Source organism: Juglans microcarpa x Juglans regia, chromosome 3D (assembly GCF_004785595.1).
Source record: "Juglans microcarpa x Juglans regia isolate MS1-56 chromosome 3D, Jm3101_v1.0, whole genome shotgun sequence".
NCBI lineage: Eukaryota > Viridiplantae > Streptophyta > Magnoliopsida > Fagales > Juglandaceae > Juglans > Juglans microcarpa x Juglans regia.
In genome coordinates, this window is record NC_054598.1 from 10,639,159 (window position 1) to 10,758,143 (window position 118,985).

General features: G+C 36.2%; 12 protein-coding genes and 2 non-coding genes across 24 annotated transcripts; 6 read left to right on the forward strand and 8 right to left on the reverse strand.

Annotated features, from left to right (window-relative positions):
- Positions 1-11,653: 11,653 nt before the first annotated feature.
- On the reverse strand, positions 11,654-12,358 carry LOC121255023. The gene has a single exon (XM_041155320.1). The coding sequence runs from the start codon at positions 12,356-12,358 to the stop codon at positions 11,654-11,656; it is 705 nt and encodes a 234-aa protein (XP_041011254.1).
- An 8,128-nt stretch (positions 12,359-20,486) lies between these two features.
- On the reverse strand, positions 20,487-25,996 carry LOC121256517 (pentatricopeptide repeat-containing protein At1g69290-like). Its single transcript, XM_041157346.1, has 3 exons — positions 21,872-25,996; positions 21,230-21,286; positions 20,487-20,781 (listed from the first exon to the last, which is right to left on the reverse strand). Exon 1 carries the CDS (start codon positions 25,949-25,951, stop codon positions 24,008-24,010), a length of 1,944 nt encoding a protein of 647 aa, XP_041013280.1. The 5' UTR covers positions 25,952-25,996; the 3' UTR covers positions 20,487-20,781; positions 21,230-21,286; positions 21,872-24,007.
- LOC121255024 (wall-associated receptor kinase-like 1) lies at positions 20,747-22,688 on the reverse strand. Its single transcript, XM_041155321.1, has 3 exons — positions 21,872-22,688; positions 21,230-21,286; positions 20,747-20,781 (listed from the first exon to the last, which is right to left on the reverse strand). Exons 1-3 carry the CDS (start codon positions 22,686-22,688, stop codon positions 20,747-20,749), a joined length of 909 nt encoding a protein of 302 aa, XP_041011255.1.
- Positions 25,997-26,067: 71 nt separating the features above from the next.
- On the forward strand, positions 26,068-26,141 carry TRNAN-GUU. Its single transcript has one exon. It is a non-coding gene; the product is annotated as a tRNA-Asn (tRNA).
- Positions 26,142-26,719: 578 nt separating this feature from the next.
- On the forward strand, positions 26,720-32,313 carry LOC121256307 (protein root UVB sensitive 3). 4 transcript variants are annotated; one of them, XM_041157058.1, is made up of 16 exons: positions 26,721-26,962; positions 27,055-27,112; positions 27,220-27,279; positions 27,387-27,425; positions 27,523-27,585; positions 27,756-27,812; positions 28,421-28,484; positions 28,999-29,082; positions 29,450-29,532; positions 29,632-29,761; positions 30,020-30,112; positions 30,597-30,735; positions 31,075-31,115; positions 31,199-31,386; positions 31,903-32,001; positions 32,102-32,313. In XM_041157058.1, exons 1-15 carry the CDS (start codon positions 26,844-26,846, stop codon positions 31,999-32,001), a joined length of 1,317 nt encoding a protein of 438 aa, XP_041012992.1. In that variant the 5' UTR covers positions 26,721-26,843; the 3' UTR covers positions 32,102-32,313. The 4 variants fall into 4 exon arrangements, with proteins under 4 accessions (XP_041012993.1, XP_041012995.1, XP_041012994.1 ...); XM_041157059.1 differs by having other exon boundaries at positions 26,720-26,962; positions 31,316-31,386; positions 31,903-32,313; XM_041157061.1 differs by lacking the exons at positions 31,903-32,001; positions 32,102-32,313 and having other exon boundaries at positions 26,720-26,962; positions 30,597-30,703; positions 31,316-31,386.
- LOC121256309 (ureide permease 1-like) lies at positions 31,401-36,833 on the reverse strand. Of its 5 annotated transcripts, XM_041157067.1 has the most exons (10): positions 36,551-36,833; positions 35,941-36,243; positions 34,794-34,932; positions 34,477-34,651; positions 34,101-34,144; positions 33,897-33,997; positions 33,513-33,646; positions 33,272-33,410; positions 32,855-33,085; positions 32,481-32,614 (listed from the first exon to the last, which is right to left on the reverse strand). In XM_041157067.1, exons 1-9 carry the CDS (start codon positions 36,569-36,571, stop codon positions 32,933-32,935), a joined length of 1,209 nt encoding a protein of 402 aa, XP_041013001.1. In that variant the 5' UTR covers positions 36,572-36,833; the 3' UTR covers positions 32,481-32,614; positions 32,855-32,932. The 5 variants fall into 5 exon arrangements, with proteins under 5 accessions (XP_041013000.1, XP_041013001.1, XP_041012998.1 ...); XM_041157064.1 differs by having other exon boundaries at positions 33,272-33,646; positions 33,897-33,958; XM_041157062.1 differs by having other exon boundaries at positions 33,272-33,646.
- Positions 36,834-41,591: 4,758 nt separating this feature from the next.
- On the forward strand, positions 41,592-45,531 carry LOC121256310 (uncharacterized hydrolase YugF). 4 transcript variants are annotated; one of them, XM_041157068.1, is made up of 10 exons: positions 41,592-41,867; positions 41,969-42,063; positions 42,142-42,239; positions 42,357-42,406; positions 42,487-42,582; positions 42,730-42,819; positions 43,359-43,451; positions 43,601-43,696; positions 44,922-44,987; positions 45,182-45,531. In XM_041157068.1, the coding sequence occupies exons 1-10, from the start codon at positions 41,679-41,681 to the stop codon at positions 45,335-45,337; spliced, it is 1,029 nt and encodes a 342-aa protein (XP_041013002.1). In that variant the 5' UTR covers positions 41,592-41,678; the 3' UTR covers positions 45,338-45,531. The 4 variants fall into 4 exon arrangements, with proteins under 4 accessions (XP_041013002.1, XP_041013003.1, XP_041013004.1 ...); XM_041157069.1 differs by having other exon boundaries at positions 42,142-42,218; XM_041157070.1 differs by lacking the exon at positions 42,730-42,819.
- A 1,621-nt stretch (positions 45,532-47,152) lies between these two features.
- LOC121256311 (PLASMODESMATA CALLOSE-BINDING PROTEIN 3-like) lies at positions 47,153-49,429 on the reverse strand. Its single transcript, XM_041157072.1, has 4 exons — positions 49,071-49,429; positions 48,418-48,654; positions 48,290-48,329; positions 47,153-47,767 (listed from the first exon to the last, which is right to left on the reverse strand). Exons 1-4 carry the CDS (start codon positions 49,120-49,122, stop codon positions 47,500-47,502), a joined length of 597 nt encoding a protein of 198 aa, XP_041013006.1. The 5' UTR covers positions 49,123-49,429; the 3' UTR covers positions 47,153-47,499.
- Positions 49,430-54,125: 4,696 nt separating this feature from the next.
- Positions 54,126-54,686, forward strand: LOC121255025 (secreted RxLR effector protein 161-like). Its single transcript, XM_041155322.1, has one exon. It carries the CDS (start codon positions 54,126-54,128, stop codon positions 54,684-54,686), a length of 561 nt encoding a protein of 186 aa, XP_041011256.1.
- Positions 54,687-59,022: 4,336 nt separating this feature from the next.
- Positions 59,023-64,577, forward strand: LOC121254082 (pentatricopeptide repeat-containing protein At1g26460, mitochondrial-like). The gene is made up of 7 exons (XM_041154044.1): positions 59,023-59,755; positions 60,872-61,094; positions 61,192-61,674; positions 62,600-62,806; positions 63,246-63,383; positions 63,477-63,665; positions 64,292-64,577. Exons 1-6 carry the CDS (start codon positions 59,127-59,129, stop codon positions 63,663-63,665), a joined length of 1,869 nt encoding a protein of 622 aa, XP_041009978.1. The 5' UTR covers positions 59,023-59,126; the 3' UTR covers positions 64,292-64,577.
- Positions 64,578-65,654: 1,077 nt separating this feature from the next.
- Positions 65,655-70,890, reverse strand: LOC121254080 (triose phosphate/phosphate translocator, chloroplastic-like). Its single transcript, XM_041154042.1, has 12 exons — positions 70,063-70,890; positions 69,793-69,864; positions 69,264-69,329; positions 69,093-69,171; positions 68,882-69,002; positions 68,232-68,327; positions 67,872-67,984; positions 67,172-67,249; positions 66,931-67,047; positions 66,483-66,582; positions 66,254-66,354; positions 65,655-65,944 (listed from the first exon to the last, which is right to left on the reverse strand). Exons 1-12 carry the CDS (start codon positions 70,353-70,355, stop codon positions 65,918-65,920), a joined length of 1,263 nt encoding a protein of 420 aa, XP_041009976.1. The 5' UTR covers positions 70,356-70,890; the 3' UTR covers positions 65,655-65,917.
- Positions 70,891-74,512: 3,622 nt separating this feature from the next.
- LOC121254081 (14-3-3-like protein GF14 iota) lies at positions 74,513-78,767 on the reverse strand. Its single transcript, XM_041154043.1, has 7 exons — positions 78,530-78,767; positions 76,355-76,661; positions 75,590-75,677; positions 75,371-75,480; positions 75,131-75,279; positions 74,864-74,910; positions 74,513-74,774 (listed from the first exon to the last, which is right to left on the reverse strand). Exons 1-7 carry the CDS (start codon positions 78,600-78,602, stop codon positions 74,769-74,771), a joined length of 780 nt encoding a protein of 259 aa, XP_041009977.1. The 5' UTR covers positions 78,603-78,767; the 3' UTR covers positions 74,513-74,768.
- A 4,917-nt stretch (positions 78,768-83,684) lies between these two features.
- TRNAA-UGC lies at positions 83,685-83,757 on the forward strand. The gene has a single exon. It is a non-coding gene; the product is annotated as a tRNA-Ala (tRNA).
- Positions 83,758-108,657: 24,900 nt separating this feature from the next.
- On the reverse strand, positions 108,658-116,463 carry LOC121255610 (probable methyltransferase PMT5). The gene is made up of 10 exons (XM_041156005.1): positions 116,164-116,463; positions 114,860-115,806; positions 114,562-114,697; positions 114,095-114,335; positions 111,867-112,092; positions 111,497-111,657; positions 110,975-111,278; positions 110,287-110,419; positions 109,552-109,756; positions 108,658-109,116 (listed from the first exon to the last, which is right to left on the reverse strand). The coding sequence occupies exons 2-9, from the start codon at positions 115,363-115,365 to the stop codon at positions 109,607-109,609; spliced, it is 1,857 nt and encodes a 618-aa protein (XP_041011939.1). The 5' UTR covers positions 115,366-115,806; positions 116,164-116,463; the 3' UTR covers positions 108,658-109,116; positions 109,552-109,606.
- Between the last annotated feature and the right edge of the window lie 2,522 nt (positions 116,464-118,985).

Genomic DNA, 118,985 nt, shown 5'->3' on the forward strand with positions numbered 1-118,985 from the left:
TCAATTTGATTTTGGAGTGGAGCCGTAGCGGTGAGTTCACTGAGTGGTGAGTTATGTCGATTGCTGTGAGACTGAAAATCAAGATCATAAAAGTCAATAAGTTATAAAACCTGAAATATTAATAAGTTAAAAATAAAACAAATTAGAATTAAAAAGTTATAAAGATGAAACAAAATTTTAAATGCAAAAAACAATTATGGAAGAAATTGTGCAAACCATGACAATGGTGGGTCCAATACAAAGTCATACTGCATCGGAGGTAGCCGTAGACGTCGTCTCATGTATCACTATAAGTATTAAATTTGAAATCAAATTAATGAATACCAATTAAATGAAAATAAATAAATTAAAATAAGAAATTATAAAATGAAATTAAAATAAATACCAGATCCAAACTGATCATCACTATCCTCCTCGACGTCGGCCTTCTCATACTCAAGAACATCCGGAACATGAATTGGAGTTTCCTTGATCCAATTCTGCGTGCAAATCAAAACCTCCACAGTGGCAGGAGCTAATGAACTCCGAAATGAATCTAATACACGTCCTCCCGTGCTAAAGGCCGACTCTGAGGCTACTGTGCTAACAGGGATGGCCAAAAGTGTGCGGGCTATCTCTCCAAGGATGGGATACTTCACGGCATTCACCTTCCACCAACTTAATATATCAAAATCTCGGGAAAATGGTAGAATCTCTGCTGCTAAGTATCTGTCTATCTCTGGCTGAGCCTCTATAGAACTCCGAAGGAAGGGGGTCTGCTCATACCTCTCACCCCACTCCAATCTACGTCTTTTCCCAACCTCGACTTCAGGAAACTGTGAGCTTGAGGCTGAGGGGGTAGGTGTAGGTGCCGCAATATTACCACCCCGCAGGGTGGAAAACTCATCAAATAATCTAGTAAGGGTTTCTCGAACCCTTGCTGCAATAAGCTCTGCCCATACTTGCCCGTACGCAAGGCCCAATCCAAATATCATGCCATCCAACTTATACCTCGGGTCAAAGACGACAGCTACATATAACAAAATATTAGCCTTCGTTAAATCTCCCCAATACTTGTCGTACTTTGTCCTCATAATCAATGACATCTCCCGCATTCTAATGTGACCACCCGCGACCATGTCATCTAATTCTTCTTTTACCCTACATATTTGCTGACATACAATATTGGATGTAGGGTACAAAGTTCCAGATAGCCTCATGGTGACATCGTAAAAAAGCCTCAAAAACTCTACAAAATTAGTTACAATTTCCCAATCATCCTCTACGGGTTTCCCCAATCCCCCGTGATCATCAAAATATTTAACATATTGGATGTCTTCGTCACCCAATAATGTAAATGCCAGCTTATATTCTTGGGCCGCCTCCAACATCAGAAATGTTGAGTTCCATCGTGTAGGCATATCAGTACAAAGGCCCCTCTTAGATGTTAGGCCCGCAAGTCTCGCAGCAACCTTGAATTTGTCCAACCTCGAAGGAGAAGATCTCACCCATCTCACAGCAGTCCTAACCCGAGTAATCGAGTCATGAAGATCTCTCAAACCATCAGTGACAATCAGATTCAGAATATGTGCCGCACATCTCACATGCAGACACTCACCACCCATGAGTGTCTTATTTGCCTCTCTAAGATAGGTCTTTAGATGTCCCAATGCAACATCGTTAGACGAGGCATTATCGACTGTGACTGTAACCACTCGGGTCAACCCCCACTCCTTTATTGCGGCCTCCAAGGCCTTTCCAATTGTCTCACCCTTATGATCGGTGATTTTACAAAATTTTATAATTTTCTTTTGCAATGTCCAATGACAATCAATAAAATGCACAGTCAAAGACATATAATTAAAATTTTGGATCGATGTCCAAGTGTCAGTGGTGAGACAAACAAATTGATCCGCCAATTGACCCCTCAACTTCTCCTTTTCAATGTAATAATGTTTTTTTACATCCCTTGCCACCGTGTGGCGAGAAGGAATGTTAAACCTTGGTTCCAAGTAGCGAGAATACGCTTGGAACCCTTTCCCATCAACAATTTGAAAAGGTAGCTCGTCCATTATGACCATACGAGTTAGGTGTCTTCTGCACTCATCGGGATCATACTTAGTATACCCCTTCAAAGTTGCACCCCCACTAGTCTCATCCGCCATTTTTTTAAGTCCAATTTCTAGCCTAGATTGGCTTTTGTCTTGTAATGATCTTAATATTGGACTTTTTTTGCATTGCTCTTCTAAGTGCACCTTTAATTGTGAGGTGCCATGTTTCCTATAGTGACATCCATAAATTTTTCCACAATAGTTACACTTGGCTTGGGGGTTACTTGAGTCACCACCCTCTAGTTTGGTGAAATGACTCCAAACTATTGAAGCAGGTTTCTTGTTGGGCTTGGGGGCGGGGCAAGGTGCCGTAGGGCTAGGGGTTGGGGTTTGACTAGGAGGGGTAGGTGTAGGTGTAGGTGTAGGGGTAGGGGTAGGGGTGCCCTCGGCCTGGAAAGGAGAGCTCGCACTAGAATCTGCTGGCATATCCCTAACTCAAGCAAACAACAAATCTGAAATTATAGAAAACATAGCAAATATATAATGAACATAAAAAAAAATTAGAATAAAAAATTAGACCATATAATTCATCAAACAATTGTAAAAAATTTAAAGTCATAAATTTTAGGCATTAAAAAGACACATTAATTATTCAAGTTATAAAAAGACTTATAGTGGTTTTAGTTATTTATATATATATATATATATATATATATATTTATAACTTGAAAGACTATAAGGCATAAGCATAGCAACTATATAAATTATAATGAACATAAAAAAAAAAAAAGTAGAATAAAAAAAAGTACCACTTGACATTCATAATTTCATATATATATATATATATATATATATATATATATTTCATCTTAATTCATTATATTGAATTTCGAAATACCCTAGTGCATTCTTTTTTTTTTTTTTTGTTCAATTTGGTAGGGAACATCAAATTCTGTTTTTAAACCCCTAAATTAATTTTTTAAACCCCTAGTGCATAGCAATTTTAAAGATTAAACCCCTAAATTAATTTAGGGGTTTCAAAGATTAAAACCCCTAAATTAATTTAGGGTTTCGGATTGGGCTCTTTAGGGTATTTCGAAACCCTAAATTAATTTAGGGGTTTCAAAGATTAAAACCCCTAAATTAATTTAGGGTTTCGGATTGGGCTATTTAGGGAATTTCGAAACCCTAAATTAATTTAGGGGTTTCAAAGATTAAAACCCCTAAATTAATTTAGGGTTTCGGATTGGGCTATTTAGGGAATTTCGAAACCCTAAATTAATTTAGGGGTTTCAAAGATTAAAACCCCTAAATTAATTTAGGGTTTCGGATTGGGCTATTTAGGGAATTTCGAAACCCTAAATTAATTTAGGGGTTTCAAAGATTAAAACCCCTAAATTAATTTAGGGTTTCGGATTGGGCTACTTAGGGAATTTCGAAACCCTAAATTAATTTAGGGGTTTCAAAGATTAAAACCCCTAAATTAATTTAGGGTATTTCGAAACCCTAAATTAATTTAGGGGTTTCAAAGATTTGAAACCCCTAAATTAATTTAGGGTTTCGGATTGGGCTATTTAGGGAATTTCGAAACCCTAAATTAATTTAAGTTTTTCAAAGATTAAAACCCCTAAATTAATTTAGGGTATTTCGAAACCCTAAATTAATTTAGGAGTTTCAAAGATTAAAACCCCTAAATTAATTTAGGGTTTCGGATTGGGCTATTTAGGGAATTTCGAAACCCTAAATTAATTTAGGGGTTTCAAAGATTAAAACCCCTAAATTAATTTAGGGTATTTCGAAACCCTAAATTAATTTAGGGGTTTCAAAGATTAAAACCCCTAAATTAATTTAGGGTTTCGGATTGGAGCCCTAGACACAATAATATTGAAATTCAGTGATTTACACACATTATATAATGCAAAAAAAAAAAAAAAAATCACAGCACACAATTCACGGGTCACATTCAAAATTTCAAAGATCAAACCACATGCACAATCTAAACTTCACAGCACACAATTCACAAAATCCCATCCTCCATCTCCGATAAACCCCATCCTTCCTCCAATCTCCATTAAATATGTAAATAAAAAAAAATTGATTTAAAATTTTGGGTTTCTTACCTTCGGAGATGAAGAGAGAGGAACCGGGTGCGAGTCGGAGTCGTGCGACGGGGATGGCGATGCAGATAGATGGACCGGGCGGCGGCTCACGGCTGCGAGAAGTAACTCAGAGAGAGAGAGAGGCGAGAGCGAGGCTGCGCCGCTGCGAGCGAGAGTGAGAGGTGAGAACTGAGATGAGAAGTAGGGGGGGCTGCGTAAGGGACCAAGGGTTTCGGTTTTAATTTTAAACCCAGGCATGAAACGACGTCGTTTCATGCCTGGGTTTTTTTTTTTTTTTTTTAAATATATGTAAATAACGTATAATATATAATATAATTATATATAATTATAATTATATATATAATAATATTCGCGGGGCGGGGCGGGTTATATCCGGGGCGGGGGTCACCCCAGCCCGCCCCCGCCCCCGAATGTTGCCCCAGATGCGGGCGGGTGGCCCCGCCGCCCGCATCTGACGGGCGGGGTGATCCACCCCGCCTAACGGAGGCGGGGCGGAAGCGGGTCGGGGCAGCGGGGGCGGGGCCCCGCTGCCCACCCCTAGTAAATGGTGTACAGTTAATACTTAAAATAATATTTTTTAATTACCACGTCAATTTAAAAAAAAAAAACCAAAAACTAAGCATCTTCATCTACATTTAAAGAATTGCAAATCTCGTTTTTGCCTCGTCTTCATGTGGGAGTGGTGCCATCTATTTTGTTTCTTCATTGGTCTTTGTGTGGGAGTAAGTCGAAGGAGAAAATCTTCGTCTGGTCCTTCGTCCGGTCTTCGTGTGGGAACTGCAACAGCATTGTAGTAATCCTGCCTTTTGCATCTGAAACTTCCACATACCTTCTACCCATGCTCTGCCGATCTCTTTGTAAAGCAAACCCAACCTGCAATAGGATTTTCTTTGCTTCACTCCCTTAAGAAAATGGAAGATCTATATTCCCACAGATTTGGTTTCTTTCATTGAAAAAAAAAAAAAAAAAAACACCGAAAGCCCTAAATCCTATGTATCATCATGTCAGAATTAGATAAGTCCAAAATCAAAAAAATAAAATAAATCACGGTGATGCCATAGCAAGCGGCAGGATGAAGAAGAGTATCAACAAGCAAATAGAGATCACCAAAAAAGTTTTAAGTCCAAAGAAATCGAAGAAGGGGGGAAGAAGGGTGACAAAAACACTCCAAGTCAATAGATCTATACGTGAGGAAGGGTGAACGCCAAGATCTTGGGTAGACGATCGTGGGAAGACGAAGGGAAGGAGGGGCAGAGCTGTCATGCAAAGAAGAAAACTAGTTCAAGGCAGAGGAAGGGAGGGAAGGTTCGAGGGTGGCTTCGGTGGGAGATCAAACTGAGGGAGGGAGAGCAAACTTGGCTTAAACGAATCGTTTTGACTTCATTTTCCACGTAGGAAGCGGTTCCCCCGCGCTTACACGAGACGACTGTATTAAGCATTTTTCTTTGAGCAATGATAGCCTTACTACTTAGGGGTAGGCAAAAATTTCGACCTCCGTCCGAGTTCTGACAAAGCTCCGATTCTTAAACTCTAGTAGTCAGAGTTGGAGTCGGAACTTATGTGGGCTCTGAAATCCGAACTTCAAACTCTGATTGTTTAAAAAAAATATATGAACAAAATGATATTGTTTGTTTCGTGAAAGAACGAGATCCAAAATGCAGGACACCCTTCTTTCCCCGTCACTTTCAAGTTTCAGCTTTCGCACGAGGAAGTTTACCTCTAAATGCTGTTTGTCATCACCTTCAGTTGCCGTCTGCGACTTTGCCGTCATCGGAGTAATTGTAAGAATGATTTCTAATTTCCTCCTCCAATAGATTTTTTGTTCATCCGTGTAATTGTAAAATGTGATTTGTGAAATGTGATTTGTGACTCCTTTTATAAAATGTGTATGGTTTGTTGTTCATTTCAACTTTTTTGTTGTTTTCATTTCAATGATTTCTATTTTTAGACTGTTAAATTTAAGAATTAAGGATATATATTTTGTAAAAATTGGATTTTTTTGTTCCAAGTGAGGTTCGCTCGAGTGGTGCTCGAGTTTGGCTCGAACGAATATCGCACAGATTGATCGATCGAGCCTTTGCTCAATTGTGGCTCGAGTGAATATCACACAGATATATGAACTCGAGCTTTCGCTCGAGTTTGGCTCAAGCAAACATAACACAAATTGTTCGCCCGAGCCTTGGCTCGAGCGTGGCTTGAGCGGACGTTTATTTTTTTATGTTTTATTTATTTTTAAAATTACAAACACAACTAGACACATATATTTTTCATTTTCAATGTGTTTCAAATTTGTAGATAATTATCATAACATTTAAAATGACAGTTGTTTGTTAATTATTTCGGATTATTTGTTCAAATTATGAATGTTACACTATCTAATTCTCACCGTATGTTTCCACAAGAGGATGATGCACAACTATTAGCGTCACCAACTAGTACTTCAGGGCCTCAAGCTGTAGACCTCCATCTAGAGCAGGTAACTCCTGTGCAAGTAATTGAGTCCTAATAGATATAAAAGATGTAGGCATGCTTAATGAGGAGGAGGAGTTGATGAATGTTGAGGCCGATCCACCAACACGACCTAGTAAAAAAAGGTCGTGGACTTGGAAACATTTCACCAAAGTTCCTGGTGATCGTGAGAACTCGCAAGCTTGATGCCATTATTGTGGGCAACTATGCGGTTGTCATTCGAAGAAGCAAGACACATTAGTATTAATAACACATCTTACGAGCTGCCAGCGGTATAAGATACACAAAGGGCTGGTAGCAACTGATCAGACAAAGCTAAGTTACGAGACTTCTACGGCCACTGATGACACGCAGATTAATAAGCTATCATTCCCTTAATACAGTGAGAAGAGGTTGATGGATGTTCTTGCGGAGATGATCATCACTGATCAGATGCCTTTTATCACGGTTGATAAGGCAGGCTTCCGCAAATTTGTGTACACTTTAGAGCCACGATTTCCCATGCCTTCACCGTATACTGTGATGTGCGATTATTTGAAAAGGCATGCCGAGGAGAAGACAACGATGAAGGAAATGATTTTAAATTATTATTTACATAATTCTAATGTTTTCATTATTTAATTTATAATTTATATGAATTTGTAGACCTAACTGTGAATCCCAGACTAATTGTAAATGATTGAGAGTTTGAGATGGACATACTGTGGGATGATTACCATCATGCAAAACTCGTCAGAGTTAGAAGTGGATGTGAATTCATAATATCACTTAGAGTCTTGGATGATGGTTTAGAAGTCTATAGTTTAATAACTAAAGAAAAGATAGTACATTTGATCAATAAAAGTTAAAACTTCAAGTAAGAAAATTGGAAATCACTATCGAGTCATCGACTCAAACGCATGGACTGTCTTAGACTGATGCGGGGCATTGGCCATTATGGCTATTTCACATTTGAATGAAATCTATGACATTATTCAATATTTTTGTACTGTAAATTTAAATTTATTGCGATTTGTAGTTTTAAATTTAAATTTGTGGTTTGAGATTTGGAGCTTGATTTAGTTATTGTATTTAAATTTTAGCTTTTTAATTTATTTTTTGCAATATTTTAGATTTTTTTAATTATTTTTTACATTATTAAACATGGGTTAATATTACGCTAATAAGAGATTTGGAGTCCATTTTCTTTGTATGGTAACTGGGCCTGAAAAAGGCCAGTTGCTACTGCGATCAGAGCTCTGAGCTCTGACTCCAATTGGAGTCGAAGTTGAAGTCGAAGGATATTTTAACCTCCGACCCCAGTCAGAGTTGGAGTTCGGAGGTGGGCACTCCGACTCTGTCGGAGTCGGAGCCCACCCCTAACCCCACTATACTTTATTTACAATTTATTAATAAAATAATATCTTTTAAAATTTTAAACACATCAAATTAAAATTAAAACTAAAATAAATATTTGGAAAAATATTATTTTATTAAATGATTGTAAAATAATTTTAAAGCAGTAGTTGTTTTATCATTTCTCTAAGTTTTTTTAAAAAGTTGAGTAAATATGATTGTGCAATCTCTTTTAATGGTAGATCTTACTTTTTTTTAAAACGATTGTACGGCGCTTATACACTTTACGAATGTATGTAGCATCACTCATTTTATATATATATATATATATATATATATATTTATATAAAGAATGCACTTATCGGGAGGGTAGGAGTCCTCAAGGGCTGTAATGCAACCCGTATTAATTATTATATTAGGTCTTCTTTCAAAGAAATAATTTGTATAAGTTTAAAGAGATAAATTATGTACAAGTCTTTGTAAACAAATGGATTTATGTTAAAAAAGTATAAAAGAGTTGGAATTCACTTTTTCACAAAAAACCTACACAAGACTTATCTATTTAAAGTTTATTCCTAACATTACTCTTCTGTCAATAATATTTATGTTTTTTTCATATTAAATTCAATAAATATCACTTTTTTTTAGAAAAAGTATATTCAACGATTCTAACATAACATTAATTACAAGTAATGAATTATATCGTAAATATTATAATATATGTTACGCTACTAATAATGTTACGTGTTCGAAGCAAATAACAATATTCACTTTCATTTATATTTATATATATACACTACAAATGAATTTTTTTTTTTTTTTTATATATATAGCAAAGCCATTTCATTCAATGAGAAGAGAAACGTTACAAATGCATATCTGTCCAAAGAATTTGGAAATGAAATATGGACCAGAATTCCACCACACAGTAATGTCATCTACATTTCAAGCATATTTTGCAAGTCTATGAGCAGCCTTATTTCTTATGCGCCTAACATGTTGCACAATGCAGAGTGGGATCTTCTGCATCAACTCTTTAACTTCTTGAATCAGGTTGCCCAGTAATGCTAAAGATTCTCCACCAACTTGTATCTCTTTCACCATAAGTAAAGAGTCACTTTCCACAATCAGTTCATTTAAACCCATAGAAATACATAGTTGGAGCCCTTTAAACATAGCGAGAAGTTCAATCTCTGTAGGATCTTTAACTTCATTTTCTTTTTTACTAGCAGTCATCACAACTTCACCCTTGGCATCTCTAAGGATAATGCCCACCCCTATCCTACACTAATCATGAAAAACGGCTCCATCGACATTCAGCTCATTGTTCCTGAAGGTGGAGGAGCCCAGCAGCATTGCAAGTGAGTCAGATGCTTTTCTTGACTTTGAAGCTCCTTATGATCTTTCTGTAGAGATAGTGCATATTCCACCACTTACACAGGAAATAAGTATTTATCTTCATGAATCTTTTGATTTCTTCTATACCAAATTCTTGATACAATGAGACAAAACTTTTCTAACTCCACCTGTACTGGTTTTCATCACTGTCTGCACTAACTCCTTAAACTTTCCTCTAAATCCAGGTGGGAGCAAATAGTTTAGGTGTTTCTTCCAGCACTCTCTAATGGATGGGCAAGAACAAAGGGCATGTCCCGTATCTTCCACTTCCTCCTTGCAAAAAATGCAGTCATCCTCCAGAACCAACTTCCGGGTTTTTAAGTAGTGCAGAGCTGGCAAGCCATTTTTACAAGCTCGCCATGCAAACACCTTCACCTTATTTGGTAATTGTGACTTCCAAATCTTCCTCCATATACTTTTCTAAATTTATGCATTTGAGCTCTCACCTTCATCTCTAGTTTTTCCAATGGCATGAAAAAATCTATAGGCACTTTTCACACTATACTGACCATCCTTTTCATGCTCCCAGATTAATTTGTCCTCTCGATCCCCTGGTGCTAAAATGATTTTCAAGACCTCTACTACAGCTCTTGGTGGTAGAAGGCTTCTGACTTTCTCTACATTCCACCACTTTGTGGTTTGATCAATTAAACATTCCACTTTTTCTTCTTTAATTGTTGAGATCTCATTGCTACATGGTGTGATGACTTCATTTTCTGGTATCCAATAATTTGTCCAAACATTTATAGTCTTCTCATTCCCTACACTCCATCTGCAGCCTTTCAACAGTCCCTTCTTTGCCTCCCAGATTCCTCTTCATACATAAGATGGGGTTGTGCCTAGTTTTGCTTCACAGAAACTTGAGTCAGGAAAATACTTTGCTTTGAACACTTTATGCACCAGAGTAGACTCCTCATTCATAATCCTCCATCCTTGTTTAGCTAGCAGAGCCATATTAAAAGTCTCGAGATCCTTGAACCCTATACCCCCTTCACCTTTTGAATCCCACATCTTCCTCCAACTTATCCATCTAATCTTATTCTCATTTTGTCTTTGACCCTACCAAAAGTTTGTCATCATATTTTTCAACTCAGAGCAGAAAGTTCCAGGCAACTTAAAACAACTCATTGTATATGTTGGAATAGACATGGTCAATGCTTTAATGAGAATTTTCCTTCCCCCCTGTGAGAGTAATCTTTCCTTCCAGCCTTGTAATTTCTTCCAAACTTTGTGCTTCAACTCTGAGAAAGCCTTAGTTTTTTCTTGACCTATCATAGGAGGCAGTCCCAAATATTGATCATATTGTTGAAACTGTTGGACACCCTAAAAGGCCATAATCTCCTATTGCTGTGATGCACTGACATTCTTGCTGAAGACCATGGATTTTTTATCCTTCTTGACTAAGTCACGAAGAGCTCGAATTCCCTATGGGTTCTCAAACCCACGAGAATTTCAACTTAAGATTTTCATTAGTTTCGACAGGGCTGGTGAGCAGCCCCTATCAATAAAAGTCTGTTGAAAACAATGTTATCCTCCCTTACTAGCTTCTGTTGTAACACATATGAGGAAAGCACCTCTCCCTTTGTTCTACTCTTCTTAACCACGTGAGCTTGAGAATGTAAGTCACTCACATCATCTAAAGCGCTCTTATTTCCTATCTCTTTAGAAAGTGAGATAGAACACATACCTTTTCCTATAGCCCTTTTCTTCCAACTTCCACAAGTCTTTGTACTATAAGGATAATGCTAGTCCATTCTGCCTTGTTATCCATCCGTATTCTCCTCACGATTGTCTTTCAATTCCATAGTGCACTGCTGGGCTTGACTTCCAGTCACCAATAGTTGAGTTGGCTAGATTTATTGGGCCCCTTAGATAGGAGCCCAGTTTGTTGTTGTCCTTCCATATAAAAGTCTTGTCCCATATTTCCCAATATCACATTTGCCTGATCCTCATAGTCATTTCTCTCTAAAACCTCCTTGAAGGTCGCCTCTGTTTGCTCCCATTCTTTGGTTGTTGATTGAGAAGCAACCTTGTTTTGGAAACTTCCTTCTCTACCCTCCTCCATCCTCATAGTTACCTTGTGAACTTCCTCCCCCCTTCATTCCCTTTTAAATCCTTGCGCCTACCATATTCAATTATTTTTTCCATATCTGTATCCATAGTCAAAGATTTGCCAAAGCTCATCCCTCCTTCGTCGTCAGTCTATTGCCGGTGGTCCTCCCACATTTTGTTCCCTCCATTTGTATTGCTTCGCCAAGTATGATTGTCCTATCATTTCCTTCTACTTGGTTATGCTCGAAGTCATAACCCGAACCGAGCAGCCTCTCCTTCTTGTTGGCCACTTTGTTGCCAATTGTTCCCTTCATGAAGAATTCGACCACACTTAAAATAAAAGCGTGGCAGTTTTTCATACTTCAAAGGTATCCAGAATTTTGAGCCATTGATTGTCACTTTACGCCTTCTTGCTATTGGTTTTGTCAAATCCAATAAGACTTTCACCCTCAGGAAAGTTCCCCACCCCACATCATCTTCATCCACTTCCACTTCTTCCACCACACCTAGTGATCTTCCAATTCTTTCTCCACATTCACAGTTCATGCCTACTAAAAGCAAATTGTGCATTTGGACCCATAGCAAAGCGTTATCAAATTTCATCATGTTGGGTTGAACATAGCCATCAAAAGGTTTGATGACAAATAGGTTGTTGTCAAAAGACCATGGACGTCCCTCCTCGATTCTCTTCTTGTCCATTTGAGTGGAAAAAGTGATGATAAAGACATTTGGCCCCACTTCTTTGACAGTTGCTTGTTTGCCTACTCTCCATATTTTTACCATTGTTGATTCAACGATAGCCCTTCCTATCGATCTTTCCATATAGAATTTCCCTATCAAACACCACTCACATTTACGATGGACTTCCTCTCTAGCTTCCTCTTCTAATTCAATTGGCTCATCCTCATCCTTTGTGAGTTTCAGATGACCCCACATCTCCTCAATCCTTTCCATCGTTGTCAACAGAAAGTAAACGGTTGTCTGCTACCTCCAATCGTAGACTACGACAATTTTTTTACACCATCTCAATTTTCTCCCTCGAGAGGAAAAGAGAGGAGACTCTAGATGAAATGATAATACACTAGATGAAATGATAATATAGAAAGGAAAATTAAAAGATGCTAAAGATTTTCTTTGATAGTTAAAGGGATGGTTGAAAACTTACTAATATTATCCAAATAAAGCCATTTCATTAAGATAATTTTATTTTACTTATACTATAAAAATTATTGATCTATCAAGTGGTAATGATATGGATCATTATTTTAAAAGCGTCAACCTACAAATCTAGAGAAGTTGCATGTGAAGTAGTCACGCATTAAAGCCTCGTTTGGATAGTAGGATGATATGAGATAATTTGTAAATATCAATGAGTTGGTTTGTAAATAGTAATGAAATAGTTTTACTTAATATGTTTTATGGAGCTTTGGAAAATGAGAGAGAATGTAATACCCATGCCCAGCACCAAGCCCAAGCTAATTGTAGGTTCTATAAAAAATTTTTAGATTAATATGTATGAAAATCTCACTTGGAATTTAATGAGTAATTTGGAATAGGCTATATGCCCAAAAATTTATTTTAGCAGAGTATGAATTTTATTAGGCCTGATAATTAAGTTAAATTTTTTCAATGGACCAAGTGGGAATTTGCTCGAAAAGTTTATAAGACAGATTGTATTATTTTTAGAATTTGAGTCAAGGCCCATTAGTATCTATAAAATACTTGACCCATGAGAAAAATTACGAACAAGACTGAGATTTTTGAACTATTCTAATCGACCTAACCCAGTCCATTTGTTAATTTCATACACTACCCAAGTTGTGGGGTTAAATACTCTCAAATGGGCCCATAAACCCAATCACGTAAGAATCAAAGATCAGAATCCACACCATGCATGTCTCCACGCCATGCAGGTCTCCATCCCACTAGGGTTCATGGTAGGACGTGTGTATATATATACACGTAACTTGCATGTTCATATTTTTCCAAGCTAGAGTTGTTGCAGCCTTGAGTTTTTGTAAAATCCCTTCTCCACATAGCTGTTGTCTCCTTCCCTCAGTCTCCGTCTCACAAAAGCTCAGCCTCGCAAGGAATAAGCAGCTGCCTCACAAGACAACCTTTCCACGATGAAGCCGCAACTCTTCACGGCCACCACCACTCAGTCTGCACGTTTGTTTGTTTTTCTTCTTTTCCACATCCAAACTTCCAAAACAAAACCATCGTGAGCCACTGCCACACGTCCATCACCATCACCAAAACCCGAGCAACCACCGGCCTAAGCTCCACCACTGTAGTCCAATCTGCTCAGCCATCGTAGCCCAGCTTTGAAACCACCTTGTAAGAGAGCCAACAACCACCTGCAATCACACGACAAGCCCTGTTTTTCACACCCAAAAATAGTGCAGCCCATGTCCACGCCAACAACCCCAATTCTTTTACACATCAACTGCACGGGCCATTGTTTGTGTTACTCATATCAAAGCCAACCGTTGCCAGCAACATAAGCTGCCACCCACTACCCCTACTGCTCATCGTTGCGCCTAAGCCATTGTCTTTTCTCTGTTTCTCCCTCTCACTTATTTCTCTCTCATCACACACACACACACACTCTCTCTCTCTCTCTCTCTCTCTCTCTCTCTCTCTCTCCCTCTTTCTCTTTCCCCCCGCCGTAGTACAGGCCTCCAACACCGCAACATGCCCTTCTTCTCTCAATCGCACGATTCCTTACTCTCGATGAGTCTCCGTCGCAGTCTTGTGTCTCTCTAATGAACGTTTATCCTTTACAAACTAAAAATTGGCTTTTGCCTTTTTTGTAAAGCACAACATACCTTTAAAGTTATTATAAAAATGTCTGCTATTATGTTCATACTTTGGTGAGTCTTTTATTTCTTCACAAAGATGGGGTATCTTTTAGTAACCATAGGTGTAGCATTATTTACAAAAAAAATAAAAATAAAAAATGCCATCAAAGCCCTTTGGTCATGTGATTATCCATAAAGCACCCCAAGTACTCTTTTAAATATTTTTACATTATTTCCTTAATAGGTAAGCCTTGGTAGAGTACTTGTTGACTAGGGCTAGACTTGACTTTTAAAATTAGACATGTATCTTAAGTTGGGCTTGATGATGAATAGACTTGTGATTGAGTTGGAATTATGTTAAGTGAATATTAAGTGGAGTTGCATTTTACATGAGCTTAGTTTTAATTGAATATTCGTGTAGCCATACATTTTATTTTGTAGAAATATTTTAGAGTTTAATATATTAGTCAGAAATGTTAGGTGGATATCGATGAAGTTGGGAAGTGATGATATTTTAGGGTTGCGTGGGTTTTAGACTTTTTGGAAAAATAGGTTATTTTAGCATTTTAGGCTTAAATATCAGAATACGTATCTAATTAAAGAATTAAGTAAGTTTCGTGTTTATTTTATAGGTGATGATTGATATTCATTAGGTACTGTTGTGGAAAATGTAACACCCTGCCCCAGCACCAAGCCCACATTCTAAAATTTTTTGGGTATATATGTATGAAAAATCCACTGAAAATTAACGAGTAATTTTGGAATAGACTATGGGTCCAAATACTTTGAAATGGGCACAAAAACCCAAGCCCATAAACCATGTCCCGAATCCATGCACGTCTCCACACCATGCACGTCTCTTTCCCACCAGTGTTCACAATAGCACCTTATTTAAACACCTTATACACCTTCATGCACACTTTCCCTTCCTCCCAAACACAAGATCCCACGGCAAGTTTTCTCTTCTTCCTCAGGTTCCCACCACCACCACCTTTCGTTGGAAGCCAAAACAACATAAACCACCCCTCACGGCCATCACATCCTCACATAAAGGTCTGCCCAACCCCACGTCGAAACCAAAGTCCACGTCGAGGAGCAACCGTAGCCATGGCAACAACCAATAACCCCTTCCCCTTCCCCTCCGCCCCTGTCCCACAGAACAACAGCAAGCCGCTACATTGTGAGAAAAGCCTCAATGCCATAGTTTGTCCTCCACAATAGAACCTCCACGCCATGGTAAGCCTCCGCTGCACCAGAGAATCGTTGCCCTTTTCCCTCACAGAATCGCAACGTCAAGTGGTTGCTGTTGAAGTCATGCAAGCAACGCAGACCAATGCAAAAAGCCAACCTATGTTGCCCCTATGTCGCCAAAGCCTACACTCAGCCACGGCAAGGCCACCATCATTGCGTCCTTCCTCTTACTCATAGGCACAGTGAGCCACCAGTTGGACCATTGCAACCCACTTATCCTCTACACTTTCAACCCACATAGCACGACTCTTCCGTTAGGTATGACTCCTCCGCAAGCTACTCAACCGTGAGACACTACTCCAGGTCGATTACTATTACACTGTAAGCCTCTGTATCTTCCTCTCTCGTTCTCATTCTCTCTCGCTCTCTGTCTCTATTTCTTTCACCATGTTCTCCCTCCTCTCTCTCTCTCTCTCCGCCTTGAGTAACAGTTTCCTCTCCCAGAACTCTACCGTCACGCCTAGCCACCTTCCTGCCGCTCGTTCTTTCACTCACGGTGATTTCATCGCATGATCCCTTCTCGGTGAGTCTTTGTCTCACCGTCACTCTCATTTTATGAAGAACTTTTTTAGATGAAATTACACTTACACCCATTTGAGTTACAAAACAAAGTGTTTTGAACTTGTATTTTAGGTTGGGCAAGATTTTTATTGTGGGCCTCAGTTGTATAGCAGAAAACTATTATAATATTTTAAGTGGGCTTAGTCTTGCTTTATATTAGTCCAATTTTTTTTAATAGAAATAAATTAGAGTTTAATGTATTAGTAGTAGATATTAAGTGGATATTGGTTAAATTGAGGAATGATTATATTTTAGGGTTTTGAGAATTTTTTTAGACATTAAAAATATATAGATTTTATACCTCAAGTTTTAATTACAAAGTATGTATTCAATTGAAAATTTACGCGCAAGTTACATTACTATTTTATAGGTGATCATTGATAATCTATTGACACTATGTGAGGAAATTTAGAGAAGTTAAAAAGTCCAGGTAAGCGGAATTCTTATACTAAACTTTGCATAAAATGAATAGACTGAGGTTGATTTTATGAAAAATATACATGTTTTGTTATGAAAAGAAAACTTGAAAACAACCTCAGTCATTTTATCTGCATTACTTATGAAATCCGTATTATAAGAGATAAATATTTTTCTGTCATGACTAGTGTAGACATGAGCTATTTTTTACATTTTGTTTCTTAACTGTGCAAAAAAAGCTCTTATGAAAATTTGTGCATGACTATATGAAGATGCTTTGAATCTGTTTTGATTATGAGGATGATACGATTATGTTAGTACTCTGTTTTGATAAGATGTGGCATTTGAAAACTTTTGACATTCTAATTCTGTATATGGTTCTATTTATGCTCTACTTGGACCTTACCACGGGTGTAAAAATGTGGCCTCTATTTAGGTTGGTACCAACTTTTATGTTTCTAGTGCACCCATTTGGAAACAAAGTAGTTTTCTACATGGTCTTTCCTATATTCAAACTCGAGGCTCCGAGAATAATAAAAGAAAGATTTCACATTCTGTTTTTGCTTGTTGGCCCCCGGAATTTGCACAACCCTACCACGGGGGTTAAACATAGAATTTTATTCTGATGTGATATTTCATTTCAGCTATCCTAAAGGACTTTTGAATAAGAATATTTCTGAACTTTCACTCTGATATTTTGATAACATGTTCTGATTATGCATTCTGAAAAAAAATGTTTCGTTTTGCATTCTGAACTCTGTAAATGCTTATGTTTACATACTGGTATATGTTCTCTACTTACTGAGTTTTTGATAACTCACCTCTTATCTCCACAATATTTTTTAAATAATTTCGATGGTTCAATAATAAATCAAGAATATGAAGTACTAGCAAGATTTGATGATCGTAGAGGAATAACTGCCAAATAATACAAATAATTATTAGAGAGTCAATTTTAGTAGATTTATTATTTTATGTTATTTTGGGCATTTTGAGACATGGATATTTCTGTATTTTTATGGAGATTTTAGTTTGTAATGTTCAGGTGTATTTGGTATCCCTGTGGAAAAATATATATTTGTGTTGAACAAATAAATTAATATTATATGGAGTCTTTGGAGTATATAATTGTGTTATAAGAGATAATGAAAGGTCACATAAACTAAATTTCCGGACCTTCAGGATCGGGGTATTATAGAAAAATTAAAAAAAATTAAAAATTGAAATAAGCGGATTTCCTATGCTAGACTTTGCATAAAACGATTGGACTGAGGTTGATTTTATGAAAAATATGCATGTTTTGTTATGAAAAGAAAAACTTGAAAACAATCTCGATCATTTTGTCTGCATTTGCATGAAGTTTTGTTTAAGAAAAGAAAATATTTTCTGTCATGACTGGTATAGACATGAGTTATTTTTGGCATTCTGTTTCTGAAATGTGCAAAAAGAGTGAATATAAAATTTGGTGAATGATTAGATTCTGTTGTGTTCTGAATATGTTATGTATTCTGATATGAAATAATGTCATTTTTGAAAACTTCTGGCATGACATTCTATTTCTATTTTTGTTTTGATCTTACCACAAGTGTAAAATTGTGGCCTTTATTCGGGTTAGTACCAACTTTTCTGTTTCTGATGCACCCACTTTGGAAGTAAAGTGGTTTTCTACATGGTCTTTCCTGTGTGCACACTCAGGGCTCCAATAATAATAAGGGAAATGTTTCACATTCTGTTTCTGCTCGATTGGCCAACGGAGTTTGCACAACCCTACCATGGGATTAAATATGGAATTTTGTTTATGATGTGATGTTCAATTATACTATGCCAAATGATACTTTTAAATAAGAATATTTCTGAACTTTCACTCTGATATTTTTTATAACATTTTTTGATTTCTACATTTTGAAAGAAAAAATGTTTTGTTTTCCATTCTAAACTCTGTAAATGCTCATGTTTACATTCTAGTATATGTTCTCTGCTTATTGAGTTGTTGATAACTCATCTCTTATCTCTAAAATATTTTTTAGATAATTTTGATGGTTCAGATGTAAATCAAGAGTTGGAAGTATTAGCAAGATTTGATAATCGTAGAGGAATAAGTGTCAATGGGTACTAAAAAAATTATTGGAGTCCTTTTTAGTAGATTTATTATTTTCTATTATTTTGGATATCATGAGACATGGATATTTCTGAGTCTTTATGGAGATTTTAATTTGTTATGTTGAGGTATTTCGTGGTGTCTTCGTAGAGGAACATATATATTTATGTTGAATAGATAAATTTATATTTTATGGAGCTTCTGAAATATATATATAATTGTGTTACGAGAGATGATAAAAGATGATAGGAGCTAACTCCTTAAAACTCCGGGATTGGGGCATTACAGAAAAAAAAATTAAATAAAAAAATTATAAAATTATAATATTATTATAATATAATTTTAATATTATTTATATTTTGAGATGTGAAAAAGTTAAATATATATATATTTTTTTTATTTGAAAGTTTGAAAAAATTTTAATAATTAGATGAAAAAGTTGAAGATTTGAAATTGAAAAGTATTTATGTTTGTGATGTTTGGATATTGAAATGAAATGAGAATGAATGAGTTGAGAGAACTTTAACCACACCTCTCCACTACTAGTGCATGAGCCACACACATGTTGATGTCTTTTTCTTGTGCTCTTTGGACATTGACGAAGCCTCAGGCCTCATTTGGTTATACAGTTTAGATGAAATGAGATGAGATGAGATATTTTGAATAGTAGTGAGATTTTTTACTTAAGATGAGATGAGATTGTTTATAAAAAAATATGTTTGGATAATAAGATGAAATGAGATAGTTTGTAAAAAAATGTGTTTGAATAGTGAGATGAGATGTGATGATTTTAACTTTTTGGCAATTTGATAAAGTGGTGGGTCCTACCAATTATTGAAAAGTATTTTTAATTATTTAGTGGAAAATATTATGAATATATTAAAAATAAGTATTATCTATTATTAATTTAAAATCCCACAAATATCTTGACTTTTCCAAAATATATTTTTTATAATTGACGTAATTATTTCAATAATAGATAATACTGTTTACTGTTAGAGAATAATTGCAATTATTGATCGTCAATGTTTTTTATTGTTCACTGTCTGTCAGATAATATCGTTCACTGTCACATTCAAAGAGTAGTTGGCAGTCAGTGTTTTTTACTATTCACTATAAAAGAGTAAGGAAAACACTATTCCTACTTAAGATATCCACCGAAATTCTTTATTGAAAATGTTTTTAATTTAATTTTATTTTATTTTTTTACTTAATGATTAAATAAGTATTTTTAAATGAATATACGATTTTTTTTATTTTTTAAAAATATTTAAATAGTTTTAAAAAATAGTGAAAGAAAAAATAAAAAATATTAAAAAAATGATTTATAGTGTTCGGTAAAAGATTTCGGTAGAAATCTTTTGTAGACATAGCAACGTCCAAAGAGTAAATGCAATTGTTGAAAGGAAAATAATAAAGTTACCACTAAATAATAAATTGTATACAACTATGTAATAAAATAATATTATTTTAAATTTGATTTTGACTTTTACTTTTAATTTGATGTGTTTAAATATAATAAAAAATATTATTATATTTAAAGTTATCGTTGTTAGCTTATCACTACCTACTCAAATGGGCATTCAAATCGAGCCTTAATTTGTCTAATTTGCTATATTATTATTATTATTATTATTATTATTATTATTATTATTTTTTAACGACGAGAGTCAGTTTCCTTTATCCATCTCAAAGCGAATTTCTCCGATGAACATCTCAAAGCAACCTACGAAAATGCGACCTTTTCTAGTTGGATATTGCACAACTACAAGCAAGTTAAAATGGTCCATAACCTTCATTCAAGACCAGTACTGAATCAACCATCTTGATAACTACTCTTTATCCATTTCCACTTTTTGTTTATGTTTTTGAAGTAATTAAACTGAAGTTTTTATTGACCCCCACTCTTGCCATTGTTAATATATATAAATTTCATAGAGAAAACAAAACAATAGAATATATAACGTTTAAATTAAATAGTTAACAGCTGCCATCCATAACAAATTATCTCAATGCTCTTCTTAAAAAGGTTCATAAAATCATTGAAGTCCCAATATAGCTAGGCTCAAAGTGGAACAATTTCTTGAGGATTGTATGAATTCCACATGGAAACTATGTCCCTGCTTTCACCAAGATTGTGAGATCACAAGCTTTTCCAATAAGCCCTTCATTGGCACTTTGAATCCCAAAAGTTTTTGAGGCATCCCAACAGCTTCAAAGCAATAGCAACATCCACAAGAACCAAAATCCTGTTGAAAAACAAAGCAAAAGGAAAAGGGCATCATGTTTATGTTGTCTTCCTGCTTTATCAAACAAGGCAGAAGAAAATTATCAACTCTTTTGATTGTTGTGAATGATATTATTCATGTTTCCTTGGAGTGCAGCTTCTAGCTGTAGCCAAGTAATGGCAGAAGAAAACGGGCATAAAGTAGATAATTTGCACGTCAAATCTGTGAACATGTGCTGTATGTTGAATCTTCAGAGAGGCAAAAAACGATGACCCAAAAAAAAAAAAAAAAAGCAATCTTTTATGCAAATGTTGAACAATGTAGGACGTCAATCTGGTCACAAAACTGTGTAAGAGAAAAAGGTATTGGAAAGCACCACCCTGCCTAATAATTCTTAAACAAAGGAAGGCTTTGGTGGGGAAGAAGAAAATAAAGTAAAGAAGGCAAAAGTGCTGGACAATTTGTGTACCTCCAAGAACCATCTCCATTTGAATTTTTAGTCTCACTGTCCCGCTCCAAGCAAACCCTGAACATATGAAAACCATGTATCAAAGTTCAAATTCAGACATAAAGTGAAGGAAAAAAGGGTAAGAAGGAAAACAGAAATCCCCCATGTGCTTTACTCGAAGGGAATAGGATTTTCTCTCTTTCATTTATTATAGATAGTATTTACTATTTATTTATGGCTAGTTTGGGTAGTAGATATTCTACCATTATTCATTATTTTATTATTATTTTTCACATAATTTTCACTACGAGGACTGCTACATTCACAAATGAATTACACAAAAACAATCATACAAACTGATGTGGATTTATCTGATCTATTAGATTTATTTTATAATAAAAGTAACTTTATAATGTGACGAACCACGTCAAGCCATGTTAGTTTGTGAGATTGCTTTTGTGTAATCATTTTGTGACTAGAGTATTTCCTTTTACTGAATATCTGAGATCACTTCACTACCCAAATGCAATCTTAGTATAAAACACTAAGTAGATCAAAATACTCCATGTTTTATACTAAACGGACACTGTAATTGAAATGGAGAATACCTATCCTGCCCAGAGTCTATGGCTCATAAGCAATGAGCATGGGATTAGAACTAACCTCGTCCGAGGCAGTTGTTGCTGCTGTTCACCCCATTTCTACAAATACAGGCAAATGACTGGTCCAAGCCAGCAAAACCGCACAAACCCCCACTTGCTTCACAATCCTTACACTTATCAGTAGAATACGAATCATTATATTGCAAAGAGATTCCAAATTTCCATTGCATCGGATCCCCAGCATCATCCCCAAACCCAGATATTGATGTATATGATGAACACTGGAGCTTCGGAAGGTCCAAAGCATAACCTGACCCAAGGCCACTCGGAGAGTCATAAACACAACATGTGGAAATGGGCGCATTTTGTGGCAGTCCAATGCCTGTCACTCCCTTGCAAGAATACAGCCCTCTACAGATACGAGAACCTGAGCCAGTATCACAAAGCTCTTCATCAAGATCAAACACAGGAGAGGTTGTAGAGCAACCGAGCAAAACAAAGATATCATCTTCAGTTATAGTGAAGGGGCTTGCCCTATCTAAGCTGAAGCTCCCAGAGTTTTGCATTGAAGAACAAGTTGACATAAGGGGGTCTGTAACAAATATGGTGCTGCTCGGGTAGTCGATGGAGGAAATAGTGTAAATGCCAGTGCCAGTAGAGAACTGGAGTGTCCCAGAGCTGCATTTTATGTACCTGGCAAAGTCAGGATGCCCACATCCAAAACCAGTGCCGAATGGGAACTTTATGGTGATAGTGCCGCATGTGTCATGACATGTACCATTAATTGGGATGGCGTGGGAAGCGGCAGAGACTGGGGAAACTGATGGGAGCAAGAGCAGGATGTTCACGAAGATCCAAGCACTAGAGGTGAGTGACATTGGTGAGGGTTTGGGAACAGTTTGAGAGATTGAAACATAAAAAATGAAGCAAAGTATTTCAAGGGTTCCACTCGAGTATTTGATATTGAAAAGCTATGGGTAGAAATGGCTAGAGTTCTTTTCGGTGGAGGTGATCATTTTTCAACGTTGTCTTCTTTTTCCTTTTCTGTTCCTAAAAAGTTGTGCCCCATCTTTTGTGGGTTCTAGCTACAAAGCAGTATGCATTTTCACCGGTAGAAAGGACTAAGAGGGAAATCGACACCAAATAGTGGGCTATAAGGATGACAATATCGCAGTTGTGTTTAGACATTGCTGCCTGGTGGGGTCTAAGCTACATGGGTTTTGGACAATCTTATAAATCCCAGAACACAAAAAGCTGACGGGAGCTTACAAAATGAAAAAGGTTCAGGAGCTCCCGAAAATGAAAATCGTCACTTATTTTTTTTTTTAAATTCCAATGCAAACATACCCACATACCAAGCAAGCCTACCAACTGATGCAGGTTAAAATTAGCCCCATACTGATCTCACTTCAATAATGAAACCATCAAATGAAAAATATGCTGTACATGCAACTGCTTAGATTCACAATAACTGGGTTTCAATTCCTGCCACGTCTGGGCAAATAAACATGAGAGTTTCAGACTAAAATTTTAACCCAATGAAATAAAAATAAGAGACAAACAGTAGTAAGACAAGACAAAGTAATTTTCCCGTATTGGGTTCCAGCGAAACATGTTTATGAGTTGTTCTGCATTCCCAGCGAAGCTGACAAGCTATTAGAACTCCCAACCGAATTAAGACTGAAGTTAACTGTATACCCTCTTAACTGATTCCCTCCAGTTACACCAAAAAGTTTACATATTCCCAAAAAAATTATTGAAATAAATTTTAGGACACCAAACAACCGGTTAAACTGCCCAAGCAAGTCGCTTCATTAAACTAGTTCTGACCCCCCTTTGTTAACTACTGTCACGATCGTATCCTGTGTTGCTGGGATGGCCTCGAGCTGGTTTCACGAATATAGGACTTGGTGAATTCAAAAAAGCAATTAGATCTTTTATTTTGCGGATGTTCCCTCTTTCATCTGCTTTATAGTTCCAACCACGCGCTTTCTCCCTGTATTGTGAATAGCAGCCTTTGTCAACGGCACAAGCATCAGGAACATCCGTTGCAATCATCCAAACAAGCTCGGTTTTTGAAAGAGCAAGCCGGCTTCATGTTCCTCTGCCTTAAATTCCATCAAAAGAAATTGGTTGCACAGCAGCCAGAGCTGTCAGCAGAAGCTAGAATGGATGACATACCACACCCAGTTGAAGCTCATACATTAAGGCCAGCCCAATTCTTGAAAGCAACAAGTGCTTCCATTTTTCGAAAGTTCCTCTTCCTCAATTTTGCCACTTTGAGCTTTTTATGAGTCTCCATAAATGCTTGCTTATACCTCCACTTATCTACAAAGATCTTCATTTCCTGAGTTTTCTCCACAACTTCCATCACTGCATCAAAGAAACCTCCCTTAACCAGAGCATAAAGGAATGCATCCACCAAATTGTGATCAAATTTGACCCCCTTCTGCCCATCATTTGAAACTTTTCGTTTAACCTCATTCCACAGCATCAAAACGCTGAAATATTTCTCTGTAGTCACATATCCATTGATTTGGGACAAATATGTCTGGTCATTTGGTTCGAACTGCAGGAATATCATCCTTCTGAAAGTCCTCCTTGCATCTTCTAATCGCCCAGCTTTACAAAAAGCATGAATAATTGAGTTCCAGTCATGGGTTGCCACTTCAATTCGAGGATCCTCAACAACCTCATCTAAGAAGGCAGCCATCAACTCAGGCCGATGATTCTCCATTAAGCCAGTCATTATAGTTAAGTAACTACCCTTAAGGTCAGGTATTCTTGCTTCCCTCATGTCCCTAAACAAAGAAAAAGCCGACTGAAAATCTTGGCTTGACATGGATGCTTCAATCAAAGAATCATAGGTTTCTACATCCAACTGAAGGCCTGAATTGGTAATCTCCATGACCAGTTGAGTAGCTTCAGCTGTTCGATGCTCTTTGCGGTAAGCCTTCAAGATCGGAACATACACCCCAAGCCCCACGGATCCTCCCTGAGCATCCATCTCATCAAGAATGCTGTGTGCCTTATCTGATAATCCAAGGTTAACACAAGCATTAACAATACCATAGCCCACAGATCTATCAACCAAAACTGACGAAGGCTCTAACTTTTGAGCTTCAATGATCAAAGTCGCTAAACTCTTGACACTCCCATTATTAAGAAATCCATTAACCACTTCACGATAAGTTTCTTCTCCAAACTTTGAATCTTCGCAACAATGCAGAATAGTTGCAGACACAGATTCTAAATTGCCAGACTTTATGTAACCACTAACCAAATTGATGAAAAAGGCACTTTTGTTAGAAAAACCAAATCCATCCATCAAACCTTCCAACTCAATTATCTTTTCTCCAAGCCCCTTAAGTGCATACAAATAGGCAAGAGAGCCAAAACTCGATTCATCTGGCCTAATACCCAAAATGGACATTGTTTCAACAACATTCTCCGCATCGCTCACTGATTCTAGTTCACGGCAACACCCTTCCAATGCCGCATTACAAGCCGGCAGGTCAGGTTTCATAAAATCCAACTTCTCATCCAAAGCAATCCTACAATTTTCTTCGAAAACCCGCAAAAATGCGACAAAGTTACCATTTTTCCTACTTATTTCAACAAGCGCACTCCCCCATAATCCAAAGGGAACAAAATACCTATTTTTTAGCATACACTTTATCAAAGCAAAAGCAGGGGCAGCAGTGTTGGCACATTTCATAGCACTCAATAGATTCCCAAGCGTTTCAAAATCCAACAACTTAGGCTTCTTCTCTATAAGATATACCACAGAGGCAAAAGCCCTCTTGAGATTGTGAATGTCGTTGAGGGAGGACAAATGGATGACGAGAGAATTGGTGAGGGACTTACTTGGGAAGACAGTGTTACTGGTGAGGGTCTTGAAGGATTTCCACGCCTCATCGGTGTTGCTGGTGAGGAGGGACTGGTGGAGCGTGGTCTCTAGCGTGGCTATGTGATCTGGGGTCAGGGCTCGCGGAGATTGGTCTGGGGATGTCGGAGGCGGTGGTGATGGGGTTTTCTTGAGAGCGAAGATGGAAGGTTGGAGGAAGGAGTAAAGGGATGGAATTTCGGGTGTGGAGGAGAAGGGTCTCCGCGGGAGAAAGGAGAGTGGTCTCCTCAACATTTCTCTACCGGGCTCTCTGTTCCGAGTTCTCCATGCATCTACTCTGTTTCCCTAGTTGTGCATTCATTTGAGTAAAGTTTACGTTTTGTTCATTAAAAGAAAGAACAGAGCAACCAGCTGGAATAGCTCAGTTGGCTAGAGCGTGTGGCTGTTAACCACAAGGTCGGAGGTTCGAGCCCTCCTTCTAGCGTTTTTATTTTGTGCTATATCGGATATATTTTATAAATATAAGAGAAATTTGATTTTTAACTATTACATTTATATAAATTTTCACATTAAAATAATTATTTTTTTATTATATAATAATAAAATAATATAAGATAAATTTAATTTTAGTTATTCACATCAAATCTCCAGATTAAATTATTCATCATATAGTAATGACTAATAATTTTAAAAATATTTAATTTTTTTAATTATTATTTTATTTTATTTTATCATATTTTACTATTTTACCTACTATATATTAATTAATAATCATATTTTTATTAAATTAATATATTATTAACTCAAATTAATATACTAATTATAATAAAATATGTAATAAAAAGAAAGGGAGAGTGAAATAATTATTAAAATATATATTTGATGTATATATAGTAACCTTTAAATTTAAAAAAAAAAATTAAAAATCATTTTAACTAAATTTCAAAATTTAACTAAACTATTATAAACATATTTTACTCTCTAATAGTAAATACTTGATCAATTTTGCTTTAGCTAATATTGAGGATGCGATGATAAACTCGGGTATATACAAACAGTTTGGTCAAATAGAACAAAGTTGTTTGTTTACTTTGGCAAAAGAAGTACGGTGTACCAGAACAGAACTGAGCTCCTCTCCGTTCCCTTGGATCAGACGGAGACAGAGGGACTTTGACTCAGTTCTCTCATGGAAGCATCAAAATCGTCCTCTGCAGAGGTCATCTTAGAAGAATGGAATGGTTCTTCTTCCACCAAACTCTCCAGAACTGCCACCATTACCGCTTCCCCTTCTCTCTCCATCCAAAGGTTGTGTTTTTTTTTTTTTTTCGTTGTTGGGGCTTTTCGTTATTAGGCTTTATTCGTTTCGTTGACTTGTTTTACTTTAAAAATACACGCAGGTCTGGTCGCCGACTCCACCATGTTTGGAGACGGGTTCTCCAAGCATTTGTACCCGAGGCAAGTTTTTTCTTTTTTCTTTTTTTCTTAATCTCCTCTAGTGTTCTTTCAGAAACGAAAATCAAGCCCGATGTTTGTCTCGTTAATCTTGGTTTCTCAAAGTGCAGGGTTTTCCTAACAGTGTAACTCCAGATTATGTACCTTTTCAAGTCTGGGATTCACTGCAGGTAAAAAAGATCAAAATCAAAACATGCTAATGAATTCAGAGGCATCGTAAGAAAGAATGTGTGAAATTGTCGCTGACTTACGTATGTGGCTGAGTTATTTTCTACAGGGCCTTTCAACGTACATCCGGACCATGCTCTCGACACAAGTATGCTCTCTATACGTTTGACATATATAAGTTTCGATGCATTGTCGAAGGCCCGCTGATGGTTACTAAAACATGGTGCGCTAAAATCAAATTTTAGGCTCTTCTTAGTGCTATTGGAGTTGGTGAGAAATCCGCGACTGTAATTGGTGCCACATTTCAGGTAAGCGTATGCACGCGAAACGTGCATGGCGTATATATCAGTTTAAATTGATTTTATTTGGGATGTTTGTGTTAACAATTGCCCATCCCAAGCAGTTGGAACTTGGGAGAAGGGTTTATTCTGTTATTAAGTTTGCATTATGTTGACTATAAATTTGGAACATTGAACAGTGGTTTTTGAGGGACCTAACTGGAATGCTTGGAGGCATTTTATTCACATTCTACCAGGTCAATGGTTCTATAATTCTGCTTATTTAATTACATAGAAGATTTTGACTTTGTTTTGATTAATATCCCCTAGAGCACTTAGGGTACTTCGCTAGATGGATCTGACTCAATCCGAACCAATTTCTTTTATTTTCAATGGTTTAGATTTTGCCACATCATCATCTTATCACTTCAGAATTCAAAATTAGTGCGGTAAACATGGTAATATTAAGATAATACATATTTGAATCTTAAAGGATGCATAGTTAGATGGATAACCTTCAAATATATTTTTGTTAATACAATCGTTTACTTATCAAAAAAAGAATATTTGCATCCACACATTATGAAGAAAGATGAATTAACAAACAAATCCATCTTTCTTCATAGAGTTCTACTACATACAGTCAATTTTGCGCGTACTCTTTGCGCACTCTATTAATATGATTGGCTAAAACAGTTATTTTATATTAAAAAAAAGTGATGCAGCCAATCACAATAGTGGTTATGGGCCATCTATCTCTTTTGGTTATGGGCAGTTAAACATGTTCACTTCCTACTTAAGGATTCTGTCTGCATGATTCCTCCTTAAACATATTTTATCTGCTGTGTGACTCTCTTATCTTCAGGGCTCAAACCTGGATAGCAATGCCAAAATGTGGCGTTTAATCGCAGATCTTATGAATGATCTTGGTACGTTCTCATAAGTTTTTGTGTCTGGGGGGGGGGCTGGGGGGGGGGGGGGGGGGGGGGGGGGGGGGGGGGCGCATATGCAGGCTGACAAACCTCCTTTTTGGCTTCGGTTTGTTATTTTTTGTCTTCAAAGCTGGACAGTTCAATTTTCAATAGAAAAAAAAAAAAAAAAAAAAAAAAGGGTTTATTCCGACAAATATTGCTTATTTTGATTAACCATGTTCGCATACTATAACGTTCCAGATTTAGTATGAGAGGATGGTGGATGGGATCCCACATTGCTTAAAAGGAAAAGGTTCTTATGACTTATAATGGTTGATTTTAATTATACCTTGATTGCTCCTTTGCGTATAAGCTCATATACGGCTTGGACTTGGACATATACACTTGAGTATTATCGTATGTTATGAAGTGCTAGTTCTAAATAATATTGCTTTGCCCGTTAATAGCTGGTTGAACCTGTAGCCACTGATTTGGTGGACAATGACCAGAATGGTTGTTATAACGGTTTCAGGAATGTTGATGGACCTGGTTTCCCCCTTGTTTCCTTCAGCTTTCGTGTTTGTAGTTTGCTTGGGGAGCCTATCACGATCATTCAGTAAGTACTCGTTTTCCTAAATCATACAATCTGAAGAACTAAAAGCTACTGATGGCTTCTAATTGATTGTTTACTTCTGCTGCCATGTAATATAAAAGTTACATCTATCCTTTCCCCATGGGTGTTACTGGTTGTGAGTTTTGAATCATTGGAATACTATTTCATTTTTACAATAAGTTTCTATAAATAATAAAAGTTCATTGCCAAATGAGTCTGGTATGCAGGAATTCTTTTTTGCTATAATATTTATAGCTTTACATATCTTGCTAAAATGTCTTAATCTATCAAAATAAATGAAAAATGATGATGCAAAGGAGCAGTTTTCAGAATTTTTAATTCCATCTTTTCCCATATTGTTCACAATCAGCTGGTGTTGCCGGTGGAGCAACTAGAGCTGCTTTGACGCAGCATTTTGCCCTTCAGAGTAATGCTGCAGATATTTCTGCCAAGGTACTGCTGCTGATATTCTAATTACTGGACGAGAACCATGTAAACTTAAATCTAATCAGTTGGAGTAACTGTTGACTTGCTTTTGTATGTTGCTGATAGGAAGGAAGTCAGGAGACATTGGCAACAATGATTGGCATGGCTTTGGGAATGCTTCTTGCTCGGATTACAATGGGGCATGCACTAGCTATTTGGTTTTCTTTTCTGTCACTCACCCTGTTCCATATATATGGTAAGTTATATACATGACGGCTGCAATGGAAACTTCTCTTTGACCATTGCACCTGACATGCAACTTCCAGGAGCCCTTATGACATTTTAATCTTCCTTAAGTTTGCTTGGAGTTAATTATAGATATAAGACTTTGAGATGTTGCACCTGTTCCAATGTTCTCTCCAATTTTTGTTAAATTGCCTTATTTAATTTTTAATCTGGCTGTGTGTGGGTTTAACATTAATCTTGGTTCAGAAATATTTCAATTTTTTGGCAGCAAACTACAAGGCTGTCCGATGCCTTGTCTTAACCTCACTAAATCCTGAGAGGAGCTCAATTCTTTTGCAGCATTTCCTGGAAACTGGCCAAGGTAGGTCCTGTGGTTGTTGTTTCCCTAGGGCCGGCTAAGTTTTTACTTCCCTTTTCCTGCCATTGCAACTTATTGTCAAATTGAGCTCCTGAATTGAAGTGATCCGAATAACCAGAAATTATTTGGCCCCTGTAGTCTGTACGTTGTCAAAGTTCTAGCCTCTCCATATCATTGTAGGGTCAACTGATGCCATTAACAGATTCAAAGCCAGGCTTACCATGACTTTCCTCTTGAACATTGTATTCTCGGTTATTAATTCGCTTTTGTTCTGCTCTTGTACAAAACTTCATGTGCTATATTGTAATTTTTCTAGTGGAATATTAATGCCTTTTAATTTAACACAAAACTACCACAATGTTTTTCGAGGCTTGATTTAAATTTCTTAACACCTTCATTTTATGTTTCGATGGCATTTTAGTACTTAATCACCTCAATCATTGGACCACTCAGTGCAATTTTTGTTTTATGTTCCGTGTTTTTTCAGTTCTCTCACCTGAAAAGGTCTCTAGGATGGAGCATGTACTACCCGTATGGACCACTTCATGGAGCTCCAAGAGTGCTAAACAGATACACATGCAAGTACACTTAGGTGTAAGGGTGTCTTCTCTTAATCACTCGGAACTGTGAGTTTTGAAGTCCATTCATCTTGTTAACTTCACGTGAAGGTTCCTTTACGGTTCAGGTTTCCTTCTTGATTACATATCCAAAGAAAGGAGTTCGGGTTTCCTCTTCCCTCTAGGACTATATGTTGTTCAAAGAGCAGCAATGTGCTGCTTGCACTTCTGCAACAATTTTTCTTGTGAGGGCACCTCAATTGTATGATCACACTTGTAACGGAGCCCAACACACTATACTGCTAAGCTGACATGAATATCATGTGGATCAATTATTATATAGGTCCTATTAGATCTCTTAAGTCATTATTGTACAAAATTGACAAATTAAGCAATACTTTTGAACAGGATGGACCTGTTGCATTCTGCAGGATCTCATTACAAGAAAGGTTGAGCTCTACTTTATATAAAAATGAATTTTCTATTAAAAACTCTAGCTCATCAGTTGTTCTTTTGGCCTGACTCTTTACAGCAAAGTATGTACTAGTGGAGAAGCAGGGAATTGTCCATGCTACTTTGCATAAAGACTCGACATCTGCAGATGTCTTGCAGTCATTTTTTCATGCCCTTGTTATGGCAAATCTTACAGATAAAAACAAGTGTGTGCATTTGGAGAGCCAATCATGGATGGATAAACATTACGAAGTTTTTATTCAAAAGGTACATCTTTAATTTTTTATCCTCTACTTCAATCAGTTGCACATTTGCATCTTTAATGACCCAGTAGGATTGTGCGTGCTGCCCATTTGGAAGAATGGCATATACATTATCATATAGAGTGCCAACTGGATTACTTAAAATTATATTCTTTTCTATGATGCGTGAAACCAATCTCCACTGGTGGGTGGGTTATCTGGTACACCCTTATCTTGGCATGTGTTGGACCCCTCTCCTGGTACTGATCCATAAAGATTGATGGTTGCAGTGGATTCTCCAAATTCAGTAGAGTATATGTTCTATGTATTATTTATTGGCGAAGTCCTGCACCTCTCCATATACTGGTGTGGCTGCAAAAAAAAATCGGTTTCTGTAGGAATGAAAAAGGAGCTGAACTCATGGAAATATATTAGTATTCTACTGTGATAATTCAGAAGCACAAGATTGTTGTTATGTCACTTCTATATATCGTTTATGGTTCAAATGCTGTATGAATTGTTTTCTTTCATTGCTTTACAGCTATGGTCCTCAGGTTGGAAAACAGAACGACTTCTATCGCCTTCTATTGTTTGGAAGGCAAAATGGATCTGTGAGCCTTTGGATGCAAAGATGGACTAGGTGATTTGTTTTTTATCTCATAAAGATAGTGATATGAGGTGAAATTAGTGCAACTTGCCATGATACGAGGCCATTGATCAATCTTGATTATTCAGTACAGAGAACTGTTAGATGACAATCTAAACAGAGGAACATAGTCAGTCATTTTTGGGTCCAGTGCAGTTCTGGCTGATAAGGATCTATCCCAAGCCTCTAGGCGAATGTGGAGATTTTGTTGGCGTTACGCATACGATTATTTGTGAAGTCCATACATCATGGATCTTATTTATCACCATGTGTTGTTTTAAATTAAGGTTTCAACAACTCTATTACGAAACACGCAACTTGCAACATTCCAACTTTTCCTACCCATCCATGCATTTGATATGTCAAACGAGTCGACCGGCTTCAAATTCAATTTCAAGCATAGAATGACAGTGGCAGTCTGGATGAGTTGGTCTCTGTCGCTTCATTTGGAGCTGAATTACTCTTCTTGGAAGTCAGAAATAACTTGATTATGATTCTCGAACATGTTTGTATGTCATTTACATTAAGCTGTCTTCTTGTTTTATTATTCAGTACCAAGAAATTTACAATGCTTTTGAGCGAACTGTTTCATCACGTTAGATGGAAGGAGGGGAGAATTTGGTCGCACTGTTTCATCACCTATGTGGAAATGATCCGCACCGTTTCATCAAACTTCTCTTCCTTTTTATTCTTTGGGAGAACAAATGTTGTTTATTATCGTTGCTTAGACCATGGAATTGAGAAATTGAACAGACCTGTAACAGAAAGCAATGCAGGCAAAAGGAAGAAATACAGCAAGTCAGGCATATCCTAGAAACTATGTAACAGGCAATGTTGGGCATGCCTGCTCTTTACAACTGTTTCAACTTGGATTGTTTACTTGTGCTTTATACAATTTCCAGACAACGATCTTTCAGCTGCATGATTATTTTCGATGCCCTGATGATGCCATAAGAACTCCAACAGCTACAATAAACATAAACAGCATACTGACAAGCAATATATATGTTCTTCGTGATGATTTTCGATACTCTCCAAAGAGTAGGATGGCCCAAAAAGTGCTCACGAGTGGAAGTGCCTGATATCACACCAAATTGAAATGAGCACTGAAAAGTTCGTGAACGTGCAAGTGTGACAGGCACACCCTTGTCCAAGACAATAAGGGGTGGTATTTAAACTGAAAATGTCACTAAGGAAAATCATATGATTGTATAGAGATGCATTAAGTATTCGCATGCTATTTTGTAAATGAAATAAAACTAACCTGAACTGCATCTGCAGCTGCATATCCTGCAGCTTCACCTCCCATAAATTGGAGACCATTGCCAAACCCACATAAAATCCCAGCCAAAAAGGCCCAGCCTCGGCCATTCCAGTCTCTCAGGTAAGCCTTAAGGGAAGATCTAGGTAAACTTAGTACAGGGTGGTAAAGGAAGGTGATGTTTAGAATGATGGCAAGGACAAAACAAGAGACTGAGAAGTAGAAAAATGCAGTATAGACTGACAAGTGAGGAACCCCTTCCTTTAAAGTGTGCCATTGGTCATTTGTCGCCAAATTGAATGCTGGTGAGAATAGAGACAAGGAGACACCAGCAAAGAAAGCTATGGCCAGTCCAATTAAAGTGCTCTTCCCAAACACCTGCAATCAGAATCATACCTATACATTACATTCATGGATATATTTGTCTATCTATGCATAATGGTGTGCAATTCCTTCAAAAAAGAAAGGAGCAGGCCAACCAACTAGCATAGAGGTTCTTGGCAGCCATCAGTTCATAACTTCAAGAATAATTGCCTCAAATTTATTATGTGCAAGTGGGAGACAAAAAAAAAATGAAAATTCCATGTTTCAAAATTAACAATATACACAGCGAATCAAAACCACCCACCTTAATAGCTCTTCTGTTCTCTAGTTCTATGAGAAAACCAGCAGTCCCAGCTTTGGCTTTCTCTGCAGAACCATTTCCATCTTCAATATCCTTCTCTCCAACTATTGATGTCCAATATTAAAAGAAAAAGGTAGAATTACCAATTTATTATAAAATGAAAGGAGCCCAAACGTAGAAAATAAAAGTCTAGAGAGAGTTTCTTACCATTGTTTGTAATTGTTTCTTTAGACATGGAAACATCCATAGCCCTGGCAAAAGGTTCAGTTTGTAGATGCATCAGCGTTACATGAACAATATTGCTTGAAGAGGAAGAAAAGAACTTGTGATGCTGGAGAGGTTTTAGTGGAAATTGACCTAATCCATGCAAAATCATGGCGAGGAAAACCATGAGAGCAAAGATAAGTTGAAAAACAGCCATCAAGATTAGCGTGAAGAGAAAATTACAACTGCATTTCCTTCCAGAGAGAAAAAAAAAAAAAAATCTCTTAAAAACTTTAGACAACACTAATTATCGTGAAGAGAAACCTTTCGCTCCAAATCAGCACAATTTCATTCATAACTATGAAGGAAAGAGGCATACTCAGCTCCAACTATATAACCACTTGGCAAATTTTTTAGCTTTTCTTTATTATCTGCTGCATTGGATGCGTGAACAGCAGAGCCAAGACAAACCGCAGCCAAGAAGCAACCAACACCAGTGAAAAGGATCTCAGCTTTGTTGATTTTGTCATCCAAAAAGTAATTTATTGTTGTGCCTGTCACAATTGGAACAAAGCCAATAATGAAAGCAGACAACTTGCCAGGCTTTTATTCCATTTTCCTGAATTCCATATCCAACCACACACACAGTGCATGCATATTGACATGCCTCTGAGAGAGAGAGCGAGAGAGAGAGACCTAGAACAACGGTTATGCTTGCAGTGATCACTTGTGTCACTGATAAACCAACAAAAGCCCAAGCATACTGTGCAGAAAGATTGCCAAGGCTGAGCACCACCCCACCAGCCATTGCAAACAAAACAGAGGGCCAGTTATCCTGCATCAAGAACTCTAGCAGAATCATGAATCAGTTGTAACTGATGTGATGCCATTGCACCAAGATTCATGTCCAAGTATGCAGCATCAATCAACTCAGAAGATTCAAAACTACTTCTATGTGAAACATGGCACAATTAAGATTAATAATGCTTCATAATTAGTGCCTCATGGAGGATAGAATGCTAATTATGTAGATTGATAGTCTTCTGTTCATATATCTACACCCAGACTTTCTGATGGTTTCCACCTATCTAACAAAGCATTAAAACAGGGCTATCAATCTACTTACACTTGGCTGGCAGCTCCATATTTAGTTCTTCACAGTTACAGCTAAATAGTTCACAGACATTAAGTTTTCCAGTCCACAGAGATGGAAAGATTAACTGTTTTCTTTTTAGTTTTTATACTGATCTTAGGCGGTACTTTTGCCTCTATTCATGTCACATGCATGGAAAAGGTGATAGCCCCAATCGACAGGTGGACTGGAGAGAGAGAGAGAGAGAGAGAGAGAGAGAGAGAGACCTAAGTAAAAGGTTGGCATGTATGTTAAAAAGGTTGTTTTTTAACCACAATGGGAGCAAACAAAATTGGGTTACATATATTAAAACATATGCATGGAAAAGGTTAAAAATGTCTTATATTCATCCTTCTTTGAAAGGAAAACAAACAAACAGCCATTTATGGTAGGTTCTACTTTAGCATGTGCCTGATGCCAATAACAGGACCAGTTCATGCCATCAATATTTCCTTCCCTTGTGAGAGGCCACATTAGAAGAATATTGAAACATTAGAAAAAGAAGGGAAAAAACATAATTTGCGTTGAAGGATGATAATGACAACAGTTGTACCAAAAACAAAAGCTCTTATAAATTTCAGTCAATTTTATTCTTCCATTATAATACATTTTCATTTTCTCATATCATTATCGGCGAGGACTGCCTTTCAAATGCTTTGAAAAATAAGAAGATGGTAAGAGCACCGCCTTTAATATCCATTAGGAACTCACCTGAGAAAGTTGAGTTAAAAAATTGGGTGAATCGTTTGTGCCCTTGCCTATCTCCCCAAATGTTAAAGCTATAATTACAGCAGCCAAGAGATTTGTGATCGTGTAGTCAAGGTAAGTATGTTGAGGAAGACGACCACGTCTTTCCAGGAGAGTCAGAATAGCAGGCCATGTGCCTAAGAAGATCAAGGCAAGCAGCATACATACAATGGCACCTCCTTTGCTCTCCACCAAGTACACTTTCAATCCCCTATATATAATCCTCTCGGTTGATAGATTTATCGATGAAGGTATTCCAAAGAAATCCTGCAGGGAGAGGCAATATGAATTACTCTATTTTATCTGCCTTTCCAAACACATCAAGTATAACACTCGCCACTCAGTTTGATGGCCAATATAAGCACTTGGAATGATTCCAGCTCATGAAACAGGATGGGAATTCACTTGCTAAAAACATCTGAAATGCATGGGTGCCACCATAAAGGGAAAAATATAAGCGTTGACTATAAATGAGAAAGAAAGCGTAAATCTCCATAAACAAAAGGAAATTGAAAGGAAGAGATGATTCCAAATCACTGATTTTTTGGGAGGCCAAATTATACAGAACACCTACCATTACAGAAAATCCAATCATAAGACAGAAGAAGAAGAAGAAGAAGAAGAAGAAGAGTGGAAACCCAGCTGCCCTCGCCGTCCACCACTAACGAATTCATGAAAATAATGGAGTGTGAGGATAAGAACACAACCGAACAAAAAACTTAAAAGTATCTACAAACCATGTTTATGAGTGTAAATTATAACTGACAGTTGTCCTTGACATTGAGATATGGAGACGGTTCACCTACCAATCAAAAACTGTTGCAAAATTATCTGGGACACCACAACAGTTGACAGAGACTCCCACTCACATCACAATCACAATCACAACCTCAGACTCCCATCTAGGAATCTTCCAAATATACCCTGAACCAAAACAGAAAAAACAAACAACAAACTGCTTTACTTCCGAAGTGCAGAAACCGGAAGAAATGGAAAGAGGGACGAGAGCAGCACGGAGAACCCTGAAGAACCCTTCAGCCAGGAGGCGGTCTACCTCTTCGGTGATGGCTGCCTACTTCTCCGCACTGAAACTGTAGCATTTTTTCTTGATCTTCTTTGCCTTAGAGTCCACAGTGAGGCGATGTTCGATGACGGCCGTGTCGATTTCGGGTATTTCTTCGTAACTCTAGGTGAACATGTCTTGGTGCTTGATGAGGAGCTGCTTTACGGATTTGCCTAGCTTGGGGGCCATCTTGGTTCTCACCCGAATAGTTTGTTCAAGTCTCTGCGAATCCACAGACACCAATTTCAGAGGTTCATTGGGTTCTACTTGTCGTAGGGCCTGCTCATCTCTTACTTCCTCGTCCAGCTCCGTCAAGGTTGGAGGCAGACGTGGGCCGGCATCCTTTCACACTCATTCAAGAGTTCTAACCTCCTTAGCCTCAGGCTTCAGTTCTCAAGCGTAGCATTTTTGTGCCAGAACCTGCTCGCCATGAACCTCACCCACCTTCATGGGAGTTGGGAATTTCATGTTCAGGTGGAATGTGGAGGTCACCGCCCTCAGGTGGTTCAGGGTTGATCGCCTCAAGATTGCATTGTAGGAGAATGGGGCCTTTACCATGAGGAGATCCACCATGGTGGCTGCCGTTCTCGGGGCCTTCCTCGTCAAGATGGACAAGGTGATAGCTCCAATTGGCTGGACTATGTCTCTAGTGAAGCCCTTGAGAGGCGTCAGGGCAGGGTGCAACTGATCGGGAGTGATTCTCATCCGGATGAAAGCTTCCTAGGATGTCAGCGGAACTGCCGTTGTCGATCAGGACCCTTCACGTCAAGTAGTTGGCGATCTGCATGGTCACGACTAGGGCTCGTTTGTTTTCGAAAATGAGATGAGATGAGTTGAGATTAAAGTTAAAAAGTTGAATAAAATATTGTTAGAATATATTTTTTAATATTATTTTTGTTTTGAGATTTGAAAAAGTTGAATTGTTTATTTTATTCTGTATTGGAAATTGGAAAAGTTGTAATGATGAGATGAGATGAGATGTTTTTTGAAAGCAAACGAGGCCTAAGGCATCGTCGTAAGGGTGCAGAATGCCCTCCTCATCCTTCTCGCTGAAGGTTATGACAGTCCCCCCTTGAGTGGTTCCTGCAACTCGGGACTGCCCTGCTGGTGGTGAACACTTCGTCGTATCTAGCCTTTCTGGCATGGGCCCTCCTTGCTGAGGAAGTGGTTCCTCCTCCGGCGTACCCTCCTGCGATTGTGTGGATTTTGCCCACTAGGCAGTATCCTCTGGGAGGGCTTCTTCAACAAGGGCTCGCTCTGAGTCTCCCTCCAACCCTTCGCCTTGCTGGACTTTCACTTCTCCATGGCCTCGTGTGGCCATCAAGTCATTGGTCGTGCCGCTCGTCACCCTGCTAGTCTAGTAGAGCTTCCAACTCTTCCATCTTCCATTTTCTGGTGAAGCAATCTTCCATTCAATGGCTATCGGTTTGGTGGTAGGTGTAGTACTTAAAGCGGACCAAGCCCTGTCACTGTTCACCCTACGGGCTCAGGTTTCTTTCAGCCTCCACGGCCATGTTGGAGTGGGTGCGTGGTCCGACCCACCCACGGGTGGGTTGTTCCTCCGTGCACTTTGTCTCGCGTGCTTTCTTCTTGCTACCTTCCCGGCTCACTCCACCACTGTGGATGGCAGCCTTCTTGTCTGTCCTTTCCAACTCGATCTTCTAAGGGGTCGTCAACGCCTGAAGCATATCTTCAGCGTTTATGAAACTGTCAGCTCGATCCATGAACTCCTTCAACGAAGTTGGGGTCTTCCACGCGATCTCGATCATAAAGGGGTCACGAGGCTAGACCAGTGTTTTTAATCTCGTATCGTACCGGCCAGTACGGCCGGTATTTGCCGTACCAGCCATTGGGCAGGTACAAGTATCATATACATTTCGTACCGGCTTAAATACCGGCCGTACCAGCCTATATTTCGGCCTATACTGGCCGATATTTCGGCCTTTAATTATTATTTTTTTCATTTTTTCAAACTACAAGCTTATTTTTTTACCCCTAATTTAGATTAGGCTATTTATAATTTATATATATGTATTTATATATAATTTATTCATATATAGACTATTATTTTGGAATATAATATATATATTTATATATATAATTTATTCATATATCGATTATTCCGAAACGGTACACGAAACGATACCGATACCGAAATATTTCATTCCAGTGCCTTGACCGGTACGACATCCGGTACGGTATTTAAAACATTGGGCCAGACCCCCTCCCAGTAGGTCCGCTAGGGTGATCTTTTCATCCTCATGCTCCCTATTGAATCAAGAGAAGTACGACGAAATGACTTCAGATTTTCGTTGTCTCAATGCTTCACAGTTAAAAGGTAGGCAGTAGGTCATCTCCTTTTTCGGCTCGCCATAAATTACGTCAGGAAGAGTCAAGCCAACTCGGTGAAGCTGTCGATGGTCCCGGGTGGCAGAGACCCGAACCATGCTCTCATCATCCCCTTTAGAGTGAGAGAAAACGCCCTGCACGTGACCTCTCCCAAGAACCCGTGCAAGGTCATATGGGCCTTGACGAATCTATTTCCCAAATTCAACGCTTCCAAATGTTTGTTGGTTCACGACGTGAGGCTTAGGTGCGCGTTGTTACCTGCATGCAAAGGACACACTACTATAGGAAATAAAGAAATCCCACAGACGGCACCACTGTTAATGTTGTGTTTCGCGGCCTGAGTAATTCCAGGCAACTAGGCTCAGTCAGGTTCCTGTTGAAATGGAGAGTGGGGGGCTCGGAGGCTGTGGTAGCTCCAATGCTTAAGTTAGTGATTGGGAAGGAGAAAAAGTGAGATATATTCAGTCAAGGAGAATGAGAGTTGAAGTATTTAAAACTGTGAACCCTTCCCCTGGCTGTGGGAAGGGGTATTTATACTTGGAAGGATTGGTTCTTGAGGTGGAGATCGTGGTGTGTAATTTCGTGCGGGAGTCGAATGTCCCTACCACTTTCCTGTCACAGTACAGACTAGCCAAACTTGGTTGTGGCTGTCACTGACACCCCAGGAGGCACATAATGGCGTGCCGAGCCCCGGGGCATATTAAATGCAGAGTGGCTCCCAGTTGTGGTGTTCCCACCTCCATTCCATTAATGCGATGTAGCCATATTAGGTTAGCCTACCATCAATACCCGAGTGCAAAGGGCTTCGTTTGTGCTGCCTTCAGTGCTTGGGTGTTAGTGTCCCTCCTGACACCTTGATTTGATCCTAACACTTGGATCATGGGTGGTCATGAGTAGTCTATACTCCTGACCAGTCCCCACACGAGGCGCATCTCCCCTCCTTTCTTGCTTATGGGCCTTCTGGACGATCTTGACCCATGCCCCCTGGGCGACCTGGGCCAGTCCGCTTCGGCCCAGCCCAGACCCAAGGGATTACTCCTCTCACAGGAATCTTGAAGCTAAATTCCAGATGCAGTTTCCTCTTTGTATCATCGTATACATGGAATTTTGGAAATAGATTTGTCAAGTTCGTTGAATTATTAATTAAGTAGATACAATATGGAAGGAAAAATTTTACTCATCATCCTCACACCACATTTAATTTTTTTTTTATTTTTTTTTCCCTTATTAAATGTGTGGTGTATGGATAATGAATAGAAAAGCTTAATTAGTCTAGAAAGAATAAAATAAGTGTGGTGTGTGATATGTGAAGATGATGAATTGCAAAACTCATATGAAAAATGATAGTTTATCCTCTCATTTTGCTCACTGGTTTTGACTGCTCATGCATATGTTGGGTTCATGAAACTTGGTTTGTTGGTATGTTGGCCTGATTTGATGATCTGACCCGACAAGGATCTGCTATTGGCCTAAGCATGCGCTACATGGCCTAAGCCTCATGGGTGTTAGAAAAATTTTTGATACTGTGTTGACTTGAGAAGCACCAAGCAGAAAGTTTACTCAATGTTCACTCGAGTTTCGCTCGACAGGTCGTTCGAGTAAATATCTAATAAAGAGTTTGCTCAAGGCACGCTCGGCACTCCGCTAGAGAGAATAACGCAGAAAAGTGAAAATTAGAGTTTCTGACATATAACACTATAAATATGCTTATTATGAATTGTGTGGTAAACTGAACAGTGAAATTTCACTCCAAATGTATTTTGTGATTCCTCAATATAATGAAATCTTCTGCAGCTTTATGGACGTAAGCACGTTATCGAACCACGTTAATTTTATGTCATGTGATTGATTTGCTTGTGTTTGTTTTGCTTTGTCTGTTATCGTTTTTCACAACATTGCCTTTTAATTTTTTTTTTAATAGTTAAGGAAGTGATTACTAATGTATTTATGTATTTTTCTTTTTCATATTTAAAATATTTTAAAAATACAAATAAATAAAATCAATTGCACTAGGACACGTCCCACCGTAAATGCTAAACAGCCGAGTAGTAGCGTCCACTATTTAGCGCGTTCTTCATACAGAAATTTCGAACGTAAGTAAATCAATGATAAATATTACAGATTTATTTATTTCTCAAAGTTTTAAATTTTAAAAATAATTTAAAAGAGCACTTTTAAATATCCCACCCTCAAATTTATTTAAGATTTTCTCTATGCAATCTATTTAAGAGCACCGCATTACCACAACCGCGCATTGCTTGTGCTCCTTCAATCCGGTACACCCACAAAGATGCTCGCCCTCTCACCCATCTCCGCACCGGCACCACCCCCAAAGCACACCAAGTGCAGAGCCCCAAAGTGTCTCGGAGTCTACTCCTCCCTAGCTGGGTTCCCTTCGTTCCTCCCCAAAGAAATCGAAAATATCAAAGACCCGTTTGCTCGTACGCTCGCCACCAGGATTGAGAGACTCCCCGTATCTGTAATCCTCACTCTCTCTGGCTTTCCTTTTGCTTTTTGAAAATTCGGTGACTAATTCGCTTGATATATTTGCGAATGCAATGTGGCTGCCGATAATTTCAGGTGAGCTTCTCGGATAATTGTATAATGAGTAGTTGCGTGAGGCCATTGATACGGAGCAAGACAAGTCCAGTGGTTCTTCTCCATGGTTTTGACAGGTCTTATAGCATTACCGTTTTCAGTGATTTGATTGCTTAATTTGTCTTTTGGGATCAACACTACATCTATTTTTTCAGCTCCTGTTTAGAATGGAGATACACGCATCCATTGCTCGAAGAAGCTGGTTTGGAGGCTTGGGCCGTGGACATTCTTGGTTGGGGTTTCTCTGATTTGGGTTTGTTTATATGCTAGTCTTCTTCTTCTTCATCTCTTTTGTTTTTGTTGGTGGTTCTTCTGCTCCTTTGGTGATTTGTAATGGGTTCTTCGTCTTTTTTTTTTTAATGCTTGTCAGAAAGGCTTCCACGTTGTGATGTGACATCCAAGCGCGAACACTTTTATCAGGTTTTAGTTCATGGTTTTCTTTTATCCTTGGTTTGCGTCTAAGAAATCATCATATTGGATTTGTCTCTTCTCGGGAACAGCTTTGGTACTCCTATATAAAAAAGCCAATGATATTGGTTGGACCAAGCCTAGGTGCTGCAGTTGCAATCGACTTTGCAGTCAATCATCCTGAAGCTGTGAGTACATTAGATGATTGAATTTATGCTTATAAAGCATCAATCCATTTAGTGAGAGATACAAGTTATGCTTTGTAAGAAGTTGCTATACTCGGTGCCTCTAACATTCTATGGAAGATCATTATTTCAAGTTCATTTTTCTTCCAGGTTGAAAAGCTGATTTTAATTGACGCAAGTGTATATGCAGAAGGCACAGGAAGTCTGGCAGATTTACCCAGAATAGTAGCATATGCCGGGGTGAGTCTTTACAAAAATCCTTAACTTCAGGCTACTAACAAGTCTAAATTATTTCCTCTATCAAAATTTATTTAAGGCAGCCACGATCCATATACATCATAATATGTTTGCTCATAGCCGAAGTCTAATCTATGTTATATCGTTTAATTAATGATTTTCCTTTGTATCAGTGATGTCTTGAATTGAATTATATATTCCTTTATACAGCATTTGGTCTTTGTTGCACATAACCTAACACCTTAATGACTTTCCCTAGTATTGCCACTATGCATCAACATCCGCTGATTTAGTGCTTAGCCTTGATCCTTTTGGTTGCAGTCCTGATGCGTTGTTTGGCTGCTAACACAGCACACCCGTTACCCCCACCCCAACAAAAAAAAAAAAAAAAATTATCCCTTTTTCTCCTGGAGGCAGGACAAGATATTCAATTATCTGTACTCACGGCAAGCGAAGAATTTGGACACCTTTTTCCTGCAACAGAATATTTCCCTTCTATTCTACCTTTTAGCAATGACTCTGGGTACTCTATTTTGGACCAGGTATATTTATTGAAGAGCATCCCGTTGCGCTTATATGCAAATTTTTTGACCTTCACTGGCATTTCGTTTAGTACCTGCTTAGATTGGACTAATGTGAGTATTTCCTCTCAATCAACGTATTTCTCTCTAATTGAATGAGGAAAAATTAAAATATCTATCATCTTGCTGGTTTTTTAACAAATGCATGGGGATGATGTGGTGGTGAACTTGAACTCTAATGATGTTCTTATTATCTTTTCTAGGTGGGCCGGCTGCATTGTCTATTGCCTTGGTGGGAAGATGCAACTGTGGATTTTATGATCAGTGGGGGTTACAACGTTAGTTCACAGATAAAGCAGGTATATGTGAAATTGTTTTGCCACTTAATTCAACCAGTGTTAGTGTCCTTCAGTTCTGGATATAGAATAGAGCCCTTGCCAGAGGATGATGGAGTAGGAAGAACACTTAAAACAGGGGAAAAAAACAATTTGCATATCAACAGAAGCTTTTTTGTGCACACGAAGGAGAACATCTCATGTGCTTGTTCATGAATGGGAGAACATTCAATTCAGGAGCTCATATATCCTTAATTTATTTTGAGGCATTTAATGTGGAATGCATGTTAAAAGCCTTTTTTTTTTTTTTTTTTTGCTTCTATGAGTTTTATGGCTTCTTTTTTATAGCACTAAAAAGGTTCAACTCATTATTTACTAAAAAAGAAAAAAGAAAACAACCCATACAGCTGAAAAAAGGGAAATATCCCATTATGATGGGTTTTAAACTTGTGTGATCATTGTAACTTTTTGGTGGTTCAAAAAATGGTTGGTAATGCCCTGTGGAAACTTATGAATGATCTCCAACAGGGGAAATATGATTGGCAAATGCAAGTCCCTAGCTTTCTTATCATGCATGTTAACTTCATGCTGCTTCTTCTCAACCTCTTTTTTGGATCCCAAGTTCCTTCAAAATTTGTTTTTTTTAATCAGTAAGTTCCTTTGAAATTTGTTCACAAAACAATATGTGGTTGGAGGGATTTTGGCCAATACAAAAGTTTAGTGAAGCTTGTGTTGGGTTCCTTGTGTGTCATCATGGGTGCTATATAGGCGTCATTCTTGTTCATTACAATTATCCAAAAGATATCTTACAGCCAGTGTGTGTGTGTGTGTGTGTGAGAGAGAGAGAGAGAGAGAGAGAGGGGGGGGGGGGGGGGGCGAGAGACCCAAGGAATGGATCCCGATAGGAGTTTTTCTACAGAAATGTGTGGGAATTAGAATTATCCAAAAGATACTTACAGCCAGTGTGTGTGTATGTGACTGAGAGAGAAAGAGAAGCGGGGGACAGAGACCGAGGAATGGATCCCGATAGGAGTTTTTCTATGGAAATGTGTGGGCATTAAGGAGCTGTAAGCTCTTTTTACTTATCTGGAAAAAAAAAAAAAAAAAGGTGCTGTAGGTTCCAGTCTTCCAGATGAAGATTTATAGGCATAGAACTTTGAGTCTCTCTTTTTATAATAATATCATCTCAAGTAAATGCCAAGAAGCTTTATACTCCCTTAAAACCTTATTTCTCGACTTTGTTTAACAGGTAAATCAGAAGACACTTATCATATGGGGTGAGAATGACCGGATCATTAGCAACAAACTTGCAGTGGTTAGTAAATTTTATGGATGAAGTATAGAATGCAACAGAAAGTAAGAACAAAAATGTTTGAAGGCATTCCAAACACGCACCGTGCCTGTCCGCATATTTTGAGCTCGTCTTTAATGACCTTTCGAGATTATAATGACAATTTCTTGATTCAGTTTGAATAACTGACTTGTTTGGTTATTTGATTCATTATTCAGAGACTGCACTGTGAACTCCCTAATGCAATTATACGGCAATTACCAGAATGTGGCCACCTTCCTCACGTGGAAAAGCCAAACTCAGTTGCAAAATTGATTCTAGAATATGTTCGGGAAGATTGCTATAAAGAGATGGAATGTGTTCCCCAACATTGAAGCTCCATTCTCAATCTCTTGCATAAATGACATAGAGATGGCTGTGCTGTTCACCCCAGATTCAAGATTTGGTAATGTAATTCTGGAACGAGATAATTTAAGGGCCATTTTGTAGAGTTATTTTTTTTTTAAGTTTGAACCATCTTTGTATTAATTTTCATTTCGTTTTATGGTTTGGTAATCATCTTTGTATATGTATTGCTGGTTCTAGAAACTTGTTCGCCATTGATATATAGGAATTTATATAAAAACTTATTCACGTTTATGAACAATAGTTAAGAGTTCTTCAAGACTAAGAGGACTGCTGTTTTCGTTGTTATAAATTCATATTTGGGGTACATGAAGTTTTCGTTTGTTTAAATGAGTTATTCGTTACCTTTTATGAACAGCATGGTGTTCACAAAAATAGGTCCTACTAGCATTAATAACTGTTGAGTCAGCATGGGAGATCTATGCTTGTCCGATGAAGCTGGACCACTACTCACAGCCCAAAGTAATGCACTTACACGCATACATCAGTAACTCGTTCGAGTTTTTCTCAATCAGATTCATTCTCTCTCTCTCTCTCTCTCTATATATATATATATGTGTGTGGTTGTAAAGTTGGTTGTAAAGTCATTTACAATTGAACGTAACTTTAAAAAAAAAGGTGAATAAATTTAAAACTTGTGAATAAATTATTATTTTTAATTGTGTACCTTAAAAGAAGTGCGTAAGACACAACTTAGGATTATAGCTAAGCATTACTCTATTTTTTATAGTAATTAGTAAAACATTTTTACATTTCAAAATGTTTCATGCTTACCTATAGACAGAAAATAGTTTCCATATAAAAAATATATATATATTTTTCTCATTGAATCATTACTTTCTTTCAAAGAGAAATTGTACACTTCTTATGTGAAAAAAGAAAATATTTTAGTCATAAAGGAATTCTATAAAAATAAATTTATAAATTGATATAATTTGACGTAATACATTAGATTCTATAAAGTCACATTAATTTATAAATTTATTTTGTATAATTTTTTTATAGACTATAATCTCTTTATATCTATATCAATTTAAACTTATAACCTAGCACATTCCTTTACAAGGCATTATTCAATTTGTAATTACGATATATTCAACTTGTAATCTTACGGCAGAACTCTCAGGTGTTTAACGAAACAGGTTGGTAGGTTGTTCACAAGTTCCTCTCAAGCTCCAAAAAAAGTAAGGGATATATGATATGCACCATCATTTTTTATATTAGATTTAGAAGGGCGAGCACGAAAAACTCAATTATTCTGCGCTGGTTCTGACACTTGTCCAAGTGAACTGAATGGCCCAGATTACAGATCACTTTTCCATCCCCATCTTAACCAAAGCCGACACCCTACGCCGATGCCGTACCACAGCTTTTCTCTACTTTATAAAACAACCAAAGGTCCAAAAGGTTCCATGGTATTTGTCTTTTATCCGATGGGGTGGGGACCTAAATTCATAACATAACAACATCGACCCTCCCTTTTGCCCAAAGTGACGAGCCGAATGGTCACAAAAAGCAAGCCCACAAAACGTGTTCAAATTAGATGAACTAAATTGCTCAAAATTAACAGTAACGGTAAAGGAATATAGTATGTGAGATAAAATAATTTTAGATGAATTAAATAAAATATTATTTTTTAATATTTTTATTATTTTAAAATTTAATAAAATAAAATTATTTATTATATTTTATATAAAAATTTAAAAAAATAAAAATTATAATGATAAGATGATTCGATTCGATTCCAAACAAACCAAAATGAAACTTGTTACATTGATGGATCATGGGGGTAATAAAATTTTTTTAAAATAATACTAACTCTCTAGATATACAAAAACATAAAAAAAAGGAAACATCTAAAAAGAAGAGATTAGGTTCTACCCCCAATAGCAGTCATATCACTCAAAAAAAGGAATCGAATTCCCCAGCTTTCTTCTCCACATAGAAGACACCCAAAAAAAATAAAAAAAACCTAGTGGGGTTTTGCCTCTATGATAACCAACGCACCCAATATCAAATTACATCATCTCTAGCTATCCCTTCTCCTGTCGTGGCAACATTTAATCCACACATCAACCCCACTAAATTATAACCCCTCCTCTCCCTCCTGTGGCTTGTTATGTTTTCCCCTTCAGCCCCACAGCAATACTGACAAGAAGGTCAGAGCAAGGGAGAAGAAAAGTAGATTAGTGCCACTTTGGAGAGCCACACCTTCATTGTCATTGATGCCCGTGGTGCCACTTCCTATGGGGCTGATTCCTGCGCCATACACCGTAGGAGTGGTGCCTGTGGTTGTAGACGTGGGCGTGGTGGTCGAGGAGGGCGTGGTGGTGGGTGTTGTTGTACTTGGTGTTGTGGTTGAGGGAGTTGTTGATGGGGTTGTGCTTGTACCTGCTTGGCTGAATAGACCAAAACAGCAAAACACATTATTAAGCCCGAGATCTGAATTTGTAACGAAAAAAAAAAAAAAAAACCTATAAAATATGAAGTACTTGTAATATGCAAAAATATTGGAGCCAACTCTACAAATAATACTACTTAAATTTATGTATAGCATGCAGAAGACATACGAAGCTGAGATCTGGGGAATGAGATGACAAATGCAGTTATGAAATATCAACATCGTGACAGCTCACAGGCCACAGTAGTAAGTAGGATGCAGGCCCTCAATTGTAAAGAAATCAATGAAAGATATGGAACTCTGAGGTACAACATCTGCTTTTCTGAATCACTGTTTAGGAATTACTAAACCATTTCGAGGAAGTAGTTATTAGTTTATTACTGGCAACTATTGTAGAACTGCCATTTAGGTTGTGTTTGAGCGTTGAACTTATTACTTTTTCGACTTTTATCTCAATCTAATTCGTACATTTCACTACGTGAGAAAGGGATCGAAAACACTCCCTGAATAAGAAGCATACCTGGAACTTGCAGGATAAACACAGTTGGCAGAAGCTCCAGCTGTGAATCGCCCAAAATAATGAAGATTGAAATCAGTAAAAGTATTTTACAGAGGATTGCAGGCCGAGAGTGTGAGAAAGGGACTTACTGGGGGCAGTTTGACTAGTGGTGGCAGTGCCTGAGAAATCACAGCTCCCTTGGGCTTGATTCTTCCTTTGGAAATAGCTGTTTACAGCATAGTCACAGTGATTCTTTACAGTGTTAGGATTGTAACAGGAACCACTTTGAGTGATGGGGCTACAGTCAGCTCCAGCTCCACAAGCATAATCCAGTGTCTTTTGAAGGGCTTGTGTATTCCCGTCTTTGCACACGCAATATGTAGCACCTGCAGAAGAAAATGAAAATATATAAATAATTTGTTTTTTTTTTTTAAAAAAAAAAAATCAGTCAGTTCATAGAACTCGCCACCCCCACCCCCACCCCCACCCCCAAAGAAAGGCAAAAGGAAATTATATATATAATAATAAATAAAAAAGAACAATAAATCGAGGAAAACAACAGTAGATACTCTCCAGCTCTATCTTGGCCATATGAGCAAAGAACAGGTGTTCTCATATATTAAGGCTTTCATCAGATATATAGTTAAGTCTGAGATTTAGAGCGACTAACAGGATAAAACCATCGCAAGATACGATGCACAACCATCCCAGAAGCCATAAGTTACAATAAAGATATACCTTCACAAACATAAGGATGGGAAACAGGGAAAGAGGAAAAAATACCCAAAATCCAGCTACTTACTTGACTGGCCAGTCAGGGCCAGGAAAAGCACCAGATATACAAGAACAGCCATGATTGATGCAAGATTGCAGCTGACAATTATACGAGAAAATAACTATCCTTTATGGGGAGTTAGTTGAGCTCAAGAGAGAGAGAGAGAGAGAGAGAGAGAGCTGAGGTTGTGGGTAGTGGAGATTTCTAGAGAAGAAGGGGGGAAGAGAGGGTGGGTAGTAGAGAAGCGAAGAGTGAGTGGATGTATCTGATAACCCTTTTTTATGTTTTTCACATCACAATTTTTTTTTTTTTTAATTTCTCAAATAAAACTTTACATTATAGAATTAATATAGTTGTGAGATGAATGTGGGATAGCGTGTTTTGGGGAAGTGAGCAAGCTGGAGCCTTTTGTCACGTATTTGACTGTTGGTGTCGAAGCTTTCAAACGGTCATAAACTCGTGGGGGGTGATCAAAATCTAACCCATCTGCCTGGATCTTTAACCAGGTTGGTACTCTGTTTTTTGGGGGCCTACCATTGGAGCGCTCTTTTCCGTGTGCCGCCACTGTGAGCTAGCATAAGTGCTGTGTTGTCCTCCTTTTATACTTTTATTCTTGTCCGAGCATCGGCATCTTTTCCATGCTGAGGTGAAAGAGCAATCTCATAGTTTGAATGGAGAGATAAGTTCAAATGGATTAAGATGATTTATAAATCATAAAATAAAAATTATATTATATTATTATATTTTATATAAAAATTTCAAAAAGTTATTTTAAAATTTAAAAAATTAAATTATTTATTATATTTTGTGTGTGAATTTAAAAAAATTGTAATAGTAAGATGAGATGAGTTGAAGTAAGTTTTGAATACAAATGAAGTTTGTAAATTTTAAAATATACACCATAAGTTTTTTTAGAAAAAAATAATCTTACTAATGAAAAATAATTTTTTATAAGTATTTTTTTAAAAAAAATATTTTTTTATAAAAATTTGCAAAAAATTTATTCATTCAAAATTTATATAAATAATTTCTTGACCTGAAATAGGTAAATAGCTACTCTCCTAAAATTATCAAATAATAAAAATAATATATCACACTCTCATTTTATTTTGATTATATTAAGTAGTATGTGGCACATTCATCACCATTAAATGATAAAAAAATATACAATAAACGATTATTTAATTGTGATAAATGTGTCACATTGTGAATATTGTGTCAACTATTTTACCATCTCCACTTTATTACACTAACATTTGTATATGCAGATTATTAAAGGTTGGGACATTTGGTGATATGCAGTGGCACTTATCTGATAGGCAGAGGAAATACATGTGCTACTCACGTGAGCACCCTTTGGCCTTCTGCGAATAATAACTGCTGGATCAAAGACACGTGCAACCATCTCTTATATATATATATATGTGTGTGTGTGTGTTTTCCCGTGTTAGGGTTACGGGCTGCTTTTACATTTTTGAGCAATTGGTTTTTTTCTTTTGCCGTTTTGAGAAAGAAAGATGAGAGCTTTTGTACAGAGGGAGAGAAAAGCTAGGGTTTACTGAGGGAGAAAGGAAAGTTGTGTTGAGGCTTGTATTTGGCTCAATATTAGCTTGATCCTGTGTACATACATTGGCTTTTGAAGATTGCTCAATAAAGAATGATCTCTGAGGCTGTTCCTGCCGTGGATGTAGGCCATTAGGGCCGAACCACGTAATCTCTGTTTGTATTTCTTATTCTTTACTTCTTTATTGTTTCTTGTTGATCCATTTGTTGTTGTTGTTATTCTTGATGATTTTATCTCCGATTCTTGTAATTTCTTGACCGAGTCTTTCTTCGAAGTTACTGAGTTCTAAGAACAAAAGGGGGACTCTGCTTGTGTGTATCACAATTGGTATCAAGAGCTTAGGTTAAATGGGGACCACGAAGTTTGATGTTGAGAAATTTACAGGGCTTAATGACTTTGGATTATGGAGAATAAAGATGAGAGCTCTATTAGTCCAACAGGGCTTACAGGATGCTCTCACCTTTGGAAAAATGGGCTCTTCCTCGAAAGAGAAAGGAAAGGGAGAAGTCCAGAAGGACATTCTCCAAAAGGCCCACAGTGTACTTATTTTGTCTTTAGGAGATAAAGTGTTGAGGGAAGTAGCAAGTGAGGAATCTGCTGCTGGTATCTGGTTAAAACTAGAACACCTATATATGACAAAATCCCTAGCTAACAGACTTTGCAAGAAAACTAGGTTATATACTCTTAAAATGACTCCTGGAACCCCAATAGGGGAACATTTGGATACTTTTAATAAAATTATATTAGACCTATCTAATATAGATATTAAGGTGGAGGATGAGGATCAAACAATCCTCTTGCTGAGTTCTTTGGACTCATCATACCAGAACCTTAAGGAAACTATGATGTATGGTAGAGACACCTTATCTCTAGATGAAGTGCAGTCTGTGCTTCATGCTAGGGAATTACAAAATCAAGAAGATACCAAACGAGAACATGGTAAGGGCTTGTCTGTTAGGGGAAGACCAGAAAAGAAAGGCAAGAAAAATAAATTAGACTTTAAGAAAGGAAGGTCTAAGTCTAAAGGGAAACAATTAAAGTGTTTTCTATGTCACAAAGAAGGACATTTCAAGAGAGATTGTCCTGATAGAAAAACTCATGTAGGAAACAAAAACAAAGAAGATGGGGATGTAGCAGTGGTGTTAGATGGGTATGAAAGTACTGAGGTACTAAATGTATCTGAGGTAGGGTCTGAAAAAGAGTGGATTTTAGATTCTGGCTGCTCTTTTCACATGTGTCCCAATATGGACTGGTTTGAAACCTTTACTGTTTTAGATGGTGGACATGTAATTTTAGGAAATAATAAATCCTGTAAAATCATGGGAATTGAGTGTATAAGACTAAAATTACATGATGGATTGGAGAGACTTTTGAGGGAAGTCAGATTTATACCTGACTTAAAGAGAAATTTGATTTCTCTTGGCACACTTGATAATTCAGGTTACTCTTTTAGGTCTGAAGCATGGGTCCTGAAAATTACTAAAGGTTCACTCACAATTATGAAAGGGGAAATTAAAAATGGCCTTTATACTTTAGTTGGAAAAACCATTGTGGGGGAAGCATCCCCTGTACAGAATGTCATTGAGAATAAATCTGTGCTTTGGCACAGGAGATTAGGGCATGTTAGTCAAAGAGGACTTTTAGAATTACACAAACAAGGCTTGTTGACTGATGCTGGTTTGGAAAATTTACCTTTCTGTAAAGACTGTGTCTATGGAAAGGCAAAAAGGGTTAGTTTTAAAAGGGCAACTCATATGACTACTCAGACCCTTGATTATGTACATTCTGATCTTTGGGGACCTTCTAGAGTAGCATCTCATGGTGGAGGGAATTATTTCCTCTCCATCATTGATGACTACTCTAGGAAGGTATGGATTTACATTCTCAAACACAAGAGTGACACTTTTAAGACCTTTAAGGACTGGAAATCCTTAGTTGCGAATCAGGTAGACAGGAAACTAAAAATCCTAAGAACTGATAATGGGTTAGAGTTTCTGTCAACAGAGTTCAATAATTTCTGTCAAAAGGAAGGGATCCTAAGACACAAAACTGTGAGGGAAACTCCCCAACAGAATGGTCTTGCAGAAAGGATGAACAGGACTATTCTAGAGAGAGTGAGATGTATGTTATCTAATGCTGGGTTACCTAAAACTTTCTGGGCTGAAGCTGTTGTAACAGCAGTCCACTTAATTAATAGGTGTCCATCTTCTGCCATAGGTTTTAAAACACCACAAGAAATGTGGACTGGAAAACCACCTAGTTATGATTATCTTAGAATTTTTGGATGTACAACTTATGCACACTCAAAAACAGATAAGTTAGATCCTAGAGCTCTTAAGTGTATTTTTGTAGGATACCCTGAGGGTGTTAAAGGGTATAAACTATGGTTAGATGAACCTGGTAGACATAAATGTATCATCAGCAGGGATGTGGTCTTTAATGAATCCCAAATGGCTCGAGTTCATAAAGAAGAGATAGATCAAATACCTAGTGTCACTGGAGGAAATGTACATGTTGAGGTGGAGAGAGCAAACACCTCAACAGAACCTAATACTGGGCAAATCAGTAACTCTGAGGATCCTACTTCAGAGGACTTAGAAAAACCAGGGTCTGACTCTTACATTTTGGTAAGAGACAGAAAGAAAAGGGTTATAAAACCACCTCTAAGGTATGGTCAAGCTGAACTTACAGCTTTTGCTTTGACTGTTGCGGATGAGGTTGTTTATCAAGAACCAAGAATCTATAAAGAGGCTATTTCTAGCAAGGATGCCACTAAGTGGATACTTGCTATGCATGATGAAATGGAGTCTCTTAATAAAAACAAAACCTGGGAACTAGTTACCAAACCTAATGGGGTTAGGCTAGTGGGATCTAAGTGGATCTTTAAAAGAAGGTATACCAGGGGTAGAAGGTACTAGGTTCAAGGCAAGACTAGTGGCTAAAGGTTTCACTCAAAGAGAGGGAATAGATTTTAATGAGATATTCTCTCATGTGGTTAAGCATAGTTCCATTAAATTACTTTTGTCATACATTGCATATCATGATTTGCACTTAGAACAGCTGGATGTAAAAACTGCTTTTTTACATGGAGAATTAGAGGAGGTTATTTACACGCAACCCCCTGAGGGGTTTATAAAAGACATTAACACTAATCAAGTTTGTTTACTTAAAAAATCTTTATATGGTCTAAAACAATCTCCTAGACAATGGTATAAAAGATTTGATAGTTACATGCTTGAAAATGATTTTAAAAGAAATTGTTATGACAGCTGTGTTTACTATAAAGATGTTAATGGAACACTATTATATCTGTTACTGTATGTAGATGATATGTTAGTGGCTTGTAAAGACCCTGTTCTAATCAAACAGACTAAGTGCATGTTGAAATCTGAATTTGACATGAAGGAACTAGGACCTGCTAGTAGAATTTTAGGAATGGATATTATAAGAGATAGGTAGAGGGATGTCTGTACCTATCTCAGAAAAATTATTTCTCTAAAATTCTAAAAAGATTTGGTATGGACCAAGTTAAACTTGCAAGCACACCTTTGGGTCAGCATTGCAAGTTGTCCACCAGTCAGACCCCAGAATCAGAATTAGAAATAGAATTTATGCAACAAATTCCCTATGCTAACATGGTGGGAAGTGTGATGTATGCAATGGTCTGTACAAGACCAGATCTTACATATGCTATCAGTGTTGTTAGTAGGTTTATGAGTAATCCTGGTAAGGCACACTGGCAAGCAACTAAATGGTTATTAAGGTATATTTCTGGAACTACTAATCTGGGCCTGAAATATGGATCAAATGTTAAAAAGGGTTGTGAGTTAGAGGGTTTTGTAGATGCTGATTATGCTGGTAATGTGGATACCAGGAAATCCTTAACAGGATATGTTTTTACTGCATATGGGGGGGCCATTAGTTGGAAATCAAACTTGCAATCTGTTGTGGCCTTGTCAACCACTGAGGCTGAGTACATAGCTTTGACTGAGGCTATAAAGGAAGCCATGTGGCTAAATGGTATATCACATGAATTAGGTATATTTAAAGGAAATATTACTGTACATTGTGATAACTAGAGTTCTATATATTTGGCTAAAAATCAAGTATATCATGAAAGGACTAAGCATATAGATATTATGCTTCATTTTGTAAGGGATGTAATTGAGTCTAAGGAAGTTGAAGTGGAGAAGATCCCAACTGAGGAAAATCCCTCAGACATGATGACTAAATCCCTACCAGTGGCAAAGTTCAGACACTGTCTGAACTTAATTAACATGCAGACTGTTAAGGATCCCTAATAGAGGGACATTGCAGGAACAGCCAAGATGAGAGTAGGATAGAAGTGATGGGTATAATATTGTCAAGGTGGAGAATTGTGAATATTGTGTCAACTATTTTACCATCTCTGCTTTATTACACTAACATTTGTATATGCAGATTATTAAAGGTTGGGACTTTTGGTGATATGCAGTGGCACTTATATGATAGGCAGAGGAAATACATGTGCTACTCACGTGAGCACCCTTTGGCCTTCTGCGAATAATAACCGCTGGATCAAAGACACGTGCAACCATCTCTTATATATATATATATATATATATATATATATGTGTTTTCCCGTGTTAGGGTTACGGGCTGCTTTTACATTTTTGAGCAATTGGTTTTTTTCTTTTGCCGTTTTGAGAAAGAAAGATGAGAACTTTTGTACAGAGGGAGAGAGAAGCTAGGGTTTACTGAGGGAGAAAGGAAAGCTGTGTTGAGGCTTGTATTTGGCTCAGTATTAGCTTGATCTTGTGTACATACATTGGCTTTTGAAGATTGCTCAATAAAGAATGATCTCTGAGGCTGTTTCTGCCGTGGATGTAGGCCATTAGGGCCGAACCACGTAATCTCTGTTTGTATTTCTTATTCTTTACTTCTTTATTGTTTCTTGTTGATCCATTTGTTGTTGTTATTATTCTTGATGATTTTATCTCAGATTCTTGTAATTTCTTGACCGAGTCTTTCTTCGAAGTTACTGAGTTCTAAGAACAAAATGGGGACTCTGCTTGTGTGTATCACACACATCATACTTATTAGGATGAAAGTGTGATGGTAGTATAGTGTATAGAATTTTCTTAAAAATAATAATGATACATTTATAATTCTTTTATAATTATTTTACGGTTTATTTTTAAAATAAAATAATTTTATTTCATTAAAAATAAATTTTAATATTATAAAATTAACTTTCATCATTTCACGTAAGTTATAAAACAGTGCTAAGATTATCATTTACTTAAAAAAAAAAAAAAAAAAAAAAAAAAAAAAAAAAAAAAAAAAAAAAAAAAACCACCTCGTCTAAAAAGGGTTTAATTCTCTTGAGCAATGATCATGCATTAATTAGCCCCAACCACCCTTGAGTTATTGATGCAAACTAAATAACTAACTCCAAATCTAAAGGTTTTCACACGTTGTTACTGGAATCAGTGTTTTGTGTACGAGAATAGCCGTACATCAAATTTTTTTCATACTTTTAATGTAATATTAAATAATTAAAAAAATATTTATATTTTCTAATTCAGCCAAAAACTCGAGAAAATAACTTTTTCTTTGGGTGAAAATAGGTAACATAAATGCACAGTATCAAAAAAAGCCAGAAACATCCTTTACATGCCAGCTGAAGAATTTGCTAGAAAACAGCTAAATTATATATATAAAAAAAAAAACAATTTAGAAATGAAAAAGGCGTGAACAAAACAATATGATCAATGATCACCTGCTCTTCATTTTTTATTGTAAATTCTTTAAATTCAAATACATTTTTTTAGAGAAATTTTAGGTCTCAGTTACTATTTATTTTCTCATCTTATATCTATAATTTTATTTTTTATAAGATGTGGAGATATTTTTTATAAAATGTAAATATATTTTTTATAAAATATGTTATGTAAAATAGTGAATAATAACTGATATACAGAATTTCTCTTATAAAAAATCATGCTTTTGAATCTTTAGCTTTAGAGTACGTTTGGATGTTAAAGTGAGTTGAGTTGAGTTGATAAAATATTAGTTGTAACGATGAATTGAGATAAATTGAGAGAAGTTATGGATCCAAACGAAATCTTAGTCTTTAAATTCAAAAACAAATATTTATGACGTAATTTTTATTTTCTTTTAGGTTCAAGTACAAGTATGACCAATAAAGCAATATTGTCAAATAAGTACGTTTTACATATTAAAAATTATGTACCCATATATCGTGTAGATTTGAAAAAAAAAAGTTGAACTTTTGTCTTCTTTAAATTCTTACCTTTTTTTGTTTGAATCTGGTCACCAAGCTTTCAAATCTAAAAAACTAAGACACAGCTTAACCCATCGTTAAGATTAGATTGTCAGTTTAACGGTTGGATTTAGAAGGGATAAATTACCAAGAAAGTGGAAATTTGGGATGACTTTAATGAAGGCTCTAGAGTCGTTTTGTGAGATGAAATGAAATAAGATAAGATATATTTAGATCAGTTAAATAAAATATTATTAGAATATTATTTTTTTAATATTATTATTATTTTAAAATTTCAAAAAATTGAATTGTTTATTATATTTTATGTAAAAATTTAAAAAAATTATAATAATAAGATAAAATGAGATAATTTCTATATTTAAACATATCCTTAATAGTTTAGCACTTATATTGCAAATGTGCACCATCATCGACATATTGCAAGCGACATGAATACATGCACATGCATTAAAATCAATTATGACTTGATCAACCTGCCGATATATTCACTGAGGGTCAATCTTCGGCTCGATCTCTCCTCTCCTCTAAAATCTAATGTCAGGCTTTTACATGAGCAACTTTACATAAATATGAATGCGGTAATAATGGGAGAATAAGTCGATAATCATTTGTTATCGAGAAAACATGAGAAAGCACATGGCAATGAGAGCTTTTAGCATGTTTTCGGTGGAACCCAAAAGATAAAAACACACTCGGAATTATTCTTTGAAATTCTTTGGTTGCTTTTGGATCACTTTTATTTTATGAGTCTCTAAAGTCTTTGATTGGGGCTTTGAAAATTTGAAATTCCTCTCAACAGAAATAAACAATGGACCACAATCACACACCATGTACTGTAGATGCCCTCCCTGCCTCTCCTTGGACACGCGTTGATATTAAAGTTTTGAATATCATACCGGATATTGTATTGGTTAAGGAATTGGAATGAAATTTTTCAATATCGATATCATTTTGTGTACTGTTTCGAAATAGTCGATATATGAATAGATTATATATAAGTACATATATATAAATTATAAATAATTTAGTCTGAATTGAGGATTAAAAAATAAACTTATAGTTTGAAAAAATGAAAAAAAAATTAAAGGTCGAAATACAGGTCAGTACAGACCGAAATATAAGATGATACGAAATATATATAATACATGTACCGGACCAGTAGCCAGTACGACATATACCAACCAGTACGGTATGATATTTAAAACGATGATTTATATCGGATATATTTGGAAACATTATTATTATTATTTATAAATAATTTATTATTATTTACAAATTATTTATTAGTATTCATAAATTATTGTATTACAATTCACAAATAATTTGAAATTCCAAATGGCGTGTGGATATTAAAATATTATCAAGGTATATTAAATACATTAATTGATTTAAAAGTTATCACGTCAAATAATAATAATAAAAAAAAAGGAATTAATATTTAATAGTTTTGTTTTATAGTTGACGTGGTCTCATAACGCACCGACGTTGTTGGGACCAAGATCAGCGTATTAATTCAGTGAATTTTTCAGGTTTCGTAAAAAATTTGTCATGTCTACCCAAACTTTCTTGCTACATAAATAATTTAAAAGATGGGTCGGTGGCTCGAATAGGCTATGAAATTGTAGGCAGAATAAAAGTGCCTTACTATATGATTGCTGCAACACATCCAAACATCGTCTAATTATGTGTATTATTTCTTCTTAGGCTTGATTATCGTGTCACTGTCACTTTTGTTGCCAACTCTTTCGCTTGTGTACAAACTCCTCTGGGCCTACCACGGTACCCACCATACACCCAATTCCACCTGTCTGGTTTTATTTAAACATATATATGTTTACGTATTAAGATAAAAGAATAAAAATGATAAATCATATATTGATTAGATAAATATATATAGTTTAAAATTTTGATGTAGAATTTCTCTTTTTAACCGGTATCAAACGAAATGACTCAATGAGATACCTCTTATCCAAACTCAGGCCCATTTCACAATTCGCAGGAGGCAGATCGAGGTTTGGGCTCACGAGCATGGCAAAGCCTTGCCCTTTCCAAGGCTCGAATGGCAAGGGCCTGTCTCTCTGAATTTTGTATAACCTTCTCTCCCCCAAATAATATTATAATGCCAATAACACCCTCCCCTCCCAAAACCCTAGCCAAACAGAATCAGAACTGAATTTGGACCAAATGAGACGTTCTACAGCTCTACTCCTCCAGTGAAGGAAGCTCCCAATCAATGGCTTCCCAAATGGCGATCCTCACTCGCACCCGAGCCTTAATCAAGACCACCACTATTACCGACTCCAACCTCTTCTTCAAGACCATCTCAACCTTCACATTTCTCTCCCAGGAGCCCCAGCTCGCCGAGTCGACTCACTCTGAACCACCCTCAGCCTCTAGCCCACTCCCTCCCAACCCGGCCTCGGGAAGTCCTCTCTACAACGAGAACTGGCGGAGCCCGATCCCCAATACCTCCCTGACTCAGTCCCTAATTCCCCTGGGTTTTCTCCAACAATCCCCGACCTCTCGCATGCAGGCCCTGTCTCAAACCCTTGACGTTCACAGCTTGATGAATGTATTCGCTGACTGGATGACCTCCCAGCGCTGGGACGATATGAAGCAACTCTTCGAGTTCTGGATTCGGTCCTTGGACAAGACCGGCAAGCCCAACAAGCCCGATGTCAATCTCTACAACCATTACTTGAGGGCCAACTTGATGAACAACGCCACGGCCGGCGAGTTGCTCGACCTCGTCGCCCAGATGGAGGACTATGCGGTCCTTCCCAACACGGCCTCGTTCAACTTGGTCCTCAAAGCCATGTACAAGGCCAAGGAGACCGTGGCGGCTACCAAATTGCTCGAACGGTTGGCCATTCATTACTTCTTCAGAATATATATTATGTGAATGCCTGTATAGCAATACCTGTCACAAATATAGGAAATGTTTGGAAGATTTCTATATGTATACGTAGATGAATTTCTCTTTGGAAATGTCATGGTGTGCATGATCTTGTGCTGATTAGGATTGTCTTTGTGCTAAAAAACGAAATGCTGAGTACTACTGCTTCTGTATGAATTTCAAGTTCTAGTTTTTTTCGTTTTTAATTTTTAGTTTTCTTCTAACATCGAATTATATACACTTGAGTTCCATACGTCTATATACGTGGATCAATTTGCAAGCTTTACAATTTTTATAATTGAATATTTAGCCGCGACATCACCAATATATATAAAGTTCTGGCTGCATCCTCTTGGTGCAAGTAAATGAATGCATTAAAAAGGCCGCGGGGGGGGGGGGGGGGGGGGGGGGGGGGGGGGGTGAGATGCTTGTAAAATGCCCTTTAAACCGAGCAAGTCTTATCTCCACTGGAATTCACATGCAAGCATAATAGTACACCTAAAATAGCACAACTAAAAGTTTCCTAATTTAGAAGTAGTACGTAAACTGCATTAAGACCCTTTTCTTTACACGTTGAACATGTAAAGAAACCAGTCATTATAGTTTATGCCCTTTTTGGGCATCGTATTTGATATACGGGAAAAAATTATTAAAGCTAAATATTTCAGAAGGATCTCCTTTCTTTACTTTTGCCTCTTTGGAGATGATATCCTAAGGAAATGACTCAATGAGTACTTATATATGCGTATTCAGTTATAGATTGACTTTTTTAATGTATCATCTGCACTTGCTGTTTAACAGGATGCTGCAGACAGGGAAAGAATCTATGCCTGATAATGAGTCATACGACTTGGTTGTTGGCATGCTATTTTTGACGGACAAGATTAATGCTTCTTTAAAATATTTAATTTGATATACGGGAAAAAATTATTAAAGCTAAATATTTCAGAAGGATCTCCTTTCTTTACTTTTGCCTCTTTGGAGATGATATCCTAAGGAAATGACTCAATGAGTACTTATATATGCGTATTCAGTTATAGATTGACTTTTTTAATGTATCATCTGCACTTGCTGTTTAACAGGATGCTGCAGACAGGGAAAGAATCTATGCCTGATAATGAGTCATACGACTTGGTTGTTGGCATGCTATTTTTGACGGACAAGATTGATGCTTCTTTAAAATATTTAGATGTGGCTTTAAAATCTGGTTATATGTTGTCAACGAAGGTCTTTACTGAATGCGTGCGGAGCTGTGTTAATGAGGGCAGGCTAGATACATTGGTGTCAATCATTGAGAGGTGCAAGGTACATGACTAACTGGATAAATACTTCAAACATTCCCTGCATGAAGGTGCACTTTTCACTTGTTTCTAATGGGTGGCTGTTCTATTGGTGTTTTCAGGCAATGGATCAGAACAGAGCTCTTTGTCCTTCCTGGAACTTGTGTAACTATATTGCAGAAATTGCAATGCAAGAAGATAATAGCAAGTTAGCATACTATGCCCTGGAATTTATGGCCAAATGGATTGCTCGGGGTGAGCAAGTGAGGCCAGCTGTTCTGCTTTCTGTAGATCAAGGATTAGTATTGTCGGCACTGGGAACTGCTGGTAGAACCTACAGCGCCTCTCTCCTAGATGCATCATGGGCAATCTTACGACGCTCTTTGCGTGAAAAGAAGGCCCCTAACCCAGCATCTTACCTTGGGAAGATATATGCCCTTGCATCATTGGGAAATCTGCAGAGGGCTTTTAGTACCCTAAATGAATTTGAGTCAACGTACGGCAATCCCAATAAAGAAGCAGAACAAGAAATGTTCTCTCCCTTCACCTCTTTAAATCCATTGGTCACGGCATGCTCTGAAAAGGGTTTTGAGACTTTGGACTCGGTATGTCTTTCCATATTTGAAAGTTATTAAATAGTTTTCTCCAATCATATAATTCTGTTCATTCGCTGGCCATCTATTAGTCTTTTATATATATATATATATATATATATATACACACACACAATCTTCTCTTTCAATAACTTGCATTTGCTGGGCTATTCTTAAGTTTCTGAGAGTTGATGATACAAATTAATATGGTTGTTTTCTTTTCACCTAAAAGTCCTAGCAACACTAATTAGTCGAAAACAGAAATATTGTGCATATCCTCTCAACTCCCCATCCTCTATGTGCCTTTAGGTTTGTTTTTATTTGGAGCAAGAAATCCAAATATATTTTTCATGCCACTTGTTTATCTCATGAGAAAAACACTAATGGGAGGTTTGGATACCAAATCATCTCAACTCATCTCATCTCATCTCATCATTATAACTTTTCCAAATTCCCAAACAAAATACAATAAACAATTCTACTTTTTCAAATCTCAAAACAAAAATAATATTTAAAAAAATATTTTAACAATATTTTATTCAACTTTCAACTTTCATCTCAACTCACTATCCAAACCTCCCTAGTGCTTATATGCTTAGCATTTTGATTATATTCTTCATTGAATCAATATAGCTTCAAATTATTATTTATAGGGCTTTTAGTTCGTTTTATGTTTGTTTTCTAATTTATATGCAATCTTTCAATTGAAGCGCATTTGGTTTACGTGTTAATTTTGACAGTTCTGCTTATCTTGGACTATATAATATTGTAATTGTATATCAAGATTGATACACCGACAGAATAGAGTAGATTTTGTGTGCTCCTCTGCTGGTGATTATAAAATGCATATGTGATTCATGTGACTAGGTATTATGAGTTAAGCCTACTTGTTCATTTGCAGCTTCTTGCTGATCTGTATTGTTGTCATATTCCTCAGGTATATTTTCAACTGGAAAACTTGAACCGTGGAGATCCTCCTTACAAGTCTGTTGCTGCTCTAAATTGCATAATTGTAGGTTGTGCAAATATATGGGACCTTGATCGCGCCTACCAGACTTTCGAGGCAATTGGTTCCACTTTTGGACTGACCCCTGATATTCATTCATACAATGGTCTGATGCATGCATTTGGCAGACTCAAGAAGGTTGGATATTTGAGGACTTTGCTTCCCCTCCCCCATCTCTCTCTCTCTCTCTCTCTCTCTCTCACACACACACACACACACACACACACACACACACACACGCACGCACGCACGCAAGCACGCACCTGTGCGAGCACACACAGGAGGACCCACTTTATGACTGGGGCATAATACTCTCATTTGGCATTCTTAATGCTCCCTTAATCTGTCTCCTAGCTTTAAATCCCTGGATGAGGACGTTGCAGTGAGTTGATCTGGGAGAGAAAGAAACTTGCCCAGTGGTGGTACTCACATCTGGTATTGAGGCTGATTAAGGGACTGCCAAAACTTCTATTTCCTTGCAGTCCATGATTATGTGCACCCATTGTAGAAGGGCGACACACATGCACACACTAAAGAACAAGCATCTTGCTCAGTTTAATTTCTGGTTATTTTGCAGACATTTGAAGCTTCAAGAGTGTTTGAGCACTTAGTAAGTTTGGGTGTTAAACCAAATGCAATGTCATATTCATTGCTTGTTGATGCTCATCTCATCAACCGAGATCCAAAAGCTGCTCTCTCTGTGATCGACGAGATGGTAACTGCATTTTTTATTTGGTTTGTGTTTTCCAATTTGGTCTGTTATCTATGGAAACAATCTAATGTCCTGTGTAATGAACCTGTTGATCAGGTAACTGCTGGATTTGTACCATCGAAAGAAACACTTAAAAAGGTCCGAAGGCGTTGTATTCGTGAGATGGACTATGAGCAGGATGACCAGGTACAGGCCCTGGCTAGAAAGTTCAAGATTCGAATGGGTGCAGAGACTCGCAGGGACATGCTGTTTAATCTCGAGTACAACACCGGTTTCGTCAGATAGGTAATGAACACAATTTATGAATACATACATCAAAGAATAAAAAAGTAGTTATTCTCGTGGCCTGAACCAGTCCTGCTGACCTAAAGCCAATGTATTTCAAATTTGGGCTATTCTCAAGTACATTGTTTAATTTTTTTTATTGGCACCGGGTGTTGAAGAACAATGTCCAGACTAATTCTGGGGTGCACAATCCCTCGGCAAAGAGTTTTCTGCAAGTGCACCTCAAACAATTCAAGGGGAAATTCCCCTAGTCCAATGGCGCTTAGAAATGTTTGCACCCAAGAGGATTCGAATCTTAGACTTGGAGGAAGAATACCACCAAGACCGAGACCCTTACCTCTCGAGCCAACCCCTAGGGGTTTGGGGGAAGAGATCAGGCAGTTTTATGTTGCAAGTGCCTAGTTTCACTGTTCAGAAGATCACAGCCAATACCTAAAAGTTTGTCTTTGTGGCACATCATTTCAGTTTTAAAGTTTGTCCTGTGAATGTATTCCGTCTTGGCACAAAAGATAGTTGCTACTCGGTTTTTCATAAGAAAAGAGGACTAATATATGCTTGAAGCATGAAGTAGCATGCCATACATCAACCGTGTATGTGCTTATTAGTCATTGTGTTTTTGCTTGCAGATCTGCCTCTTTTTGGTCTGGAAAATCTCAGTGCTAAAAATTTGGTCGCCAAATTTACAAAGTTGTCTAGCTTCTCTCTCAATGAGATTTCATGCTTTGTAAATTATCAGATAGTTCTCAGATTTTGAGTCATGGCATGATTTGTTGGAATCAAAGTGCCCTACAGCATCATTTATACTTCTATGTATTCTTTCCATGCTTTCTGAAAAAAAATGTAGAAATTCTAGAGGGCACTGACTTGCTAAACGAGAGAGTTTTGAATGTTGAAGAATAATTTAAGAGAAAACCAGTAATTCAAAATATCTGGAGTAGGCATTTCGATTTCCATGTCAATACTTTGTGGGTTGTTATGCTGTGGCATGGACATTGAAATGCAATAGTTGAATCCGAATAACCTGCTTAAATTGTTCATATGATCAATTTACAACACATTGAGGGTTGAACATTGTGATTGTCAGAGCATTGCCTTTTCTGCTTATAATGCTAAACTTAATAAGTTCAGTGAGCGGCTTGATGTAGGATATGCTGTTTTCTGCCACAATTGAGTGTTTCTTAATAATGTTCTCTGTCTTAAGCATGTTGAGGTAGGGCATGAAAACGTAGGAGAACAATTCAATGTGGTATTGACAATCTGTAAACTACTCTCTATTGGTAATTCAAATAAGGTTTTCTGCATATGTGACTTTTGTCTTCATTTTACTCGTGAAGTTGCTGAGCCACAAAATAGATCAGCTAACATCTAGTAAAGACGCTATTGACTGATGAAGCTGAGAAAGAGGACAGATCATGAGAAGTCAATGTATCAGTTAATCCTTGGTATATCCTCTCCTCTATTAATGTAAATAGTTCTAATCCCGACGTGTGCACCATCTGAAGAGGTTGAAATCATGTGTTTCTAGGTTGCGTTTGGATGTTGAGATGAGTTGAGTTTTTTATGAATATTAGTAAGTTGAGATGATGAAGTAAGTTTTGTGAGGTTCACTTAAGATGCGTTTAGATATGTTTGAATGTTAAAATGAGTTTAGATATATTTATGAGAATTTGAAAAAGATTGCGAATCCCGCGTGTAAAAAGGTGTTTAATTAAAAAAAGATTGTAGGTCTCACGTGTAAAGAGGTTTTGAACTAAGATGAGTTTAATGATTTGAGAATTGGGTGTTTATATGTGATTAAGTTTAAAATTAGACTAAATTGAGTTCATCTTAATATAGTCCAACATCTAAAAGGGATCTTATTCTCACGGGTGCCTATTAGAGGACACAAACATGTTTCAAAAGGAAACAAGATGCGGAGAAAGAGAAAAATGTACGTGTCGGAAAAGAGAGGAAAGTTACGATAAGCATATATTTTAGTGCAAATTCATGGAATAAAATACAACTTCGATTATTTATTTTAAAAAAATTACAACATCGAAACAACTCAGAGAGGCTAAAATACAAAACGAGTTTGTTGAATTTGTTATTTCTTTCCTCTATTTCCTAGATATTATTTTAATGGAAGCGATCACGCAAAGTTTGAGAAGTTGAACCATCCAATTTAAACAGCAGCAGCCGTCTGACCCTGAACTCACCAACTACTTTATATGGGCTTCCTTGCTACCCTCATCGATATGAAGAAGGGTGTAGCCCTATGATTTGGAAGTTGCAGCAGCCTTCTGAAAATGGTTAGTGATAAATCATGAGGTCAAAGAGAAAATGGTTTCGAAAGACCTGAATAAAGATGAATAATAATTTGGTCATGAATTTCATTCAAGTTCATTCCAAGTGCTAAAATTTTGGAAAAAACCAGTGGAATTTAAAATAACAGTTGCACTTGTCAATGGTTCATGTTAAGTAGAAAACAACCTTTTTTTTTTTTTTTTTTTTTAATAAAAAATGCTCTTTAGTCTCCTTGAGAACAAGTAGTCCATAGCTACCCTAAGGTGTGATAATACAATATATTACAGAAATAAGAGAAATCGTACCCTTTTTTCCTCTTCCAGGTTTGCCTTTATTAGGGAGTAGATGGCAACACCTGCAATCGCTACAGCAGTACCAATCCCAGTTTGTGTGGATATCCTATTGCCTGACAAATTTTGCAGTCATAGGAAAATGAAAACATCATGTCAAATATAAGATTTTCAAATGACTGAAAATTCTGTCTGCTTGTTTAATACTTCATATAAATGGCATCGATAAACAGTGAACAATTACCGAATACAACAATGGAGAAACCGATGACGAAAACTCGCTTCAAAACATTTCCAACTGCATGTGTAAGTGGTGCAACCCTTTCTAAAGTGTTGGTAGCAAGCTGCAATTGCAAGTTCAAACCTTAAGTAAGTCAACAGATATGGGTACAACAAAATGCTTCATCTTTCAAGCTGGGGCCAGAGAGATGGAAAATGTTTCAGTTTCAGCAAATTCGAGTCACATCATGTTTCTACAAGACACTGAGACAAGGTCGCAAGACCACAGGTTGCGTAAACATCCCAGATAGAGGCACGTGATATTCATTCCTGTTCCATTCAATTAGTATAGGCCTATATTGCTAACCCAGACAAAGGTTGAAACCAATCAGAAAAGTTCGAGATGCCGACATCAACAGCTATCAAAACACACTTAAGAAGGATCTGTGGCACATGGCATGTCTATGGCATACCTGATTGTAGAGATGATAAAACATTCCAATCCAGAACAGATCAGACAAGAATTTGTATAGGCCCACTTTGGCAATAGCATCCCTAAAACCATGTTGCATCAGTTGGGGGCCCTCAATCTGAAAGCAATGCAAGGAATCCCATAGTTATATATATATATATATATATATATATATATATATATAAACATTTAATGAAACATTAAGCTTATCAAAACTTAATAATGGTTCTAATTTGACTTACAAGTACTGCAGGTGGAATGCAAACCAAGAGGGCAATGATTGAAATATAAGCATACACATTTGTGCTGTCCATTCCTGTCTGTTACAATCAAAGTGGTTGAATCAAATGTATAGACAATCAAAGTGGTTGAATCAAATGTATAGACAATCTTTCCAAAAATATATTTCTAGTTACAAAAGTCTCAGTCATTGCATGGTATGAAGTAAGATCTCAAAGGGTGTATTGTAATTCTATTATATATGACTATGGTGCTTTGCAAAAAGTTACAACAATTGGCCGTGCCTAAGACATCACCTCAATCAACTCAACTCAGCAATGCCTTGCCGCTAAATGCAGTTATGTAGGAGTCATTTCACACATCAAAGACAGCATTCAGTGACGGGTCATTTAACAAGTCAAACACAACTGTACTGAAAAAAAGTTTTCCTTAGAACATGCATATTTCAAAACATGCCTTCGATTTTCAAAAGATTATCATGAATTGGACAGATTCTGATGTAAGGATATTTATTGGATAATGAAACTCCATAGGGTTGCTCTCTCATACGAAATCCTTCCATCAATTTCAAATTTCATGAACTAGACCAAAGAGCATGAAATAAAACCAGGCACTTGAGCCTAGAAACTATACTGTAGACCTCATAAAACGAATAACAGAAATGACTTGTTAGCAAGTAGAACACTAGCTGAAAGCTCTTACCATTGCCTTCTTTGAATAGATACTCCTGTAGGTGAACGCAATGTTGGAAATCATTGCACTGATGAAACCAGTCCAGTTGAAAGAAAGTTCAGTTAATGAGGCCATTGATACACCTAAAAAAGAAGTCACAGATTGATTATCAGCTGATGACTTATAAAAGCTTGCCTTTATACTGGATTCAGATTAAGAAGCAAATTGGCAATGTCCTTGAGAAATTGGCTGCAAATGCATACTGTAGATGCACACATACAGTGCATATAAAAAGGAATATAATATAAGAGTGAAATGTCCTGTGTGAGCACTATCAAATCAGGCTTCTATTTTTTCTGTAAAAGAGAAAATAGAAGTTTGAAGAATTACCAATAACTACAGGGGCCAATGATAGCCACAGTGACAGGGGAATTTGATGGCCCAAAACAAACTGAGAAGCAGCAGCATTGAAGAATGGCTCCAGGGCTGCAGAAAAAAAATCAAGACTAGTAAGAGAAAGATCAAATCAATGGTCAGATACAATTGTTCAAAGAGGCATACGCACAACTTAAACATCAAAGTAGTTTAGCAGAATTAAAATAAAGAAACTTTGATGACAAACTAAAGCATGCAAGTCAAAGAAATCATCAGTAGATGTATCTATTTGACATATCAATGGGATTTTATGACAAATGTTTGTATAAAAAAAATCAAACCGCATCATCACAATCATCGAGCCCAAGGAGATGATGATGCACAACAGACTTTAAGCATCACCATCAGCACCCTTCTTTTAGCTCAAATGTTACTAGGACAACGAACTTTTAATTCTGGAACATACAAGTTGAACATATGATGCTGACAACTGCCACCGAAACAATATAGCCTCATGCCTATAAAGATCTCATAAAAAGTGTAGATACGGACATGCATGCCTACACTTAGAGGTATTTCAAGGACTTCCATCAGAACCAATAGACATAAAATAATGATATAAGCATAAAAAGCTTTAATGATACACTTAGAGGAAAATTTTATACCTTTAATTGTGTGTGTAAAAGATACGGCAACAGCTGCAAATGATACATTGGACATGACATGCCCAAGGGCATGACAGAATGCCACAGGAGTCAGTACTGCCAAGAGATCCTTATCAATTGGCTGGTTGCAGGGGAAACTAAGTCATTAGTACAAGTGATAATGCATGTATCTGGAGAAGAAAAGATGGAACATGAAGAAATCAAGACTTACAGCACGTTTTGGTAGACCAACAGCCCAAGAAACAAGACAGTACACCACTCCAACTAGAAGATGTACAACAGAGACAAAGCTGCAAAGATATAAAATATGTTTCAAATGGCGATTTGTCAAAAGCTATGGTAATGGAAAAAGTGAAGTTGAAGCATGGTCAAAGAAGCGTACTATGGATATGGGAAATAATTATAGACTTTCTTGTTGAGTATATTGAAGATGACATTTAAGAAGTACCTGCATGCTCAAAAAAATTGATAGCTAACATTAGTGCGACACACATGCTATACAAAGAAATACATAATCACCACCTCTGAACCGAAAAGCCCTGGAAAAGGAAAGAAAAATAAAACTCCAGAGCCCCATTAACTTATTCTGTAAATGTACGCAAAAATAGCTTGCAGTCTGTATTTAAAAAGACCCCTTGCAATCTAACATATTTTTCATGATAAAGAGCTTGAGCATTAGTGATATTCTGTCAAATGGGTCCTCAGTGACAAATTCAATCAACTAATTCCAAACTAGTTGTCACTATTCTTCAGATTCTTACATCTAAAATGGGCATCAGCAATGGACCTTTTGGTCTAATGGTATTTAGAAAGCCCCATATTCCCAATTCCGTTTGTTAAAGGAAAAAAATGTCCAAATGGCAAAACAAACACACACCGACACACGTACATTACATGCTATGATAGCTTACCACATGAAGAAAAAGAAACCGGTGACCAACGCAGGAAATCTCTCAGCAAAGCTCTTAGAAGGCTTCGCATACCTGCACTTTCAGATAAGTAGGTCAAACAAACGCAGACCCACCCCAAGTTAAAAAATTGCGTTTGGTTGCTTAGAAAACCCGTGTAAAAAAAGGAAACTTCTTTATGTTTCTTTCTTCTATTCCATTTTCTCAGCATCCAAACGGATAGTGAAGAATTTTCACTAATGAAAAATAAAAAAGGAGAGTGATGAATTTGACCCATCGGCATCCGCGGCTGCAGCTTCCACAACCGGAAATTCAATAGAGCCTCGACGCCTCAGCAGCTCGCTCCAACCGGAAAACCTCAAGGTTTTGCCTGATAATTCAACACGTGTGGGAGGTCCCCGGTTCTCCGGTAACGGCGAAAACGCCAAGCATGTGGTCTTAGATGTCAGTGACCGAGTCTTGAGCACAAAGGGATTTGTTGCTACTCTGTTGGGTGATAAGTATAGTGAAGAAAGTCGTGTAGTTTGGATTGAAGACTGAAATGAGTTGGTGATTGAAGCCATCATATGCAAAAAGATAGACAAACTATGCTGAGTTTTGATGAGGGAAATGGTGTGGGGGCCCTTAACTCGTACAATGAAATTGAAAAACGTTGAAAACTAAGCGAAGCTGTATGCAGCAAAGAAAGCAGAGAAATCTAATTGGTCCTTGCAAAAACCAAGATCGATACAAACCAAATATTAATTGTTGAAAAATATTCAGTAAAATCTGTGGACTTTGGCTTAAAAAAATAGACAAAAGAGGAACAATGGTCGAGACTTGAGAGCCTGATAATCAAAACAGTTTCTGTTACAAAAGAAATCTCCGAAAAGAAGCGTTACGAGTCTGAGAACGAACTTCTACTGCATGGTAGCTTCTGGGAGTTCTTGGAGAGAGTGATCATAACCTCATCATGTCATGGACTCCAATAATGGGGGGAGAGAGAGAGAGAGAGAGAGAGAGAGTGTGTGTGTGTAAAATGGAATGGCTAGCTTGTTCCTTGATTCTTTCGTCTTTTACGGTGTCTGCTTTGTGCATTTTCATTGCAAAAGAGAAGTGCAATATGGTAAGTTAGGTGACTGGTACTTCAAGTTTCAACTAACATGTTGGATCCCATTTATCAAAGTTGCAAACACCCACAAACATTCATATATATTACGGTTCTACATAGTTGGAATTTTATACCTTTTCCGAATGGACAAGAGCTGTTGTCCCTTGGAGTCCACAAACAAGTTGTAAATAGACAGTTTTTTGAGGTTTTCATAAAATAATTTAACGATATATATATATAAAAAAAGAAGGCAACAACATCTCTATCCAACAAGAATGAAACCTTTTTATTTCATTTATTTTTAATTTTTCTCATAATATTACTCTTCAACCCTTTTCAATTCCAGATCACACCCGCTCTTTTGGCAGGCTCTGTGAACAACACTGTTTGAAATAATAATAATAATAATAATAATAATAATAATAATAATAATAATAATGACAATGACAACAACGATGATAATAGCATTACAATCCCAACTTGGTCAATGTTGTCATCATACAAAACGATTATACGATATTTACATAATTTATAATTATACTTAAAATTATTCAAAAAAAAAAAAAATATTCCAATTGAAGTAAGTCTCATGACTAATGATCAACTTTCTCCATGGATACTTTTCCATAAGAATCTGATCCTGACTTATGCTTAAACATTAAGTAGAAGAAGCCCAATTCTTTTTGTTTAAATAATAATTTAGAAAAGACTAAATGTTTGGTGGTGGGGACTGGGAAGCCATGCAGCAACCAGTAGTTGGAACTTGGAGGGACTAGTGTAACTTGGCTAAGCCTACGATTACCAACCTTTTGAAGGTTAGTTATATTCAGTTAATTAGGCCGTCATATTTTATATGGGTCTCCAATAAAATATAATAAACAAAAAAAGAAAAGAAAGGTATCTCGTTTTGAACTATATAATGAATAAAAGCAACAGCGCATGATGGTTGTCGTAATTGTTGTTGTTATTATGGTCGGCAAAGCATTAAAATGATAGCAATGCTATTGGTCGTTGTCGTCATCATCATCGTCGTCTACACAATAACGAATTTGCATTATTAGCATCGATGTTGTGTTGTCGTTGTCATCTTCATCTCTAGATGTGTCCCTACTTGGCTAGTTGGCTACTTGCTACAATACATACGTACGTACATACATATGGTATTGATAATTATGATACCTCGAACCTCTACATGAATTGGTGGGAATGCCACCCACGAGATATTGGGCAGGGTTCATCTCTTAATTTCATTTCTTCAAAATATATATATATATATATATATATATATTTAATTTTAAAAATTTCAAATGTAATTAAGGGATTTCTGAAGAATGAGATGAGATGAAAAATTTGTTAATAGTGGTGAAATTATTTGATTTATGATGTTTGATTGAATTTTAGAAAATGAGAGAAATAATTGAATAAAAATATTATAAAATTATAATATTATTATAATATAATTTTTTAATATTATATTTGTTTTGAGATTTGAAAAAGTTGATTTTTTTTTTTTGCTTTGTTTAGAAGTTTTGGAAAGTTGTAATGATTAGATGAAAAATTTGAACATTTGAAATTAAAAAATGTTTGTGTTTGAATAATGTTTTGGAATGAGATGAAATGAGATGAGATAAACTGGAATGAGATAAACCTCTTCCAAACAACCCCTAAAAGTCATGTCCCAAAAAATTGGTCTTAAATATATCAAATTAAAATGAAAAATGATGCTATGCTCCATGATTTTGCCACCTCATTTTAACTGTTTATGTATTTAATTTTTTTTTTTTGTTTAATAGTTAAGAAAGTAACTATTAATGTATTGGTATTTCTTTTATTTTTAAAAAAATATTTAAAGATATTTAAAAAATATGAAAAAAAAATAAAAAATAAAAAAGTGACATTAGGCCTAGAAGCACGCCTAGCAGTACATAGTAGCAGCCCCCAATTAAAATTGGCATCTAAACCCATTATGTGCGATTACAAGAGGAGGCCCAAACTTCGGCCACAATCACATTGCATGCCCAGCTCTGCTCTTCCCGGAGAGTCCCTTTGGATCAAACTCCGAAAACCTAAACGAAGAAAATCGAGAATAAAAAAATGCTTTCGTTTTATAAAAATAAATAAATGAATTTTACAGTACCAGACACTGCTTTTTTGGAAGCAACATTTTGGTGTATGATAATGATACCTCCGTAGAGAAACCAGGGAATGAAAGGGGCGTGAAATGCAGTTGCTCCAGGCAAAAATGCACAAAACATATATATATATATACTAACAGCCTTATACAACATACCTGTTGAGAAAAAATAAAAAATAAAAATCCATATCGTGTGTAACGTAGGCTTACTATATAGAAAAACTCAAAAGAAAAAAAAAAAAAAAGCGCCACTTTTTAGAAAAGCAAAATGTTCCTCATACGTGATTGGTATTGCGCCATGACAAATAACAACATGATCAACACCGCGAGAGCCAAAGGCGGCGTTAATGGCTCTTTCTTGAAAAAGAAGCAGTACTCGTCGTTTGGACTGTCGTCACCGTATGTTGAGATCTCGGACGTACGTTTGGAAACTTCCGATAACGATAACCAATGCAGGGTTATCACGAGGACCAGCGGTATTGCGCGGACTGCCCAACTCTTTTGTGATCCTAAGAATTTCGCAATGATCTTCTCTGGAAATCGCCAAGATATACCAAGCAAGATGAAGACGAGCAACAACACTAGCAGAACAGGGCAAGGCAGAGGCTCTACAGTAAGCCACGAGGGCACCGACGATGCGATTGATGCCGAAGACCCAGCACAGAACCCATCATCGACTCCATTCGACTCAGTGGTCAGCCGGATCCGATTAGGCACCGAGGCCAGGTCCGGACCCAGCCGCTCCATCGAGCCCATCAGATTCCGCGATCTTGGCTTAGCCCATGACGATCAGGTTCTTAGACGGAGCTAGATAGCTTTGTGGGGGCGGCTGCTCTGGTCTTTGTATTCGGCCATGGAAGGAAGGGTCTGTGCTTGGAAGACCAACACACAGAGCGTTGAAGAAATGAAACGGATCGAACGTGGTGCAAGTGTAAATTCGGTTTCTTCGACTCGGTGAAGGGGCCGCCAAAAGGCGGTTAAGAGACGTTAGAAGCAAATTTGAACTCGACGTCGATTTACTTTCATGCCCCTACTTCGGTGAAACTCGGGTCAACTTCCATGCCAACCATCTATATTGAAAAATACTTTTAACTATAAATAAATTAATATGATTTGATGTAATTTATTATAAAATAAATTTAACAGATTCTATAAAATCACGTCATGCAAGTTTACTGTATCTATAGGAGTTCTCATCTATATTTAATAACTTTTATCAATTTTACAATTAAATTATATCATGTAGATGATCTATAATGCAGAGGTTTTAATTTATTTTAAAAGATAAATTTTAAAAATCAAATTATGTTTTATAAATAGTAAGTGATGCAGAAGGTTTTTAATAGAATTTCTCATATGTATTATGTGATTTGTGATACATTTTTTTTTTTTGGTTTAATCCATTAATTAAAATTATTGAGTAATGACGGCTTAATTATTTACACATCATTTTGTATCCTATGCATTTATTCCCGTCTCCCAACGATGGTGAATAAAAATAGAGAAAAAAAAACCATTGCTTAAATAACACGTTTGGATGAAATAACAATGAGCAAAGGGAAAATAAAAGGAAAATGAAAATAAATTAAGAAATAAGAAAAAAAAAAAAAAAAAAAAAAAAGAATCAGAGAACTGATCGATCTTGTTGGACCCAAAACCCGTTGTGAGAAAAGCTGAAGAAGCCACCACCCTCACGAAGTAGTCTGATATCTCAAACTGCTACGAGCAGGGGCAGGGCTCACTCAGGTGCCCCAGTCAACGCTGCAAGATGGTTCAGACTATATTTTTAGTAATAACGAAGGTAAATCAGTATTTGATTAAATGAATAAAGGAGTCATGAAAGCACTTGCCTCGGCTTCAGTAGGCTTGGACTCTTCACCTTTGAGGTTGTCTTCACCTGCATGAGAGCATTTACATTTGAGTCTCCAATTTCAGAAATACGTCTGACTAAAAATAATCATCAGAGAGCTTCAGTATTCCACCAAACAGGGAAGTGACCTGATAAGCTTTAAAAGTTTTGCAAACAGTTCAAATAGATTCTACGAGTTTTTTTTTTGGTTCACAACAATTCAAATGATATCAAGGCATCTGATATATTGCTACTGGGTCTACAATACCTCCATCTTCAGGCAAATCAGAGGTCCAGAGAGTAAGGTTGTCTCTCAACAACTGCATGATCAGGGTACTGTCCTTGTAAGACTCCTCACTCAAGGTGTCCAGCTCTGCAATTGCCTCGTCGAATGCTTGTTTAGCCAAATGGCAGGCCCTGCAAGTTTCAGTAACAATTTTAAGACAACAATAACTAGTATGTAATTTAAAATCCCTCAATAGATGACAAAAAGGAAGCAGCTTAATACCTCTCAGGAGAATTCATTATCTCATAGTAGAATACAGAGAAATTGAGAGCAAGGCCAAGACGGATTGGATGGGTTGATGGAAGATCTGTGTTTGCAGTTGATGAAGCAGCCTAACAAAGACAGGAAGGAAAATCAAGTAATATCAAAAGTAAAGAATGATACATGAGCATGCTCTGGTTGAACATTGGTGGAAATGTAAGATATGTCAAATGAACATGCCTCATATCCCTTCAATGACTCCTCAGCTGCCTCTTTCCTTTCCTGGTCAGTCTTGAACTCAGCAAGATACCGATAATAATCACCTTTCCTGCATTCATGCATAACACAACAAACAAACAAAAAAATAAGAACTAATATTTCCAAAGTAATAAGCATCATCGGTGCATAAACATGCAAACAAAATTAGAGCGAAATTTAAAATAATTTAATTCCATGACCGATGGCCACATCTTTGCCTCTCTTACAACACCGGGACAAGGGATGAATCAGAAAGTCTACAGACTACATCGTTACATGTTGACTGCGAGTATGTTGGCAGAAAAAGTAACATACAATCATATTGGAAACTGGTTATCTTTTGGAATATACTCTATTATAATCATATCGGATAAAAAGACAACTATAATAAAAAAACAAAAATGGATGAGCATGAAAGTAATTGGTTGCATGGACTGCTACATGGGTTGATTTGGCAAGAGGCATAATGATGGAATTAACCCCTAGGGGTCGGCTCAAGTGGTAAAGGCCTTGATCTTGATGGTATGCTTTTGCAAGGTCTAAGGTTCGAACCCTCTTGGGTGCAAACAATTTCTAGAGACCATCGGACTAGGGGAACTTCCCCTTGAATTATTCGAGGTGCACTTGCGGGAAACTCCTTGCCGAGGGCTATGCACCCCCGGGATTAGTCAGAACTTTGTTCTCGGACACCCGGTGCCAATTAAAAAAAATAACAATGGAATATATTCTTAAGGAAACATGACTCACATTTTGTAGTAAAAAACTGTGGCTTCTCCTGAAGTGGAAGAGGGAATCAGGTGCTTGTCAATGATAGCAAGAATGTCACTGCATATCTTGGAGAGTTCCTCCTCGACCTTCTGGCAGTAACCCTTAATAAGTTTAACATTTTGCTCATTTCCCTTGGACTCTTCCTTTTGTTCAATGGATGACATAATGCGCCAAGAAGCTCTGCGAGCACCAATGACATTTTTGTATCCCACTGATAGGAGATTCCTCTCCTCTACAGTCAGTTCAAGATCAAGTTTTGCTACCCTTTTCATACACTCGACCATTTCTGTGCCATTGATCGAATATGAGATTTCAGATAGAGATGACTTTTGTTGTATAACTGGAAAACACTTTCTAGAATATAAACTATAAAACTGTAGCTTCTAATTGAATAAATAAATTCCATTAATGGTCTTACCATTACAGCGATGTACATATCATCCAGTTTTTTGACAAAGAACCAAATAAAGGGGAACGATCCCCCCCCCCCCAATGCCATAAACCAAAAAAAAAAAACAAAAAGACAAACCAAGATCAATTTTAACAAACATCACACACCACCACTAACTAATCAAAGGGAAGTGAACGCTGTTCACTTCATAAAAGCTAGCAGAAAAATTAGCAACGGCTAAGTAATTTTATAAAGAAAACAGGTGTCCCGGACACCTAGTGGCAATAAAAAAAAAAGTAAGTTTATAAAGAAAACATTGAATAAGTAGTTCACTATGTATAAGGGCATAACTTAACCCAGATCCTTACTCATTCTTCTTTCCGAATAACTAAACGGAACAGTTGGCATAGGGCTAAGCACCGACAATGTCAGAGTTGGAGTGCCCTAGCTCCGACTCCGACCCCGATTCGCATAGTCTCCCATCCGACTCCGACTCCGACTCCGACTTGTCGGAGCGGAGTTGGATTTGGCCTTTTTTATTGGGCTTTTGTTCTTAGCCCATTTGAAATTTCAATTTGACAATCTTGGACTCTCACTAATCGGATTTGGGCTTCCAAATTTCAGTTTTTTTAAAAAAATATTTTTTCAATTTCAATTTTATTAAAACATAACCAAAATTGAAAAAATAAATCACTGTACAAATTAATGTTATTATACATTAGTATTATATGTTAATGTTTATACATTAATATTATATATTATTATACATTGATTATTATACATTACTAGTACATGTTATATAAATTTATATATTTGTGTTTATACATAATACATTAGTATTAAATGTTATTATACATTAGTTATTATATAATTAGTATTATATGTTATTATACATTATTGTTTATACATTAGTTGTTATTATACATTAGTGTTACATGGTAGTAATAGTTAATAGTATAGTGTTTACATATACTTAACTATTATTAGTGAATTTAGTCTATTTATATTATAGCATAAGCATACTTATAAAAAATATATATATATTATAGCATAAGCATATTATTTTATAATAATTTTCTCATACTAGTATATTATTAAATTTAATTAACTATATAAGTTATAGTTATATAAAATATATATGATTAATATATAAAAATATATATATTTTTATAAAATATGTACAATAGCAGAGTCGGAGTCGGAGTCGGATTCTGACTTTCTTGGTTAAAAAAAACTCCGACTAATAGGAGTCGGAGCAGAGTCAGTGCGGAGTCGGATTTTCGAATTTTTGCTCAACCCTAAGTTAGCATAGAGCTATACATCGAACAGGAAGAACACATCAGCAATGCCATCAATAATGCCGGTTTTTAGCGATGCAGAAGACAAATCTCTATAATAATATACCAAATTTATGTTAGCTTTCCAACACGGATTCCATTGAGTCCCAAATCAACAAAAGAAGATAAACAAAATTTATTTCTCCCCCCCCAAAGACCGATCCAATAAACCGTTCTCATCAACAACAAACAACGAAATAAACCAGCAAAACCCATCACCAACATCTCCAAACATATTTCCAAACGATCAAACATCCACGCATAAACCTCGAGACAAGAGAAACTTGGATTCCCGAGTGATTTAATACCATTCCACAAGCGAATCCCAATACTGAGGCATTAAACAATGGGATCGAGACCAATGTCCCAAGAAAATGAATTAACAACTAAATAGACAAAATGTACGGACCAAGCAAGAGAAAGAACCTTCATAACGCTCGGCCTGTTCGGCGAGCTTGGCCAAGTAAACCTGGGTCTCTCTCTCCTTCTCCGTCGACATTTTCCCAAAAAGAGAACAGCAGAAATCAAATCACAGCAAACAAAACACAACGCGAGCTAACGAACGCGAGAAGCCGCGGAGCTTTTTCGTCTCAGGGTAAAAGAAAAAAGAAAAAAAAGTGAGAGAGAAACAAAATAAGGGGATCGCGAGCTGAAAGAGTGCGTTATATCGTGGGGGAGGTTAAGATGGGTGTTAAAGATCGAGCAAGTTCTGGGGGCCGGAAGACCAGATCTGGACCGTTAGTTGGCGGGGGTCGGGGCTTTCGGGGATTTCAAAAGAAGACCGCGCGATTCGGGAGATTTTGTCGTCGTTATTTATTTATTTATTTTTTTAAGAATCTCCCAACGTTTTTTTCAGTTTTGAATTGTGTAAAATGTAAATGTTGTGCATAGTTTTAGGTCGATTATTAAAATTTTAATTTTTTTCAAATAAGTATCATATTTATTCATATTTTTTAAAAAGAGTGCGTAACACTTACTCACTGTATGACTATAAATATAATTTCTTCTAAGTTAGTTTTGTCTAATGAAAAATGATTTATACACAATATTTTTCACAACACATTTCACAACAATGTGTTAAATGAAGGGTAATTTTGTAAAACACTTTATAAAAGTAACATTACTTTATAAAAAATATCATTATCTTACAACATTACTGTGAAATATGTTATGAAAATATATTTTGTGTGTATCAATACTCTTGGCTAATTGGCTTCAATCCATCTAGATTGTATTCCTCATAATTTAGTAAGAATTGCAATTTGTGTTTGCCAGTTATATTCGTATCGTGTTAAGTCATGAGCATTCGATTATATAGGTTAACACAAATCCAACCCGTTAAGCTAAGCGTGTGTGACTTTCAAATCCTAACACGATTCATTTAAATAATGGGTCGTGTCATGTTACTCTTACTCATTTAATAATTAACTATAAATGAGTCAACACGACCCAACTCATTTCGATCTGTTTCATATAAATGGATTAAACTAACACTGTAATACACATAACTTATTTGACATGATTAATATAATTTCATATAAAAATTAAAATTTATATTTATTGGTAGCCACAATATCTACAAAAAATAATAATAATAATAATAATAATAAGACGATATACTAACAAAAAATATCAATATTTTTCAAATTTTAACCTATAACAAAACCAATATTACAAGTCTTACAATAACAAATATGAGCATAAGTTCATAGTTACAATTTTAATAATAAAAAATAAGCATATTGAGAAATACCAACATTACAACTCAATAATAATAAAATTATAATTTTAAAATAAAATTTAAATGAGTTATTGCGGGTTAAACAGGTTGATCCATTATTCACATGTTTATTAATTGTGTCTTAATGGGTCAACCCGTATTGATTCGAACCCGTTTATGTTAAATTCAAATCTATTAATTTTGTATCATGTTCGTATTGGATTCACAAGTCGTGTCATATATTGACACCCCAATAATTTAGTTTGGGAGTTAGAAAATTTAGTGTGATATTCATTTGCTATTAAAAGATGCCATGTTATTAAAAAAACAATAAGAAGTGTTAATTTGTACCGGTCATTTGAGTTCATGTCGGATCGTCATCAATATCTTAATCTTAGTGGACTATAATAAATAAATGTATCACACATGTTTAACTTATTTAGGATCGTATCAATATAACTTTCTTATCACTCTCCAAAATTGTAAACATATTTTCTAATGCACTATTTCAATCATATTATTATTAATAATTTTAAATAAAACTTTTCCTCATTTTGCATAGATCAATAGTTGATAACATGATCCATGAGGTTGATAATATATTACAGATATAAAACGTTTAAATTTTATAGAATTCAAATATTGAATAAGTATTTAAAACAATTCCAAGTATTTTATAATTTTGAAAAAACTAATTTCTACAAAATGTTAAAAAGAAAATATAACGTATGTCGATTAGTTATGTTACTTGTAAGTCTGATGTGTCAACACACCTGTTGTCGTGGGACCCAACTTATTGCGTCTTCGTAAGTCAAAATTTAGGTTTGCAACTAAAGTTTTTCATACAAAGTCTAGTTCAAGATAAAGTCTTGTGGTGGGTAAGTTCTATCCAATTCATTTGAAAAAAAGTGAAATTTATTATATATAAATAACTTTTTTCTATATGGATCTTTGATGTGTTTTATTTCTTTTCAGAAGGAATGTGTGGAGTTTACACACCCTATAAATATACAAAATATTTTTTTAGGACTGTTCACTCAGGTTTCGAATCGGGTACTTGGGTATACCCCACCAGAAACCTGAGTTTCAAATCCGGGCTGATTTCCAGCTTGGATATACCCGGGTTATGACCAAGGCCGGAACCTTACAACTCGAAAATTAGGGTTTCGGGCTATACCCTTTTATTTATTTATTTATTTACAAAAGCCTATATTATAAACTTTTTCAAGAAAAAGATAATGCTGGAAAGCATAATTTTTTTATTAGTCTAAAAGTCTATATTCTATTACAAATTTTTTTTCAAGAAAAAATTTTAATTATGTGTGTTTAATTATCAGTTCTTCTAGAAACAGTCAGGCCATACAAACAGTAGGCAGTCGGCCATGCCACGTACATTTTTTTTTTTTTTAAAAAAAAGTGCATCTTTAGTCTCAGCATCTTGCGTGGGTTTTCTCAAAACGGTTCGTTCCAGCATTCCTTCATCCTCATCTTAGCGTCTTCCGTCTTCCCATTTCTAACTTTAAGCAGACTCTCAACATTTTTTTTTAGGGGGGGTTCCTAATTTTCTTTTCTTGTCTCTCCACCCCTTTCTTTGCCATGAAAATCAAATACAAGGTTCTCGTGTTCCAACCGACAAAGATATAGTCCTGGTTTTGTAAGATACATATAGAAGAGGTCATGCTTTTGTCTGATATCTAGGCCAGTAGGTTGTGTGGATTCGTCGACAAGAAGAAAAAAAAGTGTTTTGGTTTTGTTTGATTTGTTTTGTGTTGTGTTGTGTTGTGTTGCCTGTGTTTTTAAGCGCTCTGTGTTTGTGTGGTGGCTTCTTGGAGAATGGAAAATGAAGAAGACAAGAGCAATGACTTCTATGTAGTCTTGGGGTTGAAAAAGGAATGCACTGCGTCAGAGCTCAAGAATGCTTATAAGAAACTTGCGCTGGTTAGCATTGGAAACCTTTTTTCTTTATCCATTTTTTGTTAACAATTCAATCAAATGGATATTCTTTAAATCCTTAAATATGCCCTATAATACCTCTTCTGAAGCTTCATTTCTGAAATGAACATCTGGGTTCCTTTCAGACCCTTGAAAAAAGTATTAGAGATGCATGCACAACATGGCATCACCACTCTCAAATCACAAGATCATCAAGGATCAGAAGGTGCTCGTGACAACATCACAGGAGCTGATCTGCAGGCATTGTCATCATCAAGTGCACCACCTGCTTGTAATAGTGTTGCTATTAATTTACTAGAAAGTCCCTCTTGTACTTGAGTTGTAATGTACATTTATGTAATTGTAGAGTTAGTTATGCAGCAATACAGATTTGCTGTATATTCGATTATTCCTAGTTGATTAAAGTCGTTTTCATTTGTGTGTACATAAGGAGTTGCGCATTGTAATAGCACGACAGTCTTTATGGAATAAAGTAGCCTTTCAAATCAAATTCTCTCTCTGCTCTTCTCCTTCTTCCTATTTTCTTCTCTGATTTTACACTTTAGTTTCTAATTCTTACAAAAAGTGATCTTTTTGTCATGGTTTTGCAACTTAAAGAGAACTTTGTTTACGGGCTTTCCAAAAAAAAAAAAAAAAGGGCTTTGAATTGGAAACGATAAACTTTACTAGTATTCGAGAAAATTTCGAGAAATTTTCATTCTTAATTTGCTTGTTGGGCTAGAGATGGCACCAGATCGTTGCTCCCCTGAGATGAATTTTGGGAAGAATAACTTGGAGGGTACTTCTGGCTTTGACGCCAACTTTCAGAGCCTTTGTTTTGGGACATGGGGAACACTAACAAGATGCCATAAAGAAGAAGGGAGTAAGGAGAGTTCAGGGAGATGCCAAACAAAGGAGGGAGGGAGAATGGGAAAGGACGGGGGCTGGTGAGCCAAAACGAGCCGTTTCATCCAAGCTCAAAACGAACCGTTTCATTTTCCACCTAGGTACCGTTTGCGTAGCAATTACGCATGCCGCTTGTATCTAGCATTTTTGTTAATTATAGAGTCGGGCTACTCTGCCGCCCAGAGTAACCCGCTCAATTTGATCGATAGTTTAAATGTGTATTTTTATTTTTTTTTCATTTTTCTTTTCATATTTTTTTAACATATTTAAAATTTTTAAAAAATAAAAAAATACACCAATACATTAAAAATCACTTTCTTAATCATTAAATAAAAAAAAGATTAAAAAAAGTTAAATATACAAGTGGTCAAAGTGAGTGAATAAACTAGCATTTTCCTTAATTATGCGGTACCCGACCCGAGTTTCTTCTGGCTGGAACCTATAACCAAAACCTGGTTATTTGGGTTTCGGATCGGGTTTGGAAAAATTCCGGCCTGGATGAACAGTCCTTGTTCTACATTTTACTAATGAGAAAAGATATTTATAATCGTGAATTGTACAACTGCCGTGTAATCGCTTTGAAAAAAGTGAATAAAATATGAGACTTACATACAAAAATTAATTTTTTAATAGTGAACTCCACTCTTTTTCAAAACGATTACACAGCGTTTACACACTTCACGGTTGTATGTAGAATTATTCCTTATGATTATTGATTGGGTCAATCGAGTTTGTGTCAAATTAATTTGAATCTAATTAAGTTCGCCTATATATCCTTTAATTTCGCATCGAGTTTACAAATCATATTAAAAATGATAAAACTTAATACTCAATTCATGGTATGATTCGCGACTTCTTATAAGTACAACTTTCTAAATCAATTTGTAATGTTCATCAATAGTATTTATTTTTAGGAAAGATCAGAGGCTCGAAATTGGAACGAATAAGGTTCAGAAAATTCTCAACGTCGCAGTTCGAGTAGTTTTAGTACAACAATAGAGTTGAAGAGGCATATAACAAATCGGGGATGTAGCTCAAATGGTAGAGCGCTCGCTTTGCATGCGAGAGGTACAGGGTTCGATCCCCTGCATCTCCACTTGTTTTTGAAATTATTAGTGTACTTTGTGAAGCTAAAATGAATGTGTAGAAGGAAGGGACAAGAATGCACCAGGTGCCGGTGGGCTGTCCATCAAAGTACTTTGATTTATTATATATACATACATACCAGGTAGGAAGCTTTCGCACGTTGCCTAGTTGGGTGAAATACTTTTTTTTTATAAAAATAATATGGTTTAAAAAAAAATGATTAATAAATAATTTAATGAATGAAAATAAAAAAATAAATTTTAACAAATATAAAACGTCATCATATATGTTTTCTTTGATGTCTCGATTTAATTCAAGGGCAACTTCTTTTTAAAAAAGTGATCAAGGATAAATTGACACGACATATTTTATATACGTGGATGAGTGTTCAATAATAATGATTCTAGATGATAAATAATATCCTTTCGAGTTATATGTTTATCTTAATTGGTAGTGACAATATTGACAAATATTGGGGCCTTCCAATATGTCGGCCATCCTTGAGGGAAAAGTAGAGGTAAAATAAAAATAGGAAAGAGAGTAGTAGGCTTTTGACGATAGACTATAGTGCACTTCGTGTTGCTCTCCGGTCCTCTCTCTATAAATCACAACACGGCCAATTGCTATCTTTCGCTCAAATGCCAGACGCTTTCCCTCGTCCTCCGCCTCTGCCTCAACAATGATGATTATGTAATTACGGTTTATTCAACATACAGATGTTGGATTCCACATACAGCTATTGCACACAATGTTAGAATAAAATAACTATATCGTCCACATGAATTGAAGAAAGGGAACTGCTAGCCTGGCCTTGAGAGCTCTGTTCATAAGTGCATTTTATTTTATTTTATTTTTGTATGTTATTTTTTTGTATTTTTTACATCATTTTAAATATTTTTTAAAGAATTACAAACTCATTAAGAAATAATTTTTTAACTAATAAAAAAAAGTAATAGCATCTTTATCTTACAAAATATTAAAATTTTCATTATGATGGTAAATCAGATATATGTCGGGTACCTTAATCTAGGTCAGGTAAAGCAGATCGATCGTGGTAATCAAGGTCAAGTTATCATGAGAAGAGTAAAATGTCCACTTTATTATTAATAATAATTTTCTGGCTCATGCGCATACATGAGAAAGACAACCAATGTGCGGCGAGCAATAAGATAATGTTTAGATGGTTTTGAAGCCCTCCACTCCAAGATTTCACAAGTATTAATTTAATGACTTAGTGGCCGTATGTATTAATATTGAAAGAGAGAGAGAGAGAGATCAAAATATTGATTAATAAATGGAGTACAATGAGTTTACTAATTCAGTGGCCGTATGTATTAATATTGATGGAGAAAGAGAAAGAGAAAGCTTCTATTAAGTGGTCCATTTAATGGGGTACATAATGCATGTAAAAAGAAAGAAAGAAAAAAAAAGCCATGAAAAAACTTACCTTTGCAATGATTTAAATGTTGGGGCCGCATTCCTTTTTCTATGAGTGATCATGAGTGTAAACAGTAAAGTCCACGAGTTGCAAAGATATGTATTTTCATTTTCATAAGCTTTTACGAATATGACTAATATGATTATAAAAGATAAAGCTGGGCATTTCTTATGGCTAATATGACTAATATAATTCGGCAGCTTTAGGTTATAAAGCTTTTGTCGGGCTACTGGCGGGACTTGAGGCGCCTGCCGCACTATTGAACAAAAAAATGCCACAACCCGATAAATGCTACAAAATCTGGAGCTGCTTGGATTTACCCTTTTGTTTTCTTGTTATTATTGCTTAGATCATGAACCCCATTTTAAAAAGTGATAAATATATATATATATATTTATCTGAAACAAATTACTAAATATAAAAAAATAATAATAAAAATAAAATTTGTTGAGATCCAATTAATACCCAACTTTGGGTGGGAGGATCATTTTTCATTTCATAATACATACTTTTTCTATTTAATTATGGTAGTACATAAAAATGTAGTCATTTTAACTATATTATCTGCTTAATTGCTTTTGAGCACGTTGGATACCACACAAGCCGTCAGGTTTGGTTATCATTTCAATGTTTTGGCAAATCTTCTATCCATTCAAGAACATCTTTGGCCTTGAATAATCATGGCCACGCTGCTCGTATAAAAATGGATGTCAAAACTACTTTTCTTCATAATTAATTTTAAAATGATGACCATTTTTCTCTTTGGCTATGCCTAACCTTTTTATGAGTGAAGTGTAAGCTTTTGATCCCAATTAGCCTTTTAATGATGTCTATCAAGCGATTTAATTAAAAAAATTGACATCTGTATCCAACAAAAAAAAAAAATTAAAAATATACAAACTTTAACATATAAGCAGACAATTACTCAATTACTTTGGCTCTAAGTGATTTTCTGAAGTAATTATATTCCTATTTTTTGTCACTGGATATTTGATAAAGAGAGATTATTTTAAATGTATTTTTTTTAAAAGAGAAATAATATTTTCGTAAACCTTGTACATTCCATTTAGAAAAAGTAAGCAAATTAAAATATATAATAAAAGATGCTTTCATTGCATTGAGAAGGATGATGACCAAGGATTAAAGTTGTTGTAAGGGCTGATTGACAAACATTAAAGTTTTTGTAAGGGTCGACAACGTTTATCTCACTCCTAGCAAATTTATTTGACCAAATCAATCTACTGCAGTACCGTATTTTATGTCAAGATGACTGTAAAGCTTTGCTCCATGATTTCGATTAATGATGTTGGAGTCTTCGGAGGAGCACGATTATGATTAAACCCCATGGCCTCTAATTATGGTCGGGATTGTGATGCATCTATCTGGGTCGGGGACGAGGAGCTTGGACATCAATCGCTTCAACTTGCACGAAAATCAAAGGGGGAACTTGAACTAGGATTTGAAGACTTTGCTATACATTTTTATCAGATTCTCGTCCTGAAACGGAAGAAACCCATTTCAAAAAAGTCTACACTTTGTAAAATGAAAACCCAAAGCACACAGACCGATATAATTTTCATTACAAAGAAAGAATAATAAAAAAAATGAGCAAACAAAAAATTTCGAAACAAATAGATGGATAGGAGACAAAAGAGTGACAAACCCATGGGCTGGGGAAGAGAGAGACGAGATCTTTCTGTGGCAGTCTCGTGCTCACGATTTTGAAGATCTTTGGAACTATTTCTCTGATCCATATGAACTCTGCTTCTGCTGCTTCCATTTTGGTAAGTGGTTCACGTTTCGACCATTTACGCATAGGAGAGAAGGGCGTTGGGGGCTGGATCTCACGGTGCATCTTGCTGTGTGGGTGACGGCAACACTTTCATGGTGGTCCGAGCCAAAACCGGAGGCTAGATCTGCTCCAAACGATGATTGGCAGGTCAATGGGTCTTCCTTACGGCGAGTGCGTGATGCCGTTGAAGAACCACATAGCCACCCCATCAACAAAAGATATGTAGGAACAATAAATAAACAAAGAACAACAACAAAACGAGGGGGAAAAAAAAGAAATACAATGAGATCTGTAGGAAATGAACAAGATCTCTCCATTTCCCTACCGATCTGTGATGGGCAAACAAGATTTGTGTGTGTGCGCAAAACTGATTGAAATGGGCCAAAATGTAAACATGCTAACAGAAGAAAGCAAAACTGGTGGATAAAAAAGGAAAACAACTAAAACATGACAGCAAAACTGGAACAAATAAAATGGTTGAAATTTTACTGTAGATTCCTAAATCCTAACCAGTGATTTCTTCATAGCCAATCTGTGCATGTTTTTGTGAAGACTACAGAGAAAAGAACCTGCAAAAAAACTGCAATCCTCAAACCAAGATCAAAACATGAAAAAAAAAAACTACAATCCTCAAACAAGCTTCAACGACATGAAAAAGAGAGAGAGAGAGAGGTAGTGTGGTTCAGTAGTAGAGAGCAAAAGAGGGAGAGAAAGTTAGAGAGAGATTGGAAGATGAGGTGTTAGGAGAGAGAAAATTTTGTGAGAAAGTGGTGAGAGAAGGAGAGGAGAAAGCAAATTTGATGGATAAAAGACAAATCAATAAAAGTGAAGAATCAAAGGGACAAAGAGGGGAAACGAATAACAAAAAATTAAACAGAATTGACGGAAAAACAAGATAAATGGACGGAAAAACAAGAAAAATCATTATTGTCATTATATAGCCACTTATACAATATATATATATATATATATATATATAATATATATCTTCTATAAAGTGGTAGTTTTTTAACTCTCTCTCTCTCCCTCTCTCTCTTAAATTTTGATTTACTATTCTTCTTCAGATTCTGTCCCACATGCGGTGTCGTCTCTTTTACCGATTTTTCTTAAACTTTTTTCGCTCTTTCTCTTGCCAAAATACTTGCATCTTTTGGGTAAATAAATCTACAAAGTTCTCTCTCTGTCAGGTGTCCTCTCTCAGTCCACCATTTTCAGAGTCTGGCATCTCTGAAATCTACTTTCCATGTCAAAGCTTAAGGAAGAAATTTTATTGTTTGAATCACTGCATATTTCCAAACCCTGCAAAATTCAAACAAAAACCAAATTAAAATTCTACTTTATTCTACTATTTTCCTTTTAAAGTAAACCCCTAAACCAAATCAAACCAGGGGTCGACAGCATCTTCACCGAAGAGGTTAACAACATCTTTAACAAATTGAAATGGTGCACTGATATCCATCTCTCCCACCTCTACTTTGGGAGTAGGAGAGTTGGTAGCATGCTGATGGTCTTTTGCAACCATAATGCTCTGCCATTTTCTTTATTTATGTGAATCACACCTGCTGAGAGCAATTAAAAAAAACACAACATGTGTCAGCAAGTTGAGGGTAAACTTCAACGCAAAAATTATAAACTTTAATATTTCTAAAGAAATTTGCTCCCACGTTTAATATATAGATCCAACCATTCGCCAAAAAAATTAATTTCGAAGAAACCACTCTCCAACCTGGAAAATTCCAAAGAGATGTTGGTATCAGCCATGATATTCTCAAGGAAGACGAGCAGTCAATTTTGCAAACTCATGAAGAGATTCAGTTCAAATAAAATCTGAAGCCAACCTCAAATTTCAACCAAAGCTATAAGACAAAAATGAACCCCAAATGAAAAAATAAAATAAAAAATTATAATAATCAAACTATCATTATAATGGGTCAAGAAAAAAAACAAACTACCATTATAATAAGTCAACATCTGCAAACACCGTGTGGTCAGAAATTCATAGGTACCAAGGCGAGTGTAAGGAGAGTAAACTAACAAACCAACATTCTTATTCAGAAAAATTTTTAAACGAGTTAGCCTTGCTCCAAGTTCAAGCAAGCGATTGGCCTACCAGAGAATAATCTTCTTTCAGAATCTTTCGAAAAAATAACGAAACTAGAGCATAGGCACTGGCGATCCGATCCAAACAACCCAACCCAAAATCAAATTATAAAAATTTAGCTCAACAACCAAAACTTCACAAATTTTCTTAGCATATATCCATAAAGGAAAAGAATCAAAATCCAGCAAAACTTCTCTGATCAACTAAAACCACAAGAACCAAAACAGGTATAAGTAAGCAACACATCTTTTACTACGTTCTGCGTTGTGGGTACTTCACTGGGTTTGTCTTTTGCCCAGAAAGGACTTATTCCTCCTTGGGTACGAATGGAGTCTCTGAGAAAGCTCAATCAACTCCATCAAGCACGGCGGAAGATCTGCTTATGGGAGTGATTTGGACTGTTAAGCATGGACTAAACAGAGAGGAGAGAAGAGGGAGTGTGACAGAGTGACGGACAAAGAAAGAGGGAGAGAGAGAGAGAGAAAGAGAGAGAAAGAGAGAGAGAGATGGAAGAGAAGAGTTACCGTGGGTTCATGCGACATCGTCAGCAATGGCGGAGAAGGCCATGAGTTGCGGCAGTGACTAATAGAAGGGAGAGATAGACGATTTTCAGGAAATCCCATAGGCTGTCGGAGCAGGAGAGGAAGAAGGAGAGAGAAGAAAAAAACAATTAGTTTTAGGTTTGAAAAGTTTAAAGTTAATAGAATATTATTAGAGTATTATTTTTTTTAATATTATTATTATTTTAAAATTTTAAAAATATGAATTTTTTATTATATTTTATATATAAATTTAAAAAATTTGTGATAATTAGATGAAATAAAATGAATTAATATTAATTCTGATTCCAAACGGGCTTAGGTTTTCATATCCTTTGTTAAACAGTGTCGCAACAAAGAGCACTTCAGAAATTAGCCCACGTGAAAAATTTATCAGAAATGGCCTACACTTAAAATCTTGCAAATTTATCATAAGCTAATTTACAGCTTGAATTGTATTATAGATTCTTTATTATGGTCAAATTATTTAACACTTAGTACTATAGTTTAGATTATTAAATTGACATGTTAGATGTTTATTCTAGAATAACTAATATATAAAATAGGCATTTGATTTTAACTGTTAAGAGTAATAACATGTATGGATTGTATCTGAAATTAAGGATTCGTGCAAAGGACAAATAGAGTATTGATACTCTAGGGTTTGTGATCTCTCTCTGTTTCCACAGGATATTTCCTTGATTTGCTAAATGACAAATGTATTCTTTTTTCTTGTAATTTTCTAAAATTTGTTGTACCCTGCAATTGTTGCTAACAAGTGTAAAGTTATCATTGGTGACATATGTTGGGGAAACAATAAGTTGATATTCTTTATCTGAAGAGTCATTGAGTTAGATTGATATGCATTATTAGTTATTATAGCTTTAAGAACTAGTTGTCATATAATTTTTCATGCATGATTTTGCCACTAAGATCTGCCATAAAGTCTTAAGGTATATAACTGTTCCAATTTCATATATAATATTTGCCATCATTATATTTTTCTATATTAATATTATTTTTGTGGGGAGATTATTTTAGGATTGAGCACTGGTTCAACCGGAATCGGTATGCCCCAATACCAACTCTGACTTTGTCGGACCACTGTAGACTCCACTCGACAAGTCGGAGTTGAAATCGAAGCGGAGTTGGATCCACAATCACCCAGCACCCGATCACAGATCTGAGAACACAAATTCACAACAACCCAATCACAGATCACAAACAACCAATCACATATCACAACTAGCAACCATGAACCACCCAATCACCGAAATCATCTAAAAAATAAACCAAAATGCATATGTAAAATTGGATTAAAACCAAAAAATTAAACCCAAAAAAATTGACACAGATCGAGATCCAAGAGACATGGATCGAGAGCCAGAGGGCGTTGGTTGCTCTAGTTCCATATCTGCGTGCTTCGTCGTTCTATCGGCTGCACTCGATGGTGTTGGTTGTTCCGGTGGTTCTGATGTCTTGACATCCTAAGCGAAACCACAGATCTTTGAGAGAGAGTGAGTGAAAGAGTAAGAGTTTGTGAGTGAGTCGGACGACGAGGTGGAGTCGATGACGGCTACATGGTGGGAGAAGCCAGAGAGAGGCGATGGCTAAGTCAGGACCTAGGGTTTAAGAGAATTTGAGATGAAAATGAGAGTGAGGTCGTGGGTAGGGGTGGGGTTGGGTAGAAAAGTAGCCAAGGTAGTCAAAACAACGCCATTTTTCCTTAAAAAAGACGTCGTTTTGCTTTTTTTTTTTTTTTTTTTGGGGGGGGGGGGACGCATAGAAAAAGTGGTCAAAATGGCACCCTTTTTTTTTTTAGGAAGAAAGGTGCCGTTTTGACGGAATTTAGGCTGTAGCACCTTTAGGTTGGGCTGCTCCAGTTTTGAGCTTCTAAACCTAATTTTTTTCCCTGTTTTTAGGCTTTTGTTTTTTCTCTAAACTCTAAACTAAACCATATTTTTTAAACCCTAAATTTAATTTAAATTTTAATATTTGTTTAAGCCCTAAGTTTTTTATTTATAGTTTTTATAATTGTTAGTACTGATTATTAATAAATATTAATTCACTAGTGTCTAATTATATGTTATCATACTATAGTTTGTTAGTATTGATAATTCTATTTATAGTTCTTATAATTTTTTTATCACTCAATTTAATTGTAATCATACTATAGTTTGTTAGTACCATAGTGTTTAAATATAATTTATTATACTAGTGTTATTATACATTAGTATTACATTTTATTAACTCGTTAGACTTGTACTATACTAGTGTCTAACTTATTTATCTTATAGACTTATACTATAATGTTTAATTACATGTTATTATAATAGTGTCTAACTTAATTATATACTAGACTTAGTATTACATGTTATTCTACTAGTGTTGTTATACATTAGTATTATACTTGTACTATACTAGTGTTTAACTTATTCCTATTATAGATTTGTACTATAGTGTTTAATTACATGTTATTAACTTATTATAATATAGTATTACTTGTTATTATAATAATGTTTAACTTATTTCTAACTTAATTATATACTAGACTTAGTATTACATGTTATTATATTAGTATTATTATACATTAGTATTACATGGTAGTAATACTATGATGTTCATTGTTTATATCCACTAAAATGTTATTATTCAATTTAGTCTATTTATATTATGGAAAAACTACTTTGCCTCCCAAGTGTACAGCTCAACTTGACCGCTTGCCATTTTTTTTTTTACTTAGTGATCAAAAAAGTGATTTTAAGTGAAATTGGGATATTTTTTTTTTATTTTTTAAAAATATTAAAAAAAATTTGAAAAGAAAAATGAAAAAAAAAAAACAAAAAGTGAAAAGCGGTCAACTTAAGCGAGCTACTCTGGGCGACAGAGTAGCCCGACTCTTGTATTATAGTATAAGTATATTATTTAATAATTAACTCATACAACTAATTACTAGTATATTATTGAATTTAACTAACCATATAAATTCTATTTATATAAAATATATTTTTCACATGTACAATATCAGAGTCAGAGTCGATTCGACTCCACCTATGTAAGCTTTTCAGATTTTTGTAAGCTTACATAATTCGAAAAGCTTACAAAAATCGAAGTCAGATTTTCAGATTTTTGCTCAGCCCTAAATTATTTGATTGGATATGTGATTTAATTTTTTTATAATTACCCTCAAAGTTGCTTTCAAACTTTTGTAAGCTTCAATGTAATATGCGGTGAATGGTTGACTCTTGGGTTCTCACTAGGAGTTTTTCTTATGAAGTGTTTCCACTTGAATGTTCCATGTAGGCAATACTGCATTGACTTTGCAAGAGCACTACTATAGGTACACTTCAATTCATCCTAGCTCTACCATAGACCAATTGATGTTGGCTGATTTGCTATGTCTCCATGAAGATGGGTTTGTTAGAATTGTAGTTATTGTGTTTTTTGTTTAACTTTTTTTTTTTAAGTGCTTTGGTCTATCCTTGAGTTTGAGGCATTTTATTTATTATCGATGGTAATTTGGTATTTTTTAACATGGGCTTGGATGTCCCTATAACGGTGCAAATTAAAAACCAACCAGACTGAAGTTTGCACAACATACATGCCACACTAATTCAGAACAATGTCACATTGCTTTAGGTTTTTTTCTTTTATTTATTGTTATTGTTATTGTTATAAGGGTATTAATAGTCTTGTTATGCTTTGCTATTGACTGTTATATTGTATAACCAATATCGTTTAATTACTCTCTACAACTTTAATGCATTTCTATTTTACTACAGTAAAAGGTGTCTCTAAATGTGACTATGAGTGATATCTTATCAAGGACCGAAGTAGTAATTGGTTCTGTTCTGCACATGTTATGAAATTCATCTAATTTGTAGGCAAATTGGTTCAATTTTTTCAAAAGGTATGAAAATTGATCTTTTCTTGATTTGTAGTTTACAGGTTTAAAGCTGCAAGTCGAGAAATTCTGGTATTTTCTCTATTATGGTATTTATTCTATTTTCAAGTTTACATTTTTCTATTTGTAAGTTTAGAAATTCCTCTATTTTGTAATTATTCACTGAAACTTGGAAGGTTAGGAGTGGGGGTCAGCAGATGTTTGATCTCAATGGCTGGTGGAATAATTTTTGAAATGGTAAATGTTGGTGTTGGCTGGAATGGGAAAATGAGTTATCAGGACATGCATGTTTTTCCAACAGAATTAATGCTCCACACAAGAAAATATTGTTTGTTGTGTTGCCACACTTGTGTTAATAGGTAAACTTGCAAAATACATAAATATGTGTGTATTTGTTATTGTTGTGTTGATTATTTATTTTCCCAACGATATATATGAGCTGTTTTTCATGTTATTATGTTGGTGCTGGACGTCTTGGTGGTGGATGATGTAGTGTACCACCATGCATATGTTGTGGTGTTGGCAGTGTAAAGTGGATACACACACACAACTATAAATATGTTGGTGTCATTCCACCATGCATATAAAGATTTGGGTGTTGATGGGGATAGTCATGCAAAACATATTGTGTATATATATAGGATTTAAATTTTCTATTCATGTTGTCTGACTGTTGTTCTTCTTCTTCATCATTCCCAAAACATTACATGATCAGGTTTACATAACATTATCTCGCTATAGATGCAGGAAAAGGGAACTTGAGATATAATTTGATGAAGAATAATAGCTGAAGCAACCAAGACAAACAAAGATTTCAAACCATATGTTAAGCAGCATTGAAGAAAGCACTCAACTTCCACTGATTAGCTTGGTACTATAGTTGTGTGCTCTAAATGGTTGTATAAAAATTGTCTCCCACATATGTATATATAGCTTGCACCATGGTTGACTGAAGAACACTTATCATGATGTCTTGTATATTTTGACATGGCTTTATGGAGTCTGGTACATGATATGATGTCTAGAACTATGGATACATTAATACAATGAACTTGTGCATGTATTCTAGTATATTTAATTTTGTGTCTACTATAAAACAGGAAGAAAGAAAAAAAAATCTAACTGATCAATTCACCCACCATTAATTGTCTAACATTAGAATGTTACTAAGTAATGTATTTTGTCGTCAATTTCAGAATATATAAATTGACCTGAAATATTTCTAGAAACTATTAATCGCCATAACAAAGTTTTACTCAAGCCTAGATTTTTCCTAGTCCACTACAACCATTTGTGACGGAATTGAAGCAACAAATAAAAAATGCTCTACAAGTTTATCCCACGAAAAATGTATTGTGATGCTAACAAATTACACGTACATCAATACGAGTCATTTGTTGCAATTCATTCGTATTTGCGACAAGGTAATACGCACCACAAAAGCTAAATTATTTGCAGCAACAAAATTATTTGCGAAAATAGTTTCGGAGTTGGCAATAAGTTTTTTCCTGGCAATCTGTTTATATTTGTGGCACTACTAGCAGCTAGTCGCAAATATATTTCTTGATCGTGTGGTCAATCTTTTTGCATCACAAGAATAGCACATTTGTGAAGATCTTTGTTGTCACAAATATTAAATACTTGCGGCAATATTTATTTGGGACATTAAACGAAACTCGAAAATAATATTTTTTTACTACGTTATTTTTCAATTGCGGCACAAAAATATTGCTGTAATTATATTTTTCTCTACCATCTACTCACTCTTTTGCTTTGAAATTGGCACAGCTTTGTAGCAATAGAATTCACTGCAAATATTAGAATTATTTGCAACTTACTCTACTCTCACCGTCATAAACATTTTGAGACGCTTTAGTACCATCTACTTTGCGACGATTGGATTGATTTCATGTGATGCAGAATGTCGTTTCATGTGTGCAATGTAAGGCTTACATATAAAATTTCTATTATGTCTAATTTGTGGATTTAGGTGACGAGCTAGGTTGCAAAATAGGATTGCCGTACGATTCTTATTCCTTTTTGCACAATAGGATTCGAAATTATTATTTTAAAAAAATTGAATTATATTTTGTTTTGACAAAATTATAATCTAATCAATTGGACGACAAAATTATAGTAGTTAAAATGAAGGTTAAAACAGTAAAAATAAGTACGTACTTAGATCTGCCAATCACGACCTTTTATTTCTCTATTATTATAAATTTAAAAACAAATAGAAAAACGAAAAAGGAAAGCAGAAGCGGAGTTCCAATTTAATTGGAATTCAAGCTCGAAATGTCCTTTCCAAGAACGAACTGGTTTCTTTTCGTTGACTTTAGTAAACCCAACTTTACTGGGGTTTCATCGGAACCCACCCTATATAAAGACAAACTTCAGTTTGATATCGTACGAGGTTTATGTTATAGTTCGCATGTTCTCTTGGGAAATCAAATTCCAAATTAAATTGCATGGATGCCGGCGGAGAAAGATTAATGGACGTGGCTCGTTATAGATTTTGTTCCGATGGGTTTTAGGTTCCGTCTGACGGACGAAGAGCTAGTCTGCTGCTATCTAAAGAACAAGATAGAAAGAAGTCAATACCGTGCCGATATTATTGCAGAGTGCAAGTTGTACGGTGTGAAAGAGCCATGGGAGATATGGACGACTTTTGGAGATCATCCGGATGATGATCAGGATCTTAATTGATTCCTTTACTTATTTACAAGGTTGAAGAACAAGACCTTCCGGGGCTCGAGAATTCAGAGAAGAGTCGGATCTGGTTCTTCGAAAGGCGAACGCAAGGCCGACAGAGTTTGTGCTCACTGGTCGGGTATATGAGTTGGTTTCAAGAAGAGGTTCCATTATGAAAATCAAAGGTCGATGCATCATCGTCGATGACTCTTGGATGAGTACAGTCTCTTCCCCAAAAGTTTTAAAAATTAATCTTATATATTGTATAATTACAATTTTAAGTGTAAATATTATTAAAATATTTAAGATTCCCCCTTCCAAAACACTCAAACGCACAGTATATCACTCAAATATCCTTAAGTCCATTAACATAATAGCCTTAATTTGACATCTCTATCTCTCTTTATTTGCCTTTGATGTGCATTGTGCGGTTTGTTTAGTTTTATATCAATAATATCATATAAGTTTTATTGTCTCTTTAAGCTTACATAGTTACATAATTTTTTTTTTAATTTTTTTTCTCATCTGGGTTATTCTCGATTTCATTGAGTTTCTTGCCTATCATCTGTACATAATTTTCCTTTGCAACTTTTGAGATGGTTTTAATCACATATTAATCAGTTAGATAGAAGTTTCAAGAGAGTTTATTTAATAGTTAAAACAAATTTGGAAGATTCTTGCATATGGGAGGCAGCAGATTTATCTAGCTAGATGATTGATGAGACGTTTCTAACGGGATAGAGAGGCTATGTGAATAATTTATTTTCTTTTGTGAATAATTTATTAGTTATTCACATGCTTTTTTTTGTTCATTTATTAATAGTAATACAATTATACAATAAAAATCTAACGACTTTTATAGTATTAAATATTTTTTCAAGTTTATTCTTGATCTATAAATTTTTCTTAAAACTTAAAAAAATATGAGTAAGCCGAGAACAATTGTATAATTTTATGACGTGTGATTATTTTTTTTATATAGTCACGTGCAAAAAGTACATATTACTTTTGCTGACACATACCACACACTTTGCCGATCGCCTCTCAGATACCAAATTCTAGTTCCGCCCCTGTTCAAATTAATGTATACATATATAAGTCTATACATGATGTTGATAATTCCATGCAAATAATCTAAATTTAATTAAGCACGTTCGATGTAACCTCAAATTTCATAAAAGACTCACGTGTCTTTTAATATATCAAGTGATTTTAGATGAATTAACTACTCAATAATTCAACAATTATTATCAGAGTCAGAGATTATGAATTCAAGTTGTAGGAGTGAGTATGTCTACAATATTACTCCCTACTAGGGGTGAGCACCGACTTAATCAGAGTTGGATTCTGAATCTGAGTTGTGTAGGCTCCGATCCTACTCCGACTTCGACTTATCGAAGTAGAGTCTAGTTTGGGCTTTCAGCTTTGAGCTTCATATTTAGCCAATTTAAAAAAGAATTTTTTTGTGGGCTTTCAAATTTCAAACTTTCGAAAAAATTAAAAATTAAAACTAAATCATTCACTGCTAATTTACTTCTATACTAATATCTAACTTATTTTTACAATAAACTTATGCTATAGTGTCTAATTACATGTAATTATACTATAGTATTACATATTATTTTTACTCTCTAATTACATGTTATTATACTATAGTATTACATGTTATTATATTATACTAATGTCTAAGTACTTATTTCTACACTAGATTTATTTCTAGTATGTGTCTAATTTCATGTTATTATATTTTAGTTTTTGGTATTATGTATTATTAACTTATTATACTAGACTTGTTAGTTATTTTTATACTAGTGTCTAATTTATTTCTATACAAAACTTATGCTATAATGTCTAATTACATGTTATTATAAATTAGTATTATATGTTATTATATTAATGTCTAACTTATTTCTAACTTAATAATTATATACTAGACTTTCTAGCATCTAATTATATGTTATTATACTTTAGTAAATTAGTATATGTGTTATTAACTTATTATATTAGAATTATTTAAATACTAGTGTCTAACTTATTTCTATACTTGATTATGTATGGTAGTAATGATATGATGTTTACATATACTAAACTATCATTAGTCTATTTATATTATAGTATAAGTATATTATTTTATAATAATTAGTTTATACTAGTATAGTATTGAATTTAATTATATAAGTTCTAGTTATATAACTACGTAATTATACTAGTATATATGATAAATATATAGATAAATACATATTTTTATAACATATGTACAATATCAGAGTCGGAGTCTGAATCAGATCGAATCAGAGTCGGTCTAGAGACACCTCCAACTCCAACTAAAAAATTAAAAAAAGAATCCGACTCTGACTCCATTTGTTCGGAGTTGGAGTAGAGCCTGAGAGGAGTCGAATTTTGAGATTTTTGTTCAGGCCTACTCCCTACTATGCTATACCCACGTCTCATAATCTTAAATTGTCTCCTCAGCTTTGTTAGACCTTCCTTACAAACCTATCACAATTATTATCATCTATATTTCCCTCCTTGTTACTTCCATTGTTATCTGCATCTTATTGACTCTGCATTCATCTTTCTTCTCTTTCTCTTCCTCTGCATCTCCATTTGCTGCCTCCCTTGTTGAAGCTCAAGCATGTTTGACCATATCAATTGGTAATAGGACTAATGTCAAGATGGATGAATGAGGGAAAAGAGAATGAGTAATATTAGATACAAGCTTAAAGTGCGCAAGTCTCGTGCAGTCCCTTTAAAAAAAGTGAGACTCACTATAAATTGAAAAAAGTGAGACCCACCATAAAAAATATATTTTTCAAGTGAATTCTATTTTTTTAAAGGCTCTACATGAAATTTACACACCATAGGCATGCAAAGATTATTTCTCTATTAACATAATCCAACACCAATGCTTTTAAGTAGGAGAGGAAATGAGTCTCTAATTAAAAAACACAAGGTTGCATAGGGAATGAAAATTATCCATGCAAATTTAGGTATTATATATGATTGAAAGTATATAATATCCTTCCTCATGATTTAATATAGAAGTTCTATTCACCATCTTTTTTGCCATCATTTTCTATTGTGACATTAACTTCTTAGAAAACTATTTACCTTTTGTTACTCATCATACAATCATTTGATGTCATATAAGGGGATGCTAATTAAAATGATGGTTAATATAATTTTTCTTTATTATAAGAGAAATATTTTAGCCATAAAAGAATTATACAAAAATAAACCCACAAAATGACACGATCACTTGATCTGATACGTCATATTATAAAGTTAATTTTATCGTAAAATAGATATAATATTAATTTTTCTTTGTTATAATACTTCTAACATTATTTATTTTTTAAAGCAATATTTTTTTGTTGTTGAAGCATTTCATGAAAACATGACCTTGGAAACTCTCTCTCTCTCTCTCTCTAACTCTTTGTTGAGTTCGATTATCTAAAGAATGGTGCTTTCAGATAATGCAGCATGACTATGTACTTTGTCGACTCATAAACAATGGACGAGAAAGTAGAAAAAGATGGAGATCTTCTGATAGTACCAATGAAGAGGAAGAAGAGCGGTGTAGTAATTATCGGCTCGAAGAGGAACAATGACAGTAACACATAGAGAACATTCTAGCTAGGAATTATTTCTCTTATTTATTTATTTATTTTATTTCTAACTTGTACGCGAAGAGTACGCACAAATTATATCCTCGGCCACTCATGATCATCACATGATTTCATACAAGTTTATGTTTTTTAGTCAGTGATCAATTTGAGGATTCTCATTATCTATTTCTATGAGATTATATATATAAATCTGATCAGAATCAAGGAAGGATAGTCGATGTTGGTGACAACATTTGATAATCTGGACCCCACATCATCAAAAGTTTCAACAAGAGGAAAATTAAGAAGAAGAGAACTATTTGGCTAGCTAGCTCTTGGATAATTGTTTTTGTCTCCTCCCTCATTGTAACATATATAGAGCAAATATGAGAGTTGAGAGAGCAAATATATATTAAATTATTTATAGTGAATTTCATATACATGATGCAGATGCAGGTTTTAATGCCAAATCATGTAAAATCTCTGTGTTACTTTATTCTCTATTAGAAATTGAGGAAGGATGACAATGAAAAAGAAAAAAATTGAGAGAATATGAGTGATTGAGAATGATTTCATTTTTTTTTATTGAATCATTTGTACAAAGAAGAGATCCCGAAAATATATACATCCCTCAAGTCAATCAGGAGGGCCCTAAAGAATAACCAATTCATATATTCTAAATACAACAGAGAGGCTATGTGGTATATGTAGAGATAAAACGTAAAAGACAAATCCTAACTAATTCTGTTGTTGTGCTATGTTGTGGTGGCTGCTGTGCTGTGCTATGAGGAACATTCTAGATGATCTCAGACAACTGGCATGAGGGTGTTATCTTCTGTGGTGAGGCTACAGTACAAGAGTCATGGTGATGCTTGGTCATTATATTTTGTATATTCTGCAATTCTTGAGACTCCCCCTCAAGGTGGGCATATATGTTTAATGTGCCGATCTTGGACAACAAAAAGTGGAAGGTAGTAGTCGGCAAGGCTTTGGTGAAGATATCTGCTAGTTGAAACTTGGTATTAACGTGCACTGGTGTGATAACTCCATTTAGAACCTTTTCTTTGACAGAATGATAGTCCAACTCTATATGTTTAGTTCTCTCATGAAAAATAGGATTTTTGGTGAGATGCAGAGCTGTTTGACTGTCACAATACAGGAGAGTAGGTTGAGGATGATCAGTATTTAAGTCCTTTAGCAGAGATATTAACCATATGATCTCACAACTGGTTTGAGCTATAGCTCGATATTCTACTTCAGCAGATGAACAAGATACAGTAGTTTGTTTCTTTGATTTCCAGCTAAGGAGTTTCCAATGAATATACAGGACCCAGTAATTGATCTCCTAGTCTCTGGACAAGCTACCCAGTCTGAATCAATAAAAGCCTTGAGTTGTAAAGGAGATTGACTTGAGAAGAAGATGCCTTGCCCAATGGAGCCATTTAGGTACTTTAGAATGCTATGAGCTAAATATAGATGAGTCTGGGCTGGTTTGTCCGTAAATTGGTTTAGGATATTCACAGCATATGTAATATATGGCCTGGTGATTCATGGGTAGATAAGCTGTCTAATTAATCTTCTATAGCTTGTGACATCGGTTAAGAGATATGAATGTGAGTGTGCAAGCTTGTAATTAATTTCTATTGGAGTTGTGACTGATTTGTAGCCAAGGAGTCAAACATCCTCAAGAATTTCAAGGGTGCATTTCCTTTGACATAAGTGAATACCAGTAGATGATTTAGCTATTTATAGTCCCAAGAAATACTTCAAAGGCCCCAAATCTTTGAGTTTGAATTGTGAGTGTAGGTACTTCTTAATAGTATCAATGGTTGCTAAGCTGGAGCTTCCTATGACAATATCGTCTACATAGACCAATAAGGCTATAAAACCATGCTCGTCTTTACTTGTGATTAAGGAGTAATCAAATTTTGATTGATTGAAGCCAATAACAATGAGAGCAAAAAAAGATTTTTGCCATTGTCGAGAGGCTTACTTACATCCAACAACCTTTTTTCCTGGAGGTAAAGTAGTGATGGTCCATGTCCCATTAGCCTTTAAAGCATATAATTTAGCTTGCATTACATCTCTCCAACGCTGAGAAGTCACAGCTTCATCGTAGGTTGTGGGTTCATTGGTAAGGAAAGGGAAAATGCATAGGCTTTATGGGAAGGGGATAATTGTGCATAAGACAAGTGCTCATGTATAGGATGGTCAGTAGAGTGATGTGAAAAGGGATGGGTGGGAGTGATAGTGGCCAACTGACAGTAATAATCTTGTAAGTAAGTTGATAATTGTCTGACTCGAGTGGACCTTCTAAGAGGATTGAGAGGTATCAAGATTAAGGATGTAACCGGTCCGATTTAGTCCCGTTTTGGATAAAATTTGGGACCAAACCAGTATACACCGATTTTGCATTTTCAAGAACCGATTCTACACATGTTATCCCCCTAAACCGATACTTCCGATTTTATCGGTTCCAGTCCGGTTTTAATATACTATATACTATATTATATAATATATAATAGTATATTATAGTATATAATACTATAGTGATATAAGATTTTAAAATTTAATATTATATTAATTAGTAATTTATCATATAATACCAAACTATTTTATATATAAATTATATATTATATATAAAAATTATATACAATATAAAAAAATATAATATATATGAACCGATCTGGTTCGGTCCAATCCGGTTTTAGAAAGAGAAAAACTGGAACCGGACCAATTTTGACTGATTTTAAGAAAAATAAAACTGGTACCGGACTGAACCAAACTCAGTATCGGACCAAACCCACCATTCACCAATTTTTTTTTACACCTCTAGTCAAGATGCTAAGGAGAATTGGGAATAATTTGCTGAGTGGAGTCCTCCTAATGTGGAGAGGAAGAATGAGGTGAAGAGTCAAGGGAGTAATTATGAGGTGAATAAGGAGTGAAAGATGTAACACCCCGTATTTTAGTGTATTTTCACTGAATGATTATTTTTAATAATTCAAAAATTTATTCTCTTATTTTATAATTATCGGATATTTTAAATGGGTTATTTTATGATCTTTAAATTGTGAAAATTAAATTGTTATGTTTTCTTAATATTTATTTATTGTTGTACATTTAAATTGTTCTTCTTTTAAATTAATTGATTGTGGGATTTAATTATTTTATTTTCATTGTATCATTACATTTAAATTATTTTAATTGATTTGCTATTTTAAAATCATCTTCGTTGGATCATTTTTTGTGACCCAAGAGGTGAGGATTAGACCTCATTTCTTTTCCCCACTTTTCTTTTTTCTCTTTTTCTTTCCTTTTTCCTTTTTTCTTCCACGGTTCTCCTTCCCCGCACGACGCACCCCCTCCCTCTCTCCCGTGCGCTTCTCTCTTTCCACCCAACCCACCGCCGTCGTGCCGCCGTGCGCGACACCGCCCCTCCCATCAGCTTCCCCACCTACCGGCGACCACCTACCTCCATTCTCAGCTCCTATCGCGCCGCCATTTGCCCCCACGAGCCCCTCCAAACCGCTGTGCATCTTGAGCTCCAGCGCCGTCGTCGCACCACCACCGGCCACCATCTCTTCACCACTTCATCCTCGACCTCCTAGCAACCTAATGCACTCAACCCTAGCTCCGATCCGTCACCGGTGAAGCCTATTTATCTCCATTTCCGATTTGGGTATTTTTAGCCTAAAACCACCATTTGCGCCGCCACCCACGGCAAACCACCACCACCATTGGCTTCACCGACCTCTCTAGGCCCTACCCTATCAAATTCAGGTCTTAGTTTGTCTCCATTGAAAAGTGAGTTTTTGAGACCCACGGCCACAGTGTATTTTACACTGTTACGTTGCTGAGTCACCACTTCTTGCACCACCGTGATCCTTCAAAAATCATATTATAGCGCTGTAAGTATTTTTCCAAAGAACTATTGTGATTTAAATATATTTTTACACTAACTCATATTATTGTGATCTGGTTGGACATGCCGGACTAAGTCCGATGAGTTTAGGGGTCTGATGGATTGTGGACGGAGTTGTGCGTTTGGTTGGTATTGTGAATTGTTGGTTGTTGATTTTGGTGTTGTTCATGTACATGGCATATTGCACGCATGATCATGTTTGTAAAGGAAACTGGATTTTCGTGTACATGCATTCATGTTCATGTGTTTCATGAAAACTGGATTTTCATATGTTAAAGGATTTTGGGTGCGTGTGTATCACGACCCCAAGCCGAGATTAGGTATTATCTCGGTGGAGCTCCTCTAGTCACTCGGGAGCGAAATATACTGAGTGACGTCCCCTGGGTTGTCGCTGGGCGACAATGGGATCGGACGAGATGGTCTCGTGCTGACTCTGTGGCCCCTCTGCTGGTGGGGGCTAGAGGATGCTTGGCCATGAACGCGCTGGGCGCGGAACTAGGCATCGCTCGTTGGGTAGTGGGTGCTTGGCCACGAAAGCGCTGGGCGCGGAACTGAGCACCGCTACGAAGCCAGGACGTACGAATGATCCCTAGGGGAGATCATGGTGCATTGGTTAATGGAATAATGGGCTGTTTTCTAGAAAAATAGCGTGTGTTGATTAAAATAATTTTTATGTGATTCATTTTCTGGGAAAATGAGATTTTATTGATTTGGGTCATTTTCTGGAAAAATGAATGAGTATTCTTTTTGGGCCAAAATGGGATTTTGGCGTGTGTTGGAAAATATCTATTTTCGGAGAAAATAGTATTTTTGGATTCAATGCATATTTCATCATATACATGCATGTTGGTCGCATTAATGTATTTTTATCTCGTAGTTGTTTAGTTTATACTTACCTGCGATACTGTTCTATGGAAACGCAGATTTCGATACAGATGAGGCTGAGGGTGAGCCTGAGGAGTCGGCTCCGCCCGAGGAGTGATTGGATCACTCGCATTCTGGTTTTGGGACTTGTAAAATATTTATTTTGGATGACTGTATAATTTTTAAACCTTTTTACTGATTGTTTAAATTGTATTAACAATTCTGGTACTTAGTTGTATTAATTATCCGCTGCGTTGTTTTTGTACACTGTTGCATGTATACACACTTGACACTAACGTTGGGATGTGTGACCCTGTTGTCATCATCCCGGCGTCTCGATTTCCGTGTCTCTTTACATGGGGGTCATGGGCGCCACAGAAGATTTAGTTTCAAGAGTGAGAGATGAATTGATGTTAGATTGAGATGTAGAAGGAAGAGGATAAGATGAGATTGACGAGATTGACTTTGGTAAAGCTGGAGGCAGAACCAGATCAGGGAATGAAGTGGGAGAGTGAGAAGTATTTGTGCTGGAATTTTGAAAAGGAAAGGAAGATTCATGGAATGTGATATCCTTGGAGCTGAAACTGGTCTGTGTAGCTAGATCATAGACTTTATAGCCTTTGACACTAGTCGGATACCCGAGAACAATGCATTTCTGAGCTCTAGGATCAAGTTTTGTTCTGTTATGTTTGAGGGTAGAGACAAAACATAAACATCCAAAGACCCTTAAATGATGGTAGGGAGGTTTGGAGGCAAATAAAACCTCAGAAGGGACTTATTTTGAAGAACAGGAGTGAGAATTCTATTGAAAATGTAAGTGGCAGTCAAGACGGCATCTCCCCAAAACTTAATTGGAAGAGATGCTTGAAAAAGGATGGCTCGTGCAACAGAAAGGAGATATTGATGCTTTCTTTCCACAACTCAATTTTGTTGTGGAGTGTAAACACAAGACTTTTGAAGTAAAATGCCATGAGAGCTGTAAATTCAAACATGTGAAATTCTAGTCCATTATCCGATCGAACTCGTTTTATTTTGGCGTTAAATTGTGTTTCAATCATGTGGATTAAAGATTGTAAAAGAGCTCTAACTTCAGATTTAAATTTCATAAGGTAAACCCAGGTTACCTGACTATGGTCATAACAAGAGTCAAGAAATAATGATGGCCTTGAATGGATGCTTGAGAGTAGGGGCCCCAAATGTCACAATGAATTAAGTCAAAAAGGGAAGAAGTAGAGAAAACACTCAAATGAAACGGTTTCCTTTTTCGCTTAGCCAAGTGACAAACAGTACATTGCATAAGTTCTTTGCATTTTACATCAGGAACTTGAGATTGAATTACATTCATCCTTGAGAAGGATCTCCTAATCTAAAATGCCAAAGATCAAAGTGTTGTTCTGCATTGGCGTTGAAGACTTGACTGTTGGAAGAGGAAATTGAGAGGTTGACAATCTTGCAGCAAAGAGAGCTCGGAAGGAGGAAATAAAGATCATTGTGAACTTTAGCAAGTCCAATCGTCATCCACGAAGAGAGGACTTGTATGAACCAATGGTTGTTTAAAAAGATGAGGCAAAGAGAAAAGCTATGAGTAAGCTTGCTGGCAGAAATGAGATTGAAAGTGAAATTGGGTATACAAAGAACATTAGTGAGGATTAAGGACTCAGAAATCTTCACAGTGCCTACATGAGTGACCTTGGCTTGAGTCTTGTTGGGTAACTAAACATATGCTTGAGTGGTGCGAGTTATAGAGGTGAAAAAGGAAGTGGAACAAATCGTATGGTCAGTGGCACTAGTATCAATTATCCATGGTGTGGAATGTGTATCAGGTGGTGAGTGATGCAAGAGGGATGCAAGTTGTTGCTTATGATTAGAAGAAAAAAATAGAGGAATTCGAAAAACTAGAGAGACATGAGCTTATACCTGCCGTGTTGGAAGAATGAAAGTTGTTGGTCACTGTATCCGTGGGTGTAGGTAGTAAGGAGTTGATCTGGTTGAGTGGTTGAGGATGAAATGTTTCATTGAGGCTGAGCTGTGATGCTTGAGCTTTTGCTAGAGCAATAAGCTGCTGAACTTGAGCTTGAGTGAAAGGTAGCTAAGAGGCACTAACAGGAGTTCTCTCTTGGCCTTGGGAGTGCACCTGGTTTGCTGAGTGCATGCTAGCAGACAAACCACCAAAATATCCATGTTTACTCTTGGTGAACTTGAAGTTTGTTGAGAATCCTATTAGCCTGTAGCACTTTTCTTTTGTGTGTCCAACCTTCCCACAATGATAGCAAGTAACATCAAATTTTTCTTTCTTCTTGGTCAGACCATGGATGGCAGCAAATGCTGAAGATTCAGGGGCTAACAATTTCATGTGCGTGCCTGCCTCTGTCTCTCTCCTTTTACAAGACAAATGAAAAAGTCTTGTCCAATGAGGGCATGAGATTCATAAGAATAATTTGTCCTCTAATGCTATCAAATGCGTCATTCAAACCAATCAAAAACTTAAAAACATACTCTATTTGTTGAGTTTCACCATGTTTTTGAGCATTACAGGTGCAAAGTCCACAAGAGCAATGAGGTAGATGTCTGTAATTGTTTAATTCTTCCCAAGCAGCATTGAGTTGAGAGTGAAATAATCACTTACAGATTGTGTTCCTTGCAAAATCGAACCAAGTTGCTGCTGGAGTTGATATTCTAACATTGTCTGGCTGAACAAAACGAGCCTTGAGCTTCTCCCATACTTCCCTTGCAGAGGTGACATACAAAACATTTGAGGCAATCTCCTTTGATATGGAGTTGAGTATACAAGAAAGGATGAGGTTGTTGCATCTTAACCATGGTATGTAAAGATTACTGGACAGATTTGGTGTAGGAATTGTTCCATCAAGAAACCCCAATTCGTTCTTAATAGATATAGCAAGAGTAAATGACCTATTCCATGAGAGGTAATTTGGACTTGTGAGGGGCAGTGCGACCACCACAATGTTAGCATTGTCACTGTGGACCAGTCTGTGGTGTAAAAAGAAAAGGCTATTAGGATCTTCAGAGGGAGAGGAGACATGGGGAGATGGATTAGAATTTGGATTGGAGTTTCAGTCTTAGTCTCATCAGCCATGAGGAAGGATGTAATAGGGAAAGAAGACGATGAGGAAAGAAAAGAGAAAGGTTGCAGGTCACAGGATCTACTCTGATACCATGTTAGGAATTGAGGAAGGATGACAGTGAAAAAGGAAAAACTGAGAGAATATGATTGATTGAGAATGATTTCTTTTTTTATTATTTTTGATTGAATCTTTTGTATAAAGAAGAGGTCCCAAAAATATATACATCTCTCAAATCATTCAGGAGGGTCCTAAAGAATAACCAATTCCTGTATTCTAAATACAATAGAGAGGTCGTGTTCTATGTGTAGAGATAAGACGTAAAAGACAAAATCCTAACTAATTATGGTGTTGTGCTATGCTGTGGTGGCTGTTGTGCTGTGCTATGGGAACATTCTAGATGATCTCAAATAGCTGGCATGAGGGCATTTTCTTCTGTGGTGAGGTTACAGTACAAGAGTCATGGTGATGTTTGGTCATCATATTTTGTATATTCTGCAATTTTTGAGAATACCCTTCATTTATTTTTGTAAGTCATAGATATATATATATATATATATATATATATATATATATATATTACAACTACGAGCATCACAGAATGATTAATCTCTTTCATCGTGAACAGAAGTTCGTGTGATCAATGAGTTCTCCATAAAAGCAAGTTGTAGAGAGACATGGACAGATCGATCAGTACTCCCCTTGTCATCCTCTTTTTTTATGGGTTTAGTTTCAACTTTTCAGGTATCAGATGACATATTTCCGGTCTCCATGAACTCATGTCACTATATATAAATATATATACATACATACATTGACATAAATAGCATTTTGAATGGAGGTGACAAAATGAGACCAGAATTCTGAATTGATGCAGATATAAGAAATGAAAAACCACTAAAGCAAAAAATAAAAAAACTAAACAAACTAAACCAAAAAAATTAAAACAAATATATACAAAACCATTAAGATCTTAAAATCTGTTTAATTTTCATATTTTTATGGTTTTATATCTATTAAAACCATATGGGGTTTTGTATTTTTCACTGTTTCAGTCCTCCGGAGTCCCACAGCTTAAGCTGACCAATAACATATAACATAATATAATATGCCCAAGACAGAAAATATATAACTGGTTACAAATATAACTTCCACTCTTAACATTTCGTGGCTATTTGACCTTCTTTCCTCAACAAAAGCGATTGTTTGACTCCCATGACAAGGAGTCCAAAATCAATCAATAAAGAAATTTGAAAAACAAATGCCAAAAATGTTGGATGAATGAATTGCTCCAAACGCTTGGACAATTGAAAGACCTCTTTAATCTACAACTTCCACATGCCTGTTTCGGTGGTGGACATGGTCAAATCCATCAGTCTCCGGGCATATCTTACATAGATTTGCTATCAAAACAATCGAAATCCCTGCCAATGATATCATAGCATTATTCAGGAGCTAAAACAGTAAAACTTTAAACAAGTGCAGACAGAGTTGTTCTACTAGTTGCATCCTCAGTACTGTTACTGTGTAATAAGCTGCTTTAGACAGGGAATCAACAAAAATTGCTATGCTTTAAAGGCATTTTTTCACACAACCACAAAGAAGTCGTGCAAAAGACAATGACCTAAACCAGTTTTCAGTTTTAAGTCAGCCAGAGCTGACCACAGTCACTAATTAGTTTAATTTCTTTCTAGTTATGAATTTAATTTTTCAAACTCTCGCACGGTGTATGGGCTGACTCTATAACAGCAACATCAAGTCATATCGACAGAATACTATAGTCCCCTGAATATTTTTTTTTTTTATTAGTATATTCACCTGAATATTTCCACATTTTCAGACAAATTTAGAGGAATTACCAGAGAAAAGATGTGTACAAATTCACAAAGGTGAGACCTCAAGATACTCAATCTATCATTTCTTAATGAATGGTTTCTGGCAAACAAGCAGCCGCTGGTCACTGCCATTCTGAAGGTCAATCACCCTTGCTTCCCATCGTATATGTGTAGCAAGAGTTCGTGCCATCTCTATGGCTCCCACTTTATCAGAAAGAACAGCCCATCCCTGGAAACCAATCACAATTTTGTATAACAGGTTATGAACTTCATCCATATAGCAGCTGACATCCAAGTAACCATTGCATCAGAAATATCATGGACACAACTTATAGTGAGGGCACATCAAATGTAAGTGGACTTGCACACTATAAGAACAATGAAAGAAGAGAAACTAGCATTGGACAAGATGAACTTATGTACAAGTATCTTGGGTGGTTTCTTATAGAAAACAAGGACAGGAACAAGAAAAAAAAAAAAAACGAGAAAGGGATAACTCAAACCACTAGAGGTCTAGAACGGTGCCGAAGCACTATTCCAATTTAAATTAAAACTTTAACAAACCCATATTGCATAAGATTTTCAGGCAGAGAAAAAGCCAGCTCAGGACAAGAAAGAAGGTAGGAAGGGGGCATAACTCATGAGAATAACACAAGAAAGGGCTTGCCGGCATTGTCATAATTTGAGTTGCAAAATACTCAATTCACAACACAATATTGCGAGTATAAGCAATAATGAATAGCCTAACAATACATATACCTCAGGGCGCAATATGCGGTCCATTTCCAAGAACAAGTCCATTGTGCTGCATCTCTCTGAACTGAGATGTGAAAGGAGCCCATTTGCATGAAGCATATCATATGTCCGCGGGTATGTGGGGAAAGGTTCACACCTGTGCATCAATAGATAGATCACAACCATAGAGCTATGAAGCTGCAAAGCGACTTACTTCTAAACAGTGCTATTGACAAATTTTGGAGGACAACATCAAATTACAACTTCTGGATCCAAGAAACGAATACAGGTTCTTTTCTAGAACCAAAGTTCGTGAACATCATGTTTTGAATCATAAAATTGAAGTATATGTAAACTGTCTATAACTTACAAGCTGAGTCTCCAAAAGTGAAATAAAATTGGGTAAGCAAGGTCAGAAACCCCATGTATATTAATTCCATGAAGAAACCTCAGAAATTACATACAAATAAGTTGACTTGGGAGTTGTTTTCTTTTTCTTTTTTTCATTTGTGAGTGCTATATTATAAATCCAATCTAGCCATGTCTCATATTTTAGAAGGCTTAGATAGAATATTGCTTGACATCTTACAGATTTTGATTCGCCCCAAGTCTTAACTTAAAAAATGAGAGAATGCAAATTCAAATAAAGATTGACATAAAATATTCAATGTTAGCAAAAGAATTTTTAAAAGGAACTGAAATAACGATTTACCAGTCATGCAAAACACCAGCAAAGCCCTGATCAAGTATAACAGGAAGTGTATTATGAGCTCTGATGGGTACAACATTCATCACCCATACTGATTTTTTCTCCTCCAAAAATGCAGCATTTAGACCCCCATAATGAGAATTCATGTCCATCACATTGCGTATCATGTTAAATGGGGGTAATGGGTCCTCATCACCAGGCCTCTTTGGATGGTCAGAGAAAATTAAGGGTGTAAGCAAAGACCAGTAGTTTTTTAGAGCAGATCTCCAAATCTGCAAGTCTTCGAAGAAATCTTCAGGCAAAACTCCTGCAAAGATACAAGCCGGTCAGTAAATTGGCACAACATTATCAAACAGGTGAGGAATTGAATAGATTAGGAAAAAAAAAAGTGAGGAATTGAATAAAAAGGTACCAGCAGATCTAATGATGCATAAACATTAAAGAAACAATTGGATGGACAGACAACTGTAACACCAAAAAAGTAGTGATAAGAAGAAAATCAAATCTTGATAAATTAATACTTTCCATGAACTTCAAGCTCAGCTGAGCTCAATTGGGAACCAGCAGATCTGTTCTGGATTGGAATCCAGCGTTTGCTTGAGGTACCACTTATACAAGATACAAGTGGCTGATAATATGATTGAATATCATGCCCTTCTTTGCAAAGTGGTATAGCAACCTGCTTGCTACGTACAAAGAAAAATAAAAGAAACCATTACTAAAGCAGTAATTTAAAAAGAAATCATGGCAGCTCCACAAATATAACCACTTCAGTGGAGCAACAAAATATCAAAGCTAAAACTGTAGCTCCTTGAGTATCGAAACCAACGCCCAAGTTTTTTTTTTTTTTTTAAATTATTAATGGAAAAATGTGCACTATTCGTTAGATCCTTACCGAGAGGCATAACAATCAGTATCCACAGTCTTCTGCCAGATGAAAGTTTCATCTTGCTGGGCTAGAAGACTCCAACAGATTTTCTGGGTCAACTCTTCCATTGGTGTCAACATGTTTCTCTTCTTTATACCCACTGAACTTCCTTGCAGTTTGCCTGAGGGTGAGGTCAACACAAAGTAACCTCCAGGCTTGAGTACGCGGTCAACTTCGATAAGTAGCATCCCATCTGTTTAATAAAATTATCATTACACATATCAAAGACATGTTAATCACAGCAGCAAACTATACTTATCCTGAAGTCCATAAATTCACAGTAATCTTGGAAGAAAAGTGAAGTAAAATTTAGAAACTTCAAAATAGCATTCATGGGCTCAAACACCTCATTACTTTGATTTTTTTTTAATTTTTTAATTTTTTTTATATGTCGAGGAACCTCTCCAAGACAGGGCTCTTTAGACCCACCCCTGCAGAGTAAACCCCGGTCCCGTGCACCGCACCCTCAGAAGTTTCCCTACATGGAACTGGTTAAATCACCAGCTTTTCACCAGGAGCCGTGGCCCCAAACTTTGAATGTTACTTCCAAATACATATTTTCTCCAACATTCAAACCCTCTGCATCCAGGGATAACCAAATGACTCAAAATGACAAAAAGTACAACTTTTTATTTTTTATTTTTGATAAGTAAAAGTACAACTTTTTATTGCATTTATGAAGCCAATATGGCTGTTCCTCATGCATAAAGTAAACAAATCTTTATGAATGATCACTGCTATAAAATACTATAGCTGTGATGCTGCAGGCAGCAGGATGAATTTGGTGCCAACAGAGATGCCAACTTAAGTTACAGTGATGCTTCTGTCGGTTGCAAAGCTTGTAGTGTTATTGAAGCAAGGTAAAGGTGTCTGGTGGCTAGATGAAATACAAATTAAAAAATGAAAAAGGAACTAAGAAACTGCATTCAAATAATTTGTGATCTTAAAAAAATTAGCTAACAGAACTTGTGCTTCAGTATCAGATCAAAACTGTGACCTTATCCTTTACCCCTTGCTTAAGGGCAGAGAAGAAATTTTGAATCACAAAGAGAAATTTTGAATCACAAAAAATATTGAGCTAATTCAGATAAAATAGAAAACAAAATAAATAAGATTTTATCATGTGCAAACCAAGTTCACTCCAAAACTTGAGTCACCGAGCCAAAAAGGGGCTAGTTCAAACTCCATCCCATTATGCCAAACAAGTCTTCAAATAATTGCATTTTTTTTTATCCCTGAATACCCAACTGATTCTCTTCATGTCCACAATTTACTAGAAAATGTTTGATTCTCTAGAAAATATTCCTTGATTCATTCTTCCATGTTGTGTAAAACTAAAAAAAAAAAAAGGTTCATCAAAATGATGATAAATCACATAATTCAAAATGAGTCTTCCAATTAATGAATTTTTTTATAATACTCAAATCATTAATTAAGTATTTACAATGTACTCTGTTTTTTTCTTTTTGAAGACAGCAGTTGATGTTTTCTGGGAGTTTTAAAAACACAACAGAAAGGTTCATACCTTCTTATTACCTAGAAGAACTCATTTCAATTAAGCCATTGGGTTCAGACTTGTTATATACATTTTGTTTAGTGGTTTACATCTATATATTTTGTTGAGTGGTTTACCTCTAACAGAATTTGCATATATCCTGACCTCTTATATGTGGCACAAGATGTACTGTAAGTCTGTTTATCATTGAAATCATGCCCATTAACTTCAATGGCATGCAAGTGCCCCCCTAAACGTGTCTATTAGTCTGGTTGAAAAAAAAAAAAAAAAAAAACAAACAAACAAACAACTTTGGAAACTTCACCCTTTTGCTTAGAAATTTATATTTTAATTTTGACATTATATAGTTAAAAAAACTATTTTCCAAAAGAGTAATCAAAGGAGAGAACCAAGTCAACTGGACTAGAACTAACTCACAATTTTTTTTGATAAGTTAGAACTAACTTACAATTGATGGTGCTAAAGTGCCCTATCACTCTAGGTAAGACCTATGTATATCTTTTACTGCACTCAAACGATGGAGGAGCAGTGTTACATTAAACAAAAGGAAAGAAGATATCAAGCAGGTAATAAAAATCCAATTGACATGAATCAAGCAGAAACAAGTTTGGCAACATCCAAAGGAAGCACATTATCTATAAGGGGAATGATAACATGGTGAATCTAACACTAAAGGTACCTTTTTTGTCCCAAACAATACCACACTGCGCGCAATGAACCATGTCAAATGACAAGGATGGATATGGAAGCTGTCTTGAAATGAAGCTACCAATTATTGCTGGAAGACCTCTCTCGAGGGCTAATTGGACCTGACTGCCAGTCGCCTCGTAAGCCGCAATACAAACAGCCATTAACTTCAGTGAGACCAAATGAGCTCCAAAGCTACCAAATCCACAACCAATATCTAGTACATTTTGCACCTGTAATTAACATAGTTACTTGAAAATATGCATACCACTGACAGTTCTACTGTTCTTTATCAGAAAGGAGAAAGAAAGCAACCCACAAGAAAAAGAAAAATATGGCATGGTTGCTTTGAGATATAAAGTTAGTTATTAAACATTTAGAGGACAATAGAGAATTGCATTTGAGAAATTCCAGATTTTTAAAACCCAACGGTGTGTGAAAAAAAAAAAAAAAACTTACACCAGCTTGAAGAAATTCGGAGTCACTTCCTAACCCTATCATCTCTGCAATTTGGCGAGAATAGTCTTTAACACCATCAAAGATCAATCCATCCTCAGAGTGAAAAGCAATTTGATTCTCTTCAAGTAACATCAACCTGTCACGACACATTCAAAAAGTATACACAATCAAATCATTAATTGCTCACAAGCCCAACAAAGAAATCATAAAGAAAAGTAGTGAGTAACAAAAGCTCTAGTGCTTTTTGTAGTAAGAGGTAATTTCACAATCTCAGCAGCTAGCTATAACTAACAAATACCTTTTGGTCATACTTCCGGATGACAGAAATTGGTCTTTGGTTATCTTCACATTTCCGCTCCATATCACATCCCTGCCAGCAGGCCACCTCAGGGGGGTCTTATACTCTTTAGGTGGGCGAACCAAACACCTGTTTTGTTCTCTTTGAACTTCACAATGCCGATCAAGCTCCTCCCCATCTATAAGCCCAACTAACAAATTTGCTGAAACATTGTAACAAGGTACATAATTTTCTCTTTCTTTGCCACACAGGCCAAGCTCTCTTTGCCGACTAGCTCCAAGTGAAAGAGACTTCAGCTCCAAATAATCAACCGCTGCTTGCTCCTTTAGCCTTCTATAGTTTAAATAAATGTCCGGCGTAGCGGTTACAGAGTCAAAGGCATTCGAAGAAGACGAGCCTAATACTGCAATTATTGCGAGCAAGCTAACGAGGCACAAAAGTAACCAGCTGAGCGGTGGTCTGGGGCCGAAAATGACGGATACTTTATTAAACCACGAGCTTCTCATGTCCGGATTGTGCAACACACTTGGAAAATCGAGTCAAGAAAATCCACTAAATAACCAACTCGAATCTATATCTCAAAAAACAGCGAAAACCACCAATCATAACATAGAAGCTTCTGTGCATTTTACCATGAATCTGGACTATTTCCAAAGCATTGAAACAGAAACTCTTCACATGTCCGAACAGCTCTCTTTCCACTTGACTTTACCATGGAGTCACATAATTCTGAAAAGATTCAGCGCAAACTCGGAGATAACCACCATAAAAAATGTGGATACGAAATCCAGATCCGTAATTATGGATCAACTACCCAAATCTTTTTAAAAAATCTAAAAGAATTACAACTCCAAATAATTTGGAAATCCAGAAGGTGTATAAGCCAACTGATCACGACCGAGTAATGCCCAGTACAGAAACCAATCCTCCTAATAGACTTGATCAACCTGCAAATAAGTCAAATACTGGGTTACTAACGGTTCGGTTTGGTTGCTGATAAAAATAGCTGAATCCCACGATAGATCGCATTTACTCGTGAGATTCCAAGAATTCCTTTCCTTTTTCATGATTCTCACCAAAAAGCATAAAAACAGAGGAAAACAAAAGCATCATATTTCCACTATTATAATCCAGTGAGCGAAACCCAGATCTCGAAAAGGGTAGGCATGAACACAGATCCGATCAAACCAACAACAAATCACTATCCATCCAGATAAAAACACAGTGGCCAATGGACATTGATCCAAAACCAGAGAGAGACAACTTGAAACAAAATGGGGAAACAGGGGTTTTGGGAGGCGTACCAGTTCTGTGTCGCTGAAGAGAATGGAGACAGAGATTCAGAACCAACTGTAAGGAAAAAGAAATAGCGAGAGAGAGAGAGAGAGAGAGAGAGGAAACCAGCTACAGGGGTGAGTCCAAATCTATCGGGTTCTGGTTCTTGGGACGTGGGATAAAATCAGAGCAATATTAATCAATAATTTCTTTTCCGGAGTGCACACGAATTATGGACAGAAGATGATCAGTAGGAATATAAATGTTATATATAAGTTGCTCAAAGGACTTCCTTTCCACTTTTAGGAAACCAACGGTGGAGATTTGACCGTGTGAAAGTGGAACTTTTATTATTCAGAGTTGAGTTGTTTTTCCTTTTGTTTTTTCGGGAGTTGTATTAGTCTTAGAATAATGATATACGCATAATATATTATATAAAAATATTATAAAATAGAATATTTTTATAAAATAATATTATATTTTATATAAAATATTTTTTATTTAAAATATAATTATATAAAATATTATATATAAATCATCCCAACGGTTGAAGCCTTGAAATTTTGATTTTAAGAAAATGATTTATTCATAATATTTTATATAACATATTGTTATACAATATGTTATATAAAATATTATAAATATATCATTACTCTTTATTTTATGGTAGTGATAATCAGACAGACAGACACAGCCTTAATTAAGATAAGAGATAGTTGCCAAATGGAGAGAGAGAGGAATTATCGCTTTCATAAGTTTCAGGTAGAGAGTCGGGCCAATCAGAACACAGATATAGCTAGCTTAGCTTAGCTGTATCAATTATATTTTCACTGGCGTTTTGTTGCCTTTCTGGGCACGCCAGTCAAATCCCTGTTTGCTGGTTTTGGTGCTTTCTGCCTTCTTTTTCCTTTTCTATTTAGAAAATGTTAGGTTATTCTTCTTATTATCTATTTATTATTTTTTTTTATATTTAATTTTTTTTCTTGTTTTTAATGATTAAAAAAATGATTATTAATAAAATTATATATTTTTTAATAATTAAGAATGTTAAAAAAATATTTAAAAAATAATAAAAAATAAAAAATTTTCAAAGACATATAAATAAATACAATTCTGCTACAGGTACCCGCCGTTAGGTACTCGTAGTGGAATCTTTTGACATGGCATTAGCCACGTCAGTTTTATATTATTATTTAAAAAAAAAATCACCATCTTGGGAAAGACTTCTTTCCCTTCTCTGTCTCTCTCTCTTGACCTCTCGAGCCATAGGTTGCGCCTACCCCAACACCATCATCAGCATCCAACACCACTACCCTATTGGGGAAGTACCAATTGGGGCGGTTATTGGGACGAGGCAACTTCGCCAAGGTGTACCAAGTACGGTCAATAGTGGACGACACAGCTATAGCCGTGAAGATCATCAACAAGTTAAACCGTCAACGCTGCCATGAAACCACAGATAATCCGATAGATCATGGCCATGCGTCGCCTCCAGGACCACCCCAACATCTTCAAAATCCTCGAGGTCATGGCCACCAAGACCAAGACATGGCCACCGACATGGCCACCAAGACCAAGATCTATCTCGTCGTGGAGCTCGCCACGGGCGGTGAGCTGTTCTCCAAGATCTCGCACTGCGGCAAGCTGGCTGGGCCGTCCGCGCTGCAGTACTTCCAGTAGCTGGTATCGATGCTGCATTTCTGCCACCAAAAAGGCGTTGCCCACTGCGGTGCTACATTTCTGCCACCAAAATGGCGTCGCCCACCGCGGCACTGCATTTCTGCCACCAAAACGGCGTTGCCCACCACGACGTGAAGCCGATGCTGCATTTTTGCCACCAAAACGGCGTCGCCCACCGTGACGTGAAGCCTCATAACCTCCTGGTTCAGTCTGAAAATAGTCTCGTCTATGTGAATTGTTGGGAGTCTATCTGCTTCTACACGCTGTAAATGAAACGCAGCTGTTTTTAGCATCCACGTGGAGGCCCGTGTACACGGAGGTACCCCTCCTGGGTGCAAATAGAGTTTTTCAAATAAGAAATAGGTAATAATCCTATCATTATGCTTTATATTTTTCCCCTCTTTGTATTTCCACCCTGAAAATGGTGACAAAGCTCTGCATTTGCCAACTCCAGACTGGTCCTGTTTCTGGCTTTCAATTAATTTCTAAATTGTATCAATTTATTTCTTGACTTGTTGTAAACACAAAATAAATTTTAAAATTTTAAAAAAGGGTAACCTCAGTATTATAGCCAGGACCAAATCTCCATTTGTGTAGAAGGAAAAATATTATAATCAAGTGGGAAAAAATCTACACAACTTCTTACTATTCACACAACTTCCACATACTATATTTTTTTAATTTTTTTTTCTTTTATCAAATATTTAATATATGAATAATGAATAGAAGAATTGAATTAATTTAAAAAGAATAAACTCAAAAAAACATTTAAAAAATTAAAATTATAAAAAATGTGACGTGTAGAGATTGAAGAGATTATGTAGCATTGCTCGTCAGGTGGCACCAAGTTGGTGACCAAAATCTGGTGGTGTGTTGGTGTTAAAATTAAAAAAAAAATGAGACGTGTAGAGATTGGAAAAGTTACGTAGCATTGTTCATCAGGTGGCCTAGGTGTCTTGGTAAAATGATGGGATGTTGTGTAACTTGTGTTTGCTTAGCATCGCTTGCATTTATTTTTGTGTTTGGTTTTTATAAGTTTGCCCGCTGTTAATAACACGGTGGCACAAATGGAAGATAAGCTGTCTGACCAAATAGAAGAATTTTCAGGGCTCAGAGTCAGGAATGTTACCTGAAAATATTAGGTTTCAAAGTGAAGTAACTCCGTCGTAAA

What these genes read in the sequence shown, in the direction of transcription:
- LOC121256309 (XM_041157062.1), bottom strand. Translation starts at nt 36,571, where the DNA reads ATGATTGGATTTTCTGTAATG. An exon ending in TGATTGGATTTTCTGTAATG is followed by an intron (nt 36,244 to 36,550) that starts GTAGGTGTTCTG and finishes CTCTCCCTGCAG; the next exon opens with GATTTCTTTGGAATACCTTC. An exon ending in GGTTATATAGTTGGAGCTGA is followed by an intron (nt 34,145 to 34,476) that starts GTATGCCTCTTT and finishes ACCTTTTGCCAG; the next exon opens with GGCTATGGATGTTTCCATGT.
- LOC121256517 (XM_041157346.1), bottom strand. Translation starts at nt 25,951, where the DNA reads ATGTTGAGGAGACCACTCTCCTTTCTCCCGCGGAGACCCTTCTCCTCC.
- LOC121255024 (XM_041155321.1), bottom strand. Translation starts at nt 22,688, where the DNA reads ATGTCACTCACCTCTAGTGCTTGGATCTTCGTGAACATCCTGCTCTTG. An exon ending in CAACAACTGCCTCGGACGAG is followed by an intron (nt 21,287 to 21,871) that starts GTTAGTTCTAAT and finishes TCATATGTTCAG; the next exon opens with GGTTTGCTTGGAGCGGGACA. An exon ending in AATGGAGATGGTTCTTGGAG is followed by an intron (nt 20,782 to 21,229) that starts GTACACAAATTG and finishes GTTTTTCAACAG; the next exon opens with GATTTTGGTTCTTGTGGATG.
- LOC121254080 (XM_041154042.1), bottom strand. Translation starts at nt 70,355, where the DNA reads ATGATGGCTTCAATCACCAACTCATTTCAGTCTTCAATCCAAACTACA. An exon ending in AATTATTTCCCATATCCATA is followed by an intron (nt 69,172 to 69,263) that starts GTACGCTTCTTT and finishes ATATCTTTGCAG; the next exon opens with CTTTGTCTCTGTTGTACATC. An exon ending in TTTTACACACACAATTAAAG is followed by an intron (nt 68,328 to 68,881) that starts GTATAAAATTTT and finishes TTTTTTCTGCAG; the next exon opens with CCCTGGAGCCATTCTTCAAT.
- LOC121255610 (XM_041156005.1), bottom strand. Translation starts at nt 115,365, where the DNA reads ATGAGAAGCTCGTGGTTTAATAAAGTATCCGTCATTTTCGGCCCCAGA. An exon ending in CCGAATTTCTTCAAGCTGGT is followed by an intron (nt 114,336 to 114,561) that starts GTAAGTTTTTTT and finishes TGTTAATTACAG; the next exon opens with GTGCAAAATGTACTAGATAT. An exon ending in AGCTGAGCTTGAAGTTCATG is followed by an intron (nt 111,279 to 111,496) that starts GAAAGTATTAAT and finishes GTATCTTTGCAG; the next exon opens with GAGTTTTGCCTGAAGATTTC.
- LOC121255025 (XM_041155322.1), top strand. Translation starts at nt 54,126, where the DNA reads ATGGACCAAGTTAAACTTGCAAGCACACCTTTGGGTCAGCATTGCAAG.
- LOC121256311 (XM_041157072.1), bottom strand. Translation starts at nt 49,122, where the DNA reads ATGGCTGTTCTTGTATATCTGGTGCTTTTCCTGGCCCTGACTGGCCAG. An exon ending in CACTAGTCAAACTGCCCCCA is followed by an intron (nt 48,330 to 48,417) that starts GTAAGTCCCTTT and finishes GGCGATTCACAG; the next exon opens with CTGGAGCTTCTGCCAACTGT. An exon ending in GTTTATCCTGCAAGTTCCAG is followed by an intron (nt 47,768 to 48,289) that starts GTATGCTTCTTA and finishes TGGTCTATTCAG; the next exon opens with CCAAGCAGGTACAAGCACAA.
- LOC121256310 (XM_041157068.1), top strand. Translation starts at nt 41,679, where the DNA reads ATGCTCGCCCTCTCACCCATCTCCGCACCGGCACCACCCCCAAAGCAC. An exon ending in GAATAGTAGCATATGCCGGG is followed by an intron (nt 42,820 to 43,358) that starts GTGAGTCTTTAC and finishes ATTTTGGACCAG; the next exon opens with GTATATTTATTGAAGAGCAT. An exon ending in CCTGCTTAGATTGGACTAAT is followed by an intron (nt 43,452 to 43,600) that starts GTGAGTATTTCC and finishes TATCTTTTCTAG; the next exon opens with GTGGGCCGGCTGCATTGTCT.
- LOC121256307 (XM_041157058.1), top strand. Translation starts at nt 26,844, where the DNA reads ATGGAAGCATCAAAATCGTCCTCTGCAGAGGTCATCTTAGAAGAATGG. An exon ending in AAGTCTGGGATTCACTGCAG is followed by an intron (nt 27,280 to 27,386) that starts GTAAAAAAGATC and finishes TATTTTCTACAG; the next exon opens with GGCCTTTCAACGTACATCCG. An exon ending in TCTCTTAATCACTCGGAACT is followed by an intron (nt 30,736 to 31,074) that starts GTGAGTTTTGAA and finishes ACTTTTGAACAG; the next exon opens with GATGGACCTGTTGCATTCTG.
- LOC121254081 (XM_041154043.1), bottom strand. Translation starts at nt 78,602, where the DNA reads ATGTCGACGGAGAAGGAGAGAGAGACCCAGGTTTACTTGGCCAAGCTC. An exon ending in ACAGGCCGAGCGTTATGAAG is followed by an intron (nt 76,662 to 78,529) that starts GTTCTTTCTCTT and finishes TCAATGGCACAG; the next exon opens with AAATGGTCGAGTGTATGAAA. An exon ending in ACAGTTTTTTACTACAAAAT is followed by an intron (nt 75,678 to 76,354) that starts GTGAGTCATGTT and finishes GCATGAATGCAG; the next exon opens with GAAAGGTGATTATTATCGGT.
- LOC121255023 (XM_041155320.1), bottom strand. Translation starts at nt 12,358, where the DNA reads ATGGAAAGGATTGAGGAGATGTGGGGTCATCTGAAACTCACAAAGGAT.
- LOC121254082 (XM_041154044.1), top strand. Translation starts at nt 59,127, where the DNA reads ATGGCTTCCCAAATGGCGATCCTCACTCGCACCCGAGCCTTAATCAAG. An exon ending in CAATCATTGAGAGGTGCAAG is followed by an intron (nt 61,095 to 61,191) that starts GTACATGACTAA and finishes TGGTGTTTTCAG; the next exon opens with GCAATGGATCAGAACAGAGC. An exon ending in TCTCTGTGATCGACGAGATG is followed by an intron (nt 63,384 to 63,476) that starts GTAACTGCATTT and finishes CCTGTTGATCAG; the next exon opens with GTAACTGCTGGATTTGTACC.